General features: G+C 44.2%; 3 protein-coding genes across 16 annotated transcripts; all 3 read left to right on the top strand.

Annotated features, from left to right (window-relative positions):
• Positions 1–210: 210 nt before the first annotated feature.
• On the top strand, positions 211–37,628 carry LOC119400134 (UNC93-like protein MFSD11). Of its 4 annotated transcripts, XM_037667109.2 has the most exons (16): positions 214–592; positions 13,700–13,761; positions 14,387–14,494; positions 15,801–15,880; positions 19,768–19,864; positions 20,711–20,887; positions 21,576–21,652; positions 22,796–22,861; positions 24,170–24,295; positions 25,172–25,340; positions 26,492–26,555; positions 27,044–27,115; positions 28,766–28,955; positions 34,158–34,189; positions 34,902–34,932; positions 36,988–37,628. In XM_037667109.2, the coding sequence occupies exons 1-15, from the start codon at positions 488–490 to the stop codon at positions 34,920–34,922; spliced, it is 1,446 nt and encodes a 481-aa protein (XP_037523037.1). In that variant the 5' UTR covers positions 214–487; the 3' UTR covers positions 34,923–34,932; positions 36,988–37,628. The 4 variants fall into 4 exon arrangements, with proteins under 4 accessions (XP_049273939.1, XP_037523037.1, XP_037523038.1 ...); XM_037667111.2 differs by lacking the exon at positions 34,158–34,189 and having other exon boundaries at positions 216–592; XM_049417982.1 differs by lacking the exons at positions 34,158–34,189; positions 34,902–34,932; positions 36,988–37,628 and adding an exon at positions 30,969–31,201 and having other exon boundaries at positions 211–592.
• A 3,044-nt stretch (positions 37,629–40,672) lies between these two features.
• LOC119400132 (polycomb protein suz12) lies at positions 40,673–73,184 on the top strand. Of its 3 annotated transcripts, none has more exons than XM_037667108.2 (15): positions 40,673–40,937; positions 42,890–42,936; positions 43,039–43,103; positions 44,419–44,484; positions 45,183–45,238; positions 45,313–45,399; positions 51,065–51,253; positions 52,351–52,607; positions 54,689–54,875; positions 55,359–55,612; positions 61,307–61,464; positions 64,897–64,989; positions 65,372–65,477; positions 66,062–66,141; positions 69,032–73,184. In XM_037667108.2, exons 1-15 carry the CDS (start codon positions 40,811–40,813, stop codon positions 69,255–69,257), a joined length of 1,998 nt encoding a protein of 665 aa, XP_037523036.1. In that variant the 5' UTR covers positions 40,673–40,810; the 3' UTR covers positions 69,258–73,184. The 3 variants fall into 3 exon arrangements, with proteins under 3 accessions (XP_037523036.1, XP_037523034.1, XP_049273938.1); XM_037667106.2 differs by having other exon boundaries at positions 40,674–40,937; positions 51,041–51,253; XM_049417981.1 differs by lacking the exons at positions 40,673–40,937; positions 42,890–42,936; positions 43,039–43,103; ... (1 more) ...; positions 45,183–45,238; positions 45,313–45,399 and adding an exon at positions 50,289–50,424.
• A 1,261-nt stretch (positions 73,185–74,445) lies between these two features.
• On the top strand, positions 74,446–111,008 carry LOC119400131 (protein tweety). Of its 9 annotated transcripts, XM_037667095.2 has the most exons (16): positions 74,446–74,840; positions 80,816–80,963; positions 83,831–83,991; positions 86,164–86,275; positions 87,227–87,465; positions 88,351–88,446; positions 90,578–90,650; positions 92,018–92,087; positions 93,154–93,209; positions 94,154–94,246; positions 95,887–96,026; positions 97,152–97,253; positions 99,180–99,260; positions 102,488–102,554; positions 105,955–106,073; positions 106,299–111,008. In XM_037667095.2, exons 2-16 carry the CDS (start codon positions 80,838–80,840, stop codon positions 106,315–106,317), a joined length of 1,554 nt encoding a protein of 517 aa, XP_037523023.1. In that variant the 5' UTR covers positions 74,446–74,840; positions 80,816–80,837; the 3' UTR covers positions 106,318–111,008. The 9 variants fall into 9 exon arrangements, with proteins under 9 accessions (XP_037523023.1, XP_037523024.1, XP_037523031.1 ...); XM_037667096.2 differs by lacking the exon at positions 99,180–99,260 and having other exon boundaries at positions 74,447–74,840; XM_037667103.2 differs by lacking the exon at positions 105,955–106,073 and having other exon boundaries at positions 74,447–74,840; positions 99,180–99,231.
• Positions 111,009–112,438: the final 1,430 nt, after the last annotated feature.

Below are 112,438 nucleotides of genomic sequence, written 5' to 3'. Positions count from 1 at the left end.
CTTGTAAAATTTTAATTAAAATACGTTTTCTAATTTGTATTTTTGCTCAACAGGTAGCAGAACAATCGGTGAGTAACTTATTTGCAACCCAATATGCGTGCGTTGTAAACTTACTACTGGGTAGCCCGACTAGCTTCACAAGGAGATCTCCGCACGTAAACAAAACACGGACAAAATGGCAAAACTTCAGCATTCGCAGGTTGCTCCAGTCCTGCGGCGTCACAGTAGTTTGTTACGTCGTGCCGCCAGGGCACTGTCAACGTCGCGCTGTGGAAACGTCGTGCATGTGTTATCGTGACTCGCTGCGGCGTTCGTACGCAATCGGTGGAAGGGAGGCGATGCTCGCCGCTCGAGAACTCTCGCTTATTCTCCCACGGAGAGTCGATCATATGTTTGTGGAGCATCTCCGGTGCTGCTGATATCCCGCCCCCTACAGCAGGTCAAGTGTACCCAGTCCGGCAAAAGCACGGGAATTCTACCGCTCTAAATGTGCAAAACTGTCACCATGAACGTGCCGATGTTCAACGTTATCCTCCTCGGCTTCGCCTTCATGTTCATCTTCACCGCATTCCAAACGGGCGGCCTAATACAGGTAAAGTGCCACGGCGATGCATTCATACGTCCATCAATTGTTTCTTCTTCTTCTGGATGTATGAAACTACCGCCCCCTCATTCCCGCGCGATTGAGTTTCCAAATCCACAGTGCACCACAAGGTGTTGTTTGTGTCATACGGTGCACTGCTGATCGCGATTAAGCCCGATCTTGATCATAGTGCTCAGAAGCGATTGGCTCCCTTCTGCAGCTCGCGTAAAGAAGCCAATCATAATCAAGAAATTCGATCCGTATCAGGTCCGATCGCGATCACAAGGCACCGTTTGGCACCGGTGTTAAATCGTCCATAAACTCCGGATATGACCGTGCGGCGCGTGCGAGCATTTTCTAACGGAATATTGTCCACGCCGTATTTAATGCTGTGGAATTTTAAACAGCTGGCACTGAGCGCTTCGCACCTTAGCCTGATCACTCTGACCGTATGTGCATTTCGGTGCCATTTCGCGCGCGCACACAGCTAGCGGCTGCGTTATAAAAAAAGAAAAGAAAGAAAGAAAAAAAAAAACGCGTCCGACGAGTTCTCGCACGTGCCACACATACAACCTGTCTCGAAGTCTTGCCGCATTCTTACACGCCTCTACACTGTGTGTACTTGAGGCCCCGTTGAGAAGTGCTAGGGGTTTAGGTTTCGGCAAAAATGTACACATTGCACGAAATTTCTTGTTTTCCCCCTCCATATAGATGCGATGGGCGGTGATGGGCCGGCCACATTCCGCGAAATGATAATGCGATACAAAACAACTGTTGCCGACTATTAGCTGTAGTACAGCAAACGTGGAAACGTTGGGTTTGAATAGAGGCGCTTACTGCGAAAACTGCGGAGTCGGCGCACGATCAGTTTGTAAAGATAACACATCCGGGAAATGAACTCAAGTTTCGTAATGACCAAACTCGCCGCCTACGTGTGTTATGGCCGAAAGAGAGCTAGGCTTGTTAAAACAAAAAAAGAAAAAAAAAAAACCTGCTGTGCCAGATCCCGAGCTGCGGTTTCGTTATTTGCTTCGTAATGTGCGCGGTTGTGCCTGGGCGCTCCCAAAAACTGCCTCGTTATATTCTGTGAAACGTTGGCCGTGTTATATGTATATGTTCATGTACTGTAGGTCGCATAAACTTTCGAAGGCTAGCGTGCACCAGCACAATAATTAAAATTTCTAGCATAGCTCCACAACATTGGCCGAACATGCGCGCGTAAGGCATACCATCTCAACCTCGGTCTGCATGGAAAATGGTTATTTGCGGCACCACTTCATTGGTTCCAAAGCTCTTGCTTGCAACTGCATACTTATTCAGTATATATATTCAACTAGGTTGTCTTCGTGCACACCGAAATTTAATCGTTTGGGAATGTTCTCCGCTTGACGCACTGATAATTGTCATAGCTTCCCCGTTCTCTGAAAGGCTGTCATTATAACAAAGGTCGCAGTATACGAGAGATGGGGTTTCTGGCCGCCGCGTATGTTCAGATGGCGCGTGCAATTATGTAACGCGCCGGACATCGCGTGAACAGCTTTTATTATCGGGCTCCAAAGCAGCACAATTCTCCCTTTGAGACCGCGCATATGCTGCGCGCAATCATATTGCGCGACCGCGAACCACGTGCTATCTTTATGGAGCTTTTGAGATAACGTTCGTATTAAGCGGGATTGACGCGCGAGCTATTTCTCATGAAAGCTTCCATAAGAGTGGACTGTTTCCATCAAATGCAGACCGATGTCGCGCGTATCGAGTATAGTGGCACACTAACCAATGGAGACGGTTGTTATTTAATGCACAGAGTTAATAATAACCAGGGGCGTAGCCAGGGGGGGGGGGGGGTTGGGGGGTTCAAACCCCCCCCCCCCCCCCGAAATTTTTCAGTTTTGCTTGCGTATATATGCACGCGCACATACAAACGCACGCACGAACATACACAAAGTATGGTTGAACCCCCCCCCCCGAAAAAAATTTCTGGCTACGCCCCTGATAATAACCGTTATTTAACCCAGGGTTCGCCTTAATTGCCGAGGTTTTACGTGCCAAAACCACGATGTGGTTATGAGGCATGTCGTATAGTGAAGACTTCAGATTAATCTAAGGACACGGGTGTTTTTGCATTCCGCTTCCATCGAAATGCGGTCGCTATTGGCAGGGCATCCAACCCACGCCCTCGAGCATACAAGAAATTGAGGAATAAGCTGTGTATACTACTATATTTGAACTTTAGAATACGAAGCGAGAAGCTTTTAGTTTAAAGGTGTACTGACAGGAACTTTAAATATTTCCGGATAGTAAATAAAAACACTGGAGTCGAGAATCCTGAAAGGAGTATTTTGGTGCCTTGGAATGCATCGAATATATTCGGTGTCGAGGAACGGCTTCTCGGTGACGTGTCATCGCAGTGTGACGTCACGGGGACACAGCAACCCACGACGTACTAGCGGTAGATCTGTCATCTGCTCGTGGTGCACGTGAACAACGATGAGTGAATTGTCCAGTCCAGCGACCCCGACAGTCATTTCTGCGATTTAGGCTGCATGCCGGACGCAGAATTCGCAAACTCAGTGGAACTGTGTTGTCTGGTCGGGTTAACGTCCATTGCGGTGGGGCTGGCTTGCTGATGCTCAGCGACGGAAACTTTAAAATCAAAGTAAAATATTTTAGACGTTTTGTTTGACTCCGACGCGTGGAGAGCGTAACACTGCATACCAAGGAGACGAAAAATGTCCCTTTTTGCGATGATTCACAATCGTGCCAGTAATTTTTTTAGGTACTCATAAGAATGAATGAAACGTGAATGCATGGTGTAGTAAACATTTGCAATATACTTTGTGACATCGTGGTTTTGACTACCAGCTTTCAGAGCACTGTGTCACAGTGTTCACCGTTTGCAGCCTTTTCATAGGCAATAAAGTTGTTTTGCTTCCAGCGGCTGATATGCCGACGTAGTGCATTCGTACAACCTTGGAGATCTCCGTGACTGTAATATATATATATATATATATATATATATATATATATATATATATATATATATATATATATATATGGTGGTGTACGTGTGCAGGGCCGTACCCAGTGATTTTTTTGGGGGGGTGTTTGTGTGCAGAACGGCCAACTTTGGCAACTCGTGGTCGCCGTGAAGGCGTGCAAATATTTGACTATCACCCGCAAAGTTGGAGAATGAAAAAATTTCGGGGGCTGTCAGAACCCTCCCCCCCCCCCCCCATAGTTACGGCCCTGTACGTGTGTAATATTACATACAAGCTAAATGTTTCGGTGCCCACCGAGGTAGCTGTGCAGTTTGGGCGCCACGCTGTTGAACTTGACGAGGACGCGGGTTCGTCGATTGTCGGCTACGGCGGCCGCATTTCGATGAGGCGATCGATATGCAGGAACACCCGTGAAATTAGGTGCAGGTGCGCGCCAAAGAAACCACGGGTGGTCTAAATGCATTCGGAAGACTCCCCACTGGGGCGTGGCTAATTATAATCGTATCGTGGTATTGGCGCGTAAACAAATTTATTAGGGAAAATGAACGTCAGAGTTCCGTTTTTAAATTTCGCGCCGAAATCTCGGCACCTGGATATCAGTGTGACGTCAAGGATTTCACAAACCTTTTTTTGTTTAGAGTTTTGGCTCAATAAGTCTATCTGAAACTAGTTATATATGTAAAGTGTCTATCTCCCTCGGAACACAACGTCAATAATTTTTTACCGGAAAAGTGCAATGTATGCCCCCAGCTGACGTCGTGAAGATCTAAATGACGTCACGACTAGTTGTGCGTGAACGTCAGCGCGATGGCGCCACCTGTGTTTTATTGCGTGCGCGTTTTTTTTTCGTTCTTTTTTTTGCTTACCAAGCGTCTTCTCGCGGCAAGGGTTGTGCTTTCGGTATTGCTAAATGGGTATGACGATTTAGCAATACGAAAATTACCCATTCGCAATGCCAAGAGCGCCACCCTTTCCGCGAGATAAGGCGCTTGATAAGCGAGAAAATGTGCAAAAAGAAAATGCAGGTGGCGACACTACCGTAATGTTCCTGCGCCAACTATAGCCATGACGTCATAGATTTTGACGGTGTCTGTTGGGACCCACATAATTCTTGGTCGGTAAAAATGAGAATACGTTGTCCACCAAGGGGGCCAAAGAGTTAACATACCGCGTTCGGGAAATTTTGTTGAAGTCAATGTGGGTAATAAAAAAAAAAGCACATTGAAGTCCGTGACGTCACGCTGACATTCATGTGCAGCGATATCGGCGCGAAATTTGAAAGTGGAACATGGACGTTCACTTTTAGTAATGAACCTACATCACAGTGTTGGTGTTTTACGTCCCGAAACCACGATATGATTATGAGAGACGCTGTTGTGTAGGGCTCCGTAAAATATGACCATCTGGTGTTCCTTCACGTGCGCCTAAATCTAACTTCACTGACCTTTAGCATTTCGCCTCCATCGAAATGCGGCATCGAAAGTCAAGACACCCCGGCGTATGTTGGGGCCTGACCATAGGCGTGCGCAGGGTTCCCCATCAGGGGGGGCAAAGGTTCATCGCAGCGCCCCCCCCCGCCCTACTAAGTCAATGTATGGCGCAGATTTTGCGCCCCCCCCCCTCTTAGGTGACTATAGAAGGGTCAGTGTACGGGGCAGATTTTGCGCCCCCCTCTTAGGTGATTAGGGGGGCGCCCCCCCCCCCCTGTGCGCACGCCTATGGGCCTGACTCCTCTCTTGTGTCCGTGTTTGCACGCCCAGTCTCTTTGTCATGAATACGTACCAACTAGCTTAGCTCTCTGTTGCCCGTGTTTCACATTGGTTTCCCGACTTGCAAAAAAAAAAAAAAAAAAAAAGATCATTTCTCACGTTCTTACCGCATGAACTTAACTCGTGGCGGCTTTATCTCTCCGTAATGGTGTCAACGCGTCGCGTCGCTCTCTTTAGATGCCATGGCTGCTACGGCAGATCGAATGCGCGGAAATCTATCGAAGACCTGCTTCGGGAGATAAGACACGCGTGTGACACACATTTTGCGTGGTCGATAAGGCGTCCGCGCGTGCGAGCACGTATGTACTATCGCTTTCATTCGAGTACGTACGTTCATTACTGAGATAGTCGGTGACGTAGCGTAAAGGTAAAAGAAGAGAGAGACGACGCGACGTACACTGATAAGTCGGCAAACTGATAAGTCGTTGCTTAATTTCCTCCCTATCATATGCTTGCTCGGAACTATTGCTGGTCCGTCGTCGTTGTCGTCGTATAGTTGTAGTAGTAGTAGTAGTAGTAGTAGTAGTAGTAGTAGTAGTAGTAGTAGTAGTAGTCAGGCCCGTAGACGAGGGGGGAGGGGGGCTAGCCCCCCCCGCCCGGTTTCCGACATTCTGATGAAGGAAAGTGTTTTACCGAAAATAAATAATGAAAATAGGTGTTTTTCTAAAATAGTCGAGGCCCCAACTGCCCCCCCCCCCCCCGAAAAAAATTCCTGGCTACGGGCCTGATAGTAGTAGTAGTAGTAGTAGTAGTAGTAGTAGTAGTAGTAGTAGTAGTAGTAGTAGTAGTAGTAGTAGTAGCAGCAGCAGCAGCAGCAGCAGCACGAAGGTCTCGTGACCAGAGGGAGCGTGAACAAAGAAATTATGCAAACGAAACGAAATATGGTGATGATCATGACATTCGGAGGAAAAAAAAACTGTGTCGATTTCTCCTCTAAGTGCTGCAGCGAGAGAGAGAGATACAAATGACGGGAAGGCAGGGAAGTCAACCGGAATTGAAACATTTGGTTTACTACCCTACACTAGAGGGAAAGGGAAAGATGGAAAAGGAAAGCAGAGAGAAGAAACAGGCATGCGATAAAAAAAAATTGATGCGTCATATGTAGCCGATTGGCTATCAGTTCATACATTATGTAATAATATTTGTCTCGCAGCTGTCTGATTGGCTAAAGCAAAAAAAAGGCTTCCTTTGATGAGTGATTCCCGCCCATCGCGTCTATGAAACGCAACGTTTTCTGCGATCAAAATAAATGGGCGTGGTGCATAACTATGCAAGACGACACATTACCGGGGTATACGCATAAGCATGCGTATAACCACCAGCCATGTGCGGAGGGTTCCCCATTAGGAGGAGACATGTTTCATCACACCCCCCTCCCCTCCTCCGATTGGGTCGAGTCCGAAAGAGAACAGTGCTTCACAACGGCCTGCCTTTGATCCCCTGCAGTAGCGTAGCCAGAAATCTTTTCAGGGGGCGGGGTGGGGTGGGTGGGGGGGGGGTCAGTCATACTTTATGTATGTTCGTGCGTGCGTTTGTATGTGTGCCTATGTACACATGCAAAACTAAATATTTCGGGTGCAGGGGGGGGGGGGTGAACTGTTCATGTTCCATTCCAAGAATTGTTCCCTTTTCAACTCCCGGAAAGCAGGGGAGCTCTGGCGTAGCCGGGGAAAGGCGGGAGAAGGTTCAACCCCCCCCCCCCCCCCCCCGACCCCACCGGGAAGGAAATTCTTGGAATGGAACATCAAGGCTGCTCAGCCTCCGCTATTAACGGAAAAAAAAAACCTGCATAACCAGGTACTTTACAGGTCCGACTGGATAAAGGTATGGGGGAGACTTGGCGCCCCCCTTAGCTAAATAGTGTGTGTGGGGGGGGGGGAGCACGCCTTTGCCCCTATGGGTTTATTCTGCATAGTTTCACGTGGGTGTGGGTTGTGGAAGGAGGGTGTGGCGCGTAAGCCAGCGCGTCAAGCGTATGCCATCCAATTAACCCGTTTATGCCCAGCCATCTCGGCCGTTTGGAAACGGCTTCTCGTCGCGCGCGATGCGGTAGCGGGGTCGGGGAATTCCTCCGCTCCTCAATATCTGTGTCACGGTTTTCTTGCTCGCCCCGATGAACGCACGGACGAATGTAATTTTTCGCGTGGTTGTATTTACCGGGATATACATACGTACAGACCCACGTGCGATATAAATACATAGACGCGCGCGCGCTCTTCTTGAAAGCGTGGTACGTAACAACAAACCCCACCTCCAACCCTCTTCCTGCGAACGCATGCGCATGCGCGTCGTTATGCTCGTTTATGAATATATACATCTATCGACCCGGAATGACAAATGATTCAGGATATGCATGCGCACCATTAACGGGCCGCTATGATGAGAACCTTGTACATACCGATGTTCTCTTTTCTTTGATAAGGTGTGTGTACGTGATCTCACGCACGATGGAATTGTTCCACTGTGGCAATTGTGTTTTTCCGCGCGCGCGAGGGATTAATGTGTGCAGTCAGCGTCAAAAATTCAGGGACCACTCGAATAGGAAAAAAAAATGGCGCAGTTTGCACCAGTGGGTGCAAGGCTGGAACCAACGGCAGAGCCAGTGTTCGGACTCCCGAGTAAGAAGCTGAAACGACATGGGTAATTTTGCGGGAACATGTCACGTGACTAGCGTTACGTGATTTCTTTGGCGGGAACATGTCACGGGGCTAGTGTTACGTGATTTTGGCGGGAACGTGTCACGTGGCTAGTGTTACGTGGTTTTGCGGGAACATGTCACGTGGCTAGTATTACGTGGCTTTGGCGGGAACATGTCACCTGATAGTGTTACATATGATTCCGGCGGGAACATGTCATGTGACTAGTGTTACGTCATCATACGTCACGTTCCCCTCCTCTTCCTTTTTCCTTCTTTCTCTCTCTCTCTTTCTATTTCTCTCTCTCTCTCTTTCTTTCTCTGTCTTTGTTTCTCTCTCTTTCACTTTTTGTCTTGATCGCTGTTTCTTTTTATCTATCTTTTTGCGAGCGCGTGCCGGGCGCACGTGTTCGGGGAGCGAGGCAGAAGGTGAAGAAGAGGATGAAGAGAGCGCGCTCCGGCGTGATGACGTATACTTCATGAGCAGCTTCGCTGCTAAAAAGCTGAATGTTCTCGCTGCTTCTGCGGCAGGTAGCCGTGACTTTAGGTTTCTGGCCTGTTGTATAAAACGAGCTAACGACATGTATATACTGTGTAGTTCGACTGAATACAGCCACGGAGGTTTTTTTTTACTATAATGACGGCCGAAGGCCCCTGATACTGCATTCCTTAAGCTTCCCTCCCGCCTTTACTCACGGAAATCCGGAGACCAGACGCAGGCCATTGTGTGAAGCGCGTCATCGCTTCATTTTCACCTTTGCGTCAGTTGCGAAGCTTAATTGTTTTCTCTCGGACTCGACCACTGGATGGAGGGAAGGAGGCGCCAAACTTCCCCCCTTACCCCCCCCCCCCCCCCGCCCCCTATGGAGAACCCTGAGCACGCTTACGGTCTGCAGCGGTACAAAAATGGGTCTGCTTTTTGTGTAGAATTGCTAAACGCTTAATTTCAACCAGTGCGCACATATATTATTTTCGCATTGCCGCCATTATTTGACTACTATACATCTGATGAAGCGGCGCATAGCCAAACCGCGCGCACTTGGGTTTTGCTATAGCTCACTCAACACTCAAAGAAAAAAATCTAGTATTTGGGGAGTATTTCTGCCACCCAACAATAATCGTCATCTACCTCGCGTACTGTCCTTGTGTTATCACCGCGGTCTCCGCACTTCCCGGTCACGAACGGCGTGTGCGCTATCAGCGTGACATGGAATTCTTAATAGGAAAGGGGCGAATGTCGTGTTTTCAAGAAAGGAAACGCAAGCAAGCCGGATGACGGTTATTGTTTTGTGGCAGAAATACTCCCCAAATACTCGATTTTTTCTTGGAGTGTAGTGTGTAAGGCAAACTGGAGTATTTGGGACCCTCTTTCTGCCACACAACAATAATCGCCATCAGGCTTGCTTGCGTTACCGTTTTCGAAAAATGTGTGCTGTCATGCTTTCCTATCAAGCATGCTATGTCACGTTGTTCGTGACCGGGAATTTCCGGGCGCGCAGAGATAACGCATGGAAGTGCGGCACGCTAATGGATGACGATTATTGTCGTGTGGTAGAAATACGTCCCAAATGCGTCTTTTTTTTACTTAGACTGTTGTGTCACCCGAATTCTTTGAAGGGACGTTCACGTTTGCATCCGCCGTGCAGATATCGCAGTAGGTTATGGGGGGAGTGCATGTTCATATGCATCGGAGAGTCTTTACTAGGAGCCTTGGGAGTAAGTGTTTACATCAGACGGGGAGATTTTGCCACGAGCTTTGGGAGTATGTGTTTACTAACTTCAATCGGGGAGTTCTTGCAGGGAGCTACGGGAGTATGTCCACATAAATCGGGGAGTATTTGCAGGTATACCTTTCGGGATTATTTTGTATCCATCGGGGAGTTCTTACAGGGAGTTATGGAAGTGAATGTTTACATTAGTGGGGAGTATTTGAATGCTTCGCCCACCACGACAATAACGTCGCGCTTTTTCTTCTCCTTTTTTTTTTTTTAACTACCGAGAAGAACCTAGTTCCAGACAGCTTTATGAGCACACAGCAGCTGCACAGCGCGCGTGTATGTGTGTGTGTGTGTGCGCTGAAGGCGGAGGGGGGGGGGAGGGGGAGAGGACACAGTAAGGGGCACGTGGCTGTCTATACTAAAGGCCACGTTCTCATGAGTCAGCTGTCGTGGAAACGCTGCATACCTGTACACGTACATATGATTCGTGCACGGCTTGAAAAATAATTGTCTTTGTTGCTTTCTTTTTTCAATTTGTGCTGTCTCAATCGTCAGCACTGTTGCAATGGCTGCATAAGCGCGGGAATAGTCTTCGTTGCATTATAAATGGCCTGTTCCTAAGTGTAGAGGCAAAGCCAGAAATTTTTTTTCGAAGAGGGAGGGGGTACGTGCATTTGTATGTGCGCGTGCATATGTACACGGGCGAAAGTGAAAACTTTCGGAGGGCTTAAACCCCCCCACCTACGCCAATGCCTTGTAGTACACATCACCTTGGAACATTCGCGAGCACACTTTACTATTGAGCGTGTACGTTGTGCTTTGAAGTTTCACCTCTTGAAGGTCGGGTTTGCTTATGATTTTCTTGCCCTCATCCTCCTTTTTTTCTGGAGGAAACGTAGCAAAAATTATGCGGTGAATTAGACATGCTTGATGGAAGTATTGCACTTCACATTACGCAACACATCACTTCCACTGCCTTAAAGGAACACTAAAATCAAACAGTGAATTAATTTGAACTGAAAAATTATTCTTTGAAAGTCGCAATGTAGTTGCTTTCACATTCACAGGTTTATTAATATAGGATAAAATAAAGGCCAAGGTTTTATTTCTAAATTTTGTGCCAAAATCTCTCCACATGAACCTCCGCGTGAGGTTACAGATTTCAAGTGTTGAAATCTCTCCACATGAACCTCCGCGTGAGGTTACAGATTTCAAGTGTTGTTGTTTTTTTCGTATTTAGGCCACACTGGCACTACAAAATTCGCTGAAACTTGGTATGTCAAGTCTCTGGCCCCCTTGGAGGACAATACACTTCATATTAAGCAACAAAAGACCATGTAGGCCTTAGTAAACGGCGTCAAAATCTACGATGTCACAGTGAGTTAGTGCGGGAACTGGCAGGCGACGTCGCCACTCGCATTTTCTTTATTGCGGAAAAAATTGTGCTTTTGTTATTGTGAAATGGTGATTTACTAATACAAGAAAAATTATTTTTCTCTCTAAGGACCATTTAAAGAAAGAAGAATCAATGTTTGAAAAAAATTCACGTGGTTCTTGTATACATATTGGCCTCGAGCAGTTACGGAGTCGCCCTCTATCGGACGCGCCTCGATTGCGTGCTAGGCAGGATACCGCCGGCGCGCTCCCCATAGGTTTTGCTGTCGGCGCTCTACAAGAACACCTCGCGGAAGCCCTCCAGGGCATTTCTGTAAGTACTTTCGAAATTAACTGTCTTCTTTAATGTCAAAATAATCATTTTCGACGAACTGAAAGCACAAGATAGTCTACAGTCGCTGTCTCTTTGCAGAAAACCGAGCACCCGCTTCACGCTGTCACCGCGTTGGAGACTCCTGAACCGACTTCTTGCGTGAAAGGTAGTCACTCGCTGAGTGCAAACTACGTGCAAACTACGTGAAATATCTCGTTAGAGTAGACTGTCTGTATAACCAAACGGAGCATAACAGAAAGAAGCCTCAAGCCAGCGATCGCACGGGTTCGCGACGACTGACGGTGCCTCTGCATGTATGAGCGTCTGCATGTATGTTCGTACTGATGGTTTCGCTTTTGCTACGAGCGCGTTTCGGCACCGCGCTGTGAACTTTAGGCCGCAGAATATGAGAATTTGTGAGTAAACAAACAACTACTGTTGCGCGGACGCTATCAGAGCAGTTCAAAAACAATTTCCTTACAATTGCGGCTTCGGTGAGCATGGCAACTTTGTGATCTGCCGTCCCGGCGATTTAGTGTTTTTTTTTTCTTTTTCGGTCTAAATTCGGGTACGTTTCAATGTCATTTGACAAGCTGTCTCGCACTGCGTATTGATCGGTCTTCTCAGCGGGCAAATGCCGCTGCTTCTATTTCTTCATTCAGCGCATTCGTTTCGTTTGGTGCTCACACAAAACGTGAGCAAATGCGACGCCCTTTTTTAATGCTCCTTAATTATCGTTCCGTTTGCATTCCAGTGAACTTGCCGCTCTCTGTCATCAACAAATTCATGGACCAAAGCTTCACCACTTCGAGATTGCTGGTGGAAGAAGAACCAGTCTACGAGACCGAGCATGTAGTAGCATGCGACGCCTAGGAAAAGAAAGAAAATACAGTAATATTTGCCGGACTTGTTCTGCAAACGTCGGCTGTGAACTATAGGACCCACATCAACTTGAAATAGCGGTGAATAAAATAGAAGTTATTGCAGCAACCAGCAGCTGCAAAACAGGACAGTAATTATTTGGCGAGTACCCCAGCAATTTTGGCAGCAGTGTCGTGTCTAACGCGAACAGGGTGGCATCTTTCCCACGTAAATAAATGAGGCTCCAAGAAAATACATGGGGTTGGCCGGTGGGCCGATCACGGAGGCAATGCAAAATTTATGTAGCTTATTAAGCAATGCATGCCTCATCAAATGGGAAGGTTGCCCGTCGGCGTCCCGCGTCGGCGGCGTCAACACGAGTGATGCAAAAAATAATCGTCACGTGATGGTGTCACCATATGACGTCATCATGACGTCACAGATCGTCAAAATATGTAGCGTCATTATGACGTCACATAATGTGACGTCAAATTATGACGTATTCACACGTCATGGTCGCTTTGCATTGCCTCCGTGATCGGTCACGGAGGCCGTGCAAAACCGCGTTAGGCGCAGAACGCTTTTGGAGGGGGGCGCGGGAGAATCAGTACATCGACTGACAAGAAGAAGATGGCTTTCGCCTTCTAGTCATCTTTAACGAATGCATAAGGGACCCTGTGCGCTTTTTAATTTAACGTATCTAAACAATGACTTGCGCATTTGCAGCCGATTTTGTGGACGCTGAGCACTGGGCCGACGATCAAGAGGTCGCATTGGATGGTTCTGAGATGGCATCGCACGTGGTAAAAGGTAGCGCTTTTACCATCCTGTGGCAGATAAGCATCATTTGCCGGCGGGAAACGCGCGCGAGCCATCGTCTCAGTGCGCGCTGTCTGCTACTCACCGAACATCGCAGGCCCGACGCAGTAACAAGTCTTCGTCGCGGAAGTGCTTGTTGCACACCAGCCTCGTAGCGGATGGCTACTTGCCGGTTCTTAGCTTTACAACCCATGCTTCACGCTGTTTCTTGTCCCGCGGTTACCGGTGCAGGCCGACACTGGGCTCCTTTGCGTAAGCGCGGCACTGCGGCACCGAGCGGTAGAGCCCCATGTTCGTCGCCTTCGGAGGCAGCCACTCTATTACAATGGTTTCTATTGAGTAGAAAATGAGAGAAAACTTCCGAATTTGAACAGACCGCAGCGCATGTGGGACTTGAAACTCGTTTTCAAAGCACGCGGCAGTGCGCCACAAGCAGCCGACGCGGCCGCTGAGACCACGTGATCCTGCCAAGCACGTCACGCCGACGGTGGCGCCGGCGCTTCCAGTGGTGGGCCTCGAGGCCAATAGTAGAGTCCACATCTGTACACCACCTCCTGCTAAAAAGTACTTCTTGTTAAGTAAGAATCATGTTTTTCTCTCATTTCAGAAAGTCGTTCTAGACAGTATTCACAATGAAGATCCCAGCTATACTGGTGACGGCTACGTCAGGTACGGCTCACTAATTATTTACCTGCTGTTCTTCTGCGGACACGTAGTGTGTTAAGCCCTTTGCACAGACTTTCGCATATCTGTTGAGATTGCAGATTTGAGCTCAGAAACAAATGCATGGCTCTGCCACACATAAATGGGAGTTGTTCATTTCTGTTATCTTAGTTCTGTCTTAACGGTGTTTATGCATATGTGACTATAGGTATCTAAAATACACTTGTTTGTGTACACTTTGCTAGCCCATTTATAAAATTTTGCAAAATTTTTATCATTGCCCAAGCCATAGAGATCATTATCACATCATTAGAGATTGTATAAAATCAAGTTTTATTCAATGCTATATTTTCATATTTGCCACATAGGGGTGTTTGTCATTACATCCACCCCTATGTAATGCCTCAGAGGACACTAAACAAGTGGATTAGACAGACACAGAGGCAAGACAAGGCTAGACTCTTGCAGAATAGTTAGATTGATTGATTGATTGATTGATTGATTGATTGATTGATTGATTGATTGATTGATTGATTGATTGATTGATTGATTGACAGATAGACACAGAAAGTGTTCTTGAAGCTTATTGCTACTTATTTAATGTGTGGTTTTGTCTCACTTCATATTGCAGCTTGGCTGTTATTTATGCTGTTTTCGCCATCTCCAACTGGTTGGCACCATCGGTGATCAGCTTTCTCGGCCCCAAGTACACAATGCTCTTTGGTGCTGTCACATATAAGTATGCATTTTTATGGCGCATTTCTATCAAGAACTCTTTCAATTTTTTTGTTCACTTAAATGCTCCGAGTTTTGTACTTAAATGCCTGAAAAGCACTGCATTAGGAGGCTTGATGTGAGCCCTGACACTTGTTCGCTTATGCTTTGACTGCGAAATTAACTTCAAAGAAGTGAGTGAATGTTTCCAGCCGTATGGAACTCTTGCAGCAAGTGCTTCCATATGCAAGAGTTCCTTATAAACTGCAAGAGTTCCATATGGCCAGAAACATTAGCCAATTTTCTTGAACTTAGTTTTTCGCTGCTTCTATTTGTTACCAATGCATGTTGAATATTGCTTGATATTTGCTGTTTTGCTCTTGCTGGTCCTTTAGTGTACCTTCATTGTTCTGTTGGTATCATTCCACCTCACTTAATGTCTTTCCCTCAATCTGTCGTGCATTGTCACCTCGTGTGATAGCAGTTTCCATAGAACATCAGCATGAAGAAATAAGCTATCATACAGTAAAAGCTTGTTAATTCTAACTCGGTTAATTCAGACTTATGCCCTGGTTCCGGCACAGCCCTGTGTATTTTTATGAGGGGGAAACTCCCGATAATTCGAATGCATCATTATTCACAATGGTTAATTTGAACTGGGAGTCCCCTGGCTTTCATTGCTTCTTGCAGAAGTCGACCCAGAGTGATCATGATGTGTTGCAAAGCCAAACCAAACCAAACTTGCTAGAGATGCAAAACAACAATACAGCAGCGTTTCTCAGCAGATGAGAATTCGGACGCTGTGCTGGAGCTCTTGGGCAAGCTGTAAACGATGTTCATGGAGTGGCAACAGAAGAAACGCAAGTTAATGCAAATGACTGATTACTTTTAATTCTGATTGCATTAACTCTGCCATGTAAACAAACATGTTTTGGAGCATGAATAGCGTCATATATTTCACATTAAGGCTCACTGCATGTCGGTGCTTGTTTCTGGCATATCACTGACTGATCAATTAACTCTGTTCGCTGTTAGAGCTCCACGAACTGAATTTGTGAAATCACCTGCCACAAACGCGCAGTGCACCTAGTTCGCAATAACGAGTCTAGAGGTGGCTTCTTTGGGTTCTGCACACGCAGTGTGGTGTGATGTCCGTTCATTCTAGCACCCGCCCGCTAATTCGAACTCTGCTTAATTAGAACGATTTGACAGTCCCCTTCGAGTTCGAATTAACAAGCTTTTACTGTAGAACTTTCTAGCTTAGTTTTTAGAAACAGTGACTTTAAATTTCTGGTTTCGGTTATGTTGTAACTCGCATTTGTCATTTACAGCATATTTGTACTCCAGTTCCTGTTTCCTGTAACATGGGGTTTATATGCTGCATCCGTTGCCATTGGTGTGGGGGCTGCGAGTGAGTACGTTTCGATATTTTGGCGGCTGTTGCATGCCACCAGGCGAAACAAGGTTTTTTTTAAATGCGAAGCATTTCTTAGCGAACCTCTGGCACTTTGAGCATTTCTATCTACGTATCTATCTATCTATCTATCTATCTATCTATCTATCTATCTATCCTATCTATCTATCTATCTATCTATCTATCTATCTATCTATCTATCTAGCCGCCTACGTCTGGGTGCTCTCATGAGACCGCCTCCCTAACTCGGTGTAGACCAAAATTTGCATGGGAGGGTAAGACGATTTGACGAATATGATTGCCGGGTCATGACGTGAATAACGTTAAAATCCTGTCGCGTACGTCGTCAAACCCTTTCGTCCAGACACGTGTGGCACATACCCGTTTACCACGGGCCGTGGTGTACGGGTATGCGCCACAGGTGATTGACAGTTTATATCTACCCAGGAACGGCGAGAACAGTGACTGGTAACTTAAATGCTAGAGCGTTATAGAAAACCAACATCGGCAGCGTTGACTCAACGAATGGAAATAATGAAAATTAGGATCGCAGCAGGAATCGAACCCGAGCATCCTGCGTGGCAATCAGGTATTCTACCACTGAGCCGCGCCAGGTGTATAAACTGGTTTGGAAAAACAGCCTACGCAGGCGTAATATCAGTGCAACGTCAATTGTGGATGTGGTGCTGGCTATCTAATTTTACAAGAAAGCAATAAACACTACATGATACTTCTACAATGTGTACTCCTACGATACAGGCGTCATATCAGATTAACATCTGTAGTTCCAGTGTTGGCTCCGTTTTTATAGCAGTCTAATAAACATTACGTTTGTATTCCTATGATTAAGGAAACTATATTGAAGCATTGCTCGACCCCGGAGGAATACATTAACGAAAGTTACATATGATATCCACATCACCTCACCGTAAAGTGCATTTCGTCCGCCAGAAAGACGCAGTGTCCTCTTCATTTCTTACGAGGCTGGGCGATGGCCTCATGCTGACCGAGGATGATGCCAGATTGATTGACAGCCGCTTTGTAGACAAGGCTACGTAGGCCACATACACCCAGGTAGTCTAGGAATACGACAGACACCATCCACTGATGTTGGTCTACGTAGTGCTATCCAGGCCTACAGCCTCGACGGCCTATACCTCACCGACGCGAATGGTGGCTTCAGGTTCCGACATGTCGCGGGCTCTGTCGACAGACAATTTATTGACGAAATGACCGACGCATCCACTAATTCCAAGAGCTCTACAATACCACATACTTCACTACACATGGACCCCTCGTCACCGCGATCACGACCGGATCCTGTAACAAGTCATGACCAGCTGCTGGTGCTCACTGATCACGGTGATGATGTCTTTGTTCAAGAACTGTCAAGAACTTCTTGCACACATGCACACAGGTTCGTGAAACGTGCATGCGTTCTCGGGACACGTATAAGCACTACATATCAGCTTACCGCTTCTGGTGTTGGTAATACCCACGTTGCCATTGGCAGCGTTACCCAACCGTAAACAACTGGTTATATAACACATATGCGGCTCTTCAACATATATATGTGTGCGTATAAAATTTATACAAATCTTTAGCGTCATTTTGTAATGCGTCGCTTAGTAAAAAAAGTTACGCCACAGTCACCTACCCGCCGCATGCTTCGCATAACATCGACTCCCAAGGTACGTGGGACTGCCAAATTTTTTTTTATGATAGTGTGTCTTGCGCATTAGGTAATCATGCAAGGAGAAAAAACATTGCCAAGTGAAACATATCCACTTATGTCTTGAAGCCTTGGAAGATGCCATGAAGCTCTGGCACTTTTAACGAAAGTATTCTGTCTTGGTATTTTTTCTTTGTCAGCAAATCTTCAGCTCAGTGGTAGTTTTAAATATTTACCCATTATGAAGTCCATTAACTGTATTTTAAGACGCCTGCATAATTTAAAATATTTCATGCAGTGCAGCTTCCAAGAAGGAAAAGGAAACTTCAACTGTACTACTATACGTCTCTCATGAAAAGCTGCTGCCAGATTGCTTACATAATGTTATCCTGTTTTTGTGTTTAATAAATTCAATTTGCTAATGTTTTCATGTGAATGTACTTGTGGTGTGTTGGCTGCATTGTACTGTAAATGTGGCTACACATCAAGCCATCTGTATCATTCCACAGTGATCGCACAGTCATAATTTTTCTGTTGGGCACAACACTTACATACAGGCTGCCATTGTATCACGAGATCTATTGTTGGTTGTGCTAATGTTCCTCAATTCACTGGTCAAAATCCTCAAATAATGAAATTCTTTGTCACAGATACTCACAATGTTTATGAGGCTTGAACTTAAACATGCTGCATCAAACGTGCGACTTGAAACATGCTCTTGCTGACAAAACGAATGCGGCCTTTTGCTTTTTTACACTCCTGCATACTCTTTCTAACAACTAAATGTCATGCGTTTATTTTTTTCATTGCTTTAATGTAATTTGTTCACCTTTATCCTGATCTTTCTTTGTGACATTTTCTAGAAATGCTGTATCTACACTGACTTTCCTTTTTCGTTAACACTAACAGAATTTTTCGTGCTTACCACTTGTTCTCATTCAGATTTTTTGCTTGCATCTTTCACCAAAACACATGGCACGTTTTTTTTACCTGGCTTTCTATGAAAATAATTTAGAATATTTAAAAAGATATCCTCAGTCATCTGTTCACCTTGCCATAGTGTAGATATGAACTTGCTTCATTGTGTTGGTCAGCCAAATGCCGGGATGGAGCAAGGTAACAATGGTGATATTTGTTTCATTCGGCGATGTACATAAAAATATATTTTAACAAAATACTACAAGTTAAATCAATTCAAGAGTGCATCTGGAATGTTATTTAACCCCTTCAAGTACAAATTATAATGGACTGTCTGCAAATGTGTCATATTCACACGATTTTCCAAGGCACTTAATACAGTCCAAGAAAAAAAAAGAAGTAATATGTTCTTCTGTGCTAGTTTCAGTAATTACTTGTAATTAGCATGTAATTGTATATTTAATTATCCTGCAGTCAGGCATGTTCCATTTTTTGCACAAAAAGAATTAAATCTTTGGCTCAAAATGCATGTGCAATTTGTCATTTTGAGTAAAGAAAAATAATACTTTTTATGTTGGTCTATGAACGTAGCACATTGAGGTCAAGCCAAGACACATTGACTATGCAGAAGGTTCAATTCATTCTATGTGCAATGTACGTATCCTGCTCTTTCTTTGCCACGAGTCCAAAGAACTAGCAAAAACAAGTTTTGTACACATATGTGAACATTGTACTTCAAGAGGTTAAAGATGGTAGAACAGAAATGCTACCGGAAATATGCGGCTATGACCGAGCAAGTGCCCCCCCCTCCCCTCTCGCCATTTTTTTTCAACTTGTTCTCCGCTACAGAATCCTGCAGCAGCTGTTCTCAGGAACCCAAGTTCTGAGAGTCTTTTTATACGTGCACGATTTCTTTGTATATGTCAGACAGTCTGGTGCCTCGGTGTTACATTCTGAGTTGTCACAAATTGTCGGAACCTTTGAAGAACGTCTTTCCCATTTGTCATAACACATCAAATTTCACACGAGGATTATCTCCGGCTCAGTAAAAACAGTAAATGCATGCGTATTCCGTAAAGCATTCCATTGGAAGCATTTCTTAGTGGCTTTTCTGCCGCCATCTTTAATTTTGGTCCACGACCAAGCAAGGGCCCCCTCCAAATCTTGTCCTATTATCTTTCACCGTAGGGGGGGGGGCACTTGTTCGGGATTTTGCGGTAGTCTCCATGTTATCACACCAAGTTCCCAGGTGCAGTAATCACCAGCATGATGTAATAATGTTCTTTCTACGCAGTGATATGGACGGGCCAAGGGAACTTCTTGACAATCAATTCCAACAGCACCACCATGTCCCGGAATAGCGGCATTTTCTGGGCCATGCTACAGTGCAGGTCAGGCAACAATGATTACATTTAATGCGCATTGCTTGCTGTTGTACGATTAATTACAGTGTTATTCTCTGGCAAGTGGAATTTCACATTGTTTTCACATGGCTACACTAGTGTTAACTTCAGTATAAGCCATAACACCGAACATCCCAAGTGAACACAGTGGTTGCTGTAAGCTGTTGCTTTATCTGCATATCGTGGTATGTACATGTTGTGAAGGCATCCAGCACTCCAACCAGAGACTGATGATGTGAGTCATTCTTGCATTGGTTTTATTCGCCACTTTCTTGTGCCTATAGGTATTACTTTAGCCTATAGGTATGTACAAGTTCACTGGTCAATGGGCTGGTTGGGTGCATAGTTACGTTAATGATATCTTCTTCTTCTCACAAAGAATACTTGAAATATTAATAATAAACAATATTGAAATGCACAAAAAGGTGGAAAATTATGACCAAGCAAATATAGCACTTTCCAATTCTCATAGATTTGCATAAACACTCATGCACACGCTTACCTCTCTAGAGCAATTGAAAAATAGATTTAATTACCGATATCGCATCTGTATGTTGTATTGTGTAATTGTGTTTGTTTGTTCAGCATGTACTTTAACATGCTGTATTTCATTATTTTGCATATGCTATGAATTATGTTGTGTGTATATCATGTTTTTCCTTGTGCTGTTTTGTATTGAGTGCTTTTGCTATGTAATGTCATCACGTTCATCTAATGCACTGACCAAGTAAGTGCTGCTTTCGATGCAACCTGTAACATTTGATTGACCAACAGCGTGAGAAAAAGAAAGACAGGCAAGAAATGCCCCCCTCTGTCTTTTCTTATCTGTTCTAGTCTCATCTGGGGCAACATATTTGTCTACATCCAATTCCAAGGTCAAGAACAAATCGACCGGCAAAGCCGGTTAACAGTCTATGGTGCTCTGACGGGCATCGGCATTCTCGGCATGTTGCTCCTGCTGTTACTCAGGGGCGGTGGAATTCCTCGGCGCCAGAACAGCCAAAACGAAACGTGAGCTGATTGTCATCATGTCTTCCTGCTGACTGACAGTTAAACCTTGTTGTTACAAACACTGATATAACGAATTATTGGTTATAGCGAACTAAATACTAATTTTGTTTGACCACACTTCATTTCGGTGACATTTATTACTCTTACAGCGAAACGAAAAATGTGAATTCGACTATAACGAAAAAATATTTGGTTTGTGCGAGGTAACATTAAAAGCAAAATAATTATTGAAAGATATTTCACAACCACATTTTTAAGAATTTGGTCATGATATTAAAAGCTTGCTTAAAAACGTGGGCACATCCTTCTTCATGTAAATGTGAAGGCCGGCTTGGTTTGTAAAACGAACTTTGTTGTGTTGTAATTTCACCTTCTCATGTTTCATTTCTTTAGTTTTTGAAATGCTACAAGGTGACACACGAGGATTACCTCGTTTATAGTATAAACTTGAAGCCTAGAAAAGTTCGCTTTTGTATTTAGGATTTTTGCGCGAGCCAGATTGCCAGTATGTTAGTGCTGATTTCTATATATACTATTATAACGAATATCAAACATGACGAACTAATTTGTGGTCCCCAGGCTACTTTTTTATAACGAGTTTCAACTGTATTTTTAATAACACATGGCTGCTCCTTTTATTTTTTTTTATTGTTGCTTTGCTATTATATTCTCGCCGTCCTTTTTTCAGGGAAGAAAAAAGCGGTCCCTCATCGCAGGTTGACGTCAGACAACTCAACACCGATTCTGGCTTCCTAGATGCACTGTGTACGTATCGGATGGATTGTGTTAAGATACGAATGCCAACTATTGAGCTGAGATTCAGCAGTTATCTATATCCAGGTGCAGCCATAATGTCTGCACCAAGGTTGTTGAAGAGCACCTGTAAATTCCGCATTAATACATAAAGCAGGGAGGCATAATCATGAAATAATGGGACATAACTGGTACTTGTCCTAATTCCTTATCCTAATTGTTACTTGTCCATAAGTCTGCAAGTATCCAGAGCATTCTTGCACACTTGTGCCAAGCTCATGTCCAGATTCTATACTTGAAAATGTCCATCATCTATTGTGCATGTCCATTTGTGACGTGTGGCCAATTTACTGTAAAGACCACAATATAGTTAACAATTCACAGAACATTGTAGCTTTTACTGATAACTCGCTTTTTCGACATACCTTAGTGAGCTGGTAGTGTATAAATAGAAAAAAAATTCTAATTTCGTACATTTACCCGTTGTATTTCATTTTCTGACTACACACGGCTAACGTTGTATAATATAGTTTTACAGTAGACTCTCAGTAAACGGAAATCTGTTAAACGAAACTGCTGCTTAAACGGAACAACTGCATCTAATGTAATTGGTATCATACTTGGATTCTGCACTCCTGTTCATCTCTCAGCAAACGGAACTCCTGTTAAATGGAACACATTTTCTTGGTCCCTTCAGGTTCCAATTAACGAGAGTCTACTGTATTTGTACATTTTTATTCCACTGTTGGATTTGTTTATTTCTTTCTTTTTTTCTTTCCTTTTCTCTCTCTCTCTCTTTTCTTTCACTTTGTAACCACTATCCTTATAATGCGCAAGGCCCTGAGGGTAACATGAACAAATAAATAGTTGTCAACATATCTGTCAGTAATGTGACAACTGTTATAACAATCTCTGTAACAAAGGAAATACATTATGTGCACTTTGTGCTTGCTTATATTTTTTAGCGTTTATAACAGTGTATTGTGAATGATAAAAGAAGAACAGCTGAGCAATAGTGTTCCTGCCAAGCTTTAATGATTGAACAAGGTTTAGTGCGGACGTGTCAGCACTTTATACATGATTGCATGTGACGTTGTCTAAAGCAAGTTATAAGTTTCACTCCGTTTCTGTTAACTGGTCCATGTACGATTGCAGTCCAGTCATTGAAGCTGATGAGGACTGGCAAGATGCTCACGCTCAGCGTTGCATTCTTTTATACAGGTGAGTTTCTCCTCATCTATCTTGGAGGTGTCTGCGGAACTCGCATTAGCAAGTGCATGTATAAATGCATATATATGTGCACGTGTATGTGTGTATACAAAAACCATGTACTCTGTCTCGATATAAGAACTATGTAACAAATCATCCTGTCACTGCTGCTGTATAGGTGGCCAAAGCTTAGTCAAGCTGTGTAAATGCAGCTTTTTTCTCTGACCTCCAACTTTTCACTTTAACATTGTATTGTTTATGGTGAAAACAAAAGTGTATTGATTGATTGATTGATTGATTGATTGATTGATTGATTGATTGATTGATTGATTGATTGATTGATTGATTGATTGATCTGTGACTCTCTTGTGGTCGCTGAAGATAACGTGTCAGTGCTGTGACACCCTTGCCCATTGTTATGTACAGCCAAGCTTCGATATACCAAGTACGAATATAACGGATTATCCGTTATAACGAAGTACGTAAGTGAAGAATAGCCTTGCCATAAACAAAATTTAATGAATATGTGTTTATAAGAAATTTTTGGGTATACTAAAGCCATTTTCATGCCAGATGCGACTTCTTTTCTTTCAGGAGGATTGACGGTATCCACCTTCTTAAAATGTTCAAATGAGAAGGCCACACGGAAATGTTTATTTGATATACATATGGCGTAGTCATGTTGATACATATGTTGTGCCTTTTTAGGGGATTGTTCAAAAACCCAGCATTGCAATGTGGGGTAGGTTGTTGATCCCTAAGTGAAATTTAGATTTGCATTTACAGCCATGATCATAGCGATATGCTCAATAATAATTTAATTGTCACTGTCATGAAATAAATGGCACTATAACAGTTCTCAGAAGAGATATTTTGTTAGTTAAAACTGATGCAGTGTTTAACTTTAGCGTTCCTTTAGTAACCACAGAGCTGGTTTATAGTTAAAGTTGTAGCATGCAGCTTGGCCTTAGTGAGTCAATTCATGTTTGGCATCGCAACTTTTCACAATGGAACAACAGGTAAATGTAAAAAATAAAACTTAAATGATGCAAACAGCACTTTTATTGATCTTGTACTTTCCTTTGTGTTTGGACATATATAGCCCCATAGATCTCATGGAAGAGCACTTGTCCTGTATGAAATGCAATGAGGATGATTACAGTTTATTTCAATCTAAGAATCGTGTAATTTAGTTTGCATGACAGCTTGGTTGAATTGCATTCATCTACATTTGTGACGCAATTCTAACTGGCGTCAGTTTTCTTCTCACCTCGCTGGCGTCCATCGCTGCCACCGAATAACCAGATAAGTGCTTTGCAGGATTGGAGCTGTCATTCTTCAGCGGTGTTTATGGGTCGTGCCTTGGCTTCACGAAAAGCTTTGGCAAGGACTCTTCCAAGTTCCTTGGCATCAACGGTCTTCTCATTGGTGCTGGCGAAATCACTGGTAAGACTAAAGTAGGGTTTTTTGGGGCAGACTGTTCAAATTTAGTTATCTAAGAAGTGAAACAAATTGTGGACCTTTCTGTTTGCTTTACAAAAATTTTGTGGGGCTTCTTTTAAGTGAGCTCCTGTCTCGAGCTGTAAGGATTAAAGAACTGCATGCACATATTTTAAGAAATCTGCCTCACTGACAGTTGAGCCAGAATATTTGTGTAGACATGAATGATCTGGCTAATGAATTGTGACAAATACCTAAGATGGGCAACTGTAGGCCCGTTACGTGCGTACACACACTGTGAAGTGATGACATATCAGGAGATATGACAAAGCTTATTTTGTAAACTTGTGTCTCAACTATACCGTGATCACCAGATGACGGCTCCACATAAACAGAAATTTACAAAACGTCGATTACTGCCAGAAAGAGACTAAAGCAATCTTTAGTACTGTGTGCATAGCATCCGTAATGGTGTTACATACGTAAGGATGCCTCACTGCACAAAATAGACTTAACCGCAAGTTGTGCACACTCATGTGAAATGGGGCATTATTATATACGCAACACAGTTAGGGCGCAGTGTACACAGTGCTACTAAATCTCGTTATTGTTCGAACACATTGGAGTCTCTGTGACTCTTTCAAAACACTAGCATAGTAGCACAGTTTAATTTACTATATTATGCCCATAAGATTAGCCAGCCGAAATTCCCACTTCCGTTTTGTTACACAGAAGCCCAACCATTTTTGTTTAATGGACATTGATTGATTGATTGATTGATTGATTGATTGATTGATTGATTGATTGATTGATTGATTGATTGATTGATTGATTGATTGATTGATTGATTGATTGATTGATTGATTGATTGCGTGTACACAGGTGGGCTTCTCTTCAGCATATTGGGCAAGCAGACAAACAAGGCTGGCAGGGACCCCATCATTCTTCTGGGCTACCTCGTGCACATCGCTGCCTTCTACACCATTTTCGTCAACCTGCCAGCAAACTCACCGCTGGGGCCCACGTCAGATCCCACCTACATCACGAGCAAGTGCGTTTCAGCAAGGCAACGCTATTCACAAAGCGCTGAGATTCACTGTTTTAAGAAGCAACAAAAAGCTTCTGCACATTTAGGGCAAGCAGAACATATAGGACAAAGCAAGACTGAGATACAATGATGCTAACAATCACCAGTTTGATGCGCATGAGCAATATACTGGTCGCACGTAATTAGTTTTTGTTGTCTTCCATGTTCAGGGGGTTTACCATACTGCACTGCACGCAAGTAGAAAATAACAGTATCGAGCTGTTTGCCAAAATTTTTTTACGAAATGCACTTACACTAAGAATTCTAATTTCGAGACATAGCATGAGGAAAACTGAACACAGAGAACAGCGCCTGTCTAGCAGGACAGGACAGTGCCTGTCCCGTGTCTTCTTCTCTTGTGTCCAGTTTTCCAGCTCGCCCAGTACACCACATTGCTAAGAATCCTGACACGAAAAAAAAAATAATTAGGACTGCAAGTAATATTACGTAAAACTAATTGAACTATACAGAGCACAAGTGCACATATTTTAATGGGGTGCTGCAGAATCGTACTAAACGCAACCGCTGGATGATATTATCCTGCAGGCAGGCTGTTTTAAAGTGTATTTGTTTGGCTGTATGTGCTGTACTGCACCAATAGTTCTTTGTTGTTGCCTCCATGCCTGCAACATTTTTAATAAAATAAAATTTAAATATTCCATACCAAGAAGCCCATCAGTCCATCTTTCAGAATCGTGGCACCCTTGCACTGCAACCTTGCACTGCAACCTTGCACTGCAACCTCATCCTTCACATTTAACACCATTTGGTTGAAGGGTTTTAATCTCTAGATGGAGTAACTTTTTACTCCTCTAGAACCCACTCAGAATCTGTGTATGTCTTTGGAGGGATTATGTGTGCTCAACATATCTGGGCTTTCATGAGCACAGCATATGAGCTCTACACTAGATAAAAGATTTGTTGAGAGTTATTGTTTGTATGTTTTTTCTCAGCTTCCAAAACACGTCGTTACGTTTGCATTTAAACGTGAAAATTTTGTACCAGCAAGGCCATTCCTCATCAAAACAAACAAAACCTTCTAATGCTGGGCTGTGTCTTCCTTGATGACCAAATTGGCTGCCTGTTTTTAAATAACTTTTTTTTTTCCTTTTTAGTCTTTACCTTGCCTTCGTAGGTAGCTTCTTGCTTGGATTTGGTGACAGCTGTTACAATACACAGGTGAGTGTTAATGAAACTTAGTATTAATTCTGTTTTGATTTGACTGATTTAATATATAGTGATCGAAACAGATATTCTACTACACTGTGACTATGATAAGAATCGCCTCACAAAATTTCACAACTTGATGGATAATCTATAACAGCAAAAAATGTCAGCGTTTTCAAGAATCGCTAATCAGCCGTGAAAAACCAGACTCTAGCTGTATATTGTTTGTATCACCGCACAGTCGGACAAATAATTCAGTGAGTGAATGAATGAGTGAATGAACGAATTAATTAATTAATTAATTAATTAATTAATTAATTAATTAATTAACTGAGTGAACTAAATATACAGTGAATTGACTTGCTCAGCATGTCACACAGGGCATTCAGTACGTTCCTTTGCTGAAGAAAAGTCTCGTTAATGCAACAATAAAAGCAACACTTCTTCACTTGGCTCATCTAATGCTTATTTAAAAAGTTCTGTCTCGAATCACTTTTCAGATCTATTCTATTCTTGGATTCGTCTACGCCGACAACAGTGCGCCGGCATTCGCCATCTTCAAATTCATTCAGGTAAGTACCGATATATTCTCAATGTAGCAGCTTGAAATTCACACTTTTCCATACAAATGTACCAGGAACAGGCAGAACAGCAAGAGAGGGCACAGGAGAAATTAATTGCTGCATTTATAATCAAGATTTAGAAATAATAAGGTAAAGGGAAATAAAAGTCACTTCCTGCTGATTCATTTCTATGGCTTATGCGCTTCTTGACCTGATGCCCTTTGGGTCAGAAGCCTCAGAAAAAAAAAAAGAATTGTGTTCTTGGCTACCTAAGTATATTTCCGTAGTAGTCGACAATAGAAAGAGGAACGTGAAGGAATATATGTATGTCTTCTCATTAGAGCTCGATAAGTATGGTCATCAGATGAAAAAGTTGGAAGTAGTACTTGCTCCTTATGACTCTAAATTTAACGCAAAAATTTGGAGCTTAACGGAATGCAACACGTGCAGACTGCAGAAAGCTGTTTTCCTCAGAATTTAAGGGATTGAAAGTAACAGATGTTAACCATAACGGTATACAATGGCAGATGCAATAGCAATGTAAGTAGTAGTCAGTTGCTATATGGAAAAAAAATGCAAATTGTTCTTGACGTCTTCTTTGCATGCAGGGTAGTATACTAGAGAAGCGTGTTAAAAGAAAAAAACGGCAAGAGACACGATGCAGTTTGTTGGTTCATTTATTCATTTATTTATTCAAAGTACCTTACAGGCCCATAAAGGGCATTGCATGAGGGAAGTGTAAAAAAATGTTGCATGATTTGTAGGCGTCTCAGAGACCTTTCTAACATTCATGTCAGAGCTTCGAAGTTTATTGAGCATCCTGAATGGAATTGTTTTTTTTTCTATATCTTGTTATCACTGATACTGCAGAATAATTGTCAACCAGATAAGTGGCTTAACCAGCCCCCCCCCCCCACCCCTCAAAATTTTACATTTTGTATGTGTATATGCATGTGCACACATACAAAAACACACGAACTTACATAAAGGAGGTCAGACCTCCCCCACTCTCCCCCCCCCCCAAAAAAAAAAAAAAAAAAACTTCTGGCTAAACCCTGAACCGGGTGACTTGGTAATGGAAAAAGGAGTGTGTGCAAAGGAAAGAATTCTGTCGTCTCTTTTTTGTATTTCTGTCTCACTTGCACTCTTTCTTTTTGTTACAACAGAAATGCTTCTCGTAAGTACATTGTTGGGGCTTCTTAAACTAAGCACAATAGAGCTATAGGAAAGGGCAGTTTGTCAAAACACACATCAAGACACAACTGTTAACTCATCTTTCAATGTTGCAACACAAACTAATGCAATGAAAAAACAAATCATTTCATTGTGTAGCATTTCTTATCAAGCTGTTAAGAATATTTCGGAAGCGTTTTATAACAAGTGGATACGAGTCTGCTCGCGGCGGCTGCATTTTCGATGGAGGCGAAAATGTTTGAGGCCCATGTACTTAGATTTAGGTGCACGTTAAAGAACCCTGGGTGGTTGAAATTTCCGGAGCCCTCCACTACGGCATCTCTCATAATCATATTGTGGTTTTGGGACGTTAAACCCCAGATATTATTATACGGGTCTGCTGCCACATGACGTGGTGACTCTTGATGTACTTACGGTTGTTCTGTGCAATATCTCATCTTCTTTCCATTTTCTTTCTGCGAACAGGCAATAGCCGCCGCCATCGCCTTCTTCTATTCCAACTACCTGCTGCTGCCGTACCAGCTGCTAATCCTGGTGGTGTCGGCAACGCTGGGCACACTCTGTTTCTGGATCATAGAGTGGCAGACGTTCGTCGAGTCCCGGTGCCTCAAAGGCCACACCGTCTCAGACAACAGTAGTAGCACTGACGAGCCCTGTACGTAATTATTGACTCAATTTAAGTGGATTTGAACGCGTCTCCTGGTTACTATAGTGACCATTTGTCTAAATGCATTGACACCACTTTATGTGGTGCGTCTTCAGGGGTTATGTGGCCGTTCAATGCGTGTAAAGGCTACGACAGCAAACTGAACATCCGCATGCATATCAAGAAGCGAGTTTGCAGTGAGCTTATATGAAGTATCTAAAAATCAATTGGAAAATCAAGCTTTGCAATAATTGGTTAGAGAGATGTATGTAAAGAACAATTAACCACAGTTGCCTAATATGCAGTTCAGGGGTGGAGGTATACATTTTGTGCCAGGGTGCAATGGCAGCCGAACCACCTGACACGCCGAATTCAAAGTTTGATATTTTGACTATCCAACAAATAGAAGTACAGGCCAGAAAACGTCCGACAATGGACTTTTCATATCGCTTATATCGGCGGTCTCGACCGTCTGCCACATGTCAAGGTTATCACTTCTATGTTGAAAGTTATGATGCTTATGTTAATCACCCACGTGCATTCGCTTTTTCTACAGTCAAAAGTATTTCTACCATCTAGGAATCATCTTACAATTCTAACAAAAAGAGACTCATTTCTTTCTGCAGCCTCATCCTCTATGTGTTGCCACGTTTCTCGTGAGTAGTAGGAATTTTCGATGAGTCATGACGACCAAGGTGTGCTGTTCACTGCTTGGCCCTAGTGACATCTTTTCTTCGTTCCTTTCAACCAATAGTGAGGCTTTTTTTTTTGCTTTCATATGCAAGTTGAAGAGACCTTGAAATGGTTTTGACGGTTGCGTCCATTGAGCCAGGAGCATAAATTCTTTGGATCATTAGTAGACCAGTTTAGGTGCTCCGCTTTAGGTGTGCCATTTATTAGAAGGTTTTAAATGTGCACATCACTACCGATCACAGCGCATGGCCACACTTCAGTTGATTTGACAGGTTTCTTAAAGATTATACCGGCTGAGTTTGGGGTGGCGCCTGGTGACATAAAGATTAACTAGACAAACGCAAAGTGTGGCATCTGCGATATTTCATCTGCGTATGGTTATAATAGGTGGAGCTTAGCCTCAACCACTCGGTGAAGAAGTTGAGGAGTAAAGCACTTAGCTTAAGTTATGGCGCACATTATTTTGCTCATGTTGTGACCTAACCACTTACGTAATTTCATTTAAAAAATACATCTCGGGAACTCTTTAAAAGCATGACTTAACTGCACATTGTAGGGACGTGCTTCTCCAGAACTAGTAGTTCATAGAAATAAGCCCTGCTTTAAATTGAAGCACTTGTTCTTGATGAGATACGAAATTACCACTCTTGTATTTCATCTTTCCTGTGGCACAGGACAGCGTGCCATTAACCTCTCTGATAAAGCCTTTTCATTCATTCTGTTGCGTGTTTCTACACGCCTCGGGATGAACTGAAGAGCAAAGATAAAGCAGACCTCCACATGCAGGAAATGACATTGAGTCTTTCAATTTTCTCGAACATTCGGGTGTGTGGAAATTGACATGAGTGCTCCAGGTTGCTGCACCTTGGCGCGGCGTCTTCAAGGAAGCATTTCGCGTTTTCACTTCTTTGACATTCATAATTATTCGAGAAAATTCTGGTCTTATTTGGCAGTTCAGGAGCAATATAGTTTGTGCTTTGTACCGACCAGTGCAAATTTGGACGCGTTTTAAGGCATAAAGAATGGAGCATTCATTAGGTATTTTTTAAGTCTTATTGTTTGGTTCGTGCATGTGTATAAGCGGTGCAAGTGTGAGCCAGAAAACATATTCTGTTTACTATAATAAATAGTATTAACTAATGGTATTGTAAAACGGCCAATGGGAACAAAGAAAGATCAAGACAGTGATATTCCATTATTGATTATTGATGAAGGTGTCGTGGTAACACCCTTCATTTTTTATCGACTACAGAAGTTATTTAGATCGTGTAGGTGTAGAAAACATTTGGTGGAGTTCTCTTCTCAGTGCCAGCCGTCTTTGGTTGACAGATCTCATACGCACTCTTCGAAATGCTACACCGCAGTGGTTGCAACATGGAAAATCATCAGTGGCGAGGTATGTTTTCAGATCCGTAGATAAGAACTCCGCTCCTCGTCCTCGTCCAAAGCAGTGTGAACTGCAGCAGCACCGATTTCTTCAAAAAATTATAAAATTCAGAAAGCACCACAACATTGTATACCATTATAGTTCAAGCGGAAATACTTAACAGAGTTGATTAGGACATCTACCACTTGGTAATAATGCAGACAAGGAGAGTTGTCTTGAGACCCTGGAATTGCACAGAGCTTCTGGGCGGGTGATGGTACTAGTCCAGGAACAGCGTTAGGATTTTTTTACTAGGGGGCAGCCACGACAAGTGAGTCGCTTCGAGGGGGGCAGGGAGGCGGGTAACTTATCCGTTTTGTTAAGAATATGTTTGATCTTAGGGGGCAAGTGGGGGGGGGGGGGGGGGGGGGGAGGGGCAACCGGCGCCACCCCTGTACCAATCAGTATTTTTTGCACGCTTATGACATCGTGAGATTGTCTTTTCTGGGCACTCTGATCAATCATAAGCGAGTTATTTCTGCAGTTGATCTCACATTTGCCATTAGCAGGACGTTCTAAAACTAAATGCTTAATAGAACAATGCACGCTTTTTCCTTCCAAGCTGCTCCAACACCAACCGCTCCTTGCTTCTGTTCTGCTCTGAGGTTGCCCCCTTTTTACTCCAGTTCTGCTTTGGTGTTGCTGCGGGGTCGACTTTTTCTTCGCTTCGATCCCATTCCTCAGGCGCCCCGGTGTCGACATTTTCTTGCTTCAATCCTGCCCTAAAGTGACTCTCCTTGCTCTCTGTTTTTGCATAAAAGCACATGGCACTGCTTCCACCCCCATGAACTTAATTGTACAAATTAGTAAGGTCACCTGCTGCATTTCTTTTTTCTCTTTGTTGCACTGTGAAAGTCTTGCAGTGATGGCAGTGCAAGAAAAATGTCGCTTGCAACTAATTTTGTTCAAAAACAGACAGACCACATTTTTAAAGAAAGGTGCCTGTGTGACACAAACACATTCGTGCACCGGTGTAAGACGAAATAACAAAGGAAATGAAACTGCCAAAATGAACGCTTATTCAAAGATTAAAGTAAAGAATCAATGTTTATTGCGGTGGAAGACCACAAGCGTATTGCTGATGCAAACGTCTTAATTTCTTTTTGTTGGATGCCTTCATTGAAAACCTACTGTAATGAAGTGTAAGACTGCTGCAAAATCAATCAATTAATGGAACTTTATTTTCGTGAACAAAAAATTGCATGTACAAGGATTAATAGGACCAATAGCCTAAAGTGGCTAGTGGCCAATCCAATAAAATATGCAACAAAGTATGTATAAAGCACAGTTTGAGACGGCATTCATGCAAAATATAACTAGGGGTGTGCGAATATTCGAAATTTCGAATATTTTTCGAATAGTGTTTGCTATTCGATTCGATTCGCACTGAAATTTTACTATTCGAACTATTCGAACTTCCCAAAGACAAATGCAGTCAACGTCCGGTTGAAAGTGACCCCTTCAGATTTTCAATATGCTTCACCTCACTACACTCTCGTATTGCGGCAAAGCTGCCTTTCAAGCTCCGTTACGGTCGAACTTGGGCAAGAGACAGTCAACGTCTGATTGGAAGTGGTCCCTAGATTTTCAATATGCTTCACCTCCTCACATCCCCGTATTGCGGCAAAGCTGCCTTTCAAGGTCCGTTATGGTCGAACTTAGCCAAGAGACAGTCAACGTCCGTTTGGAAGTGGTCCCTAGGTTTTCAATATGCTTCACCTCATCACAACCCGGTGTTGCGGCGAAGCTGCCTTTCAAGCTCCGCTACGGTCGCAAATGTATTAACTCAAGAAAACGCTGGTTCCAATATGGAGATGAAAGATGTGGCAGAGTTGGGGGCTCAATTAATGCTGTTTTGGACCTGAAATTTGGGCAGGAAGTCCGAAAAATCGGACGCTGAAGTTTTTTAGCATCCAAAATTTCAGATGTTCTTATATATCGACGTCTACAAGGCAGATTTGGAACTCCGGACTTGAAGGGAGCACACCGTTGTCCGCCACGTCAGTTGGTCTTTCACAGCAGTTGAAAGAGGAGGAGAGGCTGAGGAAATGGCATCTCTGCCTATCACGTGTAAAGTGTTGTCGGCAACACTTTTGTTGCACGAAATCATGTACATAAATACAATTCGGCCTCTACATTGCCTCACTCTTGATAAGAAAGACAACTATGAAATATGACCCCACCAGCGCGTCATCAACCTAGCGAAAAGAAACACTTTTATGTTGCGATCTCACAAGAACATACTTAGGGATTCTCTGCAACTTTTTCTGTAATTTCACTTCGAATTATTCGAAAAATGTTGGAGAAATATTCGAAAATTATTCGAACTTATTCGATTCGATTCGCACTCAATCTTTATTATTCGAATTCGCTTCGCACCCAAAATTTTGCTATTCACACAGCTCTAAATATAACATTTTGAATACAAGTAGATGGAACATGATAAACTTTCAGAAATATGCATTTCGAAGCAAAAATTGAGGATTCTGGCTGTTTCTTTTTTATTAACTATTGATACCAAGCACAACAAGAAGCTAGTTGCTTCACTTTTGTGCACAGTTTTAGAAATTTGAAGGGAGACAAACATTTTTAGCACTTGTTTTTATGAGAAGCAAGCATTTTTGTAATTGATCTGTCATTCGTTACCAGTGAGATGCAGAATCTTTTTTTAGTTCTCTCTATTACAACAAACTGTGGAAGAAAGAACTTTCTGCAAAATAAAGAGCTCCAAGAGTCAGTGGGGTTGTCACAGTCTGGGTGCAACCAAACTACAAAGGCCTACCGAGCCTTAGAAAAGACTTTCTTGCCATTACGAAAATTGGTCTCACGAGCGCAGTCCACTAGGGAAGTCTTCCCTAAATCTCGCAGCAGGGGTAACTGTTCTACAGTTGACTTAAAACATGCTGCTGATGATATTAGGATCATGAATCAAGTACATAACCTTTTTCATTCATAATGTAGCTACGCATTACGATAAACTAGCCCGCTGGCTCACAGAGCAGAACCGCACTTAATGGCCGTCCGAAATACACTGGTATCATTCCTGTTAGCCCGTAAGACTTGCTATATCAATGTTCTTCTTTCTCACAAAGGCAGCGGTGAGGATGAAATGTGCACATTACTGGTGAGTGAGCATGTATTGGATAAGATTTTGAGGTTGTATGTTCATCAATATAACCTGCTTAGTACGAAATAAAGTGCAGTTTAGCTCGCAACTACATACAAGCTAGAGCCTTATTGATGCAATTTAAAAATTTATTAGAAAAAACTGACTAATATTGGAGAATATGCATGATCTGAATTGTACTCATCGACTCGATTCTGTTTCTTACATTCCCTGTCATGCTTCAGCAAGATTATATTTTATTTGGAAATTTGGGTTAAATGACCATTAGTGTCGATGAATTTGAACTATTTTCATTCTCAGATTGAGACCAGCACCTCAAGCATCACGCTGTGTGCTGCACCTGGTTGCAGTGTTTCCGTTCATCATAATGAGTTCTAAATACTAAACATCTTTGTTCTACACATCACAGGAGTTTTCTGAGATTCGCTTGATAAGTCTGACATGAATGCATCCAAGGCAACGAGCGTATTTGTTGCATTTGTGTCGAATGTTATGATTTGCCAGATTGTCCAAGACAAGTCATGGCTTTGAGTTCAGGCGCATGTCTAGATACAAAACTTGGACAGCATGATTTGATAAAATCTAAGAGTAATTGCTTGCCAAATGTTTGTAAGCCCGGCAGGTTTCATTGAGTGACATTGGCTGACCGTCGAGTTTATGCCCAAAGGGAAGCTTTGCTCATAAATTTTCTTCACGTCTTTTTACGTAGCACTCACATGAAGAAGCGTAGCTGAAGCGCAGTAAGTACGCATTGTGCCTGAACTGCAGTTCGTGCTGTTTTTTTCTGTGTGTGTGTGCAGTACATTTTTCCCTTCTGCTTGCATTGCTAGATACATTAAAAATTTATTGTATAAGCTTTATGCATGTTTTGTGCCGATGCATCCAAAACACCTGTGGTTATTGTGTTGACACGTACGATGCTTCGTTGTTGTGTGAAGTGCGTGAATTGTCATCAGATATTCCATTCTGCATGCAACATGTATGTAAGATGGATTGTCTTGTTGGCTCTGTTGTGTTTTGTGATTCCATTCCATTGCACACTGCATGATTCACGATTCTTGTTCTAATGAAAGTTATTGTGAGGAATTTATATTTATTAGTATTTTATAAGCTGGGCCCAAAGCACTGATGAGTGCTGCAGGGTATCTCCTGCTCATGAATGATGTGGGACATTAATTTTCTCTGTTAATTAATAGAGCAATAAAGAATCAACAAATAATTAAGTGACAGGTATTTAATATTAAGCACTTTTCAAAAGCTTTACTATGTAAAATGTATCTTGCAAAACAAAATGGCAATAAGCCTTTCTGCAAATTCTTTGGCCTTGAAGACCTGCGCCAAGCAGCTGAAATTAGGTTTTCAAAATGCACCTTTACCATGTTGTCATCGAAGACTTCATTTTTATGTTCTATGTGCACTGAACCACTTATTAAAGAAAACTAAAACTATGTATAACCAGCAAGAATTGAGCTGTTTTCACTAGGCATTACTCGAATTTATACTATAGCAAGCTTGTTTTACTTTGCTTGCATGGCTATCTGCATGGATATTTATGACGTGTTTTTGATGTGTATTTCTGCGAAGCATGTTACATATGACGTATTTTTACACTATGCTATGACATGCATGACATGTATTTCTACGCATTGTTTGTTCCGTTTCAAGGTTCTATATATGTCTGCTTTCTAAAAAAATTTTTTTAATGCTCATAATATTGCCGTATAACTACAGCATATTTCACCTTGTATGAAACAGCAGTATTTCATACCTTGTATGAAACTGCGTATGGTATATGTATGTATGCGTATTTATAATTAGACCACTCGCCGTATGCCTTGTACGGGGGGCCCGAATCTCCGTCAAGTGGAAAATTCCACTTTTTGTTCGGGCCTTCATTCATTCTTATCGAAATACAAGTTGAATTGAATCTTGTAGATTGAGATAATTGTCAGCATTTAAAAAAAAGTTTTGTAGAAATGTCTCTTTTGTCGTACCGAAATAGATATGGATAACGGAAAAAGATGCGGATACGGAAAGAGATACGGACAAGCCGTAGCTTATCCGTATAGATCTATGCAGTAATTTTCGCTGTAGTTCTACCGAAAACACATCGTGTTAGAAGGGGTGGTTATGCGGGTTAAGCAGACATAACATAGACTTCGCTTGGTAGGAGTGGTCGTATGGGGGATTGTTGTAGAAGCCGTGGCACCCATATTTACGAACCAAGTGAAGTAACTGCTACGTGGTGTGTACTTCTTTTTGTGAAGGTACGCTTCTCTGCTGTACTCATGTGCTCGCACTGGAGAGATATTAACATTGTCTCGAAATAATCACATCGTTAGTCTATCCTGCATGCTGGTAGAGAATTGGGGCGTATATTACCACTACCGTCATACCTTTGAACGCCACTCGCATTGTCTTGGCCACAGAGGTACTGCACGGTACACGTCCCAAAAACCTCAACACGGGTGAAAAATTTTCAACATTCCACGTCATAGTGCCCACTATCGCTTTAAACGTCCCTTTTAAGACACTCATTATTAACTGTAATGTTAAAAATTTGTTACAATTGCATATACCATATGACACGTTGTGTGCCACATCTAATTAAGTGATTACATAATCTATTTTGCCTCCGTTGTCAGCAGGACAGTCTTACCGGGGCTGAGATGTCGTTCCTGCCAACTTTCGCGTTGGCGCCTGTCGTTTCCATTTGTGCCAAGTTGCCCCAACGTATCGCGGTTACATCGTGCAGTGGATTTACTCGTTGGCACTTTTCTTTTGCTGTATTTTAGGTGTGGAGAAGCTGTGAAGGCCCAGCCAGTACACATTCCTTGTCCACTTCAACAGGCCCGTCCTCAAGGCGTACCATAGAGCACCGCAGCAGTTGAAAGTCACGATAATGGATGCTGCCGTCGGTCCAGCTCCGTATTCTTGAGCGTTATTGCGTCTATAATGTCAATTACCGTGGCGCGCCTTTTATTTCCGTACATACCAGTTTGTGACGATTATCAGCATGCACACACACGCGTGCAACTCTAGGCGACGGTTTACTGCAATATGGTTGTCTCACATAGAGTGCAAGTCTGGTGCCATGGACTTTTAGAATATTTTTAATAAGTGACCATATTACCTTTATTTCAATGCACTTTCATGTTATGAGGTAGGCTGTGTTGAGTCTACTTTATATGTTCTTGTTAAACAAGAGACTTTTGCAATTGCTCAGGCATACTGTTATATAACTTTCATTTGTCTATCGTGCAGTTGTCACTTGTAGTACAAAGGGAATGATTATGTGTACAATATAAAGTCTTTTATTCAACATGCCATGCCCTTTAGGGATGTGTCTTAAAGGATATCTGTAAATATTATATTTTTCTACTCATTTGCATGTTAAAAGCGCACTCGTGAAATAAACATGACTTTGGTTTCTTTGCCTTTTCTTTGCTGCTCGTATAAAAGACTTGTGTCTTTGACAAAAAAATTTAACAGTGATCTTGATGTTAGTTGTTTGATGAGTGTTAAAGTCCATAATAATGCTGTGCATAGGTTTAAACAAGATACAGGTTGTGGACATACATACAAAGTGAAGTGATATACTTGGTACACAACAGGCTGCTTATTAGCACTTTGCACAACAGCTATACATACTATACAGCAGATGTACATAATAAATAGAACTTGTTTTTGTTAATGCAGTGGGGTACAGCTATAAGATAGTTTGTAAGCAGTTGTGATAGGAAACTAAAACAAATCAACATAAACTCAATGATGAGATCTCAGCAATAGCGACAATTCAAGGATTGACTATCAACTGGCTTGGTTTAATAATAATAATAATAATAATAATAATAATAATAATAATAATAATAATAATAATAGTTTTATTTTCGCCAGTACAGTGTTGACTGAGGGTATGAGAAAAAAAGCGACTAGCTGCTTGACTAAGTTCTCACCCCCCATGACACCATGCAATGGGTAAGACTCAAAAATCATGACTATCAGTTAATGCTGTGTGTCTGCACATAAAAGTTAGCTATGCACTCAAACCTCGATATAATGAACGTGGATATAACGAAGTAAATGAAAAATAGTCTTGTCATAGATACAGTGCTATAAATGCATGTTTATAACGAATTATCGGATATAATGAAGGTATGTTTGTGTCATATGTGACTGTTATAATGAGGTTATAGTGCATATTTTTTCTATGCCAAGTTAAACTTGGCACCAATAGTGAGGACTACAAGTACTTTTTGCACTTTATTTATTGTGCAGTGTAATAAATTAACTCAAGTTCAAATCAGAACTTGTAGTGTGCCGTATATACTTCAATGTGCTCCCCCTTGACAGTGGCAATATTTACAGGAGCAAAAAAGAGCAAGTAAAAAAGACATGACTATGATGACGTTGGCTGTGGTCTTTCATTGGGTGTTGGCTCTTGTGCTACTGAAGCTTATAGTGCATGAAAAAACACGGACAAAGCAAGACGTGACACACACAGGCGCTAACTTGCAGCAATGTTTATTTCGAAAACACGGAACCAGTGTATGTAACATCATTTTGCAGCCATCATCATTACATACCCTTTGCAAACTCAACTATCTTTACATAGATAGGCCAACTCCTTACAAAAGAGGGCAATCGAGCTATAAGCTTCAGTATGGCATGCCAACATGCCCAAAACGCATTATGGCTCCAGTGGTTGTGCTATAATGATCCATTTTGTTTTATATTACTTCGGAACAATAAGGTTAATACTATTTACCAAATGCACTTAGATCATGGTTGAAAAGACAATAATATATAACCTGGCGTTGACTGTTTCTCCTGGACAGCACTACATGCACACGCAGTTGCATATACACCCACATATTGTCATTCGGGTGTCTTCTTTTACATAATGATATATAACACACTTCGACACCACTAATGTGTTGAGTATGTTGTCCTTTTCTTTAAAACATACATGTACTAGAGCTTCACTTGTCGGAAAAATTTTGTTAACTTTTAGTGGTGCTCAATGATAAAAAATTGCAAGTTAACTGGACCGTGAAGACCATGTTGTAAGAGGAAAACGGACCATTAAGTAAATGGTGTCTTCCTTGTATCCCATTTCTCCATTAATTGTTCCATTTGAGATGCAATGCTGGCTCGGGCCTTTACTTGTTATATGCTTCAACGTTTAAGAAGGCATTTTACAATGGTAAATGTGAACTTTACTAGCCAATTTTTGTGCTCCATGGCGCAGTTCGAACAACACAGGTTATGAAACAAAAAATTTGCCATGGTGCTATCAAGTTTATGAGGGACACCAGAGACCATACCGATATATGAATGACATACACCTAAAATTTATTACTTTCAAAGATCACGTTTCGAGTTAAGAGTTTCTTGAGAGCTCTGCGCATCACTGGGCTGTTCATTTGTTGAGCAGAGGTTTGCAGGAAATTGAGTTACAGATTATGATGAGCAACTAGACCTATTAAGTGCATTGACAATAATTGAGAAAAATAACGCTCCCTAGGGGCTACAAGCACAGCAGTGAAGAAGGATGTTCTTTTTTTTTTTTTTCAACTGAAACATATGTAAGCATAATTTTCTCAGGGTGTGCTTGCTTCATTTTGGCCGCCATGACCGCGATCCGCTGCATTTAATTTTGCCCTCTTCTGCCATCTACTGTGCATCTGCATAGAATTAATTATGTTGAAGATGTCAACTCAAGTGTGTCGATCATGGATCCCCTCAATAATTCAGGTGCAGTATGTGTTCATCATTACAGACTGATCGCCAGCAGACTCTCTAGAGAGTTAAATGGGATTTTTTGTTGACATACGTACCCGCTCGCGCGAAGTTTTACTGTGTCGCTGTGCACGCATGCGCGGCACCACTGCAGCTACGCGCATGCGTCACATCACCATGACAACACCCAATAGCAGCGTGCGTAAATGCGCGCGCAATGTGAAAACAATGCATTAATTAAACTTGTTCGAGTGTTCGCACTGTGAAGGCATCGCCTTGCTAACACGGTCGTAAGAGGCCTCTGTGAAGCTGTATGACAAGCTTTTTTTTTTCGAAGTGACAGCGACGTTCGTTTAGATGCGCTAGACTTCAGTGACACGTAGACATACCAACCTCGCTCAAAAAAACACCTGGCTGTTAAGTTTTTTTCACATGCGCATGTCTTGTGAGCGTTGACGCAGTGCGTAGGGTTCTTTGAAAAGCGCGCATATGAACACCTGCGCGGGTACTGCGTGCGTGATCAAGACCACGACCTATCTTGAAACACCGCCGATAACAATTCGACGACATCGCGAACTCCGCGTTCTATGTGCAACTCCACCGCAGTCGCAGTACTCTAGGGCACTGGCCCCCCTTCGCGTGCGTAAATAAAAACCTGCGCAGCGCGCGCAAGAGCGGGACAAACACAGCATCAGAAAATAAAATATAAGAAAACACGAAACGAGGCAAACCCCACTCCTAGCCCTCTTACCCAGAGTGCACCGCGGCTATCGGTGGCTGCTGCTGCGGCTCACGGGCAATGTGCTTTTGTATTCGGTGTTGGTAAAAGGAACCGGCGGCTATCGGCACTCGCTGAGGTGCTTCGTTTCGGGCCCGATGCCGCCCAAAAAGAAAGACAGGCCTCCCGTCGAAGCACCGAAGCCGCAGCAGCAGCCGCAGCGTCCCGAACAGCAACAGCAACATGCCTACGCCGACCACGAGCTGTTTCTCCAGGCTTTCGAGAGTGAGTTCATTTTTTTTCTCTTCCGTTGCGGTTGAACGGTCGGGCTTGGGTGCATTTACCTTAAACGGCTCTACCTGCCCCGATCTGTGGCTCGGTCGTGCTTTTTACCGCCCGATTAGCGCGTACGTTTGTGTGACTCGCTTAGCGTAAAACCCCCACCATCAACTTCGGGACGTTTCGCGCCAGCGCTTTCCCAAGTCGGGATGCGAGGCGTAAGTTGGTTGCCAGTGCGGTGCGCGCGGAAATACCGCGACGGCCGATGAGCTCGTAGGGGTACGCGCTACGTGCCTTTGAGTCGTTCTCAGTTTGTGAAGACGTTCTCTTCAACACGATCTAGTTCCCCGGCTTATAATTCGTGCTAGCTTGTGTGCTTCGTCCGCACCCGCGATTACTCGCGAGAAATTGCCGCTCGTTGATGTGGTAAACTTTCGAGTGCGCTCGCGTAGGAATCAAAACGGCGAGGACTGTTTGTTAATGTCGGTACAGCTTCATCAGTATTAGGGGTGTTTTGTAGCTTCGGTGTAGGCGATCTCACGCAGACCGTGTTACGGGTGGCTGAAAGCAGGTGGTGTAGCCTGCCTGCGAGCCAACCGCTGTGTTTGTTATGTTCATCCAATCCACGATGGGTGCCCCGAAACAAAAAAAAAGCAAAATTGACCACTAGAACTGCGCCTAAACATCGCCCAAAGCCGTTAAAAAACAGCTGGTGGGTAACCCGACGATTGGTTTAGCATGCAACCAAGTTACGCGCGAACTTTCGCTCGTTGATGTGATGAGTTGGCATCGGCGCTCACTTGCTACCGCTGCTACATCGCGCTCACTTGCTGTGTGACTACGTTTAGTAACAATGGAGGTTGAGGTTAATACCTGCGAAGCGTAACGCAGCTCCTAACGAGTATGTGTCACAGAAATTGGGCAAGCGCAACTGCTCACCTCCGGTCCACAAAAAAATGAGGAAGCTGTCTATAACTAGCCTAGTGGGTATGTGCCACTGAAATTGGGCAAAGCCCTACTCACCTCCGATCCACTAAACGTTACGAACTTGAAATTTGAAGCAGCTTCACTGACTTAACGTCGTGAAGACTGGTTAAACAGTGCAGATGTTGGCACAACTACTATAGACCAGAGTCAAGCAATGAAATAGCAATATGATGCCACCAGCTAAGCAGTATTCGCGATGTTAAGCCAGTGAAGCTGCTTCAATAAAATTTGTTGCTGGGCTAGTGGTGCATAGTTAAAATATAAGACGGTGGCGCAAAACGGGACAAGGACGAACCAGGAAGAAGAAACGTACACAAGCGCACACTACCAACTGATTTATTCTCGAAAAGACACTCAATATATATGGCATTACACATATGCGCAGATGGCCGGTGCACTTGTATACGTCTCTTCTTCCTGGTTCGTCCTTGCCCCGTTATGCGCCACCGTCTTATATTTTAAAGCTGCTTCACTTCTTTTTTTTCTTTTCATATTGTTCTGCTCTTTTCGACGCAATTGCAGTACACTAATTCGTTGCTGTGCTGTGTACAAGATTCGCGTCGATGCGATACCCACTTAACTCATTAACTTCTTATACCTGTAGTAAAGCTTAAGGGGGTGCGTTTAATAAGGTGTGAAGTGGATACTGAATGCTTATTTTCAGTGTCTAGCTTACCAAACGCGAGTTCTTCTGGATCGGATGACACCCAACTTGTAATGGGTGTGGAAAATCAGTGGACAATCCTCTTGATTTTTTACACTTTCTCGTTTTCATATCTGGCAGTGTTTGTTACATAAATGAAGCCTCGGTTGTTTGCCTAGAGTGAGCGATCACGAAGTGGCAGGACAGTGGTCTTCTATGCGCATTTTCTAAAGCACGTGCCGCTGGTTCCTTTTATCAACACAAAAAGAAAACCTATAACACTGAAAAATGGTTTAGCACTATGTGTTTGCTTTTTCTTGCGTTTCAGAGCCAACACAAATATACAGGTATCTACGAACTCGGCACGTAGCATCGGTAAGTTCGACTCGTGTGCGAGGTGTCGCACGATTTAGCTGCTTCGCGTGATTTTAAATTACGGTTGCGTTATCTGCTGTGACACTGCTTCATTTCTTTCAGCCTATCTTTCTTCATAGGACATTAACTTATATGAGTCATCGCATGTCACGGAACCATAAGAATAGGTATGTGACTGTGTTACTCACTTCATCTTGTAATTTACCAACTCCGCTGAAGATCAGTTGTTGTTTTGTACATGCCATGTAGCTTCTGACCTAATGTATGCAACAAGCTAGGAAAGGCCGCGATTTCGTATTGTTGATGCCTTTTCAGATGCTATTCCCACACACGCTTTGTAAGTGGTCAAACCTATGCTCTGCTCACATCATCAGCGTAATCAGCCTGCTGTGATGAACGATGAGTGATGAGGGTAGTGAATAATTGAGCAGAAGGCAGCACAACAAAATCACAGCCTAGGCAGATGTGGCTAGCTTTAGGAATGGTAAAGCGGTGTGAAAAGGCCATTTCTTATGCTGAGTCGACTGACCCAAGCTTCCATCTTGATGGCTTGTTTACTTCTCATATTTGCATGCTTATAACTCGGCTCCTTGTTGACTAGAACTGTAGAGTGGTGCTCAGGGAGGAGCACGGGGGGGTAGGCGGCACCCCCCCCTCCTAATTGTCACTTGTCCCATCTTTGCTCCGTAATAGCAAACATAGTCCAAACACAAGTGTTCCCTGCACGCTTGTCTGCGACTCGCTTGTCGCAGACAAGCGTGCAGGGAACACTTATACTATATATATAAAAAAAAAAGTCTGTTGCCGCCCTTGTGGTGCTTCCTATTGAGTAAATTGACAAGGCACTTCAATATTGTTATGCAGGGCAGCAAAGCTAAACCAGAGGAGATTGGAAAATACAACACGTTGTTGTTGACTTGCATGCTTCTACCATGGCTGCCTTTAGCTGCTTGTGTGCCATTAGAGGCTGGTCTATACGAGTAATTAAATCTGATGGTGTGTCAAAGAAGGATGTTCACTGTGACATCCTGTTATCTCCTTCAAAGCTTTGATGGATGAAATGGGTTTACAAAGTGATGGAGTAGTGCCAAAAGTCAGCAGTGGCCTACTTTGCCCTCAATTCTCCAATCTCTTCTTCTCCTTCACTTCCATCTCCTTATTGTTTTTGTTGACATGGGCTTTTCAGCCCATTTCAGTTACTTAGGAAGTAATACTTCCAAGTAGACAGCTAATGAATAGTTATAAAATTTGGGCACTAGGTTCATCGTGAGTCGTACTGATGTACAATAGTAGTCATCGTGTTGGAAGGCTGGCCTGCACATGGCAGAGATATAAACATTTTAAAGCTACATTTTGGTGAATATGGATGGCAGCACTCACTTTGCTGCATACTGAAGTGATTGTGTAACTCCGCATGAATATTTGTGGTAGAAGGTTTCACTGGTTCACCGTACTGACTGATGTGCTTCTTTGATACTGAAGGAAAAATTTTAAAGTGGACAGCCTTCTACAACGAGTACAAGCACAGCAAGACCCATCATCATGCAGGTTCGTTGCATTACTTCGCATGCGCATATTTTCAGTGTGGCTTTGGGCTCATGTGCAGCCCAAGGTGGTGGTAACCAGCACTGGTTATCACTTGCTAATGTGAGCTAAATATGGCTAACAATTAAATGATTGTTAATGTTGGCTATCAGTCCAGTGATTTGGTGTTGCTCTTGCATAGTCATAGACTACAACATAAGAAACAAAAATGTCAGCTCTGCCCACCGCCATCCCTCCCACAGAGAATTTGCATAAGTGCTCTGTCCGATAGTGCTTACACATTTTCGTGACTTGAAGTGTTTCTCCTGTGTTTCAGACAGCTAAGTTTCCCAGACCCACATTTGTGTCGCTGGTTTTAGGTCAGAAACTTGGATGCCCTAGTAAATTTGTTCAGGGAATCAAACATCGCTACTCAGCCAAACATAACATCTTAAGGAGCAACAACAAACCTTTAACTCTTATCATGCGTAGTGTTTACACAAGCCGAGAAAAATCGCTTATGGTGAGCGGAATCGGCTAGCACGACTGCGTCTTGCACAGGTGAAGTGCGCTGCGGTTCTGTAGAAGGAGCTGCCATTTTCGCTTAGGTTATAACTGAGTATAGTTGAATTCGACTTCTTCTCTCATTGTTTTCATTGCCAGAGTGTTGTTTCCGTATTGATGTTGAAGAAAAATTTTGAGCAATTGACTCTCGTTTTCAGAGCACCAAGCCAAATGACATTGACGTTCACCGGCTTCTTTGACCGTTCGACTAAAAGTGAGTTGAACACAATCTCTTAAAGATTGGCCGATGGCCCGTGCCTAAGTCCTCCTTGCGCGCTCGTCGAGCAGGGGACATGGTCACAGCAGAAGCGGTCATACTGAAGATTTGCAACAAGAAGAAGAAGGAGCTGGAACTGCCGTTGACGCAGCTTTCCGGTAGTGTTCTTCACCTCTCTCGCTGATGCGTCTGTTTGCCTTGTTGCCTGGCATGCTGAGTGGCTTACTATGCATCACAGTACTGGCACTCCGTTATCTTGGCTGTGGAGAAGTTGTGGTGGCATCAGGTTTAAAGGGGCTTTAAAAGCTAACGTGATGTTCAAGATGGGCAGATTAGTTTGTGGAAACCTTTCGCTGTCTTGTATTGACGACTTGATTGCAAAGAAAGTTGCAGCTGACAGGGTCTCTCTCTGTCACCTCGAATTACTTACGAAAATAAGGAGAATACACAGGGACATGCATATTTCACTTAAAATCTTACAAGTTATTGCGCTTTCTGCTGCTCTGTTCTAGCTCAGATTCTCCAGAAAGCGTTTTGTAATGCTGATTTTTAGGATTATTTAGTTTTTCAGAAAAAGAAATGACAGGTAGATTTTGTTTATGGGGAAGCTACCTGCTTCCAAAATTGGCATTACCGCAGACACTTAGAACGAAGATGGTAATGTACAGTACTCACGGATTTAAATGCGAAAATTTAGGGCTAAGTAACACACATACTTTCGTTTCCAGCATCTGCAGTTTGCAACATCCGCGTAACTTTGATTCAGAACGCTTACATTGGAGCCAACATTACTTTTAGCGGCCAGATTTGCAGCAACATGAGGTGGTTATCACGAGCAATTTCTCATAGCTGTCATTATACTAAAAACAATGTCTTGTTTCAATCCATGAGTACTGTAGGGGTAGATTACCTCCTGAAGGGAGCAACTTCAGGGCATTTCAAATTTCCACTTGTCCGGTTGTCAAATAAATGTAAAAGCAGTGATGTGATAGCTGCGCCAATTGCGCCAAACTGCGCCAAGACGTGAAACCTGCTACATCCTGCTACATCTTCGCTGTTATGCGCCAAAACTGCGCCGAACTATGGGCACACTAGCGGCAAAACGTGCGTAGCGCACCGGCGGCGGCAAAACGAGACTCTCCAAAGCTGCCGCGCGGCAAAATTTTCGTGCCGTGAGAGGAATGGGTTCGTGCATCATTTTTCACGGCACACTGCCCGGCGCTTTCTGGGGGACCTGACCGGACACATATTGATGGGTAGGCTCGTTAAGCGCTGGTTTGGCTTGCTCAGGCTTTTGGGGGCTGACATAACCCTCTCCAGACTGCTGTAAATTGGCGTGACCCCCCCAAAAATTCACCGTGGAAGGAGCGGCTCGCCGCGAACTGGTGTGACCGCACCGCCGCAGCAACATAGAAGTAAAATTTCAGTTGTTAGTACAGCGACGTCCATGCCTGTCTTATTTTTGCCCCCTTTTTTGAGTTCCACTACTCGAACCAGCTGTTCTTATACCCCTGTCACACGGGCAACCTTAACCGTGGTTAAGCTGACTACGGTTACGGCTAACCACGGTTAGGGGTAGCTACAGGGCAGACATAACAGCACTTAGTCTCCTAACCGCGGTTATCGCAAACAGGGAAGCTGCGGCAAGATGGCGGACAAGCTTCACAGCAACCGTGAACTGACGCAGTTAATTGGCAGCTTCGTGTTGTTTGAGGATTTTCACGGAACGCGACTCCAGTCGGTAAGCAAAACTCGTGGAAAACTAGGTTCGCCGTGGAACGGCTATCAACAAAGACTATTCGCGGGATTAGCAAAAAGCGTATCGCTACACGTTTCTTGAGGGGAATTTCTTTTCGCATTGTTCGTGTCTCGCCGTCTCGGAGCCTCAGGTCGTTCCACCAAGTTCAGTGTCGACATCCTGAACAAGATGGACGAAAATGGTGTTTAGTGCCGCCAAGGCAGCGATGGCAGTGGATTTTGCATTGTCTGCAGTCAGACTATTAACCGCTAACAGCATGGGTTTGCAGCGATAAAGCGTCATGCTACAAGAAAGAGGCACATTGAGGCCACGAAGCAGCACCGGAATTCAGCAGGTGTACTGAAAACTCTAAGCAAAGACCTGCCTATCAGACGTATTTGGACTAGACAAACATTGCAACCCAATCCGATCCAGGCTTTTTGCGAACCCACAGTAAACCAATTTAGGAGGCGTTGATGTAAACGTAACCGGCTGATATGAATTCGTGAAATTCGCCAGCCGAATTCCACTGTGTCGAATGGGCCGAAATTCGGATGTTGCGAACACTTTTCCACGTCGCGGCGGGTGATACGAACTTTGGTACCGAATCCGTCGAGCGACGGCCGAGAGCAGAAGCTTTGGAAGTACGCGCGCGGGCAGCGCGCACACTGTCAGAACTGTGGTTATCGTTTGTCACAACCGTGGTGGGCGAAACCGCGGTCGCTCTTGACACTATCATGTATGGCGACGACGAAACTGACGGAACTCCGAAAGTGCACGCGCGTCCGACGCCCACTCAGTCCAAGCGACGCTGCTTCCCGCAAACGCCGCGGACAAAACCGCGGCAGATGCGATTATAGATAGCAACAAACGACGTAGCTTTGAAGGTATGTACGTGCGTGGCCAGCGCAGGCGTATTGAAAACGGAACTACCGTTTGCCGCAACCGCCGCGCACGAAACCATGGTCGCTATCAACGCGATCATCGATAGCGTTGATAGCGACCGTGGTTTCGGGAAATTTAGACGTGTTTTAGCCGATAGCGACTACGAGCTCTGAAGGTACGGCGCTAACGCAGCAGTGATTAAAGGCTATAGAGTCGTAAAAAAAGGCACGAAGCAGTGGGGGGGGCACACCGCCCCCCCCCCCGAATTTTTATGATTATTTTTTTTTTGCTATGACATTCAGAGCCCAAAATGACACGTGACACCTGCCTGCCCGGCCCCCACTTCAAATCAAGGAGGTGCCCCCCCCCCCCTACTACCCCACCAAAAAAAAAAAATTCTGCCTATGCCCCTGGCACGCAGCCTTTCGGTGTTCGTGTTGATCTTCGCTTGTCATTATGGTGGAGCGGACTTCGTTTAGTTTTCAGTTGGCCTAATGCGAAGCTTTGACGAATGCTTTCGCGGCAGCCAGCTGCGCCGTCCCTTATTGGTCTGTTCACGTGTGTCCCAGAAAGGCGTACGCGAGTTTTCTGATGGAAATAAATGTTTTGTGCGTATATCGTGGTTTGAAAACAAGTTTTGCTAGTTTTTTGATGGTACGAAATTTTGGGCGATACGAATATTGTCGCTCCGTCTTCAGATTCGTATCACCGCAAGATTGTACTGTAGTTGGGAAACCCTACGTGCTTTGTTTGTTTGGCCACCCTAAGCCATTATAAGACTGCAACGCCAATGTTTACGCTTACTGGGCTGTTAGATGATCCAGTGGTGTTATGCAAACACCCATTATTGGACAGAACATTTTATTTCAAAATAGTACCTCCTTATTTAACTGTTTTGCTTCACACGGTTCATTTTTCCACTTGGCAGTGAGCTTTTAGCTGCTCCAAAAGCTGTTTTCCCTGCTCCCAAACGCGTTTTTGGCTGCTCCAAAAGCCCTTTTACCTGCTCCAAACCCCACTTTTCGCTGCTCCAAAAACCTGCTCCAAAACAGCTTCAGTCAATCACATCACTGTAAAAGTGAAAGTTATGTTAACAGTGCTCAGAGTACGAAAAGTTGAAACAAAATGCTAAGCCTAACCTTTAGGCCTAGCCCCTGCTAGGCCTAGCAGGGGCTGTCTTCCGAGACTGTAATTTTTGGCGGTAGTGTCACTTTGTGCGATGTAGAATCTTGTGCATGTACATTGGATGAAGCGCGCACTGAAAGTGATATTATAGCAACATCTCCAACGCAAAAATAAAGCCCAGATTGATTAGTAGTCCAGTATCCAGTGACCTCCAAGACTGTCAGCGCATCGACAGGCATGGAGGTCATGGGACGCTCGACTGCAAATAGAGAGGTTATGTCAAAGCACTGGACTGCAAAAAAGAGGTTGTGCTTTGACGTTACTTCGGAGAGTTTCGGAGCATGCCCACGCAATATTATCGACAGACAGCTGTGATGGCCATACACTGATGTACGTGTTAAGTCCAGCAGCGTAGAGAGCGTGGCATGTGACTCTGCAGCACTGCCAGTAGAGACGTCTTGCTTCTGTTGTTGGTGTTCTCAGATCAATAAAGATTGCCAAATTGCCAAATTTTCGTGCGTATTTATGTGTGCAGTGTAACACATCTCATTATCGTTCGTTAACTTATTAATAAAAAGTGATTGCTGGCATAAATGTCAGTGAGCGCTGGCTTCATATTTACCTAGCAGTGATGTTTGCCGTTTCTTTGCTTTTAGAAGTTTCGTTTCTTAGCTGCACATCTACGTCATAAATCGAAACCACACATACAGTCTTATTGTAGATTCATGGGCGCTACCATCTTGGGCTTTTAGGTGAATGATCTCTCAGTTTGTCGCGACGTCAAATTAACAAGGTCAGAAACACCAACTGCATCTGTACAGCCGTTTTCACGTGTATGGGTCTACTGTTCATGTACGTAGTTGCTACAGATATGAAACGGCAACATTAACAAAACAAGGTGGTGGCACATCCATGAGATAGTCTATTGACTGAAGTTGACTAGCTTTTAGTGCCCCTTTAAACATAGCATGTACGAAAGAAGGTGGTGGATGGGCTCGTTTGTTGCTCGAATCTTATTTTCAGCGTGATGTGCTTCTTGCATGAAAACTTCAAACATCCTTTTAAGGCACTGCAGGCCCTATTCACGATTGCTCATTTTGCCCGATTCTGTCGCAGCTTACACAGACTGCTCGGTTGTTTTCCCGCGTGGTGCTGGTTTTCCTTCGCAGAGTGAATAAAGAACAAAATCAGACAGTCTCCTGGGTGACTATAGCTGTATTTCGAGACGTGCTTTGAGCGTGCAGTGGCAGCTTTTATACAAGGCATTATATCCTTGCCTCGTAGCACTTCTGGTTATGCTTTTCGGCACGGTGCACATGAATGCTGTTTTTGGTTTCAGTAGCGCTGGATTTTTTTTCTAAACCAGTGTTTGTTTGCTACTCGTTGCATGGGCTGCGGCATGTTACGACGCTGATCGAAGTCTGCAGATCTGAAGGTGGGAACTTTGTGGTTTTATCGTAGTTAAGGTCAAATTGCATCCTAAAACATACTTGGCAGAATTCAGAACCGGAATGCACAGCACTTTGTAGCGGCTCTCTCTTGAATTTAAAGGGACACTAAAGTGAAAAGGGATTTTCCTCATCTGAGTAAATCACTCTTTCAAAAAGAAAATGTGGGTGGCCATGCCACTTTGATGTTCCCGCTCCACCACCACTACTACTACTACTACTACTACTACTACTACTACTACAACTACTACTACTACTACTACTACTACTACTACGACTACTACTACGACTACTACTACTACTACTACTACTACTACTACTACTACTACTACTACTACTACTACTACTACTACTACTACTACTACTGCGACGACAACGACACATGGTAGACAGCTTCGCTGTAAAACATTTTGTTCCGACATCCTGCTGTCCAGTGTGTTTTAGGATGCAAAGCAAGGTGGGGTAGTCCCCGAGCATGGTTTTAGTGCGACAGCCGAGAAGGGAGAAACCTGCCCATGCTTGGATGGCGCGCATGTGTTCCACGGGGCAGTCAGCGTCCTACAAGAGTGTTGTCCTTGACGGGAGGCTGTCGTCATGCGACAGCACCGTTTGTCTATCACGTGCCAGTGGGGAGCTGCGAGGTGCCGCACAACCCCGACGGAGCGGCGCACGCCAACACCACTTCCGGTGCCCGCACGACGGTCATCACGGTGCCTGGCAACAGCTTCTGCCCAAATGGAACTGGTCTGGTGCGATCCTATGTGCTGCTGCTGCGAGTGACCGCTGGCGGTCAGGTCAATGAGGGCGACACTGGAGGTCAGTCTTGCTGTTTTGTGTGTGTGTGTGTGTGTTTGTGTTTGTTCAACCTGCCGTGGTGGCCTTGGGGTTATGGTGCTCAACCACCGACCCGAAGGCTGCAGGACCGAATCCCAGCCAAGGCAGTCGCATTTCTATGGAGGCGAAATGCTTTAAGCCCATGTACTTAGATTTAGGTGCAAGTCAAAAAACCCCAGGTGGTTCAAATTTCCGGAACCCTCCACTATGGCGTTCCTTATAATCATATCGTGGTTTTGGAATGTGAAACGCCAACAATTGTTATTATTATTGCTGTTTTGTTCCTTTACCCGCGGTTTATTTATTATGAGTACTCTCAAGAGCTGTAGCTTTATAAAGGTGAAGGGATTACAAACGAAAATACAGAAAAATTCCAGTGAAGGTGGCATCATTAACAGTGAGAGTGGTTATTAGAGCATACGCTTATTGAAGAAAGGCAATCTATTTGGCTGGAGTTACCTGGTTGTTTAGAGAAGCGTTATTCTGTTTATTAGGCTTCCAGCACCTAATGCTGTACAAAAGCAAATAACATGGATTGCATAATAGCCGTAGTAGGGATTGCATATGGTATTTGCACAATACAAAAAAGAGCAGTGTGTAAGGAAGCAAAAACACATTCATTTCTTATTCGTTTGCTTATCTAAGGCTCATTCAGTAGGAGTGCCTGTGTTTGACTAACCTAGCGAAACCAATAGACAATGAAGCCTAAGAAACTATAGGGCCATTATTTGTAGTCTTTAATTGTAATGCAGTAATTATGATATAAATGAAAATGAATTAAAGTGAATAAAAGAACAACTTGCCACTGGTGGGGACCGAACCTACAACCTTTGGATAGGTTCGGTCCCTACCACTGGCAAGTAGTCTTTCTGTCCACATTAATTCCTTTACAATTATATCATTATTACCACGTTACAGTTAAAGACTACAAATAATGTCCCAGTGCTTTCCTTGGCTTTATTGCTTGTTAGTTTCATTAGGCTGTACATAAAAAAAAGGGGGCCCTTGATCAATTACCCTTTCTATGTTTGACTAAGTTTAATCAAACTAGAGGCTGAAAATATTGCGATGAAATTCAGTGCCACCGGCAGAGCCACCGTCCAAAAAGGCTCGGCGTAATGGGTGCAACCGTCAACCAACATCTGGTGGCGGCGGCGGATCCGGTGGTGGCGCTTCGTCGGAAGAGAGCCGCCACTACGTGGGCGAGATGGTGGTGTACGAGCAGCAGCGTTGCCTCCTCAGCGAGGGTGAATACCAGCTGATGCTGAGGCCCTGGGGACCAAAGGCAGCGCCTCTCGCCCGAACGGCGTCCTGGGAAAGCCTCAACCACTCTGAGGTTGGTGCCACCGTCACCTGTGACCTGCCGCGGTGGTCTAGTGTTTATGGTGCTCGACTGCTGACCCAAAGGTCGCGAGATCGAATCCCGGCCACGGCGGCTGCATTTCTGATGGAGGCGAAAATGCTTGAGGCCCCTATACTTTGATTTAGGTGCATGTTAAAGAACTCCAGGTGGCCGAAATTTCCGGAGTCCTCCACTACGGCGTCCCTCATAATCATATCATGGTTTCGGAACGTAAAACCCCTACAGTTACTGTTATTATTCAAACGGGGTATACTTTTCACCATTCCACAGTGTGAGGCATGTTTCTCTTACAGTCTTGATGGCTATACTCGTCACCTATATTGGCACTTATTCCGACGACGACTGCACCTGGTGGTAGAGAAAGGGTTAAAAAGGCCCATTATTCAAACTTTCTGCATGTGCCATCTTTGTTTCAGGAAAAGCATTCACACAAGCACACACACACATAGACGCTGTCCTTTAAAACGAATTAAGACTTTAGTTGACTCGTGGCTTTACCCTGTTGCTTTTAACCCCTTCAGGGTTTTCGCCGTACATGTACAGCAGAAGCTTCCTGGTACCAAAGGGTTTTCGTCGTACATGTACGGCATAGCGTTTATTTTTAAAACGCGCGCCTTTTTCGATCATTTCTCTTGTTTGGCCTGTGCTTGAGCACTTCGGGAATATGTGGAATTTTTTTTCATGCGCCGATGTCTCTCCGTTGTATTTTTTTTTTCGCTTCCCAAAACGGCGCGCCGCCTATCGCTTGCCCATCCGAGCGCGTTCGCGGTGCAGCTGGTTTAAAGTGCGCGCCTTTTTCGATGATTTCTCTTGCTTGGCATGTGCTGCCACGCTTCGGGAATACGTGGAATTTTTTTCATGCGCCGATGTCTCTCCGTTGTTGCTTTTTTTATGCTTCGCAAAATGGCACGCCGCGCGCCGGCTATCGCTTGCGCAACCGAGAGCGCCCGCGGCGCGGTTTGGTTTCAAACGCGCGCCTTCTCCCTTTTCTCTTGCTTGGAATGTGCTGCCACGCTTCGGGAATTCGTGTAACTTTTTTAATGCGCCAATGTCTCTCCGTCTTTTTTTGTTTTCTTTGCAAAGAGGCGCGGCGGCTTGTAGTCTCGCATCAGAACGTGCGCACGCGGTCCGGCTCGTTTCGGTTTCGTCCTTCGGGTGGTTTTCGCTTCTTGCGCCCGCAGAGCGGATGGCTGTTTGGTTTCTAATCTCTCAAAGGGTGACCGCTTGTTACTCTCTCATTTATTGCACCCCGGCGCGCGATTACATCTGTTTACGCGCGGCGCTAAATTACACAAACGACGCCGCCGTGATTGCGTTTCCTGTTTTGGGTTCTCGGAAAAACTAACTACGTCTTGTTGGCGATAAGACGAAGTATTACTGTAGCTTTTTCACTCGTTTTGCTTTCCGGACGGGCGCAGAACCATAGAGTTTTCTTCCGTGCGCTCACTAACGCAGGTCGCTCACGCTATGGAAGCGCGCGTCGGTTGCGCTGCTGCCGGTGAGTCGAGCAGCGATTCTTCCGATGCGGACTATTCCCCAATTGCCGATTAGAATCTGATTCATTGGATTTCAGTTGGTCAGACGAGGAGTTTTGACGAGTTCGGACTCCGATGACGATCAAGGAGCGACATCTGAAACGCGTGCGCGGGGAGCCATGCTTCAAAGACTATCACACGCTGAAAAGTTTTTAGTGTTTGAGCACGAGCGTTTTTAACCGGAAACGTAGTCTGGTACGCTTATTTTTGTATGTTTGTGAGCTATGTTTAATACGATGCATAATTTTTATTCATAAAAAACTGTGAAGCTTCTTTTTTTTTAGGATTCTGCTTGATTTTACTACGAATAAACCATATGTATGTAGCAACAAAACTGATTTTTTTGTCACTTTACGGTCACGAAAAAAAATTTTAGACAATTTTTTTCTTAAATAGAATCGTCTGAAGAATTTATTTCAGCAATAAAAAAATTACACATTTTTGGACTGGATTTCGCGAAAAAATTCGACCCTCAAAGGGTTAAATTTATTCGGAATCGGTTCCTTGACACCTGTGCAGAGTTCCCCGCCCCTTGAGGCATTTGAGAAGTGCCCCAAGGTAGCGTTCCGGTTGAGCTGGGGTCCGTCTGAGGAGAGCACGAATGCGGAGACTCCGGACCACGTCCGAACGACCCGGCCCGTCTTATCGCCCGTGGAACTGAACGTGGCCGAACCCGGGCACAAGCACACGCGCAGCAGACGCAATGGTGAGCTGCCAACCGGGCTAAGCTTTCTCGTGAATGTCTTTTGCAAAGCTTTGCAAGTGTGAAAATAGTGCCGTCATCAACAACCCGGGCATGGATTGGCGTTTTGTTTCAAATGTTCTCGCATGCCTTCTGTGTAAAATATGAGCGCCTTCAGCTATGCATGTGTGCTTGTACAGTTCGGCCCACTGTTGAAAGGAATGCTCAGATGTGTACCTATTGTTGCTAGCACCCTAAGTGCAACTTGATGCAGAAATGTTTGTGTACTGCATTAGCTTGTCAAAACAAGTTGGAACCACCAACCACGAGTTACCTGCTGCTTTCCAGTTGACTGTACTTTTGCAAGCAGAATGCCACTACGTCTGGCATGGCGTCTCATGGGAGTGGCAGGAATTTATTCGGTGGGCTCGACAACTTTGCGAGACAAATGTAGGCCAGACGAAAGTGCATTCAGCCATAGTGCTACACGTTTTCCTCACCCCACAGGAGAGTTGAAGGCAAGTCAGCAGCAGCAGATACAACCGGCGAGCAGCGGACCGGTCCAGAAGAGTCTGAGCAAGGCGGGCACAGGCCAGCGCACGCGAGTGGTGTACCAGTTTGTGTACCAGCAGCAGACGCGGCAGCAGACGGAGGCACGAGGTGACATGCGCTGCCCCTGGTGCCTGCTGCAGTGTCGCCTGCTGGCTGCCCTCCTCAAGCACCTCAAGCTCTGCCACGGGCGCTTCGCATTCTCCTATGTGGTAAGGCCTCTCTCAGTCTTGTTCGGAACGCAATCAAACCTTGTCACAGCGAACATGTGTCTGGCACGAAAATAACTTCAATATATCCAAAAATTCGTTATACAGTGGAACCCCGATTATACGACTTTGAGGGGACCACGCAAAACCGTCGTATGATCCGGGCGTTGTATAATCGAAAAACTAAAAATATTGGCAGTGGCAGTCAGCTTTGTCCAAAAAAGGGGAACAGACCGCCTCAATAGCCCATGACAAGACCCCGAGGTTCTCCAAGGATGGTAGACTAAATATTTTTGAAAATGGCAGCATTACTTAGTTAAATGAGGTGTGAGCGAGTTGTTATTTTTAACTTTAAGATATCGAATCCAACTCGCATCTTTCTCCCGACAAATCGAGTCTGAAAAGTGCCTGCGCATGAAAACGAAACCGAAACCGCATCGGGAACAGCCTCCCGTCAGAAGAGTCAGACACAGTGTCATCGCCATCACATAATGGCGACGGAGCACGAGTTGGCGTAGGATGCTTTCGTGCGCGACTGAGCTGTGCGCATCATATTTGTTCCCTTGTGAAGTGTAACTGGTGATGTCCCGCTGTTATTATGAACGTCCATGTCAAGCGAAAGTTATTTTGCACTGTAAAAATAGCTGCATCACGTCCTTTTGCGTGCTCAAGGCCTGTGACTGCGAGTGCCACAAACAAAGGCAGATCAGCTGTATGTCGACCAGGAAAAGTTTCTACGGACCGAAAACGTGAAAATATCCAGATCTCAAAGATGAGCTTTACGTCCAGTTGGAGCTTCCCCGTGTACTAAAGAGAGCTTGTCTAGGTAACGACCCTGGATACGCATGCGATCGAGGCGTATCCTGAAGCGATCTTAAGGGGAGACCCTGCTTCTGAAACATGTTTCTTGTTTTTGAGCGTATCATTATGAAACTTTCACAGCTTATGTATTTTTATGTGCTGATTTCAAACATGCAATTATTGTTATAATACAGTATGTAGTTTTGAAACTATTAAATAGTTTTTGTATTGTTAGGAGCAGGCTTTATTTCTAAACTGTGAGAGTTATCAAGCAAATCAGCCTATCACAATAACCTGGAATCAATGCTGTATGCAATAAGACAAGAATGGATGTTCTAGGCCCATTTGAACAAAAGTTATGGTATGTTGAACATTCCCAGCTTGATCCCAGTTTGACCGAGCTCGAAATCGCTGACTTGCCGAGTGTTCAACGTACTATAACTTTTGTTCAATTGGGCCTAGAACATCCATTCTTGTTTTATTGCAAACAGTATTCATTCCAGCTTATTGTGATATGCTGATTTGCTTTATAACTCTTACTATTTATTTTTATCTTGCTCTTTACATCTTGCTCCCAACAGTATACATGAAATATTTGATATTTTGAAAACAGCATAGTGTACTAGAAAAATGATTGCATATTTGAAATCAGGACAAAAAAATACATAAGCTGCAAAAGTTTCATAAAAATGTACTCAAAAACAAAGAAATACAGTAGAACCCCGCTGATACGTTTTTGAAGGGACCGTAGGAAATAAACGTAAGAGACGGGAAACGTAAGAGCCGAAAAACAGGAAAAACGGCAAAATATTTAGTGGCACAGAATTTTATTTCAATTCTTACGAGCAGCACGAAAATTGGCGCGCTCAGCCGCGATCTAGTCGATGGATAGAAACGCGGAGCTTAGGACGGCCTCATCCACAGAAATGTAATCAACGTATGTGATTTTTTTAACACCAACAACTGTAGGCATGAAAGAACTAAGCACACGCAATCACGACTGGCGCGGCGAGTCCGACCGCGAACCGCACGCACGACCGTGCGAGCTCCAACCAGCTCGAACTCCTCCCGCTCTCCGACAAATAACGATGATGATGAGTCTACGCCAACGCGATGGCAGATGTGAATGCCAATCTCGAAGGCCTTGCTTTCGCATGCAATTACGTCATACACGCCATGTTTGTGCAATACAAATCTCAAAGGCTATGCTTTTGTCAATAGTAAATGCCAATCTCGAAGGCCTTGCTTTCGCGAGCAGTTACGTCATAGACGCCATCTTTGCAATTTGAATCTCGAAGGCCATGCTTTTGTTTGCATCAATTGAAGATTCTGTTGCTTGCGCCTCTCATGCGGCTAATATTACGGTCAAACGAGGCCAAGCTGCGTGAAAATGCACCATGGCGGCTCTCTTTGGTAGTCACTCGGTCGGCTCCGAGCGCACTTCGCGACGTATCATACGGGAACGGTCCGACAGTTACGACGTAACAGCGGGGTTCCCAATACATTGTATCCTATGGGAGCTATGCCGGGACCGGCGCAAAACGACGTAACAGCCGGGAAAACGCAGCAGTGAGGAACGTAACAGCGGGGTTCTACTGTATATCTCCGAAGCAGGGTCCCCCCTTAAAGCCAGGGAAACTGGATCACAGAAGCGCATGAACTGCCCAGAGAATAAATTTTACATCCTAAGAAGGCATACTGTCTCACTCTCTACTTTTCTAACCGACAACCTAGGGGAACTTAAGTTCTTATTTTGCACTCGGGAATATTTTTGTCGGCGTCCGATTCGAATAAAGAATGTGATGTTTTCTCTCAGACAGAATCGAAAAGTCGTCGTAAGATGTGGGATCGGCGTAAAATTGTGTAGAATAACCAAGGTTTTAAATACATTATTTCTATGGGGGTTTTGCTGGGACCAAACCGATTCGTCGTAAAATGTGGGTCGTCGCAAAACAGGGGGACAGATAATCGAGGTTCCACTGTAAGCGATATTTATTTATACAGTCGAATCTCGTTATAATGAAGTAGCACGGGGCCAGAAATTAGTTCATTGTATCTGATAGTCATTGTAACATTGGCAATTGGAATCTCCTCTAACAAATCAACAATCTGGCTTACGCAAAAATACCAAATACCAAAATGTATCCAATGTGCGGGTAGAAGTTTTCGACAGTGTCCATGCATGAGGGAACCTCTTCTATTTCAGCAGTTTCAGTCAGGAGTTTTTCCCAGTAGTTTCTCAGTTTCCTGGCCATGTCTGTGGCATCCGCACTGCTCATTTCCTCCAAAATTTCCTAGACTTTTTAAACTGCATTTTAACCAAGTATTTTATGTAGGGGGGTGCGAATATTCGAAATTTCGAATATTTTTCGAATAGTGTTTGCTATTCGATTCGATTCGCACTGGAATTTTACTATTCGAACTTCCCAAAAACAAATACAGTCAATGTCTAATTGAAAGTGACCCCTTCAGATTTTCAATATGCTTCACCTCACTGCACTCTCGTATTGCGGCAAAGCTGCCTTTCAAGCTCCATTACGGTCGATCTTAGCCAAGAGGCAGTCCACGTCCGATTCGAAGTGGCCCCTAGATTTTCAATATGCTTCACCTCATCACACCCCGGTAATGCGGCAAAGCTGTCTTTCAAGTTCCGTTACGATCGAACTTAGCCAAGACACAGTCAACGTCCGATGGGAAGTGGTTCCTAGATTTTCAATATGCTTCAGCGCATCACAACTCGGTATTGCGACAAAGCTACCTTTCAAGCTCCGTTACGGTCGAACTTTGCCAAGACACAGTCAACGCCCGAGTGAAAGTGGTTTCTATATTTTCAATATGCTTCAGCGCATCACACCCCGGTTTGCGGCAAAGCTGCCTTTCAAGCTCTGCTACGGTCGCAAATGTACTAACTCAAGCAGGCCCGTAGCCAGGAATTTTTTTCGGGGGGGGCACTTGCTGAAAACCTTGATAACACCTATTTTTATTATTTATTTTTGGTAAAAACACATAGTTCACCAATATTTCAGGGGGGGGGGGGGGCTAGCCCCCTGGCTAGCCTGAACTCAAGGAAACGCTGGTTCCAACATGGAGATGAAAAATGTGGCAGAGGTGGGGGCTCAATTAATGCTGTTTTAGGCCTGAAATTTGGGCAGGAAGTCCGAAAAATAGGAAGCCGAAGCTTTTTAGCATCCAGAATTTCAGATGTTCTTGTATATCGACGTCTACGAGGCAGATTTGGAACTCCGGACTTGAAGGAGCACACCCTTGTCCGCCACATTAGTTGGGCTTCCACAGAAGTCGAGAGAGGAGGAGAGGCTGAGGAAATCGCATCTTTGCCTATCACGTGTAAAGTGTTGTCGGCAACGCTTTTGGTTGCACCAAATCATTTATATAAATTGAATTCGGCCTCTACATTGCCTCATTCGTGATAAGACAGCTATGAAACACCACCCCGCCAGTGCTTCATCAACCTAGCGAAAAGAAACACTTTCATGTTGCTATCTCATAAGAGTATGCTTAGAAATCCTCTCTAACTGTTTTTTTCTGCAATTTTGCTTCGAAGTATTCGCAAAATATTCTAGAAATATTCGAGAAATATTCGCAAAATATTCTATTCGATTCGATATTAGAATTCGCTTCGCACCCAAAATTTTGCTATTCGCACAGCTCTAATTTTATGTCACAGCATTTTAAACGAGAATGTGGTTGTGAATTGTCTTTCAATATCTATTCTGCTTTTTGTGCTGCCTGTCGAGATTTTAGCCTCGCGAGAACCAAATATTTCTTCGTTATAGCTGATATTGCGGTGGCTCTCATGTTTTCTGTTTCGTTATAAAAAGAATGAATACCACTGATATCAAGCGTGACAAACCAGCGCTCATATTCAGTTCGCTATAACCGATAATTCGCTATATCAGCATTCGTTATAATGAGGTTCGCCTGTACTGAGGCTTGACTGTAGTGTGCGCTGCCTGTTTGGGCCAGATTCTGCAACGAATGGTGCATCGTCATCGCAAGTGCGTGCCGACGTTAGGCAAGAGTGGCTCACGTCTAACTTGTCAAGGATAAAAAGCACCTAAAGCGACCCTAAGGCAAAACCTAAGGCTCTGGGAGTGGCACCCACACTGGTTCCATCCCTTTTATATACGTTTTTGGCTTTCGAGTTTCACACGCTGCTGAATCTGCGCAAAAAGAAGCCCATGGTAGAGATCTGATCTGTCAGGTGCCGCAACGAGCCCCGTCGACGAGTTTTTGAGATGTAATTGCTGCTTACACTAATTTCTACGAATTGTATGACCCCAATTTCAACTTATGACATACCTTAATGTCCAACTCCATCATATACAACCCTTCGCTTAACCCGTTCTATCTCTTTTATATACATTTTTATTTTTATCGGGATTTTCGGACAACTCGCACCAGTGCTAGACAGCGTGGGCTGGTAGATAGCAGAGAGTCACTCCATGTTTGTTGCCACTAAAAAAAAGAAAAACTAAACAAAACTAAACAAAACTTGCGCAATGCCTCCTGTTACCTGGATGTAGTAACAGTACTGGATATATCTCATCCTTCCATCGTAGCTTAATTGGTAGAGTATCAAGCATGTAATTTGAAGGTTGTGGGTATGGATCTCACCGATGGAAATGTTGCTTTTTTGTCCAACTTTACTTTATTTCAATTTATGTCTTAATTACTACACTACTGTTAAAAACAACAAATAATGACCCCTATGCTTTCCTTGGCTTGGCTTAATTGTCTGTTAGATTTATTTGGTTGTGTCTAACAAAGAGACGAGCCCCTCTAATAATTCCCCTTCCTTCATTCCAGATTATGATGTGTTTTTTTTATGCATTACCAGTAGTCTTGCACTGACTTCTTGCTGTTCACATCCTGCAGCCTCACCCCAAAGGAGCGCGCATCGATGTCTCCATCAACGAGAGCTTCGACGGATCGTACTCCGGCAACCCGCAGCACCTCCACACTCAAACGGGGTACGCCTTTGGCTGGACGGGGCCTGCCCGGCGCACTCCCGTCACCTATGTCATGGTCTGCCGGTAAGCCTCGGCTTGTTGCCAATTCCCTTTGATTTTTGCGTCCGTACTGACCTTGACATAACAGAATTCGTTATTTATTTAGTTAAATTAAGCTTATTTGTATTGAAATTCAATCTTTTGCATAAAGTATGGTCTCCGACGGATTCGTTCATGCTGGTGTGAAAGATATCAAATGATAGGGTGGTACGAAAAAAAACCGAAGGTTAATTTCTAAAAAAAATCTATTTTGTGAAACTTGAGGTCTGGTGACTATGACTTGATGCCGCAATGGCAAAGCCCTCTTCACAGCAAGGCCTCTCGGTATTGAATTTACTGGGCGTGATTGGGGCACATTCGTGCTAGCTGCAGAAAGAGAGCCAATCATCGTAGAGAAATTTGTTCCGGATTGGCCTCGGTTGAGATTGAGAATCGGCCAGCGACAATCGACGAGGGACTCCAGTTGTCCTCTGTACAGCCGGCATATATCTACTGATCCTTTCTTGGTAATTTGTGGGGATATGGCTTTCAGTACACATTTCATTCGGATAAGTTACTTTCTTCACATTTATATCCCAATTATTACAAATAACATACCGTATACTTTCTTTGGCATTATTGTCTGTTAGTTCTCATTAATATTGTGCCTAACAAAGAAAAAACGAGCCCTTAAAAGTAATTAATCTTCCTTGCTTCATTCATAGCAAGGGTCTCATTCTGGCAAACTTGATGCCTTCAGGTAGTATGCGAGGGATTATTGGTCAGCTCCCAGCTCGTACAAAGATCACGTGCTACGTGATGCCAAAAAGGCAGAAAAAGAGTGTTCCACACTCGCCACCATGGCTGCAATCGGTGCTGACTAACACTCCTAGGTTTAAATGTTTAAATGTACATATATATGCCCTATAAAGTGGACGGGGGGTTGACCGCCGCCATAGCTCAGTGGTAGAGCATCGGACGCGTTATTTGAAGTTTGCAGGTTCGGTCCCTGCCGGCGGCAAATTATCTTTTCGTCCACATTACTTTCTTCACATTTATATCCCAATTACAGTAGAACCCCGCTGTTACGTTCCTCACTGCTGCGTTTTCCCGGCTGTTACGTCGTTTTCCGCCGGTCCCGGCATAGCTCCCATAGGATACAATGTATTGGGAACCCCGCTGTTACGTCGTAACTGTCGCACCGTTCCCGTATGATACGTCGCGAAGTGCGCCCGGAGCCGACCGAGTGACTACCAAAGAGAGTGGCCACGGTGCATTTTCACGCAGCTTGGCCTCGTTTGACCGTAATATTAGCCGCATGAGAGGCGCAAGCAACAGAATCTTTCAATTGATGCAAAACAAGCATGGCCTTTGAGATTCAAATTGCAAAGATGGCGTCTATGACGTAACTGCTCGCGAAAGCAAGGCCTTCGAGATTGGCATTTACCATTGACAAAAGCATAGCCTCTGAGATTTGCATTGCACAAACATGGCGTGTATGACGTAATTGCTTGCGAAAGCAAGGCCTTCGAGATTGGCATTCACTTCTGCCATCGCGTTGGCGTAGACTCATCATCATCGTTATTTATCGGAGAACGGGAGGAGTTCGAGCTGGTTGGAGCTCGCATGGCCGTGCGTGCGGTTCGCGGTCGGACTCGCCGCGCCGGTCGTGATTGCGTGTGCTTAGTTCTTTCATGCTTACAGCTGTTGGTGTTAAAAAAATCACATACGTTGATTACATTTCTGTGGATAAGGCCGTCCTAAGCTCCACGTTTCTATCCGTCGACTAGATCGTGGCTGAGCGCGCCAATTTTCGTGCTGCTCGTAAGAATTGAAATAAAATTCTGTACCACTAAATATTTTGCCGTTTTTTCTGTTTTTTGGCTCTTACGTTTCCCGTCTCTTACGTTTATTTCCTACGGTCCCTTCAAAAACGTATCAGCGGGGTTCTACTGTATTACAAATAACATACCCTATACTTTCTTTGGCATTATTGTCTGTTAGTTCTCATTAACAGAAAGAAAGTCCGTGATTCCAAGGAGATTTATCTGGGCCAGCATTCCTATTTTCTCTATTTCATGAGCAAGTAGCAAGCTTGCACTGTGCATATCGAACTCGTTTGCATTTTTTATTGGGACTGAGCTCAGCTGTGTTGTCGACTTTCTCAGGAAGCATCTCCGTTGCTTTCAGCTTCCACCCGAAGAGGTGACAACACGCTTTCGACAAAATTGTTCTGTTTTTTACGAGGAGTGACCCTACGGTCGCCAGCACTGTCGCATCTCAGTTCCAGTACAGTAGACTCTCAGTAGACAGAAACCTGTTAAACAGAACTACTGTTTAAATTGGAGAACTGCCTCTGATATGATTGGTAGAGCTGTGCGAATAGCAAAATTTTGGGTGCGAAGCGAATTCGAATAATAAAGATTGAGTGCGAATCGAATCGAATAATTTCGAATAATTTTCGAATATTTCTCAAACATTTTTCGAATAATTCAAATGAAATTACAGAAAAAGTTGCAGAGAATCCCTAAGTATGTTCTTGTGAGATAGCAACATGAAAGTGTTTCTTTTCGCTAGGTTGAAGCGCTGGTGGGGTCATATTTCATAGTTGTCTTTCTTATCAAGAGTGAGGCAACGTAGAGGCTGAATTGTATTTATGTACATGATTTGGTGCAACCAAAGTGTTGCCGACAACACTTTACACGTTATAGGCAGAGATGCCATTTCCTCACCCTCTCCTCCTCTTTCAACTGCTGTGGAAGCCCAACTGATGTGGCGGACAAGGGTGTGCTCCCTTCAAGTCCGGAGTTCCAAATCTGCCTCGTAGACATCGATATATAAGAACATCTGAAATTTTGGATGCTAAAAAGCTTCGGCGTCCGATTTTTTGGACTTCCTGCCCAAATTTCAGGTCCAAAACAGCATTAATTGAGCCCCCAACTCTGCCACATCTTTCATCTCCATATTGGAACCAGCGTTTTCTTGAGTTCATACATTTGCGACCGTAGCGGAGCTTAAAAGGCAGCTTTGCCGCAATACGGGGGTGTGATGAGGTGAAGCATACTGAAAATCTAGGGGCCACTTTCAATCAGACGTTGACTGTCTCTTGCCTAAGTTCGACCGTAACGGAGCTTGAAAGGCAGCTTTGCCGCAATACGGGGGTGTGATGAGGTGAAGCATATTAAAAATCTGAAGGGGTCACTTTCAAGCGGACGTTGACTGCATTTGTCTTTGGGAAGTTCGAATAGTTCGAATAGTAAAATTTCAGTGCGAATCGAATCGAATAACAAACACTATTCGAAAAATATTCGAAATTTCGAATATTCGCACACCCCTAATGATTGGTTTTGTACCTGAATTCTGCACCCCTCTTCATCTCTCGGTGAAAGGAACTCCTGTTAAACGGAACATATTTTATTTCAGGCTGACGATCTGAGAACTACCTTATCTTCTGAAACTCTTTTTTTTTTGTTTCAGACCCAAGAGAGCACCTCTGAGTCTCTTGGAATTCATGGAGCAAGACGAGCCTGACATCGAACAGCCACGGCCGTACATCTCTGGGCATAACAGGTAAGCATACATCCAGGCCGTGCTGTCTCAGTGCTTTGTCAAAGGAAGGGTAATGTTTATGTTGTCGTCGCGTTTTGGCCATGGTGCCCTAGAAGAAAGGACTGCTTCTGATTGACGTTCTGAGTGTTTAGCGAAACTAGGAGAAGGAAACAAAGGTAGGGGAAGAAGGGAGGGCAAGACGACAGTGTGGAACGCTCACGCTGTCGTCTTGTCCTTCCTTCTACCTTATCGTGTGTTTCCTTTTACTCCGCTTGAGTTGTGCTAAACACTCAGAATGTCAAGAGATACCAACTTGCCCAAACTGCTACTCGCTGATTCTGGTTCGTTCTTTGTCTTTTATGAGTTTTCTTTTTTCTTTTTTACATGCATGCTTGCTTTGCAGACTCTACTACCACACGGAAACATGCCTACCCATCAGGCCTCAGGAGATTGACCGCGACAGCGAATCTGAGGACGATCCCGAGTGGCTGCGCATCAAGACCCAAATGGTAAGGAGCTGGTACTGTTGCCAGTGGTTAGCAAGCTTTAAAGTTAGTACTGTGGCCTTGTGTTTTCATTGTATTTATTGTTGAGGAGGGCCAGAGCAGCTTTGCAGTTGGTTGAACGATTTGTTGGGTTTAAGTTCCAGCGTTACAACTACAAAAGACTAGTTGTTTGTGAGATTTGTATTGACTGCCAGCAGCTGTAGATCTAAGAACAACTCGCATTTGTGTTATTATCCATTTAGCCATGCTTAGAAGTTCAGTTTGCATCATTAACATGAGGTACATGTGCTAAATGTAGCAGTTTGCATTAAATAAGCATTTAATTTGTGGCCCTCAGTATTGCCAGTCGAACGGTTCCTCCTCGTCCAAGTTCTCCTATGTGTCACGGCACTAGTTGCGACTCATACCAGCAGATGATGTTTCTGCTCGGAATGTTACCCGGTCTGACGTTGGCCATCAGGGCCAGAGTTGTATGCCACAAACTGTAGTTCTCGTAACCGCAGTTTACATCGGTGTGATTTGCTGCTACGGTTATATCTGTCCCGGTCTGAGCATTCTATAGTTGAGTCCTGTTTGTTTCTTTTTAGATGATTGACGAGTTCACCGACGTAAATGAGGGAGAGAAGGAGCTGATGAAGATGTGGAACTTGCACGTCATGAGATACGGGTGAGTGTTGTGCTCCTACCGATGCCAGTTGCTTGCGCACGTATGCTTCTATGTACCTGTAAACTTGAAAGCCGTGTCCTGTAGACTGAAGGGCGAGTGAGTGTGTCACACATACATTTTCGTCTCTGTTGCCTCTGGTACAGAATTCTTGTCTGTTGTTACTTTGCGAGTGTTTCGAGCACACCATGGTATCTTTGAGAGACAGAGTATCACCATGTTTCAGTGTGCCGCCAGTGCAGTCCTTGTGTGTGGGCTGCTGCAGTGAATCGTTTTGCCCAATACACCTTTGAACTAAGTTTGGCCCATTAACAAAATGAATCGTGCAATGGGCAAGTCGTGCTACAACTGCTGACATGGCTATCAAGTATTGCATTGTATTGCCTCGCTCATTAAGTGTCAGCTTAAAATTTAAACATCTTGCTTCACCATACTTAAGTTATAGAGGGGCCACTTGTGGCCTTTGCTGCTGGATTGGCTGGCTCTGTTTATGCACCTTTCCAATTGGAGTTCCATGGGTACATCCATAACGTCTACTAGACTGTTGCGAAACTGAGAGCCTGCCCGCCTGGAAGTACCGATTTGTACTTGCATGTAGCACTCTAGCAGAGAGGTCCTTTCTTGCTCTTATCAGCAGAGAGGTCTCTTTGCTCTTATCATAAAACGGTAGGCTTGTGAGAATGTTTGAACGAATATTCAAATTCGCTTCGAAACGAACTAAGTTATTCTAAATTTCGATATTCGAAATGAATGAATAGACATATATACCGTATTTACTCGCATAATGATTGCACCCCTAAATTTTGTCGTCAAAATTCAATATTTTTTTTCCCACGTAATGATCGCACCCCGAACTTGCCGCAGCGATATGTCGTGTGCCAAGTCTAGCTGATGATCATCATGTTTACCACCGTCGAACGTTACGTTAGATAACTCTTCAAGACTCACCAAGTGAACTGCATGCACCAAACAGATTCCTAATTTTTGCCCACCCTTGGCGGAAACGTGCTGTATTAGGATAGCAGTAAAGACAAAGGCTGTAGTTTCGTTTTTACGTCTATGGCAACTGAACGCGCCCATCTCTGTTTCTGTCCTCTAAAAGCGGACATGGCTATGCTGTTGCCGCAAATTTACCGATTTAAACGAAAGAATTCATTATTTCAACGGAAGAAACTGTTCTGATGCGCGTGACGTACTCACGACCTCCATGACTCACGAGAAAAAACGCGTTTGCTTAGCTCCGTCAGCCGCCATGTTTGTTTTGATCACGTGGTTTTGATATCCCGCAGTGTTACAGCTGCAGCTGCTTGTTGGTTGACTTGTCATCCCGCAGCAACAAGCTGCCGACGAATTCCCATAATTCCTGAAAAAGCCGCATCGCCGCCATCGCCGCGTTTTTATCACCGTTCTGTAATGTGGTGGCGTGCTTAGTGGTTGCTTGTTTGAGTGCCGGTTCACAATGGGGCGATAAGCGAGTTTGACTGCCGCGTTTAAGCTGAAGGCGGTTGATTACACGCTCTAGCACGGCAACCGCGCTGCCGGCAGGCATTTCGGCGTCGACGAAATCAGAATACAGGCAAATCTAACGCACTCAATGGAACGAAAGATAACCTTCTGTGGGACTGCGATGACGCTGCCAGTTCCGACAGGGAATCGAGCGGTGAGGACACTGACGCCAGTGACGCTGCAGACTTTGAATGAAAGTTAGGGGGTCAGTGAATGAAAAAAATAAAGGGCAATATGCAGTGCATGTAGTTCCTGCATAATGTGTGCGTTTATTACAAAGGTAAGCCTTACTCTACTTTTATTTTTGGTTATGTTCATGATAGCTATCGTAAGAATTCTGATACGCGACTTGTTTGCGTTTTCGGTGCTCGAAATATAATTTCGCAGAAAATTTACCCCGCGTAATGATCGCGCACCGAAATTTGCGTCAATTCTTTTTTTTTTTTAAGTGCGATCATTATGCAAGTAAATACGGTAAACCGCATGTAACACCCTGTAAATGTGGTTTCACTGCAGTGGACTGGTGGTATACCGTGAATACACCTTTCCAGGGGAAATTCACACTGCCGTGAAGCCCCACTTCAAGGTTATTAAGTGAACATACACATTACCCTCATATCTAATCATCATTTTTTAAGTTTAAGAGCTTGTTATACCGGCTCATATGCTCGAAGTATAGTAAATTTTAAAACGTAACATATTTCACAGGCTATCACTTGTATTCTACCTAAAGTTGACTCCTGCTACTATTCAAAGTTGCTTCCACTTTCCTTTGAACCAAAAAGAATGACATTGGCACATGCCTTGTTTCAATTTTAAAAAATATTGTGCTGGTTAGTTGAGTCATGACAAGTATGTTCATTTTTCTTTATAATATGTGATGTATACTATTCGAATTCGATTCTAACTTATTCGACCAAACCACTATTCGCTTCGAACCTAAAATTTACTATTTGCACAAGCCTATAAAAAGGTGTGCAGAAGGTCCTTGCCTTTCTCTTGTCGTGATAAGGTTTACAGAAGGTGCTCTTTTCTTCCCTCTCGCCATGAAAAGGTGTAAAGAAGACGCTTCCTCTCTCCATGCCTCTTTTCATGAAAAGGTGTAGAGAAGGTGCTCTTTTCCTCCCTCTCATCATGAAAAGGGGCAGGAAAGGTGCTTTGTCTCTTCATCTCTCCTATCATGAAAGGTACTCAGAGGGTGCTTTCTCTCCTTTTGATCACGAAAAGGTGTACTTTGTGTCCTCTGCCCCCCCCCCCCTTCCTCTTTTCGTGAAAAGGCATACAGAAGGCCCAATTTGAGAGGCCTTTGTAAAGTGACCGTTGGTCAGTCAGCGCATCACGTGTTCTGTGCATCGTCGCAAAACTTCTTCCCTCGCGCGTCTTTCAGGTTCGTCGGCGACTGCCAGATAGCGCTTGCCTGCAACACATTCGTGGAACAGAAGGGCCACGAGCTCATCCAACGTAACCTGTACCGCAACTTTGTCCTGCACATGTGCAACCTGCTTGACTACGGCCTGGTCAGTGCCTCGGTCGTCTACACGACCGTCCGGAGACTGCAAATGTTCTGCGACGTCAAGGACCGCCGACTGCACCTCCCCGTCGCGTATTCGTAGCACCATTTTTTTCAACCTGGTGGCGGAAACGACGTGGTGTACAGTGACGCGAGTTTTCCGCAGAGCGCCAAATGTGGTTGGGAATGTAATGCGGTAAAGAGTCTCAATGTTTCGGGGCCGCGAACGAGGTAAACGGTTGTCGTTTACGGAGTAGTGTGCTGCCCCCTGTGAAAGAGGGGTTGAGGGTACGAGGAATGCAGTGGGGGGCGCGCCTGCCCTGAGAAGCCTTCTGCCACTCAGCCTCGAAGGCATGCCGCGGGTACGGATGTCTTGCCTTTCCTCAGTTGCCAGAAATTGGAAACAGCACAGCTTATTATATGTGTTCCGTAAGCCGGGCTGGTTGAAGCACTTCACGGAAGGTTGTGTAGAAAGTCCATGGCACGTAGCTAACCCGTTGATGAGATCCGGGCAAATTAGGGGTAGTTAAATTATGTGAAATGAAATGGAATGTTTCGGTTAGTTGGATCAGGTAGAGCTGCAGATGCACAGTCCAATGGGTGATAGTTTGACCAGCCACCACTAGAGCATGCCTCTGTCCCGCTCGTGCTGCAGACCAATCACAATGATTTTCGATGGAGTCTTAATAAGCGCCGGGCCGGCCATGCGTGGCGTTGCGAGGTGCGAGAAGACTCTCTCGATTCTGTACGCCCCCAAAAACTACGGCCATTACAGCTGGTACCGGCATGTGACATGCCTTAACTGGTGTAGTACAAAAACTAGCCGAGAAGACCGCAACCTGCCGTGCCCCTTGCCTCGATGGGAAGGAACATCCTAAGTTGCAGGACCAGTGCTGCGCTGTGCTAGGTGTTCGGAGCACTTGTAACGTCTTCAGCTAGACCTAGGGGCACAGGCGAGTCGTATTTCAGCAAGCGTTGCATAGTGGCCTCTATAAGGACGTTGTCGGATGCTTGCGCAGGTCGAGTCGAAAGCTCTTCAGAACCGAGCGTTATTGTGGAGCCATTCTTGTCTATTTCTTTTGTGTGTTGCTTATCAGGTCCTTGAAGAGTTCGTATTCATGTGTATTTGGTGAGCTTTTTTTTTTAATCATGTGTTTCCACAAGGCTTTCTGCCTTCCAGGGCCAGTTTTGTCTTTAGGAAAAACGTGCACTTGACGCGGCTGTCAAGTTGAATGAATGTTAGAAGACCAATATGGAGATGTGTGCATGCGTTGCGTTGTTTTGGGTAATTCTGTTTTTAGAGGACGTTTGCTGTAGTAATGTGTGAAGATTACCCCCCCCCCCCTCCCCAGTGTTTCGGAAGGAGGTGAAACTGAACTTTTGTTTTATTGTAAATGTATCGAGCTGTTTTTTGAGGCAGCTTTTCAAAAAACTGATTTCCACGTGGCCGATTTCTGTACACTGATGAAGTTGCTGTTGTGTCTGTGTGTACTGATTAACGGAGGTGCAGTATGTGGAAAAACTGAGCTGCTGCCGTACGTGCGTAAACTGCGTTTGACGTTTGTCGTCAGTGTGGTAGTACTGTTTCCGAAGTGTCCCACCAAGCCGTGTGTAGTTGTAGTGATGGGTCTCCTGTGTATCGGGTGACGGTGTAATGGAGTGGACCTTGATATGCCTGGACGAGCGGTGGGGTTTTGATGCCAAATGAAAAAAAAAAAAAGAAAACTGCCAGCACTTACTGTGTTCATGTCACATTTGCGAGATTATCAGTAGTGGAATGTAGTAGCATATAATTTGAATAGTTAGCGCTTTGAGTCCGTTACCACGCTTCTGATTTCTTCACCTATGAACATAGTCTCATCTTGTACCCGTGTTGTGAACTCGCACTGTGTTAACCACCTAGGCGTGCCAGAGTTTCAGCTGGTTTGCATGCACGCTAGTGGTGTTCCAAGTTTGGAATACCAGCGGTGGTGACAAAAGGTGTTGCTGTCCTTTTGAAGTGCACCATCATCGGCCACAAAATTCAACGAGTAGCCACGCACGGTTAGGCCAATTACAGCATCACAGAGTTTCACTACAAAAGATAGATAGCCATTTGCAGTTAATGTGGCACGATTTCACTGGGAATGGTATGGGTACTTGAAAAGCTTGGGTACCTGAAACATGTAGAAAATTAGTGATGTGATAACTTAGACGCTCTGTTGTTTCCTTCACAGTTTTCCAGGCTTTTTTGTCAATGTGGTAGCAAAAACTTTACTCTAGGACCTGTACGTTCTTTGGTGAACACCATTTAGTTGCACAAGTGTGTGTGGGGAATGTTGTATTGCATGAGCTTGCATCATGACATTTCCCATGGAAAACAATCATAAATGCAGATGTGGTCATATTGTGTGAGCTAAATGACTTGGCATCTTCGATTAACATGCATTGAATTGAGACTGAAATCTAGTAAAGAAAATACATACTGCGAACTCCTAGGGGCACCTGTGAAGACAACAATTCCCCTGCCCAATTTATCCTGCCATTTCCTCTTGCACTGTTTCGCTAGCCTTCTTTCAAAACCAGTGTAATTGCTGGTTTTCTTATTCTGAAATCAGTGTGTTCTGCCTCAAAAACTCTGCAGGTGTTGCTTGTGCTCAAGAGGCTTCAGAGTTTTTTATTTCTCACAAAAGCAGCTCTTCAAGTGAGGTCGTTGTGAAAAGAGAACACCTGATCTGCATCTGAAACGGCCTAAATTCCTTGTTCTTACACAGAAACATAAAATTTGCCACGTGACAGATTACCAAGTGGGACGACTGTTTGGTATGGCAATCATTGAAACCATAAAACTGCATGTTTGTGTGGTGGAATAATTATTAAGCTTTGGCACTGTTCTTGTAACTGTTGCAAATGTAAGCTCGCTGTGGCACTTTTAAACATGTTTTCTATTTTTCATTGTGCATGAAGAATATTCGAAATTTGGACCTTATACCTACAAGAAACCCACAACGTTATTGACTTGTCTAGTCAATAAAAAAAAAAAGAACCTCCCATTAATACAGTGCAGAAGCTGCGGAGTTTCTGAAACCACAAAGTTCACGTTGAGCTGTCGTGGTTCAAATGTACACGAGTTGGTCCCTGGGTAATATGTTTATGCGAGAGTTTCGTGCCATGTACAAGCGGCTGCTAGTCCTCAGTAGCAGAGTGCATCTTCTAAAACACTGCCACAGTAGTGCTTGTCTTCTTTCATTATACACCTCCGCTTCACACCTGCACCATCGAGTTGTCAAATTTCGACCAATACAGCCCTAGTTAAAAGACTGCCTCTTTAACTGAATGGAACTTTTGGTAGTTTTCGTTTCGATTTTTTCCTGGTTCATCAAATCATGGTTCATCAATTGTTCCAGCCTTAAAGGCCTGGATTAGTCGGGGTGGATGCACTGTCTAGCTAGAACAGTCCGGAATGTGTAGCGAAGCGTTGTACTGACGAAATTCTGCGTTTCACGTTTTTTTCTGCGTAGAGTTGAGGTCATATGCAAATGAGCCAGGAACAGCGCTTAAATAATTTATAAAGGACCAAGACACTTCAACACTTCATTCACTACAAATTCAACTGGCCACTGAAAAGAATCAGGCTGCGCAGTTCTTGAATGGAATGGATACTCATCCTTCACATACCCATTCATCAACAAGAAAGCTGTTGTTTCTACACGAGTGATGCGATTGATCTATGCCCGAGTGCTAGAAAGATTAACAGCTTGTCCATGCAAAGAGGCATTCATTCCGGCTTACCGTTTCTGCTGTTGTAATCCCACTGTGTTTGCTTGCACCCCATTATTTATTCTGTTACATATAAACATGCCTGCCTTTTTTTCTTTGAACTTGCCTCTGTCAGTGTAATTATCTGTACTTGTTTACATCGCTGTATGGAATGCACGTGATCACGTAGATGTTTTTCTACCATTTCAAACCTCGACGATCGAGGTTTTCTGTTAAGCAGACGCTAAAGCTCACTGCTCGGCACTGCTGTTCAATAAAACATTCGTCTAAAAGAAAAAGGTTGTCACATCGAGAGTTGTCAAAGCGTTAACTCTATTTTCTGGCACACCAGGCGACACTGCACAATTGTTGGCTAATTTTAGGACCTGTAGGTTCGTGGGAACAGACGCAGCATTTCAGCACCCCACTAAGCTAAAATATGGTAACAGTTCTTGACTATATGTTCCATGAAGGCTTGCATATCATTGTTATGACTGAACACACAGCTCTATAGCATTTCTGCAGGAAAGAAGTTGCACGTACTGAAGGATTTGGTTTCATGAAGTCGTATAGCGTGCTAAAATATTAAATTATGCTGGCGAATAGAGAGCTCTCTGGAAAGCAGCTGGGATAATTTGCAGTGCTGCAGCTCTCTAGATGAGAGTTGATCAAATGAGCAAGATTCTAGTGCATGTCTTGCTGCGCTGGCAACAGAAAAGTGATTAGAATGAAAAATATACAGTGCATGGGTGCAACCACTCAAGTTTGCAAAAATACAGTAGTAAGCATGGCTTGGGTAAACATGTCTGACATTTCATGGAATCCTACTAGTTTCAACTGCTTCCAGTTTGGATACAACTGGGAAGCAGCTGGTTCTAGTTACAAACCAATTGGCCACCAACTGGAACCATGACCAGTTGAACTGGAAGCAACTGGTCCCAGTTGGATATGTCAAAAATGCAGCTCTGGTTCTCTTGGTAGGAAACCGGGAAGGATGAATGCTGGGACCTGGGTGCGCGTGGGTTTTATTTGAATTTTATTTCTTGTTGCATAGCACAGGAGAATGGTGTAATTGGGGTTTCTCCACAGCAACAAGATGAATCAAGCCAAGAAACCGGTTGCGCGAGTTTTCAAAGATGGCGCGCTACAATCCAGCATTCAAGTTTTCGTTGTCCTTCCGACAAGGGAGAGACGTGTCGCGGTTTAAAAGGGAGGGTAACCAGCGCCGTAAGACTTCTTCCCCCGCAGCAAAGGTTTGGCCCTGGCGGCGGGTTACAGAGCTGTATTCTTTCTTCTCTTCGTGAAAGCTTCGCAACGCGTGCCTCTTCTCCACCTTTTCAATCCGGCATTCAAGTTGTCGTTGCTCTTTCAACAAAGGTTACTGCCCGCATAGAGAAATGACTTGCGCGTCACGGCTTAAGAAGGAAGGTAACCAGCGCCTTAAGACTCCTTTGTCCGCAACAAAGGTTTCGCCCTGGCGGCGGGTGACAGAACTGTCTTTCTCTCTCTCCGTGAAAGCTTCGCAACGCGTTACTCTCCTCCACCTTTCCTTCGACCCCCCTTTCCGACAAAAGTGGGTGCGCTTGGGGCGGTCCCTGCTCGCTCGCCAGCGGCGGCCGCGTAGGGCCGAAGTGTGCGATCTCTCCTTGGCTTGTTGTGTGCGTGGGTTATCGCGAGCGGCTCTCGCGTGCGGGAGGGAAGAGACTATGTGAAGAATCAACCGGATAACCAATTTCCTGCTGCGCGCGCGGCTTCTCTGCGTGTTCCCTGGCGCGCCGCTGCCGTGCACCACCACACCGAACCAAGGCGTCCAGGGAGAAGAGAAACTCCGCGGCTATGATCTGCGACGGCTAGCTACCGTACGTCGTTGTCGCGGCGAAAAAAAAAAACGAAAAAAAGAAGAAACCCCCCTGCGCCTCTCGCGTCACAGCCATCGATTCAACGAGCGGTGAGTCCTTTGCTCTGGAACGGCCGCACGTCCCCGCGCGGCTCCCTCGTCTTCCACTCCGTTTACGTTATTTCTTTTTTCGATTTCGCTCGGACATGCCCCCAAAATGTCCGCGTACAGCCTTCCATTTTGACGCGCACGTACGGACGTTCGATGCGCGCGTTCGTATTAAAACGCGATCCCTTAGCGCGCTCTCCGTAGCATCTAGCGCGCGATGTTGCATTCCGCTTTGCTAGTAGTAAAAGAGGCCCTCCGGCCTTGGCGGTTATAAACACCGCGGTGGCGGCTAGCCGCGCAAACTGCCCTCAGCTGGGGAGGCGAAAAGGGAGGGCCCTCCGAAAAAAAAAAAAAAAAAGAGTGCATGGTTTGCGTCGTGCCAGCGCCAATGGAGTTTGGAAGCAGCGCGGGTCGATACATAGTCGTGGTTGTTGGAGCGCGCGCGCGCGCTCCCTCTGAAACACACACACACGGTTGCCGTTGCTGAAGCCGTATAAACTTCTTTTTTCTTACCCGCGAGCTTGCAACACGTTCGCATCGTACGCACGTTTCGTTTCCCAAAAAGCTTTCCGCGCTCGAGATTCGCCTTCCCACGCATTTCGGCAGGGTAGCTCGCTCTCGCGTTGTTCTATAATCGTGTCGTTGCACTCAACCCCGCCGAGTCGCCCGGGCCCCGGCTTCGCCGAACTTAATCTTTTTTTTCTTCTCTCATTTCCTTTGTCAGCGCGGATCGTTCGATCTCGATCGCTAATCGTGTCGCGTTCTCATCTATATATTCTTTCCCATGCTCCATCCCTTGTGTGCCTGCGTCGCTTGTTACCGATTCCCCCTGTATTGATTTCCCGGGGTCGAGCGCTCTGTTTTCGTTTCCCTACAATGGAGAACGCGCCGTTAAGGTGTGGTTGCAACTGTGCCGAGGCGGTTTCCTGTCGCAAACCCGCCATGCTGCGTGGTTAATATGAAAACTATAAAGCCAGCAAAACTCTCCCTTCGTTTCTACTCGTTTTGGATTGAGAGTCAATATCGCCTTATGTATCATAATTGCAGCTCGGGCATGCAGCGATCGCGATGTATAATTGCGCGTTATTACGACACATACGCGTCTTGTTCTTTTCCTCAATTAAGGTATATGTAGGCAACTGAAAGTGTTCGCCTTGTAATGGGTGCCAGCGCAACTCTACCCTCATCAATTAAGAAACTATGCCCAGCGCGCTTGCGTAATCACTGCATGCACATTTAATCCACGCACCAAGGTCATTGCAAGCTTGATGCGCTAGCACATACCCTGTGTCGAAGGAATGGCTGCCTTGAATCGCCCCTGCCCTAGATAACGTCAGTAGAATACGAGTGTTTGTGCAGAAGCTCGTCAACGACCCTTGCTCGATTGTAGTTCTCGGTTATCTCGACAGCCAAAAGCAGCGCCGACTTTCGCATATCTCGCTCTTTCATTCTCCCCGTCATTCCAGCGTCTGCGAATCTTTTCCTTCTTTTGTTTCATCACAGCTCATTAACTTCGTGTTCGCTCTGTGGCCTGCTGCTGTGCCAAGTTTCTTAGTTTTCCAATCAACTCGAAACAGCTCTCACATACTACACACGAGTAGTACAGATACATTCAGTGCCGCCTAGCATGAAGGAATCCGCGACAGCGTTCACACATGACACGCGCTCGAAGGTCAAGTCACGTCACTTGTCATAAACGCGCCTTTCTCTCCTTTTTTGTGCGTTTGTTTCACGCGTGAAGGATTCTGCCTCTCAAGGACTTGTCAGCGGGATACGAAGGAAGCGAAAGGGCTGCTCTAGAGCCTCTATCTCAAGCACGCAGCCCGCAACAGCCATGCATCAGCGCATGCGTCGACCTAATCGCGAAAGTGAAAATCGCGCGCGATAAGATAAGTGAAACACCTTCCTGTCGCGTTTCTTTCTTCCTTTCGATCGTGTACCCTCGCAGTGCATGCGTCGCGATTTCGCCAAGCATCAGGATATTGTAACTGTGACTGCAAATAAGCGCTTGAAAGGACGGCGAACAGGAAGAACGCAGATGTTCTAGATTGTCCAAGTGCTTTGCAGTTAATATATATGTCACACCAAAGGTGACCGACAAGGCCGAATATTGGCATTTTGACTGGAACAGCACGGCACAGTTTAGACAAAGAAAAAATGCAGTGTACGCAATTAAACGCTGCTTAAGATTCGGCTGTTTACCGATGTTTTTTTAATTTTTTTTAAATGAATAACGACTGCTATGACCAATACTCATGATAACTGCGTCATCATGTCGCTGCAAATCTGCCACCTAAAGGTAAATGTAGTGTTCGAGGTCAAAATTACGCGCCGATATGACACGGAACTGTACACGATCGAAACGAAATAGTTAAGAGCATTACTTAGCCCTAGATTTTTGCGTTTCAAACCGCGACTACTGTACGCTGAACACGCTTTTGAAATCGACCTCTTAGTCGGATAATAACTCTGAAACAAAAGAACTTCCGTACCATATCTAGCTCCGCGCGCGTAGCTAAACGTTACAATGTGAAACGCGCGACATGAATTAAACTCGACCGGCTGCGTCACGCATATCAATTCCGTGCAGGCGCGAGCGAGTCCCTTTGCTTTCTTTCTTTTCTCTTTTACTGCGATTTATACGTGCAACCCTTTCCTCCTCCACAAATGGCGCGCATCGCACCGGCGGAAATTCTTGTCACGTGTTTCATGCATGTTGCACGCGGTGACTGCGGGGAGCGCGCGCGTCCGGAGAAAGTGACGCATACGGCGCCGTCGCCGTATTTAGTCGTCAAACGCGTTTATAAATGTGCTCGCGGTGGGAGTGCCAGGAAAGGGCCGAGAATAAAATATTTAAAAACAAAAGGGCGCAGGAAAGGTGGGGTAGTTGTTACTGCATATGCTCCTGCGGTAGCATGATAGATACTCTAAGGTGTGGCGGTCGACAGCACGCGAAGCGGCGAGAAACGCTAAAGTGAAATAATTAGTTTAGACTGACAATGAAAACTCTAGTATCGTTAATCTCACAACCGTAGGTTTATTAATAGATGAGAAAAATCAGTGTCAATATTTCGCATTTAAATTTCCCGCCGAAATCTCCGATGGTGACGTCACGGATGTCAAACTTTTTTTTTCGTATTTGGACCACATTGGCTGAACGAAATTTTCTTAAACTTGGTACGTTAAGTCTCCGGGTTCCTCAGAAGGACAATGACTTCATTTTTACTGATCGGGGAACTACGTCGGTCTTCGTAGACACTGTCAAAATCTGTGTCGTCACAGCAACTGGCGCGGTAACTTCAAGGTGGCATCTCCATCCGCACTTTCTTTTTGCGCGTTTTTCTTTCTTATCAAGCATCTTCTTGCAGAAAGCGTTGTTTTTTGGTATCGTGAAAGAGCAATTTTACTAATACGAGAAAAATCGTTTTTTTCTTAGCGACGTCCCTTTAACTGAAATCATATGCGCGCGCACTCATGCAAAAATATGAACCACCAATTGAAAGGGAATGAGTCTCTCTTTCACACATCATTTTGGCATGAAAAACGTTTACTGAAAGGAATTTATCATTCATATCGTTCATACGTACATATATATAATTATATGCCAACAGAGAGTTTTAAAGGGGCACTCCTGCATATTGTTGATTATGTTGTGATATCATTGTTTTTACGAAATAAACTGTGCTGGGCTTACGAACAAACTCAAGGGGAGTGCTAAAGAATGCTGCAAAAGGCCGGGCAAACAATTGATGGAGTTTGGATTCTTTGTGTTTGCAGATGCTTGATGTGCTCTTTCTAAGACTATCTAACATGGTGAAATTTGACAATGCTATCTAGAAGAGCAAATGATTAAACTGTAGGTTGCTGGTAATTTCCTCTTGTAATATATATATATATATATATATATATATATATATATATATATATATATATATATATATATATATATATATATATATATCGTTAAACAGAATGTGAAGGGACCAGTAAAATGTGTTCCATTTAACAGGAGTTCCGTTTACTGAGAGATGAACAGGGATGCATAATTCAAGTATGAAGCCAGTTATATTAGGGGCAGTTATTCCATTTACGCAGCATTTCCGTTTAAGAGATTTTCGTTTACTGAGAATCTGCATATTCTCATGAGTATTACAAGCTGAAACACAGGAATTACCTTTTAAAGGTTGCAGCAGCTAAATGAAATCAAAGTGCTCATGACTAAATGCTAAAGTAGACATGTATCTCTGGCAATTCAATATGTCACTTTCAGTCAATCACTAGTAATTGTTGAATAAACATGAATTCAGTTTTCCAGCTCATATTGCTCATGATATAGTACTTGTCATACGTAGCATAAGTAATATACGTAGTACATTCGTGAAGGAGTGCATATATCATTCGTGAAAGAGTGCATTTGTGACACAAAGGCAATTTGTTCTGACTCATTTTTTGTGGTTTAATTACTACTGAAAGCTTGTAAAACGATTGTTCAGGAACAAAATGTTGGTAAAGGTGACATTTTCGAATCCATATAGTGCTACTATGTTTCGAATACAGTGTTATCCGGCCGTCAGCATGTTCACTCAGCTGGTGTATTCAGTCGGAGCTCTAGTATCAATAGTGATATGACTGAAACTAATTTGTCATATTGTAGGAATATGCTTCAGCTTTCTTACTTCAGATGTCGAAATTTGCTGCCGAGTTTGATAAAACGAACGCTGCCATGTTGATCTTGAAAAATGACACAAGTGAGCAAAGTTGGCAGTGTGCTGGAGAAAGTTTCAATTGCAAGTATGTATTTCTTTATACAGGCAGGTTAGGCAAAGGGTACTTGGATCTAAAAGTGCACATCAATAAAAGATAAAAAATGTGGGAGAGAGTGCCTGTAGTATATCACTGCCAAGACGTGACAAACAGTTTCTTTTGTGATCTGTGTTTCTTTTTTACTTTTTATCATGAAGTTTCCCACAAGTTTCAATCAAAACCTCAACTTCAGCTCCTTGCAATCTTTGAATAAAAGATTAATGCACTCATATTGCAGTTCTACCAATACGTGATGTGGGGCAAAAACTTTGGGGTTAACAACAGAGCTGGAGGAGCTAAGGCTAAGAGCTGTGCAACGAACGATCAGTGAAACGAATAAAATACGGGCAGGATATTCTGATATCAGAAGGTAACATTAGTATAGATAAAAGTGGGAATAGAGGTGGGCAATGTTCTGGTTGAGATTAAGGGGATGAAAAGTAATAGGGGGGGGGGGGTGCTGTGTAATGTACAGACGGGTCCACTGTTAAAGGAAACACTTGCCTGCAGGGCATGTTCGGATTTTGCTCTCTTGCAAAAGCATAGTGGCTTAGATTTGCATACTACTGGTGGTTGACAGTTGCAACTCCTTTTGACAGAACAGTGCCATGCAGGAACAAAGTTTCCCCATCCACTTGACGTTAGGGGGCTAGCAATATGAAGGGTGCTCATTTGAGTGTTCCCTTTAACAGTGGACTGTACTGAACAAAGCAGGTAATAGTTCTATGAGAGAAAGTCAAGGGTGTTAGGACTAAAGGGTGTGATGAAAATAGATTTTTAGGCCGAGGGACATGATGCAAGGCAGCGTTAATTGCATAATGTCGTAGGAGGCCTTCGCGCTGCATTGGATGGGCATAAGTTAGGATAATAATGCTGGCTCATACCTCTGTACCATACATGATATGAGGAGTTCGCTGCAAATTCTGCTAATTTCCCGTAATTTTTCCAGAAGTGAAAAAGTAAGGGGCGCCAGTTCTCTGGTGAATGACTGTTAATAGCGATATTACGTGAAGAGGAAACTCTGTGCTTAGTTGCATAAGGAAGAAAGATGTTCAGTTAACAAGAGTAATGAATGTTGTAGCGAATACAGATTTTGTGCCTTTCAAATGTGGCTTTCAAAAGTGCGGGGGCTTCTTTCATGCTGACGGTTTTTCTCACGGTGTTTGTGCTTGCAGACGGTGACGCAGTGTCCCCACGATGGCATTGCACGAGGACTACCAGGTGTCGATGGTGGCCGACTGGTTCCATGCCGTGCCGCACGTCGATATCGGTTTTTCCCCCGTCAATTCCACGTTCGACCCCACCAGCAATGTTTACCTCGAGGTGCGTTATCATCATCTCGCAGTATAGAGTCACCCCGCATGCTTCCGTCTGAACCCTATCACTTTTAAGCCAATCTGCCTTTTTCATTTTTCTGTGCTGCATTCCGCCATTTTGGTAAGGTTTTGGAGGGATCGAAACAACTGGTATCACCAGAATGAAAGTCTCCAGGATCAAGAGGTGTTTTGCAACTTTTCCACTACAGGAATGTTGTGCATGCGTCATGGCATAGTGAAAAAGGCGGATTCTGCATAATCACAAATACAGATGATGTCTAACGATTGTAGAATGCGGGATATGAGAAAAAGCTGCATATTTTTATATCTGTTATTCATAATTCTAGTACATTGTCAAACTTCCATATAACGAAAACGGGTAAGACAAAACATCTGTTATAATGAACTACATGAAGGACAATCTTACCTCTAATACAGTGTATATATGTTCACAACTAATTTTCAGATATAACGAATTTTTGTATATGATGAAGTTATTTTCATGTCGTATGCAGCTTTGTTGTAACAAGGTTTGACTGCATTTGCAAACGTAGTCTTGTGTGGTTTAGTATAGGTCATTCTTGGAAACATTTCGGCGCGCACACAAAAGACGAAAACGAAAGGCGAGAAGACAAACTGGCGCGAACTCACAACTAAGTTTATGGAAGAAAGTACACGAAATATATAACCCAGGGTAGCTCAAGAGCGCATGTGCGTAAAAAGAATCAAACAAACAAACAAGCAAAACATAAGGGAACATAAGAAAAAACACATCATGACAGTAATTTTGCACAAGTATCTACATCGTGCAGCAGATTTTAAAAGTCAAGTGTTACTCAAAAAGGTGAACTCCTTGTCAGTTAGTGCAATCGATGGGTTGCTTACGCATTTATCAGCACACCTCTCTTGGTTGTTTTCAGTGCACCCAATAACATTCAACGCATCTGTCGTGCGGTGGACCAAAAATTCGACAAAAAAATCAAGAAGAATAAATGTGTTTGCCTTTCAAAAGAAAGCGGGAAGTTCGTGAGGTGCAGTATAGGGGCAGTTTATCTATTGCCCTTAACCTGCGGTCGGGTGTATATAGGTCAGACTGGCCGATGCATCAACACTCGCCTTAATGAACATATGAAGTCATTGGATAATAGCAATAACTCCCATCTAGCCGAGCATTGCAGGAACTGCCAATGTCATCCTGTGTGGTGTGATGCTAACATATTGTTTGATCATAAAGACAAGATAACTCGGGAAATAGTTGACGCTTTCCATATTAGAAGGTGTGCTGATAAATGCGTAAGCAACCCATTGATTGCACTAACTGACAAGGAGTTCACCTTTTTGAGTAACACTTGACTTAAAATCTGCTGCACGATGTAGATACTTGTGCAAAATTACTGTCATGATGTGTTTTTTCTTATGTTTCCTTATGTTTCGCTTGTTTGTTTGTTTGATTCTTTTTACTCACATGCGCTCTTGAGCTACCGTGGGTTATATATTTCGTGTACTTCCTTCAATAAACTTAGTTGTGAGTTCGCGCCCGTTTGTCTTCTCGCCTTTCGTTTTCGTCTTTTGTGTGCGCGCCGAAATGTTTCCAAGAAGGTGCTCAAACCAACTCACCCAGCTCTCCATACTGTTACATTAGTATAGGTATTATCTGAAAGAGCAGTATTGATATTTTTTTCAGATTCAGTGGTGTGTAAATTTTGATGTTGACTGCACATGCAGCGCACAGACAGATTGGGACGAAATAGAATGCAATGTACATGTTCCTCTTTGACTCTGTCCTTGTCTGTTCATACTGTGTGCGCTTGCAATGTCTTAGCAATTACTGCAGTGTTATGCAATCCTTTATGAATCAACATCTATAACAATTGGACAGAAAATGTATTCAGTTCCAAACAGCATAATATCTAACTGCCCCTGTGTCGCTGAGGGACACATTCGTACGTGGAAACACTGCCATAAATTTGGCAAGGCGGTGTTGCAAATATTTCGAGTGATGCACAAGACTATTAAATGCGATTCGTCTGATGGCTGAAATCATGTATGTGCCGTAGCTGACATGTGGTTGCCGTGTCAACCGAGCGTATTCACATTATCTAGAGCTTTGTGCCATCCTCTAATTCTTCCTCTGGTGTGCTTTAAATTGATGTCTCCCACTTCATGCTTGCAGTGTAAAATCTAGTCCCTTATCTGTAATTGTTTGTAGCAACAAAGGATACTTAAGACTAGTTAGTTCTGGCGAAGAAATAAGTCAGTGTCAAGAGCATGGCATGTTTGTCGGGTTGTTGTTACAGGGGAGGTAGGGTCCACCTTTTTGTTATATGAAGCTACAGGGCAAAATACTTTCTTTTTTTTTTGTACTTTCTTTCTGCAAAACTCGTTTGTCAAATAATAACCTGGAGCAATGCAAAGAAACGACGACAGCAGCTGAAAACAACCACAACAGGACGAGCGTTGATCGTCAACTGATTTTTCGACAAAGTGGCGACTCTTTTTCAAATGAAGCAACTCGCTCAAGTCGGGTCATTGCTACAATCGTCTGTGGCTTTGTGCTGCAAGACGGGTCAGTGAAAACATTTTTTTCCTTTCGGGATGACATTCACTGCCTGAATTAGTGTCTTGTTTGTAGGGCTTCTCTCTGTCTCCTTTTACCACTGTTATCGGTGTGATAAAATGGCTTTATTAGCCCTAAACCATCGCGTGACGTTCACTTGGAAGGGGACCTTGCAAGGAGGTCCCCTTGCAGCCTGGAGCTTTGGGACCTTCTTCTGTATAATGCAGTGCTGTGTGACGTTTTCATGACTGAATGAATGAAATTCTTGTGCTTCTTCTTACTTACAAATTCCTCCATCGATCTCTTACACTTTACAGAGCCTCGGCATCCTCATCGCGGTGCCGGGCTTCTGGTTGATCCTCACCCTCCTGGCGTTCCTCATCTTCTTCCTCTGCCGATGCTGCGACTCGGGTCTCAAGAAAAAACGACGCCTCACACCGCTCAAGTGGACGTTGGCACTCTTCGCACTCCTCTGCTGGTCAGCCTCGAAACCTCAATTCTTCTATTACTATTATGATTATTATAATTATCATTATTATTATTATTTCGAAAGGGTTGTTTTGCAGTGGCCCACTACCCAATGAGCCACTGTTCTCAAAAGTTCAACATCTCGTGCTACATGAGATTCAAAGTGAGCTTTATCTGTTTCGTTGCATTTTCTCAAAACCTGAATTTTTTCATCTTTGCAACCTTTTGGGAGCGATTTCTCAGCAATCAGATCACCTAGAATAGTAATTCTTGTTGCAGTACTGAGCTACACGAGTAGTGTCCACAGTGGTAGAAGCAGATTTTTCAAAATTTCAGTTTTCATCTTTTTTATGTTCATTCATTAAACAACCAGTTATCCGCACTTTGAACAGGAAGCTTTAATGTATCAATAAAGTATTCTTACCATTGTGAAGCTTATGTTTCCTAGTATCAAGCTATGTGCCTAAAGCAAAATTTTTGTGAGTTTTTGCTCAGTTGCTCCCTGAAACAATGCTAATTAATTTTAGTTTGCTTTGGAGCTAATTGACATTAAAAAAATAATTGCATATTTGGAATGTACAGAGAAAACTGAGCTTGACTGCACAGTTTCATTAAATTTGGTTAAGGAAATCTTAATGACATTCAGAAAATCCACTTCCCCTCTTTAGAATAAGTGTATGTTCTGTAGAGGAATCTGGTTCTTTAATGCCTAATCATTAGAAGCCTCATTATGAACAAAAAGCACAGGAAATTAGTGTGCGTGAGTTGGTCATCTGCAATACTAGCAACCTAATTCGTAAAACCGCTGGAAACAAAATGAAAGAATAGAACATAACAAAAAAATTAGTAGAAAAGATATTTTTAAAAGTAGAAGAGTAAAAAGTAATAAAAGTAACGAATTCAGAATTAGGTATAGGCACCTGAAGTGCCACTTCACCTACCGACACCCTCAAACGCAAAACTGTGGAAAACCATATGAAAAAAAATAAAGCATACAAAAAAATAACTTGAAAAGGTTTTTTAGTAAAAAGAAAAGTAAAAAAGAAAACAGATTCTCAATTATGCTTAAGCCCTTGAAGTGCCACTTGACCCTCCTGCAAGAGCGCTCCGGCACTGCGGCTTTAGAGAGCCTCTTAATGAACCAAGTGGTCAAAATTAATCTGGAGATTTTCACGACAGTGTCCCTCATATCTTGTGAGTTGCTTGAGATCATTAAATCCTGTAGTCCCTTCTTTAGTTCAGAGCCAATTCAATTATGCAGGACTGTTGCACGTGCATCAGAGTGTACCATGTCAAGTTTAAGATGAGAAAAATTTCCAGCTGGATTATTGAACCGTAAATCTTTGCAGCTGGTATATAGCACTATAATTCACCCTGAAGTGGGTGAATATCCAGCTGCAATTTCATCAGTTGCCGGCTGGAATTCGGCGATATTTCAGCTAGATATTCGTTGACTTCGAGATGAATTAATAGTGCTATATAATTGAATTCCTGGGTGTAAATGTGTAACTGGGAAAACTAGCTGGTATCGGCTAGTGTTAACTGGGATCAACTGGTTTCAGTTGGAAACTAAATGGTCCCAGTTGCAGGCCAACTTGTCCCAGCAATAGAAGCAACTGGTTCCAACTCAGGCCCCCATAGCCAGCACCCCCCCCCCCCGAAATTTTTATGATACCTGGTGTGTTATCGAAAATAAATAATGAAAATAGGCATTTTTCTCAAATATTCTAGGCTTTCAGCAAGTGCCCCCCCCCCCCCCCCCGAAAAAAATTCACGCTTCTATAATTTCGCGGGTCATTCTGCCATGAGCCTTATTTAGAATGCACATATTTTCAAAGTGTGGGGCATAGCTACACCTCTGGCAATGGATCCTAAGATGGCCTGACATAGCTTTTTTGCCGTTGTACTTATGTTCAAGTCTCTGGGTTATGCACCGGCCGGTTTGGCCTATGTATACGTGCTCATATGATAAAGGCATGAGATATGCAGCACGTGTGATCACAAAATAAAGCTTTTAGTTGAAAGTTAGCGCTGTGTTTGTGTCTTCTTTCTCGGTCCCTGTTATGTTGCGCTGCTCCATGTAATTGATGTTGTGAATAGAATAGGAGCAATAAAATTCGCTTGCTGTATGACAAATTGCCACTGGAAATATTTTTGTAAGCCTCGCTTTTTGTTGTTGCAGCGGTGCACTGGCACTGGGGCTGTTTGGAAATGACCAGGCCCACAGCGGTGTGGTGGCCGTTCAGAAATCGACTCAATACATGGAAGACAACCTCAGCAATTTTGGCAACCAGGTGGGTTCTTGTGGAAGTTTTGCTTCAGTCTTGTGGAAGCTTTACTGCAGTTTTTCGTTCTCTTCTTGATGCAAAATTGAATGTGGATGGGCCAAGCTAGCTTGATGCCTGGTGATGTTTGCATTGTGTGTGGGTGCCAGCTTGCGGTTAGATCTTGTTTTTGAGTTTGACATCTTTTTGATCCAGTTAATGTGTGTGCACTTTTTGTTGTTCGTTGCTTGTACTTTGCCAGTGTGAGCGTATTGCCATACGGGCTTCTTTTTCTATTTCTATGTAACCGGCCCGCTGCACATGTAACCGCTAGCAGCTGCCTTGCACAAGTTGCGCCTGAATATCTCTGAACATTCCTGATTATTTTAGAATCTTCTTATATGATTGTGCATACAATGTGAACAATAGAGCTTATTCTGGAACTAACATGGCCACCAGTGATAACGCTGGAATCTTCAATGCCACATGTATGAATACTGCCTCACAGTAATGGCAGTGAAGAAGTAAACACAACCAGTACTAAATGAAATGCTTTATTGGGTGAACTTGTTCCCAGTAAAAGGAGGTCTCAGGGTACAAGCAATACTCACTGTACAATGACAACTGCGAGCACGAACATCGGTCATCAATGGTCTAATCTGCGGTAAGGCGGGTCAGTATTTATACACGTGGCATCAAAGACTCCATTGCTATCACTGGTGGCTGCGTTTGTTTTAGAAAAAACTCTGCTGTTCACATTGCACGCACAGTCGTAGTGGAAGATTCTAAAATAATCGGGTATGTTCCGAGACACTCCAGCGCAACCTGCGCAAGGCAGTGGTTACACGTGTAACAGGCTGGTTACATAGAAATAGAATAGAAAACACGTGTGGCTGTATTCATTGCGCACACCTTCGAGTGTGGTGCCAGGCACTCCGCAAGTCTTATCGAAAAGCATTGACGTCCACGACTCTGCCACAGACGCAATACCTGGAGCGAGCCCTGGGCCAGAACGCCAAGGACCAGCTGCAGGGACTGACCGAGGCCCTGGCTGGCCCCATGCCGGATGCCGCTGCCCGAAACGTGCTTGACCGCTCGCTGGAGCTCATCAAAGGAAACCTGAGCGTTGGCGCCGGGCGCGCCCAGGAGCTGCACTCCCGCATTGGCCATCTGACTCTCAGCCCACTGCCTAGAGCCCTCGAGTTGATTGAGCTCTTCCGGTGAGTCTGTGAGAGTATTTGTCATCTAATCATTTCTCTCATTTCGCGCTGTCGCGGTCGCAGGCTTGATTTGGACATCATATGTTGAGACTAGGGGTCTCCTGTTGTATGGTTTCCGACTCGTGCCCTTCACTTATCATTGTATTTATTGACACGTGCGCAAATGTTTGCATACCACGGTCGAGCCTATGTTATCATTTCTAACCTCAGTTGTGTGACCATCACGCAGTGTGGCAGAGAAATGGAGTGGGCTTAATCTTTAACGAAAAGTTATATCGTTTGGAGCCGCTTGCGTTCAGCTGCCCTGGATAGGTGAAAATTTATTTAAGAGTGGTGATTACCTTCAACACTAAATATATGTTTCACCACGTTTTAGCCACCTACTAAAGATAAGAAGAAACGTCACTACGTACAGTCAAGCCTCGATATAACACAAGCTGATATAACAAATTATCAGTTATAAAGAAGTAAATGAAGAATAGCCTTGCACTTAATACAGTGGCATGAATATCTGTTTATAACAGTTTTCTGCATATAACAAAGTTATTTTTCATCTCGGATTAGACTTTTTAAATGAGGCTTGTCCGTATATCTGTTTATGTGGTAGCTTGTCCTGCATTACAAATAACAGGACTGACAGCCAGGCTAGTTGGTCTTGACTCATCTTTAATTCACTTGTACAGTGCGAAATACAACACGGACGATAAAGAAGCACCGACACGGACAGCTCTGTTTTACAATGTTTCACGTTTACACACTAGCGTGCTGCACAGAACTCAGCGAGCTGAGGTGCACCAGAGTGGCAAGGTCCTGGTCTGCTATCGTGAATCGAGTGTGTTTGTTGCGTGCGTCAGCTCAAGGCCGCTGTTGTCGTTTTCCCACCAGGTGGCCTGCGACCATCGGCCTTCTGTGCGTGCTCATTCTGGTATGCCTGCTGCTGCTCTGGGGTGTCATCCGACACTCACGCTGCCTGCTCATTCTGTGAGTCTCACCGCGCTATCTTTCACGTGTACATCCATGCAGATTTTATGGACCTGCAGACTCATTCTTTTCACATTGGGTGATACAATATACAAAGTACAGTCGAACCCGGATATATCGAACTCGCCAAAAAACGTTTATTAGTTCGATATATGGCATAATTCGATATAGGCCCGCTATAGGATTTTGACACAAAGGCACATAACAATAAGAAAAGTACTTTATTAATATGGTGGCTTACTTGCGTGCCCTACTTTGGAACAAAATAGTCCTGGATTTTCTTCTGTGTCAACGACTTCGCTGCCTGTGACAGCATGCACGCCTCCACGTTGTCCAACGAGTCGGAGCAGCTGAGGCCGCAACCTTCCACACTCACGCAATAGCGCCAGACCAACGCAAGTGCACTAATCACTTCGGAGGATGTAGGCAATGGGCCATCGTCAATTTCCTTATTGCTGTCGCTTTGGCTCGTGGTCGGCACGACGTCTGCAACGTAGTCCTCATCTTGTAGCTCACCCATGATGGCGACATCATTGTCCGCACTGACGAACTTGTCGAATGTCGATCCGTCGATAGCTCCCGGGAACTCTGCCAGCTCGCGAGTTTCGCGGCGAACGGCAAATTCTGCCTCTTTGCACAAGCCATGACGACAGCGCGCCAATAAAGTTCACAGAGCACCAACAGGCCACACCACCAGCACGGACCACGCTGAATGAGGACTCGAGGAAAGCAGGCAGCAGCAGGCACACAAGCATAAAGAAAGAAAAAATGGCGCTCACTTCTACCACCTCCGCGCCTCGGAGAAAGCACGACGGCCTCTGATTGGCTGTAAGCGCTGCGAGCGGGCCAGGATCATTTCTTGCAGGGGGGTGTTCGCCCGTGCACAACCGGGTCTAAACCACTTTTTCTAGGGTGGTGCCGGCAGTTTTCCCCGCCAACGCGAGGGAAAGCCAACTTGCTGGGGCACTTTTGAGGCACATGGACTTTGATATATCGGTTGTCGTTGCTATTTTCGTTCGATGTAACAGTAACTTTTGCTATATATTCTCAATGTAAATTTACCGTGTTTAGAAATTGTTCGATATACGGGATAATTTGATATAAACGGGTTCGATATAGTCGGGCTCGACTGTATCGGGAGCACAGGAGTGATGGATTACAACAAAAGGGCAGATTGCAAAACCTGTCTCATACTAGCTTTAGGCTGGGCTGCTAGCATAGCTTGGCAAACTCGCCCACGCTCCTACTTCCTCATACTCGTTCGAGATGACAGAGGAGTGACATTGCCAAAACTCACAAAGTCTTGGAAAGTTGAGTTCGTGTAGGCTCCGCTGAGTTGTATTCATGTTGAAAAAGTACATCAATCAAACAATCAATCAATCGGCAGTTATGTCATAGAAAGGTAGCAGTTGGCAACTTGTATTATAGCGTGGGAGCAAACAATGCAGATGCAACAAGTAAAGAGCAACACCGTTTTGAGATTGTGGGTGTTCAGGCTTGTCGGTTTTAAGCATTACGATAAATCGTGAAAGGGAAAGTCAGGTGGCCTGCGACTGTCGGCCTTCTGTGCGTGGGGATTTCAGTCACAAATATTCAACATCCCACAACTTTAGTTCAAATGGGCTTATAGAACAGCCATTCTTGTTTTCTTGCATTCAGCACTCATTCCAGGTCATTCTGGTGTGCTTAATTACTTTGCAGCTCTCTCAGTATAGGTAAACTATGGCTCCCAAAATGGCACTTGGAATTTAAAAACTACGTATTGTACTAGGAAAATAAATTGCATATTTGAAATCAGTGCACAAATATACATAAACTCATTGAGTTTCATGTAAATCGATAAAGAATTTATAAAAAAGTTTTCGGGCACAGTGTCCCCCCTTAGCTCTACAGTGTGCAGACTGTGCAAGGATGTTAAAAAGGCGTAGACAAATGCTTTTTAAGTGTCGTTTTTCCTTTTCACAGGCATTATCTTTGTTAAAACTTAAAAACAGAATAACATCATCTCCGGATTTAAGTTCTTTAGGCACATCAAGCTATTTGCTACAGCTTAAAATGAATGTATGTGTCATGATTCCTTGCTGTGAGATTGCATCGTGCATTTTTTTTTTTTTGCTTTTTTTCTTTGCAGGTTTTCGGTCCTGGGTCTGCTTTCCGTGGTGCTGTGCTGGGTGCTGGTCTCCCTCTATCTCGGCATCTGTGTGGTGAGCTTGCCAAAGCCGTCTCTATTTTTAATTATTAATTTTAAGAAACACTAGAGATAACTTTGATACCTCGCGTATTAGTAAATCACCCTTTCACAGTGCCAAGAGTGCCCCTCTTGCTTTAAGAAGACGCTCGTTGAGTCAGAAAAGGCGAAAAAAGAAAAAAGCACAGGTGGCGACACTGCGTCGAGGTACCCACACCAACTTGCTATGATGTCGTAGACTTTAACAGCATCGAAGATGGGCCTACATAATTAATATAGGCAAAAGTTAATCACATTCTATTCCGTGGGATCCAAAGACTTAACGTGGCCATTTCTGGGAAATTTTTCTTAGCCAAAGTGGCGGTTTCTGAAAAAAAGGAAGGCTGAAATTTATGACGTCATGCCGACGTACTGAAGTTGGGGCTCAATGTAATATTTCTGAAATGTCGAGTGTTAGGCCTCAAAGTAATCATTCATGGGAAACTTGACACTAACCCATGGTAATTTTTTAGATGCGAAGTATCTTATGGCAGAGTTCAATCCGGTGGTGGTGGTGGTGTGCGGCGTGACCACCCTTACTGCGCATGCGCATACCCTTTCCACTCCCCCTCTTCACTTCCCTCTCTCCCATTTTCTCTCCCCTCCCCCTTTCCACTCTTCCTCAGAAACACGGGCTAGACATGCCGAAATTCTCTCCTTCCCAACGCCGCGATGAGCACCAGCGCATGCACGTCCCCTCCCCCTCTCTCATCTCCTACGCTGCCCCCCTCTCGCACGCCTGCCGACTGCATTCCCCGCTCGCCCTGTGAGAATTAACGTCCAGGCTAGAGGGAAGACAAGACGCGCGTAGCGTTACTCTTCACGTTCCACGACGCGAGGTCGGTAGCATGCCCAAATAACGCCAACGGAATGCGATCGTGCAAGTGCTCCGGCTTCGCATCGCCTCATGGTCCCCTTTAGCGGGAAATGGTGTGATTTTTTTTACATGGTGAACTTAAGTTTGTTATGGGCAGCTGAGCACAGTAACTACATATAAATATTTTTCCTCAAGTGACATTTTTGTTACTTAATGTGCTTATCATGCAAGAAATAAATGGGGATTTCATTACATTACTTTTTCTTTGGAGTGGAATTTTCTTCGTCCTTAGATGTGGAATTAAAAATTTGTGTTATCTGAAATGGGTGTCTAAATTAATCACCTCATTTAAATAACAGCTTAGTGTTGTACCGATTCAAGCAAAGAAGTTTAGCATAGCATTTCAGTAGGATTTTATCAGTGCAGCGTGTGCACACGTCTCAAACTTTTTGTACTTCTTGTGTTGGTCTTGTCTAACCGGTCCATTGAAGATTGTTTGAAAGTGTGGTTCCGTTCTTGTCGCGTAGGCCGGCTCGGACTTCTGCCTGGACCCTGAGCCATTCCTTCAGAAGCAGTCCAGCGGAATGGTGGACAATGGTAAGCATTACCCGGCATTTTTTTTCTTTTGCTGCAGGGCTGTTCTCAAGGCTAAACTACAACAAAGCATTTCATTATGGCTAGATTCGTTATGAGTGTGCAGTATATTCTGCCGAAGCAACCTTAAAGGGACTGACAGCTGATATTTGTTGACCCAGTTTTTTATGGTGCAACGAAAAGCTCCCACTCTGTAGTGGTTAAACCTGCAGCGGTTAGTTCCAAAAGTGTGTGGATATTTTTTAAGCAGGATTTTTCAATCTGAGAAGCCACTAAAAAAGTTGAGACCCTCCTCCAGCAACACTGAGGAGTGATAGCAATGCCGATAGCCCTTCTTGCAAATTGTTCATTACGTTCAACGTTCTGCTTTCACAGGAGTGAGTTCTACTGGGGTTAACCACCTTCATTTTGACATTTTCAACTGTTTTTGAATGTAAAAAGCAGGTACAATAAGTCTTCCTAACGTTCGTCATCATGTGAAGTCCCTTTACCACCTTGCGAACCAGGCGCTCCTGGTACTTCTCCAATTGGTCGGCAGGTGCCGCTAGTTCCTCAGCTAACACGACGCTCATGAGCATCGGATCATATGTCAATCGAAGGCGGCGGCGCTGTTCCGCTCAGTATAAACAAAGGCGTATCTGCACATGTTATAAAAGATAATAATAAAAAAGTGTACTGCATTTTAACGCTAATATAGAAATCATTAACCACGTACACCAGTAAAAGGTCACATGATAGGAGTCATATCCATCTTCACTTTATTACCATGTGGAGCACCAACAGTCATTTTTCGAGAGTTTAGTGAAGAAATGAAAATATAAATCTGCGTTTAATGAGAAAAGTGGGGTTTGTTTTAGCCAATACTATAAACAATCTTTTCACTAGTGGGGTTATCTCAATTCGTGTTCTTGGCGGTTGTCCGTCCCTTTAATTGGCAATGCTGTAGTGCTTAGAATGGTAGTAATTTTCTTACTGGAAGTCTCGAAACAACACCTGTCTTCTGTCGTGTTGATAGCTGTACTAGTCCGGAGTCAAGTTAACGTTTTTCCAACATTTTTTCTTGTTCCAGCTGTGCTCAACTACTATCTTCACTGCAGGCATGACTCTTCCAGTCCATTTGTAGAGGTGAGCATATCGTGTCCAGTTGCTGTAATAAAAAGAGTTGTAAAAATGTCGGGCAGCAGGTCATTTCATTGGCTGAGATAAGGATACCGTATTTACTCGAATCTAACACGCACCCAAATTTTTGCACATTCTAAATGAGAATGCTCCTGAATGAAATGTTACCAATTTTTTAAAATTAACCATGGCATGCACAAAAAATAAAGACACTACAAACACAGTTTGCCTTTGTAGAATGGGAAATTTAATCTCTTGGCAGTTCCTTTTCTCCTGCGATCTTTTTTGGATTTAAAATTGCTTCTGGATACACCTCGATCGTAGGCTGTTTAGAGGGTCATTACAGTGACAAACTCATTCAATGTAAATCCAAAAAAAGGCTGGAGTCAGGGCAAGATGGAAGCTTGTGATGAAAAATTTGTAGACCGCGGTTATGCTGGAGCCAACGTTTCGACAAGCGGACTTGTCTTCTTCAAGGTTGCAGCCTTGAAGAAGACAAGTTTCTTGTCAAAACGTCGGCTCCAGCACAACCCCGGTTTACAAATTTTTCATCATTCAATGTAATGTTGCTTAAGAAAGTCTCCAAGCTTGTCTTCAATGTCATGATGTTTTTCCATGGTTGGCCCGTGAAAACCTTACGTGGTGATGTGCATTTGTGTGAAAATGGCACTGAATTACTGTTGATAACCTTTAAAGTTATATCATTTTTTTGCTCCCTTTCTTATGTCAGGAGATTGTCCACTGGCCACTTTGGTGCCAGAAAGCGCTAGGCTGCGTTTTGGTCATTTTGGCAAGCACTCGCTTCTTGAATGTTTAGCTACTGAGATGTTGCTTTGAACTTGCTGTAATTATCATCTGTGAATGTGAACCGAGCATCTGCCTCGGTTCATCTCAGTTTTGAGATGTCTTTTCTTTTAGTTTAAACTCGTGCGCTTGTTCTTGTCTTACAGCCACTCAGAGAGGCGCGGGCAGCTGTCGACGGTGTGCAGACTCTCATGGCACCAGTGACGCAAATAGCAGACCGTTACTTCCCCCGCAAGGAGGTGAGCCCGCTTACGCGTGTGCATGCGTGTACAGTCGACGTCCGATTTCCCGGACGCCCGAAATTCCGGACATGCCTGATTTCCCGGACTCATCTGTGGCACCGTCAAGTTCTCCGTAGACTCAATGTATTAAAAAGTCCGAAATTCCGGACGCTTATAGCCTTCGCCATCCGATTTCCCGGACTTTTTACTGTTAACCGCCGACCCAAAGTCGCCACCGACGCCGCCATTTTGGTTGTTTTCATTTTCATATCCTTTGTGGCCAGCAGCACCGCCGCACCGCGCCGCGGCTGCCGTAACCTCGAAACCGCACGTGTCAATCCGTTGCCAGCCGTAGCTTAGCCAAGCCAAACCTCACTGTGTTCGTTCACGAGTTCACGTGTTGTTTTGTCAGCTGTGCCAGCACTGCGGTCGTGTCTGCGGTTGATCGTTTGCTGCTGCGCGCTACCTTCAGTGATCACGTTTCCCGACCTTCAGCATCCACCGAGTTCCTAGCTGTTTCGTGCTGCGCTTTTCGTCGAGCGGATTCGCCGTTTACAGCAATGGCACCGACTGCTCCTTCGTCTTCGTCCGTGCCTTCGAAGCGCACAAAGCCACCTCATAGGCTCACGATGACGAACTGCCATCCGCGGACGTTGCCTTCGACGATCTGCGCGCTGGCGGCGTGTTGATTCCAGCCGAGATAACCCTTGAGGACTTCGCCGACGCTGACAAAGACCTCAAGCTATGTGCGGAGTTGACCGATAACGAAATCATTCATCAAGTTACGGAGGATTCCGATGACTCCGACACCGAGAACGAAGAGCCAGCTCCTACACTGCCAACGAGCTCGGAGTTGACGCGAGCACTGATGACACTGTCATTGGTGTACAGCGGCAACATGACGTTGACTGAAATTGAGGCAGACATAATCGCGGGCAAGTGGACCGTGCAAAAGAAAATAAGCGACTTCTTTGCGCCCAAGTGCTGACCTATGAGGTAGTGCCGGCCACGTCGTATTTTTTTTTTATAAACGGCTCTTTTCAGAGCCACCTAAACGATGCATTGGCTGAATTGCTATGGGAATCTTGTACTCCGGCTGTGATCCTCTCCGTCAGCGAAAAATAGCTACCAAAAAGGTGCGTTTTCACATGCATTCGTTTTTCCGGACTGCCCGATTTTCCGGACGTTTTCGCGGTCCCTTGAGGGTCCGGGAAATCGGACGTCGATTGTACAGCCGTCTACGCTTCTGTCTAGAGCACCGCACCAATGCACTGCATCCTAAAGAAATCTGCATTTGTTTACCTCTGGCTTGTGAGAGTGATGATGCTCGCGTCAAGCGTTCTACTAATAGAAGCCACAAGAGTGCCCGATTGATGCAGTGTAGACTATTTTGTTGATGCATTTGAGTGCCATTCACTTCGGCTGTTGATGTTGCTGTTGTGTATCCGTAACAAGTAACCGGTACAGCATGCACTAGAATAACTTCGTTTCATCCGAAAATTCATGACACCTAACACTGTATGTATTGCAAGACTATTCCTTATTTACTTTGTTATAACCGATATTTCGTTATATCCGTGTTCGTTATATCGATGTTTCAGTGTAATTCGTTATATTAAAGTTCGACTGTACTCCTTGACCTCCCCCCTTCCCTCCAGGTTCACTCCCTGCTGGGTCAGCTGGGCCAGGAACTCAATGGCAGTCAGAATGCGCTCGGCAAGCTCGGCCTTCTGCTCGACTGCCGTCCGCTCAACCGCGAGTATCATCGCGCCATGGACGCCACCTGCACTGGCCTCTTGTGAGCATTGCATGCTTTTCTTGATGTTATTTTTTCTCGTTTCTATCTGCTTACCAACCTAAATATCAAAAGGCATCAATATGGGTGGCATGTACGGAAATCTACAGAAAGAACGAAAAGAAAGCGTTGAAGGTGATGATGTAAGGATGCATCTTCTTGTCCCCTTGTCATCACCCTTCCCACTTTCAGTGCACTCACTGGTACGAAAGGAGAGAGAAAGTGCTTAAAGGGGTACTGACACGAGAATTTTTAGTTGTCGTTTTTTTTGCGTCAAATGAAAGGTCAAGCCCTCAAGAGCCCAGAGAAGATAGTGCTAAGTGCGAGTGCATGCACCCTCAAAAAGTAATTACAGTATGTTTTTAAAAGCTACTTTCGGTTCCTACCGTACCCTGACGTCACAACACGGTATGAGCTTCTCGTCACGTGCTCGCACGATACATAGTGACGTTTCCACGGCCACTCCACACCGTGGCTCCATTGGTGACGCACAAGCAGCCATTTTTAATGTTTTGGTGACGCACAAGCGGCCATCTTGGAAGTTTCGGTACCTGATGTCATCAAAACTAGCCAGACTGCTGCGTGAAGTCGCCAGAATTGGCACTGTAGCCTGACGTCAAGCTAGTGTCGATGTCGGTAGGTGCGCCATCGGAAAATTGACTTTAATACCAAAATATCTTATCAGCATTTGCTGAGCTTCACACTTGCTCAGAGCCGTCTCTGCATACAGGAGATTCGTATGGCGGAGTAAACTCGCCTTCAAAAAAAGGTGTCAGTACACCTTTAAAGCGTGTGGCAAGTCCCTGTAACTCCGCTCATGCTTGACGGATTCTGAAAAATTTTGTGGCAGTTGATTCGTGAGCCAATAAGCTTTTTTAACGAAGCCATTAGACGATTACTTGGAAAAGTGTTGCAGGGCCCTGTTAAGGCCTCCAGCTGTATTAATGCTTGTTGGTGGACTAGTTGGTTTTTAAGCATTGTAACGAAAAACAGCGCAAGAAGACAGGGCAGAAAGGGGCACACACAACGCTCGTGTAAGCCCCTTTTCGTCCCTGTCTTCTTGCGTTGTTTTTCATTACAGTGCCTCGGCTGTAGCTACTGTTTTGAATCTTGTCGTCTTGTGTGCAGAGAGGGCACGGCCTTCATGCTGGCTTCTGCCCTCGGGGGCGGACTGCTGTTCACGGTGCTTATCTGGGTGGCCTCTCACACCTGGATTCACATTCGACAGAGGTGAGTGCTTGCGTGGCCACTCTCAACGACGTGAACAGTTAGCCGTGACGAGTTCTGTGCTTTACTAATCTTGATTATCTCAAGCAGAGCATTGAACCTGCTGTAACGATCATTGCTGGATCGTTTAGATGTGCAATATTGCGTTGTCTCAGCTCGGTTTTGCGTGTAATTTGAATTCTGTCTGCTCCTAATGCACTGCATTTAAGAAGTGCACGAAATTTTCAATGAAGTAGACAGCAAGATAATTCGCTCAAGGGCTAATTTGCGAGCGGTAAATCTGTGCGGTGCGCATAAACTGGCACAAGAAGGAAGACATAATGATGTGGACTGGCGCTGACAGTACGTGGCACGTATCAACACTCTAGACAGTTCCAGTCCTTTTCGTTCATGTTGCTTTTTGACTCTATCACTTTGTGCAGCACAAACTGAGAAGTAGGCAGGCCTGCAGGAGGTCATAGCAACTGATAAGAACAAGCAGCCCTCAAGATAATTAAAGAAAGAAGTAAAAGGATAACATAGCCAAATGAAAAACCGTTTTTCTTTTAATCTTACGTTTGCTTGGTTATTGAAATATATATATTTTGAAGACTTGTATAGTGTAAGAGAACATGCATTCATAGCGCGTTTTGTTTTGACAGCAAGGGTAAACACAGACAAGGATATAGAAACTTGATTTTGCAAAAGTATCTCAGTGAGCCACTTGCTTTTTTTAGGCTAGCCCCATATGCAGTGCGCTCATCAGATGACGTACAGTGTTCAGCCTCTTATAATTAATTTCCGTCTCTGATTTGGTTGAAAGTTTTTTTTAAATTGCCATTTTTGGTGTTTTTCCTTGAAAAAGGTTCAGTTTCACCTATTACTACCCCATTAGCATTTCTTTTCATACAATTTTCAGTGTGTCTATCCCTTGCCTGCTCTTTTCAGTTATGTAACACTTCAGTACATTTTCTTACCATTATCCCACCATGCCACTTTTTCTCACCTCAAACCTTGTCACTGCTGGCCAGCAAAGTGCCATTATTACTGCCTATTGTTCTCCACACAGCCATTGAGGGCAATTACCATTTTGGTACAGGCAAAGCAGAAAAATGCACTTCACTGTTTCATTTGTGAAGTTACTGGAGGTCCAACCCATGTTGTTTAGAGTTAATCTATGTCTTCATAACTCTAAGAGATGAGGCAACCTTAAAGCGATTTGCTTTCAGCACCGGTTTTGTTGAGTTCACTACCTTGTGTTATTTATATGTGGGGAGTTTACAAAGCACTAAGCTGCAGTAAACTTTTAAGCAAGGCCTGCAGTCTTAATCCTTTCTGGTCCAACGATCCTTTTAGGAATTGTAATGCCTTATGTGGAACGTTCAAAGTTAAATAGAGACAACAGCCATGAGTAACCTGAGAAATTACGTCTCTTACGAAAAGTTAGTGTCGCCGATCATTTCTTGTCGAAAGTTTAGCAGAAAAGTCCGAAAATTACCGTATGTCAAGGTTAAATGTTTGAGCTGAGTCTTCGAAGCATCTCACATAGTACATAAAGATGTCCTGGGCACGGCCCAGAAGTAATATCTGGATTGTGTGGCCATTTGTTTTATGTGCTTGCGATTTAGATTAAGTAGGTTAAAGCTCTGCAAGTGCTTTGCAGCATACTGATCTTTTATAGATGACTGGCATGTATTGTGAAAAACTGTTGATATTCATTTTGGTTGCTTCTCTTTAGTTTTTTCTTCATTGGTATGAAGTATAAGGTATTCCAAAAACGAAATTCAGACCAGAAAGGGTTAACTTGTCACCGAGAACTTCTCGGTCGAGGGTTTCTTTCTTTTTCGAGGGTTTCAAAGCGACGCGAGAGCGCGCGCCTGTGTCTCTGTTTGTGTGTGGGTGCCCCAGTGCACACTGCCCCCCGTTGCGGGGGGGCCGGCTGATGCGCAGGCGGCCGCGAGATACCGTGGACGAGGAGGATCCCTTCCTGCCCCCCTCCGCGGTGGGTGCGCCTCGACGCAGCCGCGACACGTACGCGACCCACCTTCCCGTGCCCTCTATCTCTCTCTCTCTCATTCCCTCACCACCGACTTTCCCAAACTCGCCGCTCTGACGCTCTGTCGAGTTTGCTCTATGTGTTTGTGTCCGTTCTCGACGAAAACCTCTCGACATGCTTGGTCACCCCCATTGCTTGCCTGCCTTGCCTGACTTGTCTGTGTCTCGGGCGCACCCCGGTCTAATTAACTTTGCAGACGGGAAGCGGTCTCACTCGCTCACGCTAACTACTGCGGCACTAACACGTACTGCAGACCTACGTTGTACCACGGGATACGGAATACTACTCCGTTTGGTTTCTGACATCACGCCATGCACAGCCCATGTAGGGGGCTCTGATGCATTTCGATATACGGAATATGGAGTACTATTCCATTATTTTGTAGTCACACTGGGCATCCTGGTTTATTTTGATAAGGCCAGTGAAATGCGCTCGTAGTGCCATGGCTACTCTGTTAGTTGATTGACAGGCAGAATTGACCAATCGGGAAGGACCAGCACGTAAGATTATTCCGTATTCCAGCACGTAAGATTATTCCGTATTCCGTGGTACGGTATAGGCCCCCTGCCTTTGCTGGGAGTAGTAGTAACCCCTCCTCCCTCCCCCCAGATGTGTTAGCTGCTGCAGAAGTTCGCCGAACACACAGGCCTAGGAGAAGTGAAAATTTGTTGAACCATATGTACAAATCTTGGAAGCAGGAAGCGCAGCTCGTATTTCTGTACAAGGGCTGCGTTGTTCTTCTCAAGCTACGCGAAAGCTTCTCTCTATGGGTTGAGTGTTCCGGGAACTTTTGCGGCGGAGTGTACTACCTGGAATCACTTGTGGATGCAGGTGTCAGTCTCGTACTTGTTTGTGAAAAAGTAAAGAACTGGGTGAATGGAAATGTCTTTGTGGAGTTAACTTTCTGAGAAAAAGAAATTGAGGCGGAATTAGTTTATGCTATTTGTATATTTGTAAGAGCAACGTTTCGGTCATTGAATTGAGGTTGAATAAAGGCAACATTGCTGTTTTAACAGCGGATAGCCGACACTAGCCATCATTTATCATTTAGCCAATGCATGTGAGTGAATGTGATAGCCCAAAACAGTACTGCTCATGTAGAAAAGCGGACTATAAGTATAGAACTAACATGAACATCTGTGTTTGTCTCGTAGTGTATTAGCCCAACATAAGTACCTGCTTTTGAGGAAGTCAAGGATAACTTCTGACTAGAATGTGTCAAAGTGGAGCATTTATTTGCTTGCGCAAAAGAAAGCACTCTTCATTTGCTTGCCTGTAGTTACTTATGCAGCCTGCGTAAAATATAAACAGATAATTGAGAAATGTCCTGCATAACACGCCTGCCTTAAGCGACGTCAAGAGGTTCGTACATGTTTCAAACTTGCGAAGCAGTTGCTCTTTGAGGACAGTTTGCAGATGTGAATGCATCGGGTTTAAAGTGTCCGTAGGATAGCTAGGAACCTAGAGTAGGATCGGCACGATGTGTTTGCTGAACCAATTAGAAGTATTTTTTTGCACTTAGAATTATAGATCCTGGGGAATGAAGAGTGTGTTGTATCTGTGATTTTCATTGTATATATTAAAAAAAATGAAGACAGAAACAAAGCACTGATTGGGGAACTTGTGCGCATTTCGTTAGTTCTGCACCTGCATGCACGAGCGATTTCCGGATACGCTTTCAACGTTTTATTTTTAAGCGTTGTGTTCTAGTTTCTGTTTAGTTCCTCGTGTTTGTTTGGCGGCAGAGCTTGGTTTGGTTGGCTGACTTCTAACACTGCTAAGTGCTTTTAGAGGTCACTGCACTAGTGTTGGCAATGCAAAGTTACGCACTAGTAGAGGTAACGCCCGCATATCTTTATGCTGGGTTGTGCTGTGTCGTCTGTGACGTCCATGGTGATGGAAAGTGCAAACGTGTGTGCACCTGTCCTGCTTGAATGCTGTACAACAATGGTGAGACGTTGCTTTTATCTCGTGAATTGGGTTGTCTGCTTGAGCTTAGGCAGTGCTATTAACATCTTTCTATATTTAGCAGTGGTGAGTTTACAAAATGTTGCCTTGCTGTTTGTAGATTACATGCTACACTTGTCGTTAATTGCCATGTAGGTAGTACTGTGCTTGCACTACTTCAGCGAGTAATGAAGTGGGATTATTGTTTAACTGACGTAACTAAAAACTTTTTGCGGTAAGCTCTTAAAAAATGATAGGTTGAGCTGGAGCACAGTTTAACTTGCTCGGGCAAATCTCCAGTCTTTTGACAATGTGCAATGAGAGCTCGTCAACCCAACCCTCATTAAGCCCAACAAACTGGGGATAATTTAGACTCATCTGTTCCTGGCATTTGTGTCCACTATTGTACAGTATCAAGCACTCATGAACTCGGGACGCATTCGGTTGCACGTAAAATGGTCTGGGCAAACCTCAAAGGGAAATAAGTGTGGGAGTACCGCAGATGTGGTTATACGATAACCTCAGAGAATAACGTGCAGGCCTTGTGCTGATTGGTAGGTTATTTATCTTTCGATGCTAAGTATGAAATTCCCACCGCACCACCACCCTGGTGTGCATTTCATGAATTCTCATCTAATCAAGTCGAGTTCAGTATGCAATTAGTAGTCTATGACTGTGGATATCATGAATGTATAAGAAGCACTGAAAAAGTGTATCGCTTATCATTCTTGTGCTGTCACGGATTAACTTAACTTTAATGTTTCAAATGCCCGGCATTGAGGTGGGGATTTGAACGCGATTTCAGTTGTCCTGTAAACCTCAAAAAGAAAGGCAGTGTAACACTCCTGGGGCTCAGCTCTCCAAGTTAGCAACTGAAAAGCTCGTTCTGTTTATTTTCAGCGAATCTTTATGGCAAGTATTGTTTAGTGAAGAGTTAAACGAAAGTTAGTCTGTTCAGGTAACTTGATGATGAAGGAGCTGCAGAAGCCAGGCCAGTCAAGGTGTAAAACATGCGGAGGCTGTTCAGGACCAAGTTTAATTGAACAGACCGCATGGGTCCTGAAACGTCCCTGTGTGTTTTTTTACATAGACTTGATCAGCGATCGCAGCATCTTCATTGCGAATATCGGTTACCGGGTGCAGCCGCCGTGTCTGTGCCCTGTCGTGCACATCTGTTGGTGCGTTTGGCGGCCTTTCGAAGGCCTTTTTTTTCTTTGTCTGTTCCTCCCCTTGCCTCTTGTGGCCCGCCCCATAGGAATGGACGTACCGCAAGCCGTGAAGAGCAAGCATTTCTGCAAGCCAGGTACACACCACCTCCAACGGTAAGCGACGCCGGAGCTAATTGTCATAGCTGCAGTGTCTAAGCTTTTGGGCAGCCTTTAGCTCCGTGCATAAACCTGGCTTATCTTTGGTCATTCACTTCAAACTATCAAGCACGGTGTCGCACCCTGTCAGTGAGTCTGGGCATGATGACGAGTGAGGGCTTCAGTGTCACAGTGTCACACCCCAACAATGACTCTGGGCGTGACACTGAGTAAGGACGTCAGTGCTACGCGGTGTCATGCCTCGATTATGAGTCTGGACATGACACTGGGTAAGGGCATCAGTCACACAGCGTCGCAACCCGACAATGGGTCTGGGTGTGACACAGAATAAGGGAATCAGTGTCACACACTGTAATTCCCTGACAGTGAGTCTGGGCGTGACACTGAGTAAGAGCATCAATGTCACACAATGTCAGGCCCTGACAACGAGTCTGCGTGTGACACTAGGTGCTGTGCTTGATAGTGCTCTGTATTCGCGTAAACTTAGGCCACTTTCGATAGACTCAGTTTCTTAATTCACAAGTCTGCTTTTTGCCTTGCTGCGGATCTACATTTGCTCACTCGACAATGCCACTCACTGTTCAAGCGAATACTGAAGTACAAACCGCATGCTACTAGCGTTTTGTAATGTCTAGAGTACTACCAGATAGAAGTTATTGAAACCTCTGGCAACTTTAACATGAGGAAAATGCTGTGTCATCACATTCGGCATGCTAGAGTGATCAGAATATATTTACGGTAGCTGTGTAATGCCAAAGGGCATTGTCAAAATTGAAAGCGTGTTGTAGGAAGACAGGTACAAAGTTAGATAAAGACTGCCTTTCGTACATCTATGTTAGTTTGTTGCAAGTAGATTGTTGAGTGATCTTTTGCTGCCAGTAATATTCATGGGAAAAAATTAACTGTTACAAACCACATAGTGTTGTGGACAACTGCAGCTTCGTGCCAGTCTTTATTAGTCCTTTTATTATGCGAAAGGATTTGCTTGTGAAGGCAGATTGTAACTCCTTAAATGTAGCTGGCAGATATGGCTGATCACCCTTTTATAGTGCAGGGGTTGCGAGCACATTTAATTTATCACCTGGAAAGTGCATGCGCTAACCAGTAACTTCGTGGTGGAAGCTTATCTTTTCACTAATGGAACCTAACTTCTCATGTCTGTTTACAAAAGTAAAAATCCCATGGCAATTTCTAGCTGAGCACGAGCTCCTAATTGCAAAATGCACTTCATGTCTACAGGTGTGGCCGGAATGATACTGAGTAAAGGCACACTAGGCAAGGCTTTATTCTTGAGTGCCAGCTTAGAAATAATTCCTTGTTGCAGTCTTCGCGAAAGAAATGCAACCACTCGATGCAGTTAATTTTGCTGGATGCCCTGCTCGTGCTCAGTAAGAGAGTGCAGGTCACACAGTAAGTCGACACAATGAATGTCTGGGGGTGGCAAAGCACTCTTTAAACAAGGGTGATATTGTCACTAGCTTCACAAAGCTGTATCACACATGTATTGAAGGGAAGGTGGGGACAGCTGTAGAATGTGAATTACTTTGTAGATGGTGCCGGTCATCTAGTAACTGCCGATAGACGTCGTACCGGCTCTATTCGGCTGGTGTGCTTGCGCTCCGTATCATTCTGGCTACACAAGTGTGATATGGGCTTTGGCTAGGGATCAGTGTAACGCTTTTCTGGTACTGCCATCCCTTCTGAAAAAAAATTCGTATGCATTCTCGCAATTGCGCACGTTTTCCATATCGGAGCATATGAGAAGTGGAATTAATGATGGTGTCCATACTATCGTCACTTCAGTAATGTGCAAATTGAATTACGAGAATGGCATACGGAATCTTTTCAGTAGCGATCCACAACTGCTTGAAACCATATCTTTTTCTTTTTTGGTATGCCAGAAAGTGCATCTTGAGTCCTGTGACGTAATCCTTCCTGCACGTCTCATTTCTTTGGAGACGCATGCTCTACTTGGTTTCGCAGCCTTAGGTTTTTTTTGCTGCTGAATGAGTCCTGTAACATTTGATATGGGGCTAGCCGTGGCCCTTACGACTTGCATTTTTGAAGTGCCTTGGAGTGTTTTAACCTGCATGGTGTCATGACAGCACCTTATGGTGTCATGTTGCTGCTAGCGAAGTAATACGTTTAAATTTTGAACCACAGAGTACAAAATGCGGAATTGATGTTACCGCCAGCTGCGTAGAGCATATAATAAAATTCTCACGTGTCGAGGTGGTTTTTGGAATCAGAGTTCGTGACAAATTATGCGAATGGTAGGGACAGACATATCAGACTATTTAAATGTGTGCACAACTTTACTAAACACCGCCCTTCATTTTGTTTGTAGAGTCCAAGCATTGGACAGTTTCTTTTTTCTCATGCTGTAGCTGAATTGGACTTTAAAAGCATAGCAGCATTCCTTATTCAAATATTGATAAGTGAGTGTCAGCTCTGCCTGGTGAATTACAGCACTGTCGCCTTCATTAGTGCACTAAAAAAATTGTTACGCTCCTCTCTGATGAGCAGGCTTTAGCTAGTTTTTGATAGCATGTGTTATCTTTCACTTCCCAATTTGTACAGCTTGTCACATACCTATAAACTAAAATTGTTAATGAAAGAGGGTGCAGTGTGTGCAGTTGGGGAAAAAAAATGACAGAGGTCTGACGCCAGTGACAATCCCTTATTGTGTTAATTCAGTAACTGTCCTATCTACTTTTAGCTGATTGAAACAGGACACACTAGGTTGCAGCATGACACTTCATGTTAACCGCATGATGTTGAGAGATGTTTGAACTGTTGTCACTGGGGCTGTCTGATACAAATGTGTTAGTTCCTCAGGGTACAAAATCACCATTTGCCACTTCTATGGGAAGCCCGGGTTTTGCATAACACAGCTGCTGTCTGAAAGATGTCTTCACAGCAGTGAGAATTTTTGACAGTTTGAAGAACATGAGCAGTAGTGTCGCCCTAATATTTACATTCTGACATTTCGTTCTGTCAACTGCAATTTATATTATATGAGGACATAGCAGAAAGGAAAGACTCCTTGAATGATTGTATAAAGAGCTCATCAAAGTTGTGGTTTCATAACGTAATGATTGAGAAGAAAGTGCACTGCTATTGATGGAATGAAGTGAGAGCACCAGGGAACCTAAAGGGCACCTAAGGAGCACTTGAGCACCTGAATGGCATTAGGGCACCTGAAGAGCACTTGGGAACCTTAAAGAGCACCTAATGTGTAAGATAAGCCTTGAAGCTCTTCCTGCAATAAAGCAAATGTTGCACTCTGTGGAGCTGGCACATGCGAGATGAAGCAGACCCCCATGATGATCAGTTCACTAGAGCCTGTCACCCTGCCCACCCCTCCTACTCCCGCGTTCCTCAAATGTTTGACCAGGCCAGCATGCGGCCCGTGGCCTCGGACTCGTGGGAACCGTTGTTGGCCTCCAAGGGTGGCGTCGCGCGCCGGGGCGGCACGCCGGAGCGGGCCCTGTCGTTCTCTTTTGTTTCCTTTGCGTGAGTGTCTCGACTCCCCGCATGATTTTTCGTTTTTGCGTTTTCTTTTTTCCCTTTTTTTCTCTCTCCCACTCCCCGTTTCCCCTACCCCGCCACCACGCATCCCCGCCGTTTTTTGGTGGGCCCTGGTCCTACACCTGCGGACTGGGCAGTACCACCAGGCGTTGCAGTCTCGGCGAGCGTACCCGACGTGAAAAAAAAAACTCCTTGTTGTGGCTGTTTCAGCACCACGACGGCGACCTGACATGCGCCACAAAGTTCTGAGCGAGGGAGAGAAGCAGAGACTTTTCAACTTCCGGCAAATGAGAAGACGTTGAAAAAAAAAAAACACCTCCATTCCCCCTCATTGTTCTCGTACCTTCCCCGCCAACATCTGACTGCACATCTGCGCAAGTGTGCTGATGACTTCACCCGACCAGCCATCTTTAATTTTTTTTTCCCCCATCATCCGACGTGTTATAGTGAACGTCTTAGTAGAGCTCCCAGTTCTTCTTTGTCATCCCCTGGCCCCGTCTGATCATGTGCCGGTTGCTCTGTCACCCGCTTTCCCACGTTGGAACATGAGTACACCTGCTGGAAATTCGGTGGTGGATTAGCTCTGTGCTACCAGTGTCGAAGAGTTACTGAAATGCTTTTGTTGAAGAACCTGTTTGAAGATGCATGGAAGCGAGCTCCGAATTGCTGCTTCATCGCAAAGAAGCGCTGCTTTCGGCATGAATAGATGGCAAGATGTAGGATTGAGTTCAGCATTCCAAGCAGTGACTGGAATGATGGACTACTTGACATGGCTTCAGAAAGATTCTTCCCGAATACTTGATTGGGTGGCTGTCGGTTCTCATTACAGAATGTTTGCATGGTCAGATTCAAGATGCCGTGTATCTGCCAAAGCTTTTCTTTTTTTTTTTGTAAGTTATAGAGCCATGGTAGCAACTTCGGAGGAAAGATAAAAGGACAGATCAAAGGTAGCACGAGTAGACAATGACTGTGGGGCAACACTGTGATTCCCCCTTGCAAACATTCTTGCAAAGATGCCAAATGAATCGCAAAGACTTGACTCAAGAGATGGTCAGTACAAAGTCTTCTGCTGATGTTTCATTGATTTTCACTGCGCCTGATGATATTGCCAAAGCCTTGTCAGTGTGAGGAAGCCATGCCGCAACAAAAGAAGCTTGTACCCAAGTATTGTAGTTTGAATACGTGCGGTGTGCATCAGCACATCGTCGAGCCAACATGATAGATTTCTGCCAGGATGGCTTGCACAAGGGGCAAGTGTTTTTGCTGGCGAACCACAGGAATGACAGAAGGATTGCGAACGACTGTTTGAGTTGCCCAACATGCCGACGTTAGGCGATGTGAGCAAGCTGCAAAGTGACGTTGCATCGAGCGTATCGAAATGCTGAGCCATGTCCTTCGCTGCTTCTGCAAGTCCAAGCCAGCGGAGCCACATCGCATCGTGAGAAGGCTCTGGAATGTCACCTCTTTCACGGAAAGCTGCGCACAAATGTCGTCACGTCAGTTTGGAGACGGATCATGCACAAGTTCCACACGGTGTTCTGTAAAAGGAACGTCACATGACGTCCTTCACTGTCATCACGAAAGGCTGCGGGGAAGGTGGTCAGAGAAATGCAAGAGGGCCATGACAACACCTGGCACCGATTCGATTGTGGACACACTCACGCTGGATTTGCGAGGAAGTCTCAAGGCATTCCGGACTACGCTAAGGAGTTACGTAGGTTGGTCACGCGGAGGAGATGCTGCAAGGCGTGGGCCGTGCCGCCACGTTGCGATCCAGTGCTGTGACCATCTCCATTGCTGCCCCACTGTTGCCTGCAGCCCCAAACATTCCTCGTTGTCCCACAGCAGGCCGGTGACGTTCCTCACTTATCCTTTTCCCCCCCCTCAAGGGGCCCAGCTAGTCAGCAGGAACCCCAGCGGGTTCGTAAACGAGACTATTTTCGGGCACCCGTCGTTCTTCACCCGAAAAAGTGCCAGTCGGCGTCGTATGCCGGTTGTGACTGCCAACGTGACGTCACCGCACGCATTTGTTTGTTTTTACGCGTTGTTTTTTGCCTTTTTTTTTTCTCTCTTTCTGTCTCGTTGCCGAGAATCTCGCGCTCCGACTTGCGGACGCGTGCATCCACCAATGCTCAACTTGTGTACAGCCACCATGGCACGGATCTCCTCGTGGGAGGCTTTTTTTGTAATTTATTGTGCGTGGACAGCCTGGACAGACATGCGTTCTCAAATATGCAAAGCTTTGCTCTGTTCAAAAGTCATTTAGGTCGGTCAGAAGTCATCAAATGGATTAGCGTGTATACAAAGTTTTCGTTAAATGTTAGTTCCCGCTGTGCTGTCTTGCATTCCATAGTAAATGTTTGCAATGCATTATTCCCACAGACACAGTGCTAACAAAAGCTTAACAAACTTGCTGACATTGTTAGTTCCACTTGGTTCCTAGTATGATGGGCCAGGAAAGACTGATTACAAGATATGCTCTGCCTTTGTTGAGTGCTAGAAGTGTTCCGTGCTTATAAATGTAGCGCTTTAAAACAGAATGTGAGGTTTTAGTTTCCAACTCAAAATATCTCGACATTCTCAGTTTGCTTATTTGGCTGTATATATTATTTACTGCCATTATTCAAGCTTGTGAATCGTCTCTGTGGAGTGATTGAGTGTGTTGTCAGTGTAGCCACCTGTTGAGACTACGCGTGCATTTTGATTCAATCGGGTTTGAAGTTAGGCATTCTCCGTATTGCACCTAGAACTCAAATATAGCCAGGTTAAGGTTACAGGCGGCCAAGATGAGATTTGTCGTCGTGACAATCGATCCTCATATTGAGCAGCATTCCTGCTGTGGACCAAATCTTCATACGCATACACACGCACTTCGGCGCAACTTCTATCGCATTCCTTACGACTGACGCAGGAACGCCTGCCCCGCTTTCGATTGGAAAAAAAAAAACACAGTTTTAACGAATATACAAACCATCTGGACCAACCGCTTCCGTCATTCCAGGTATTTGTTTCCCGTTTGCGTGCCGGAAAACATTCCATTCCAGCGCTTTTAAAATTAAGTGGTCACACTGCATTTATGCAGCGCACGCCCGAAACACGTGTAAATAGGTTGCGTTTTCCTCGTTTCAAGCCTCCCCAAGGAGATCCGCTAGCTGCTGTGCGCACATTTCACATTCCCGGTTGTGTTCCCGGGTTTGACGTCATTTGCTCGCTGTACGTAGTGCGTGTCATTACGGCGTTGCGTCGTTTTTTGGCGAAGCGCTACAGACATGTCTCTTTTTCGTTGTCTACATGTGCAATGTGTGTACATCATGTGAGAAAGAAAAAAAAGCTTTGTTAATACTTTCTTTCGCTGAAAAGACTGCAGAAGCAAGTCCGTAGCTATTTAAAACCAAAGATGTATTGTTCTTCGAAGCTTCTCAGTCTTCTCGGCCAACCATGCATTTGGATTCTCGAAGCACCCTGGAACCAACATGTCTGCTGCCAATGCCGTCTCCTTTTTTTTTTTTTTTTTTTTGAAACCGCGAACGATTTTGACAAAACGCGAGAAATCATTGAGGTATCGCGTCGACTCGTTAGTAGGTGGCCGTGTGCTAGGCATGCACGAAACGTTTGAGAGGTATCCGTCTTTGAACTTGAGCCGGCAGTTCTGGCTGTAAGTACGTGTCTAGCCATTCATGTCACGCTTTTAGACGAAATTTTCGCCTGCACACTGACTCCACAGCGTAGGGAACTGCTTTGCAAAGTGATCAGGTGCCTATGCATAGCCTCAAATGCATGGAGGAGAAAAAGTATACATACACGTACGTAACCCACGCGTAGCTCAGGCATTTCATGCCGACGTGTTGGTTTCAGGTGCTGCGACGATAGCTATAGACTCAGTGCTGTATCCATATTTTTCCCGCCAGTTTCCATTTTTGTCGGCATCATCTTTGACAAAAGCGAAAACACTGTCATCCTCTGCTTGCTAGCAAAATGACTATTGTTTGACTACCTCTGTGTAACATCTTAATTTTTCTTTCTGTACAACCATAACTGCCCGCAAGATCGTGCTTCATTGGCACAATGCTAAAGGCTCATCTCTGCAACTATTTAAGAGAAGGCTTTTCGAAATACGATATTGTAATTTTAAAGCTATTGATTGCAACCACTGTAAAAGTGTACAGTTTGCACTTTGTTTGGATCCATCATAGTCTTGTTTATAAATGTAGAGTGTTAAGTATGTTATGGTCTCTGAGCTTTCTAGAAGCTATGCACTCAATACTGAAAACTTTTAAGCTCATTTTGTTGCTTCATTTGAGTTTTAAAGCTTATAAAAGTGTTCTTAGTTCATGCGGGGACTACGAAGTTTTGATTTTGTTCTTATTGGTCATGCAAATCTTTTGTCATGCACAATACATCTACAGTGACAAAGAAGTTTTTGTAGCAAATCAGATGTTTGTCAAGTTACATACTGCTTACTTATTACAAGTGCATTTCTGCTTCACTTGTTTGGCAAATCAGTGTTCTTAAGTTTTATCTATGGAAATGATCATTGAAGGCAGTTGTATGTAGATGCTTACATTTTTCCCCTGTCACCTTAATTTTGGCTGTTACTCTTAATAATCGTTTTTATTTTTACATCAAAGTGACATGCCAAGAAGGTCTTATGCATCTAACGTTCATGCCAACACTTGAAAGTGCTGTTTCACTATTGCTGCCAAGTGAACTGTGAATTGATGCCGACGTTGCCGATAGTAGAACCTTTCTCATTTTTTTCCTCTACGGCCACAAGGAAACTTTCATTTTTATTATTGGCCAGCCGAACAAAACCATTTTCAATGACCTGTGACGAGCGTTCGCTCGGCGCCAAGAAGAAAAACAATTTCCTACCGTTGGTACACCTAGCAGTTTTGTCAAAATGTAGCCAGAAGAATAAAAGCTTCATCAGCCCCACGTTGTGGTTGATTTCTGTGTATTTTTGGCTCTTTGGTGCATGGCGACAACGTAAAGAGACACCAAAGAAGAAAAAAGAAATCGCTGACGATTGCAGCATGCGCTAATATGAAAGTAGGGTGCAATTGAATGCGTACATTGGCGGTGCCGAGCCTCTGCTTGAGCAGTTTTTTCGTCCACTGCGGTGGTCTAGTGGTTGTGGCGCTCGACTGCTGACTCGAAGGTTGCAGGATCGAATTTCAGCCGCGGCGGGCGCGCCTGAGGGAGGCAAAATGTTTGAGGCCCGTGTACCTAGATTTGGGTGCATGTTAAAGAACCCCAGGTGGTCGAAATTTCTGGAGCCTTCCATTACGGTGTCCCTCATAATCGTATCGTGGTTTTGGGACGTAAAACCCCAACAATTATTATTTTCAGCAGTTCATTTAGCAACAGTCACAGATGAAGCACACTTCTACCGTTTGCATCCAAACTGTGCCAATGTACAAAGTTCCGCCTGTTGCACCTCTGGTGGATCGAATGGTTGAAAGTGCACAGACTGCACTTGCAGGATTTGAAAGGATCGGAAAATGCATCACTTTACCGAAAGCCACAGCATCGCGAGCTGCCGCACTAAAGTGTGCGATAGTCTGTTACAATCTAAGATAAAATCGAAGCTCCACTCGCAGAACTGTAGCCCCCGCCCTTCACCTGCGAAAGAGTCGTGCAAGGTGGTTTCCACACGAACCACAAGTACTTTTTCTCGGCTAATGTAAATGCTACGCATATTAAGAGTTAAAGGTTCGTCGTTATACGTAAAGCATTACGTTCGGCTGAGCAGCGATGGCAGAATCCCCGACGAAATTTACCAGGACGTTCAATTTTCCAACCTAAAACCAGCGACACAAACGTGCATCTGTTTGGGAAACTCAACCATCTGAAACACTCGAGAAGTGCTTGACATCACGAAAATGAGTAGGCACTATTGGATGGAGCATTTATGTAAATTCTATGAGGACGGAGTGTACTTATGCTCTGCTTTCTGTGGGCTGCGCTCTGCATTCACTTTTTTTCGCTCTGTCTTGTGCTAATCATTCACTTGTGGCAGAAGCCATCACATGTGCGAGCTTCCGCGTTCCACAAGCTCCACTCAGCGTCTTTCATACTGCGCTATGCCAATCTTTCACTCAGTTACAACATACGACACATAACCCATGGCACATAACAGCACAGCTCTGATGTGCAACTTGTATTAATAGATTACTCTACTGCAACACCAAGAACTCAACTCTCACAGCAAGAAGGCTCTTGGTAAGCTATATAAGAAAAGACTGCTTATGTCTCTACCTCAAAGCCCCTACACCAGGTCACTGACATCCTAGATTTTACAGCACCTGCTAAGGCGTGGGTAATTTTTTATTGCCAAATTATTGATTACA

This window comes from Rhipicephalus sanguineus, chromosome 7 (genome assembly GCF_013339695.2).
Source record: "Rhipicephalus sanguineus isolate Rsan-2018 chromosome 7, BIME_Rsan_1.4, whole genome shotgun sequence".
NCBI lineage: Eukaryota > Metazoa > Arthropoda > Arachnida > Ixodida > Ixodidae > Rhipicephalus > Rhipicephalus sanguineus.
Note: the sequence above shows the minus strand (reverse complement) of the source record. Positions and strands in the feature narration are given on the sequence as shown.

Bases quoted from the DNA above. Each gene is read 5' to 3' on its own strand.
- LOC119400131 (XM_037667095.2), top strand. From the start codon at position 80,838: ATGGCATTGCACGAGGACTACCAGGTGTCGATGGTGGCCGACTGGTTC. The intron at 92,088-93,153 runs GTAAGCATTACC...TTCTTGTTCCAG, and splicing joins CAGCGGAATGGTGGACAATG to CTGTGCTCAACTACTATCTT. The intron at 97,254-99,179 runs GTGAGTGCTTGC...GCTGATGCGCAG, and splicing joins TGGATTCACATTCGACAGAG to GCGGCCGCGAGATACCGTGG.
- LOC119400134 (XM_049417982.1), top strand. From the start codon at position 488: ATGTGCAAAACTGTCACCATGAACGTGCCGATGTTCAACGTTATCCTC. The intron at 20,888-21,575 runs GTGAGCTGATTG...TCCTTTTTTCAG, and splicing joins CAGAACAGCCAAAACGAAAC to GGAAGAAAAAAGCGGTCCCT. The intron at 27,116-28,765 runs GTAAGTACCGAT...TTCTGCGAACAG, and splicing joins CCATCTTCAAATTCATTCAG to GCAATAGCCGCCGCCATCGC.
- LOC119400132 (XM_037667106.2), top strand. From the start codon at position 40,811: ATGCCGCCCAAAAAGAAAGACAGGCCTCCCGTCGAAGCACCGAAGCCG. The intron at 43,104-44,418 runs GTATGTGACTGT...TTGATACTGAAG, and splicing joins TCACGGAACCATAAGAATAG to GAAAAATTTTAAAGTGGACA. The intron at 52,608-54,688 runs GTTGGTGCCACC...ACACCTGTGCAG, and splicing joins AAAGCCTCAACCACTCTGAG to AGTTCCCCGCCCCTTGAGGC.